The sequence below is a fragment of the Rhinolophus ferrumequinum genome, chromosome 4 (assembly GCF_004115265.2).
Source record: "Rhinolophus ferrumequinum isolate MPI-CBG mRhiFer1 chromosome 4, mRhiFer1_v1.p, whole genome shotgun sequence".
NCBI classification, from domain to species: Eukaryota; Metazoa; Chordata; class Mammalia; order Chiroptera; family Rhinolophidae; genus Rhinolophus; species Rhinolophus ferrumequinum.
Window position 1 is genome coordinate 67,429,032 of NC_046287.1, and position 144,179 is coordinate 67,573,210.

Sequence of the window (144,179 nt, forward strand, 5' to 3'; positions counted from 1 at the left end):
TACCATTCTTTTTTATTTTGCATTCTACTGAATATATCTTTCCCTGACCATTTTTGTTTTGCTAAAAAGAAAACAAAACATATTTTTCTTGGAAAGAAAATGAAGTCTAAGTTAATTCAATAGCTGGTGAAATTTCACCTGAAATTTTAAACAGCTACAAATCGACAAAAAGAAAAGGCAAACACATTAGCTTTAATAGAGCTATGGTAGTATATAAAAGCAATTGAAAGAGCTATTTTGGGAAAGCTAATGCAAATAGAAAAATTGATTAAAGTACGCTCACTGAAAGTCTTGTCATCAACATTTTTATTTAGTTTACTATGTGCTAGAATATAAATACATAACAATATGCCCTTTATTATCATGGTTAAGTCTTTTGTATAACTAAAATCTGTGGCCAACATTTTACAGAACAAAAGAAAACTAAATCTGTAAATCAGAAAAGGAGCAAGAATATAGGAAAATAATACATTTTATATAAATTACAGAGGACAGTTACAATGAAAATTCATTTTTCTGTCTAACTCAATTTTTACAAAATAAAGTTAACATGTATTATTCTGTGAACTGCTAAGAAGGCATAAACACTGTGGCCCTTTCAAAAGACAATGGTCAAAAACCAAATGTTATCTTGATGTCATATATTGTTCTTAGTTCTTAACTGGAGTGGAGCTTCCTTTCATAGTCTTCTTTAGGTGGTGGTAGTTTGGCAAGATTTTCATCAAGAAATCCAGCTGTAGTGTCTGGGGCTAAAAAGATAAAGTAATTAAGAACTGACCTACAGAAAGCAAAGTTAAAGAGTACCAGGCAGAAATGATTATCACTAGGTCATGGAATTACAGGTGATTATCACTGACTTATTTTTGCTTACCTGTTTTGTTTTGTTTTGTTTAATTTACAGTGAACATATATTAAGTTTGGTAATAAAGCCAAAAGATTTTATATATAAAAATATATATGATTCCATTTTCAACTTTGCTCTTATAGAGTTCATCCTGGCCTCTAAAACGTTAAAAAGTTCCAATTGCAGAAGACAACATAAATAAAATACCTAGAGTATATTGCTTTTCACAAGACCTACACAGCACACATCTGTGATACCCAACTGATCTTCACTCTTCATATATACCAGCTTTGTCCAAACTCCCCTCACTGTAAAACTCACTTGGGGGTACTTATGAAAAACATGGATTGTTTAGGCCCTTGCCTGAGACACTGATTCAGTAAGCCTAGGGAATCCTTTTTTAAATAAGAATCTCTACATGATCCTTATAATCACTGAAATTTGGAAAACAGTATTGCATACCGTTACGTATTGAACTTCAGGTATTCTTGCTCACTTAATTCTAATCTCCTTTCCCCAACTCCAGCTTCATTTCTCCCTCTTTAATCATTTTTGCTGTTATACAGGAAGATAGTGAAAAAATATTGGGTTGGCTGTTATTTCCTTTTTAGTCTACAGATTTACATCTTGCTTATGATAATAGTAATAATAAAAGCAAAACATTACAGAAATAGCATAACCCAGAAAAAATGGAGTTTAAATTTCTGATAAAATATAGCTAAGAATTAGAGGCAAACTGAAAAATGTCTTGAAAAATATTTTCTTTTGGAGGAATGGAAGGAGGCTGGGTAACTAAAGAAATATATTGAGTGTGCCAACCACTAAAGCTCCAAATTTCAATCAGAATGTCTTCTGTCCAAAGGAAGCTGCGAATGCCCTTTCTTATGCATCTCCTACTCTAACAAGAAACTCCAATATGTATTCTTCATTACTCTTCGTTATTAACAGGGAATGATTTCTCATAAGCCAGGAAAATATCCAAACACACTTACAGATTCACAATGTATTTATTTTTAACCTAGCTATGTTAGTAAACAGATGAGCCCAAATAGATGAGCCCAAATTGGCTGTCCAGTATAAATTTGATAGGGTCATTCCTTACTCTCTAAGATTAATATTTTAGGAGGAATCAGTATGTCTTTAAGGTTTGGTGATGCATCTTCAGTGAAAATACATAAGACCAGGGATCATATCTCTGGATTTTCTTTTCCCATCATCAATTTGACATTGTCATCTTTGTACATATTTTTTATATTAACTTAAAAACTGAGTAATTCCACTGCAAATAAACTTTAGCTTTAGGAATGTTTCTCTGATGTTTTATTTTAATCACTTGCTTTTTAAATAGTGGACTCACTGCCATATTAAAACAATTATGTAGTATTTTGGAAAAATTAGCAGCCCTAGAAAGAACTCTTTTTAAATGAGAGGTTCTAGTACCTGTGGTCGCTCAGTCTGCACCCGACGAAGGCAATCTACACCATAGATCACTGTATTCTCAGGGATGACTTCAAACGTGTTTAGGTTGCAACAAGCCCCAATGATGCAACCACTGGTCAGTATTACATTTCTGCCTACGTATGCTGCAGTAAAAACATAGGAAGAATTACAATTTAAGACATCAAATGATTAGGACACTATTTTGTTTTTCTAAGATGATTTAGGTATAAAAATGTAAACTGGCCTTAAGAAAAACATGAAAGAAAATACTTCATTTCAGAGTTTGTATAGCGTAGAGGCAGTATTCACAACAGCTCTGCTGCTGATTAGTTGTAGGACCTTGGGCAAGTCACTGTAAATTCTCTGAGCAAGTTTATCTATAAAATGGAGAGACCACCCTACTTCACAGTTCGTTGTAAGGAATAAATGGGATAGTGAATGTATGGTGCTGAGCACAGGTTTGACTCATAGGAAGTATATAATAAACAGAAATGACAATGGTGATGGTAATCATTGGTAATCTAAATTAAGAAGATTAACAAAAAGTCTAAATTTATTATTTAAAGAGAACCATTTTCTTTCAGGCCAATCAGAACCAAGAAAGATAAAGCATTATTCTAAAGATGCCTCATGGTTAAGGTTCTTTCTGAACCTTAGTTCTTACAGCTGCTTCCCAAGGTGGTGGTGACTTTATATGGCCCCCTTGCCTGGCCTCATTTATGATAAGTAGCTTACGTTTGGTTTTGATTGGCTAGGGTAGTAGACATGAAATTAAAGAAGGCAAACTGCTAGAGAAACTGATTTTTTTCCTTAATTCTACAACAACATTAATCAACTATATTATCATTGACTCTAGGATTTAGTAGAAATCTTTTTCCAAACTTTCACTTGAACTTTGTGATTTAATTCAATCCTGATTTAAGCATACACAGCTGAATTTTTAATTTAATGTATTAAACACATTACCAAATTGGGTTCCTTAAAGGCAAAGAATTAGTCTCACAGCTACTTTAGTCCACTTCCAACCACACCTTCCTTCTAAGCATACTACTTTGCCATAGTTTGTACAGGCATACCTCGGAAATATTGCAGGTTTAGTTCCAGACTACCACAATAAAGCAAATATTGCAATAAAGCAAGTCACATGAACTTTTTGGTTTCCTGGTGCATATAAAAGTTATGTTTATACTATAGTTTAGTAAGTGTGCAATAAATAGCATTATGTCTAAAACACAATGTACACACCTTAATTAAAAAATACTTTCTTGTTAAAAAATGCTAACCATCATCTGAGCCTTCAGCAAATTGTAGTCTTTTTGCTGGTGGAGTGTCTTGCCTGATGTTAATGAAAATGCAATATATGTGAAGTGCAATAAAGCAAAGCACAATACAATGAGGGATGCCTGTACTTAGGTCGTATTCCGGCCACCACAAAGAGAAAGAAGGTAACCACTCTTTATAATAAAACTCCAAACATAGTTTACCTTTTGATTCAATAACGTTATTATCTCCCATTTTCATGGCTTGCGAATCTGTAAGCCAGAGTTAAGTAAACACTATAAATACGTTCCTCTTTTTTCTCTACTAATTCACTAGGTTCTTACCCTTCCTGCACTGCAGAGGACAGAGGCATGGGAAGGGCCACACATGCTCAGCCTGGCCAAAACTCTGCTCAGGGGAGTTTGAAAGAAAGTTTTAATCTTTAAATATAAATACCTCTATGTATAAATAAACGACTTCTATGGTTTTTTAAAGAAATGAGCACCTCATTATACCCCAATTCTAGAGTGACATATTTGCACCAATCACTTAAAAATAACACTGTTAATGGTTTCACATATCTTTATGTAAATATGTATAAATCCCTTTATATAACTGAAAATCAAACTAAAATTAAACTGTATAAACTTTTGCAGCTCACTTTGTTACCTATAAATTTGCATTACTATATAACATTAAAATAGTTAAAACATAATTTTAAATGACTGCTTTATAGTCCTAATAATCCATTTGATGTTTATTTAAATATTTTGCTATTGTTAAACATTTAGATTTTTTTCCTCCAAGTATTTTCTACTATAAAATAATGTTTAGCTGACATCATAAAAAGATTTTACTATCTTTTTAGAGTACAAAATCAAGCAAAAGAACTGGTGACACTCCGGGGGAGAAAAACCAAAACAATGAAATATTTTCATCCCCACACCATTTCCTTGCATCAGACAATGTATTGTCAAGCTAAAACTATATAGGAATCAAATGGACAGAGCTGTACTTCTTAAATCAGGACAGAAGCCAGGATTACTATTTCTGTGTCTACTGACACTTAGTCATTGCTACGTGTCAACAAGTTGTAGCAACAGGAACAATACCTTCAAAATGGTGAGCTAAAGGGGTGTGTGCACATCTGAAAATGGCATACTTCCTTCACTCTTAGGTTATTCAGTGAAGAGAAGGGATAATATTTTTGATACACTGTAAGTAAGTCTTTTCAAAGAACTGGATAGCCTAGTTCTAAACATGTAATAAATATATATATAAATGTATTTGATAAATTATGACAATTTCTACGGAGATTTGGGTACTAAAAGACAGCTGGGGATGATTTATATTAAATTATTGTAAAGGATACAACAGCCGACTTCAAACACATTATTTGTGCCAATGATCATAGGTTTGGGTTCTGGATCTTCAGCATCAGGGGTGATATTGTCAGGGTGACTATAAAAAGAAGACAGAAATCATCAAAAAGTCAACAATGCAATAAGCGATTATCCTGTTTTAGTATTTGAGTTCATTCTCTCAATTTTAACTACATCAAGCTTAAAATATGTAGCTTTGTAAGTAATTTCTTAATCCAAGTAAATTACTGGAGACGACTTGATTCTGAGATGAAAAAGAACTACTGAAATGTAAAGAAGTCACGGATATGTATAGATGGACAGCCTTCCTTCTATAACTTTACCTTTTAAACTGAAAGCCCAGAGGGCCTTCTCCATCACCAGGTGAAAAAGATACTGGCAAAGAATGACTCTGACTTTTAGCTTGTTGAATTGGAATCAAAATCACACTTAAGTTGAAAATTTTCCATTCTTAATCATTTGAGATTGTGAAATGTAAACAGATATTTACATTAATTATTTTATGCTATTAGTTAGTTAGTTGAAATATTTGGAACATAAAATTTTTGTGATCTAAGAGGAGGAAATCATTTTAAAATGGTGATTTATCTCTGACAGTTGAGTTACTGCAGAATATAGGTATTTTTAACTGACTTGCACTAAAGGTGCCAAAATACATTTTAAAAAGAAACTTCTTAATATACTGAGAAACTCCAAATCCCTAAGTAAGCATTAAGACAAAAAAAATCTTTATCAGTTAAGTATTTTCTCAAGATTTTTGTTACAAATTCCATACATTGTTGTTATAAATTAGGTATAAGCTTGCATTTCCTGCCAAAATTTTATCTAGAAAGCTTTATAAATGCTTATGAAAATTTCATGAGTATTTCAGTCTAGTTCACTAAGATCATGTACATGTTCTAATATTTTATTACTTTTTTAATCTTTAAAGTTTAAAAATTGCCTCTAGGATCCCAATTTTTTCAAATATAACTCTGGGTGTTACTCTTACAAAGCATATGAAGATAAAGGTCAAAGTAAAGTTCACGTGTCTGAGCATGCATAATAACATTTCAGCCAGAAGCAAGAAATCCAACCAAAAGACTCCTTTCAGGATGGTCAGCACAGCACTTGGACAGTGGAGGTACTCGGAAAATGTTTGCTTAAGGAAGAGAGGAGGCAATGATACAAAAGGGGAAAATGATCAGACTGCAAGTCAGGAAGTCCAGTCAGCCACCAAGGAGCTACCTCAGCGTGGACAAGTCTCCTCACTCGTCTGGTCTTTTGTTTCCTCATTTTTCTAATTGCTTGTGTTGAAAAAGATCCTGAATGTTTCTCTAGAGATAAAACAGTGGGCGGTGCAGATGTCAGTTCTGAAAGGTTCCTACGGTGAGCTGAAATTAATAAACCCACTATGTGTGGCACTTAGTTCAGAGTACCTGTAAGTCTTACTCACGCATTTATGATAAGCGCCTGTTCTTCTATTAGGTTACCTTCACCGATCACTATTGGCCCGGCTTCCGCAATAATTCGTGCTTTAGGGTGGATCACTGTCCTAGGTCCTGTTAAAAGTATGGTGAAAGAAGTTATTGGTGGAGGCTAAGCTTCCTACAGGAGGGTAGGAGGTGACGGAGTGGGAAGGAGGCTGTTGGGAGGAACATTTTCTAAAGTAGGTGCCAGGCACCACCCAGGGCACTTTACAAATGTTATCTCCTCGGCTGTTATCACTAGCAGTTAGTGCCAAAGCTCAAACCAAGGTGAGTGGAGACAGACAGCACAGGCTTTGGAGCCAGACAGCCCGGGCTCACCCTCTATTTTAAAGCCTCTGTTATCTCAGTGGTGAAATGGAGATGGTGATAATACCAGTCTTGCAGGGTTGTTGTAAGGGTTAGATGAGATAATGTTTGTAGACCCAATATTCTGGCACATAGTTGGCAATAAAAATTAATTCCCTTCCTTTCCTTTATGAAGGTAAGGCTCTCTTTGCTTACAACCTTGGTGTTTTCTTATGCTAGTGAACCACCTAACACTTTCTTATGCAAGTAGACTACAGGATTCGTAGTTTTATTAAAAGATTAAGAGGGAGTATGGGCTGGACAGGAGTCAGAAAATATGGAAACTAACTTTAGCTTTATTACTTTGTCACTATCCCTATTAAAGCTCACCCATGGGGAGGAGGCAGAGCTTCTGTTGTCTGGTCTAGGATGTGATTTTTAACAGTTAAAATTAGGAAAAGGTTAAAGGGAGGCAATGGAAGGAGCTAAATGTGAATTACTGGAGTCATGAGACTCTGCTATAGGGAGACCCAGGACCATGCCTCTAATCTCAAATTGAAGGGAGCAGGAAAGGAGTCTCATCACATCCATTTATTTCATGACCAGGTTGATAGAGGCACTGCATCACCTAAACCCAGAGGCTGGAATGCTGACACCTTCTCCCTCATAGCTTTTACTTACCCACAGTCCTAGCATCTTGGTGACAACGAAACCATTGGTGAGAAAACAGAACCTCATTTTAGCCTCTCCCTCCAACACCTGCTCTACCTGCCCCCCAATACCAAGGCTATTTGTACCGGCAAACCAGCAGACAGGAAGGTGACATGGACCATGAAATTCAGTTGTATAAATTGTTAATTTATTCAATAATCATTATCTGCTTGTGACAGGCAAGATGCAGTGCTGTATGTTAGGGAGAAACAAAGAGACATACATGCTATTTTTGCCCTTGGAGCCTGTTATCTTAAAAACTGGGAACTTTACACACCTACTCACAAGTGTATTAAAATAAGGAGATGTTCCTGGTGCCCAGAGAATTGGAAGGAAACTCAGTGCAGCTTATTTTTTTCCCAGCAATGAGGAGCTGAGGATTGATTGTTGGGGGGGTGGAGGGTACAGAGCTAAAACCAGATGCACAAAGGACGCACAGTCTAGTAAGAAATAACATGAAAGTGGCTATGTCACCTCTGGCTCCCAAAATCTTCCGCTGCTAACATAAAATTTCCCTGGCAAATTCTCCTATTCAGGATAGAAGTCAGGATTTCTCAGATCCTTGGGAAGCTTCTCAACTTGACCATGATTGTGAACACATGTGCATTTCTTCTTTGTTAAACACACACAAACACACACACACACACACACACACTTATAAAAGGAATACATGTTCATTACAAAAACTTCAAACAAAGTAAAACATATAAAGAGCCTCTCATACTAATCCCATTCCCTAGAAGTAACTATTCTTAATAGTCTGAAGTATACTATTCCAGACTTAAGCACTACTGTATCTCATTAGAAAGTTAAAAACTAAATTCATCTTGAAGAAGAAAAAAACCATGGATTGCAAGCACATACTTTTTTTAAAATAAAGGAATAGTACTTATTATTCTGTAATTTGCTTTTTTCACCTAATATGTATGTCATGGTCATTTTTCCATATAAGCACATCTAAGTAGATATGCTTGTTATGGCTGAACAGTATTTAACATCATATTAATATACCATAATTTGTTTAATTAATCCTTTAATAATGGGCATTTAGATGTTACCACTTTGGGGGGAGAGGTACTAAACAATGCTGAAACAAACATTGCTGAACAATGCTGAAACACGAGGTACTTCTTACCGGTCTTCCAGCTGTGTCAGCCAATTTAAATCTGTAGTTTGCACAATACTAGATTGATAATTTACTTCAAAATGTTCTATGATAAAGGGACACGATCTTTCTATTTTAGGTTCTTTGTAATTAAAATCCCAGACAGCACCCCACCCCTTGTCTAGAAAGTCTAGACTCCGGCCTCCAGCACTTAAAGGCTATGTGTTTAATCTCTCAAAAAGCCTGTTTTCTCATCTATAGAAAGATGAGATCTATCAACAATCTGCCTCATTGGACTGAAGGGTGGATTATGGGAAATAGTGTTGGATAGGTAGATCATGGGGTCTGGCCCACAGTTCTTAAAAATGGAGGTTCATCACTATCTGACACTAAGAGCTAACAAATAACTTTATCAAACGGTAGTAAGCAAAAGAACTCCTTCTGGTCTAAGATACAGAAGAAAAGGGTCTGTTTTACTCTACTCAGGTTATCAGGATAACTCTTTTCAACCAGGGGGGAAAATCTCTGCCCCTTATTGAAAGATAGTAAAAAAATTGATAAAGGAAACTCCCACACTAGCATTAAAAATCTTAGGACAAAAAGATCATCATGGCTGTGATTAAAAAGCAGATCCTTTGCATTGCCGATAAGTAGCCAGAGGCACTAGCCATTCTGCTGGCCCTCAGCCTGTAGCTTTTAGCAAGCAGATATGCAAGAAGCTACGTGAGATGGACTAATAAGACAAAGGTACCACTAGACCTATGTTTCTTTAAAAGTTGCTCTAAAGTATAGCTTTGAAAACAATTGCTATTTTCACTTTTCCCTTTCAAAATCGATACACATTAGTTATAGGGAAAAAAACAGATAAACTCAAATTTAAAAATATCAATCTCAAGTCTCATAAGATGTCTTCTTACACATTATTTAAAAATAATGCCTGAGCTATTTTGACCAGGTGTTTTCTTATTGTTATTTTTATCATTATTAATAAGTTAGTAAATAACTACCGTGTTTCCCTGAAAATAAGACCAGGTCTTATATGAAGTTTTGCTCCAAAAGATGCATTAGGGATTATGTTCAGGGGATGTCCTCCTGAAAAATCGGCTTGGGCTTATTTTCCAGTTAGGTCTTATTTTTCAGGAAACACGGTAGGAAACTCCTGATTACAAATTTGAGGGCCTTGACTGGGGGGTACAGCATTAACAACTTTCTTGAGACCTGTGCTTAAGACACCACCTCCACCTGGTGGCAACACTGCCAAACTACAAGTCCTGGTGGTTCAGGGCTGAAATAACCAAAAGGTGAAACTAGCAACTTGGAGCTGTGAAGTAACAGCCAATGTCATGGGCGACAATAAAGGGAAGAGTTCCCCTAAACCTCCTGTAGGTCTTTTTTTAGGAAGAGACTAGAGAGGTTAGAATACATGTGCTTCAGTAAATGAGAACTCCTTTAAGAAGGTCGCCAAACCGAAATGTTCGGCCTCACTCGGGTGAGGGATGCGTTCGGCGCAGCTTTCTCTGTGCGCGGCTTTGTGCCGGAGGTCAGCGCCAGAGCACTGTGTGTCAAGACCCGGACAGCGACAGCACGTGGAAATGTAGGCACAGTGTGCTCCACGCTTTACTGCATGCAGGAAGCACTTTTACCTAGAATGGGTCTGAATTCAAACCAAGTTTAAAGGTCTAGAGGTTAAAACGCTTTAAAAATAAAAATCTGTCACCATGGAAAAAAATTCTTTTTTTAAAAAAAAAGGCTGTTGTGAACCTTCTTGGGCTCTTTCTGGCAGGGCAGTTTGTATATTTTCTTACCAAATGTGCTGAAACCCTATTTGGCTTATCTCCTTGTTTGGATAAATGTGTCTAGAGTTGGAGCTGCCTTACTGGCTGATGAATTATTTTTGTAAATGGTTGGCTGGGCTTGATGCAACATAGCCAGAAAGACATTCCTTGCATCAAATTTCCATTCCCCTCATTTGGTAAAGGACATTTTTCCTCTCTGTCTTTGCCACAGAAAGCAATCTTTGTGTACATATGTCAATAAATAGTTCAAAAAGCCACAAGCACTCTTTTGAAAATTAAAACAATTCCTTTGACCTGTAAGCTGAAGTACCTGTAAGAACTGCTTTATAGTCCATGAATTTCTTAAGTCAAAGCCACTGTTCTGCCTCATTGAAAAAGATTTCCACAATAAACGGTGAGCTTTTGATCTATATTAAAAACTCAAATGACAAGAGAGCCAGAGTAAGTGGGACATAGTGCTTCCACCACAAAGCTCTTCCATTGTGCCAAGTTCTGCCTTCACATTGTGATGTCCCCACAGAGCCAGGTCCTGACACCAGCAGACTGCCTTTCACCCCATTATGGGATTACAGGACTGTGCTTAAAGTACCTTTCTGAAATGTTTTCGGCATTCAAAACAACACTTATAGGAAATAATGCATGGCCCATGAATCAAGGCAGCCTAATTAAAAACAGCCTTGATACTATGCAACCTTATTTACCCAAATTATAATTAACAAGAGAGCTGTTATTTTTCCCCAGGTCTGTTTCTTAGAAGCCTCTAATGAAGGAACTCCAGCAGAACCTCAAGTCATATGGTTTCTGGTTAAGGAAAATACTTCAAAGCTTTGGACTAGTTTCTTTGTTAAACCAAATACCTGATTCTCCAGGAAAATAGGAGTTTGGATTTAAAGTTCTACTCCACTGAAACATAGTAAAGGAAAAATTTACTTTCTTCTCCAAATATTTCAGAATGGAATAATTTGGTAAGAATATATATAAACAAGTAGGGGATGAAAAGTTATGTATAACATCCTGAAAAATCTGTTAAACTACACTCAAGTTTATTGCTACTTAACCCAGAAAACAGCTTTTTAAGTGTTTAAATTTCTATATTCATAGCACGACAGAAAAATACTTAAATCAATTATTCTGCTAAATTAATAAAAAACAAAAACAATACAAGCCATAAAATGAAAAAGCTCAGAAACCGAGTTTTAATCAGATAACTTAGCTCTACTCTGTGCTTTGATTTAACTTTATAATTGTATCTCCCAGGAGCTTTTTAATCTGATATATCAGAAAAATGAATTAACAGTAGCCAAAAGGTGAGAGATATTTTATACCAAATACAACAATGATAGAAATGACTATCTAAATACTAATTCTGGAAAATTTCCATATTTATATATATAATTAAAGATAAGAAACATGCACATTAAAAATGAGGTAAGAACTGTGGAAGACAGAACACTGGGGAACTATATCAACTCTGAATCTTTTCCTTAATTTTTAAAGTTGAGATGTTTCTGTAAAGTATTTGAGCAAATTTTCTGGTTTTAAAAAACTGGGTCAAAAATAACATAACAAATATTAACTTAAATCCATTTTTTAAAATTATTACTTCTTATGTGATAATCCATCACTGAAAATCTGTGTTGAATTATTATTTTATAGTTTAATCATCAGAACTGTACCCTATCAACCAGTCAAATACTATATGGAAAGATTTAATCACTGTACTGAGATAAATAATTTCAATTTTTAGGGAAAGTCGGAGGATAAAAGGGATACAGGAAGGGGAGGAGCACAAAGTAGTGAAAGACAGAGGGAGAAGCAGGAGATGGAGAGTGCTGACTCCTGATGCCCTCACGCCCCAATCCTATGGAGTGGGCCAGTGGCCAACCTTTCATAGGATAAAGCCTTTACTGCTTTTCAGAAAAGCTTCTACAAGTAATAGGAGTTATTTCAAATCTGAAATACACACACAAACACATAGAGGTATACCCGTGTGTATATTTGTACCAATAGAGGTATATATAGTTTCTATATACCTATTATATAGTAGATATTGTATACTTATTGTTTAACGTGGAGAAGTAGAAATGAAAGGCAAAGTTTATATAATTAGCTACATCATTTTAGTGTTACTTTCCTTCTATTTATAGAATATCTTGGGAGCTAATATTAGATGTTATTCTTTGATTCATGATGAAACCATGAAAACACCAGAATAAAAATGATGTAGATGAGTATTTTGTTAAACACGTGGCCATGATAATGCCTCCTCATAAAAAAGTTGTAAGTGGTTGAAGAGTTAACAGAGAGCTAACACAGCACTGAAAAGAAACAGGGTCACCTTCTAAACTTTGAAACGATGTCAATTTAAAATAAATAAATCCAAACTGGCAAACTCCTACTGATATTCCAGAATACTGACACAATCTTCACTGCTTTTATAAGACATGAATGCCTAAATTGGTTAAAAGCTTAGACTTACTAAAATTTATAATTTTTTTCCTATTAAACATACTGTTAATATAAGGTAACAAGGCATGTTTTCTCTCTGAAAGTGTATTTAATTCACTGAAAGCTCTACTCTACTAAACATGTAGCTGCTGGTAAGGATAGGCTCACATTATTAAAGCTACAAGGGGACCATATCCAGTGAAAACATATTGAAAAGAACTGGGTAAAATGTGAGTTTGGGGGAACTCAATCGTGTTCATATAAGCAAGTTGCCACATGTTGAATTATGCATTTGTTTTAAATGTTGGACTTGACCTCTAGCAAGGCTACACAGATAAGATTTAGTGGTACAAATAGGTAACTTTCATTGTGTGCTTATTCTATGTTAGGTTTTGAGCAATCACTTTCTTATTTAATCCTCAAATATTCTCTTATTAATCCTTCAAAAACCTAGGAGGTAGGCACTCCTATTTTGCATGTGATATCCATTCTTCCCTTTTCCTTATAACAGAATCCTATTTTAATAGGGGCAGCAATGCACCCCGTTAAGACTATACATTTCCCAGCCTTCCCTGCAGCTCTATGTGTCCACAAGACTAATCCAAGGCAAAAGACACACAAAGAAGGGCTGTGCAGAACTTTCAGGAAGACTATTTAAAGGGAACTGACTCAACTGGGAGGTACACACTTTTTTTTTTTGTCTCCACTCCTCTTTCTTATCCAAGGTCACACTTGGTGCTCTAGCCATCACATCTTTTGCCTGCAAGGCTGGAACTTCTGGACAATCAACTGACCGTCCCTAAATTGCCTACCTCTAGACTTTTTATATAAGAAAATAAACCTTGGCATGTGTAAGCCACCCCTACATGCAGCTGAACCTATTCCTGAAGCACACATTTACAGAGACGGGGAAAAGGAAGGTTAGTGAGGTTAAGAAATATGTCCCATGTAACCCAGCGGGTAAAGAGCAAGGATGCTAACCCAAGTGTGTCAGATTTCATGGTCCACAATCTTAATAATTACCAGTAGAATGTAAGCTCCACAAAGGCGGTAACTTCTGCTCTGTTCATTGCTGTGTCCCTAGTGCTAGCACAGTGCCTGGCACATAGTAGGTACACAATAGATGTTCCTCAAATAAACAAATTATTATATTGCCTCATTATCCTATAGAAGTTTAAATATAGACTCCATCACATTATATTCTTTTAGAAATATTAAACACTTATGGGAGAAAATACATTGTTTTGTCAATAAAATTAGGGTATCAGTGAAACAAATATAATACCCAATTACTATAAAGCACCAAAATTAAATCACATCAATTCTTGAGAAACAACACTAATGAACTATTTTCTTACCTATAGTTACATCACCTCTAATTTCACTTTCCACACACACAACTGCTCCAGGAGCAATCTTCACACTGTAGGAAGAAAAAGGTAACACTTATCATGGATAAGGTTTAAAAATTTAGTTATAGAAGTTAACCTGAACTGCAGTGAGAAAAAGGCTAAGAAAAAGAAAAACTGATGGAAAAATGCAAAGTAAACTGTAAAAGGGTAATAATATAAATTCAAGTGGCACACTATCCATTGGGCTAAAATCATATATGATGCCTCACTACAATTCTTGAGAAAAAAGAGGCTTTGGATCTTTTTCTTTTTTAACACCAGCATTGTTCTAAATACCAAAAAGCTGAAAACAATGTAGATATCCATTAGGAGGGGACTAGTTAATAAATTATGTTAAACAATGGATACACATAAAAGAGAATGAATAATCCTTTATGTAAATTGGAATGATCTCCAGGCTAAATGTAGTCGAAAAAGCAAAGCCAGAAAATGGACAGTTTACAATGTGCCACTATTTTTGTACAAAGGTGGGGAAAGAATGTACATTCAAATTATTTAACAACCAGCAAGATAATATTAACATAGAAATTGGTGTCATATACAAATATTCCTATTTATTTTCCAACTATATATAAAACTGTTATATAGTGCAAATTGTTCAAAACATTAATAATTTCTAAATAGTTTATTGATGCTTTTTAATATTCTGTTGTGATCTTTTGTTGGACACAGATGAATCTAGCTAAATGCTGCCCTAGTTGAGCCATGAGCTGACATGAACCCACCAATGACTTCCTCATTAAATTGGCAGTCATTGTTTCCATTAAATAAAGAATTTTTTTTAGTAACTATATTATTCATGGTGTTAAAGCTCCTCTCAGCTTCTATGAAATAACAATACCATTTAAGTTATTTTGACTATAATTCTTTTTGGATTTTTCAAAATTTTAACTTCTAGTTGTTCATTGTTAGTATATAGAAATAAAATAATTTTGTACATTGATCTTGTATCCAGCAATCTTGCTAAACCCACTTAGTTCAAGTAAAATTTTTCTAGATTTTCTATGTAATCAATTTTGTTGTCTGTGAATATGGACAGTTTTATTTCTTCTTTTCCAATCTGTATGCATATTATTTCTTTTTCTCACCTTATTGCCCTGGCTAAGACTTCCTGTATGATATACAAATAGGAGTGATGAGACCAGACATCCTTGTCTTGTCCTAGCTACATAAGATCAACAAAACCTATCAAATTATCTTCTAAGCCATGAACTTAGCATTTTAAGTAAGTTATTAAAACCTGGTATGTGAAACAGTTGAAGCTTTGTGCATTAAAATGTTACTGCCTTGATTTATGAATTTTCCAAAAAGTTGTTTTCTGTTTTCGGCTTTACCAGCAAGGACCAGAAATCTAGAATGCAACGATTCATTCATATCAATATTATTTTTTTAAGTTCTATAAATATTCATGTATGAAAATGCTTGCTTATTTTTAACTTACAGTAGAGAGTATAAAAAATTTAATGGTACTTTCTGTTTTGCATGTCATTTTTGGATATATTTTTATTAAAAATATTGTTATTGCAAGATTTTTTCAAACATTTTACTGTGAAACAGATTCATGCTTTTCAATTTGTCCTCCTTGATGATTGCAAATTTTCATTATAGGTAACATGAACTTACATAGGACATACTTGCAATTCTAATAAAATATTTAAGTGTATAGCACATAGAATTTTTCTAACTTTTGAGCATCATTTACAACTGGTGCAAGCAGTATAGCTATACTAGTGTGTAACTGCTGAATATCTGTATTTGTTTGAATATTTCCAAATTATCTCTGGAAGATAAGAAACTAATCATATTCACTGCCTTCAGAGTGAGGAGCTGGACAAGGGTGGATGGACGATTTTTTCCTTTAAATACCATTTTTATTCATGTGCATTTTGAATCACACAAATCCATCCCCTATTAAATAAAACAAACAAAAAGATAAATAAATGTTTCTTTAGACCATGTGCCAAAGAGGTCCTAGATACATTCCCATAATCAGGGTGAAGTTTTATCCCCCTTTCTTTATAAAGTCCCCCTCAAATCATGATGCCAACAAGGGTCTTCCCCCTTCAACTGTATTTATTTTATATAAAAAGACTTTCTTATAACTCTTAAGTATCACTCAGTGAATTTTAGACTCCTTAGTTTTCCTTTAAGACCATTTTTTCTGTTCTCTAAATCATTTTCTCCCATTGCGTCAGCAACAATCCTCTTTAATCAAGGATAAAATTATTATTCATTAGTTTCACTTCTCATTAATTTCAAATACCATATTCACAATGGTATTCATTTATAGTATTTCTAGACCATTGTTCACAAATGTTCTGTGTCATATTACACTCAGGATGCTTGATACTATATTAGCAGAAACACGATACAAGTCAGTATAAGGAATGAAACGATGTATTATGAACTAAATGTGAATACTTGGAATATTCAATATGGTTACATTCTGGCCCATTTCTTATCTCATATTAGTTTGTTTGGGGTGATGAGGTATTCTTGTTTTTCTACTTATGATAGCTATCCATGACGCTGCAGCTGTAATTTAACTGAGACACTCGGACACTTCTGGTTGCACTGTCGGGACACCTCTTTGAAAATACTGTACCAATATGCATCAGGAATCACAAAAATGTTCACAGTAGAACAAAATGCAAAAACAAAAAATAGAAAATAGAAGAAAAACGCAAGAAAATTAGAGTCCTAATACATGAGCTTTAGAATTCAAATAAAAGAAATCTCAAAAGGAGAAAAGGAATATTTGTGGCAAAAATTATCAAAGAATAATACAAGAAAATTTCCCAGGTCTAAAAGATATCTATCTCACCTCTGAAAAAATTGAGTGAATACAAAAGACCCATGCCAAGTAATATCATCTTAAAATTTGTAAACACTATGGAAAGATCCTTCCAGTTTCAGACTCCCACAAAAAAAGTCACACAATGAAGGAAAAAAAAAAATCCAAATGCCATCAGATTCCTCAATAGTAATTAATACCGATGCTAGAAGACCAGAAGACAATCCCTAAAGAATTCTGAGTGAAACTATGTTCAAACTAGAGCTATTTATCCAGCCAAACTAGCAATCAAGTATGGAAGGAGAATAAAGACATTTTCAGAATTGCAAAGACTTAAAAGAAAAAAAAAAGTATCTTCTATGCACTCTTTCTTAGAAAGCTGCTGAAGGATGTACCTAGCTAAATAAAAATAAACCAACAGACAAGACAAAGGCTCTAGCTTCTACGGACTGAAGGAAACATCAGGACAAAAGCTGTACAATAGTCTTAGAGAACAAAGATGATAAAGGGGGAAGATCTCCAAGAGGAAAAAAAGAAAAAGAAAAAAGAAAGTTATGTAAGGAGCATTTTGAAAAAAAACATTACTAGCCATTTGACATATCTGTTGGAAGATCTGAAAAACATCAGTTCATACAAAAGTAAGGAAATAAATGAAGTTATTTTATTAAGCTTTGGATGAATTCAGTTTGAGGTGTCCACGGAAAATTCAGGAGAAAGACCCAGCAGGCAATTGAAAACACCAATTTGGAGTTATTAAGAAAGCTATAGACCAGAAAAAAGCTCTGAGAGTCAGCAGGATACAAACTTTTTTATGTGTCTCTCCATCATTCATATTCTAGAATCCCCCCAAATTTTACCAAAGTGCAAAATGACACCAAAAATATTTCTTGTAAATCACATCAACTTCCCTACTGATATGAAAAACTAAAGAAAGAAGATATATACAAAATTTTCTTCTACAAATTTCAGTGAGCAAAATTTTCTACGAAAGTATTTTTAAAGCTTTAAGCAAAAAGAATATACATTAAAACAAACAAAAAACTAATAATCCCTGAGTCTACTTTCAAGTAATGTTTGTGAGATTAGACACAGTTACCTACATCTGTTTCCATCATTTTGACATGCACTGACTCAAGTTAATGAAATTACGTACAAGGCTTAAGTTAATGAACTTCTAAAAATGACCCATCTGGGTTACTATGTGTGCTTGACTCTGCTGAAATCACAGAAAATATACAACCTCTAGTGAATAAAAGGAAACCTCAGTAACACGAAACAGCAGAAAATGATCCAACCCTCTCATTTTATAGATGAGGAAACTGAGACTAGAAATTTCGTAAAGCAGTTTTTCCTGAGGCATCACTATCCTAACACCAATCATCTCTTTTCTGTTCATTGAAAGTTTTCTGGAAACAACCTGTCATTTTGGATATTTTCTCTGTGACAGCTCAATAATGCTGTCCTTGAATGTATCACCATTTGCAAATGCTATTTCTCTGATGCTTTTCATTTAGAGTGGAAGGGGGTTGTGTGTTAAAATATGCAATTTTATTAAGCCCTGGGTCAACTAAATTAGGGTTTATAAAATGCCTCGTTTTAGGCTTTATTTCACATTCCAACTTTTCATTCCCTCAGCCTCCCTTTCACTATGATTTTTTATGAAAAGACCATTATCTGACTTGTCTCGGATGAGAATAGGAGCGATTCATAAGTGGCCCTCTGTCTTCGGTTGTACGCCTAAGAGAGAGACTGAAGGTAGAGTTTGTGTCACAATCGGCATACTTCTCCGTGAGGCAGGAAATAATTCACCACTAGACCAAATAAAATGTGGTCCAAACAGGTAGACTCCACTGCACCTCGGAGTGGTGAGGCGGAGTGGGTAGCAGGCTTCCGAGAGAAGACTTGGCTGAAGACCTAATAACTATGAAAATAACAAGTTAACAATACCTTCATCCCCACTGCCCACTACTGTATACTGTACATAATATTCATAGTCTTTCCTCTGCAGCTTATGGAAAAAGATTACAGTTACCTAAGTAGAAGAAAAATCTAAATTTTAACCTATGGCACCAGAAATAGTTTGTCGGTTTTCTTTTCAAAGAGCTAGCAGGGGGTGATCAACACTGCTGCTTTTGGAAATAGTCTACCATAAGCATTTCTCTCATCCAAGCCGCTCCTGTCCACCAGCAATAGTTCCCGGCAATGAAGACTGGGAAGAAGCCACTATTACTCTCCTCACACGTCTACAAAGGAGCTTGTCCACGCTGGGCACAGTGTCTCAAGTTCTAGTCCGGGCGCGGCCCCTTATTGACAAGCGACAGTGAATCGGTTTATACAAACACCCACCACCCACGACAGGTAGGAAGGGACCGGGGTGCGGCCAACACTAACGTGGGTGCCTGGGAACACACAACAAAAGCAGCTACGAGCCGTCGGTGAACAGCTGCACCCAGTGCAGCAGAACGTAAGGCGCGACGCCATTCTCTGCCCACAACCCCGCCCGGGGACCTCTTCCGCGCAGGCGCGCTGCGGCAGAGGAACGACGAGGTCGGCAGGGGATGAAAGAAAAACCCTCCTGGCTCGGCTTCCGCATCCCTGCCCAGAGCTCCCTACCCCAATTCTGTCGCCTCCCCCATCAGCGGAGGCCAGACCTGGGCTTTAGAATTATCCAGGTCGAGTGTCGGGGATAAGACATCATCTCAGTCCCGACCATTCGTCACCAGGAAAAGTTTCCACCTCTGCAGAGAGTTGAGAATAAGCTTTTCTCAAACAGCAGACCCACCTCTTTTGACTCTTGTCCGCCATGGTTTGGATCGGGTCTCCAATTGGAGCCGAGATCGACACCACCGCTTGGGTAAAGCGATGATCTCTACAAGCGATTGGAGAGCCTGGCAGGATTGGAAGAGGGCGGAGCCAGGGTGAGGGCCTGCCCGCGGGGGCGGGGCCAGCTAAGGCTCGCAGCGCCCCCTCTGCTAGGGTGAGCCGGTTCTTGCGAGGCGCAGGGCGGTGCGTAGCCGCAGCTGATTTTAGCGCAGTCCAGGGAGCGATAGATTGGGATTTAAAACACCCGTTTAGTCTAATCCAACGCACATCGTTATGACTTCGTTATGTCGCACCGTTTATTTTCATTCTTCTTTCCGGTGTCTGTTCCTTAAGCTTCCTTGGGCTCGGCCTTGAGCCCATTTCCTGTTCAGTGAGCTCATCTCTTCGTTGATGAGCTCATCCCCATAATTTAAGTACCTTTACCTGCTGGCTTTCTCAGGTTAATATATCAAGTACTGTCCGCTTTGCCGAGCTTCACATCTGATTATTCGACTGCTTAACTGCCTCAAAATCTTACCACACCTAAAACGTCCAGAATGGGGCTTTGATTTATGCTCTCACCCTCTCTCCAACCAAATGGTCCTTTGATTTCCATCTCAGTAAAGGAATCCACCTCCAGGAACTCGAGTCATCCTACGCACTGCTCACCTCTCCATATATCATTCGCCAGGAAGTTCTGCTGGTCCTATAGCTCATTCTTCCACTTCTCTTTACCACCTCTCTAATCTCAGCCGCCATCTCTCCCCCATTGTCCGCTCCTTCCACCTTTGATTTCTAAAGTCACGCCCCATCCCTGCCCTCCACCCTCATCCAAAACTGTAGTTAAAATAATCCTTTAAAAAACAAATTTTTAAAAAAATGCAATAAAAAATACAGTTTCTAATGATAAAAAATAAACACCAAATCCAGTTTGGTTTTTACTTTCTATTCCTTTTAAAATCCAAACTCCTTTCCATAACCTATCTCTGAGCTAGATGCAGCCCCTGCCTACTTCTCTCTTCTTTAATTTCATATTCCTCTTCCTCGTTCTCTAATCACACTTTCATTCTCTAAGAAGCCAAGCTGACTCCTCCCAAACAGCTTCCACCTGTCCCATGCCCACCCTCCTTTGATCCTTTCATTCTCACATGTCAAATCATACTCAGTGTGTCAATTTTTTCATTACAGTTGGTGTCAGTGAAGTGGGATTTCCTAGAACGGCACTGGCTCATGGAAACATGGTTTGGGAAGAGAAAGGATCAAAGGGTGGGGGATGAGGAACCTTTGATCCCTGGATGGCTACCTAGTCACCCATGGTATGAAACTGAAACTGCAGCTATACTGTGATCAGTAACTAAAGGTAAAAGTAACCGATGGAATTTAGAGATGGGGGTAAACCCGACTCTTGAGGAGTTGGCTCATTGGAAATGTAAGTACATGCAAATAATAAGCATGCTAATAACCAATCCTTTGGTTATTATTTGTAATAGCTAAAATAAAAGAAAGTTCTGGATCTGACCTTGATGCTAAACCAAGCTCAGATTTAGATGGATCTGAGCACTGGCCACGAGCCTATGTGCCAGGACAACAGAAAGTACCTCTAAGGCCTGTGGTTACCAAGAAGATGGCCAATGTGAGGGGTAAGGCTGAAAGGTCCATGCTTCTAATCATGGCTTGGTCCTTCTGGTGACCAGCCCCCATCCAGGAACCCACCCAGAGTGGCCTCATTAAAACAAGATGCTCCTAGTGTTCTTATCATTTAGGAATTTACAAGAGTTTTAGGAACTCTGTGGCAGGAATTGGGGCCCGAGACCAATATATATATTTTCTGTTATCTCACAGGATGAATTTAGAACATTCTGTTGTGTCCAAGCATATAAACACCTATCCATTTTCAAGTGATACCTGTCTAAATTAATTTGAAAGACTTCCATGGCATGTGTATTAGGGTTCTCCAGAGAAGCAGAACCAATTCACTCAAACACACACACACACACACACACACACACACACACACACACACACTGGGTGGGGCTGGCCAGTCTGAAATTTGTAGTAGACCCTCAGGCTAGATATTCAGGGAAGAGTTGATGTTGCAGTCTCAAGTTCAAAATCTTCAGGCTAAAAACTCAGACAGGGTTTCTATGTTACAATCTTGGCAGAATTGCTTCTTCTTTGGGAAACCTGTGTTTGCTCTTATGACCTTCAAGTGATGGATGAGACCCACCCACATATTGGATGGTAATCTGTTTTACACAAAGTCTTCTGATTTAAATGTTAATCATATATATATATATATATATATATATATATATACACACACATATATATACACACACACACACACACACATATACACACACATATATATACACACACATATATGTATATATATATATATATATACCTTCATAGCTACATCTAGACTGGTATTTGACCCAATAACTGAGCATCATAACCTAACTGAGTTGACACAAAAGCATGTTTATAAGAAGGACCATTTTATCAACATTAGGTACAGTGTCTAGAGCCTATAAGCTTTTCAGGAATCTACAAAATATTTGAGACCTGAAAATAAAATGTACTGATTCCAAAAATTAAAAAAAAAGTACACATAGAAATAAAAAATATTTAATGCAAAGACAAAAAAACTTTTTTTCCTAACAAATTAACTGCAACTCAATTCTGTACCTAGCAATTATCTTTAGTGGGGGATATGGTTGCATTTTAATATGTTTACTATGATGTGCGTGATGTAGGAGATTTTCCTGAGTCCCCAAATGATGTGGGGAATTTCTGTGAGTGCCGGGATCCTGTCTCGTAAAACTGAAGAATGGAAGCACGGACCAAGGAGAGGAAAAGAGTTGTAAAAGCAAAGAAATACAGCTCCCTAGCGGGAGGAGGTTCCCGAATGGGGGCTGTCCAGTGACTGAGGCAAAAGTTCTTATTTTTATACCTTCCCTGGCCTGCTTGGGGATGGGGGCTGGTGCCTACTAATGGAATTCATCTATCAGGTTTGTCCTGTTTGCCCATCCCGAAGGGATTCATGAAATAACCCATTCCTATCTATCAGATCTGCTCCGTTTGTCCAGCCAAAAGGAATTTATGAGGTAACTTATTAACTTCAGGGCTACCTCAGAACCTGGAATTTCAGGATATGGCTGCTTTTTTGTTTATTCCACCAGGGACCTCCCTGTCTACCTAACAACATGCTAACTAACCTGTCTCATGAGCTTACTCACTTTTAGGGAGCCCTCTCCTCCCCATTAATTGTTTTACTGTTTGTCTAGGTCTTTGTGCCATCTGTGGCCTGGAAAAAGCAATCCCTCTGTTTGGAAACAGCCAATTTTAGCATTTTCACTTCTGTATTTCTCTTGCTTTTTAAAAATCCCCCATCTCTGCCAATGATTGCTTATTTATCTTTCACTACAGCATACTTGTGCTGTACTGCACCAATAGTTCTTTAAGGAAATTGTTTGTTGCCATTTCTGTCTCCCTAGTATATTGAGAGCTACTTGAGGACAGGAGCCATGTCTTACTCAGTTTTACATTCCTGCTGTTTAGCACAGGTCTCTAACTAAGAGGTGGTCCTCGTCCTTAAAATGCTCTTAAAATGCTTTTGCATCTGGCTATATTCTCCCCTCCTTTATTTAAGGCTGCTTGCTCTTGCATGATGAAAGATGGCTCGTCAGGGACAGTACTTAGTGTGCTGCGTTCAGTAGAGGGACTCTGCTAGCTAAGAGATGGCCCATTGTTCTCTAGGCATGTCTCCTGTATTTCTGTCCTCACTGCAGACAAGCTTCTCTTTAAGTGTTTCCTCTTCACACTTTGCTTCCTTAAAACCTTTTAACTTTAACAAGTATTTACTGAGTACATAGTATGTGCCCAGCACTGTTCTATGTGCTGGGGATACAGCAATAAATAAAGTCCCTCCTTTGTAGAGCTGACAAAGTGGCATAATCGATTTATGAGGGTACTAATAAAGAAAGAAGAAGAAATTGCATAAGGAGAACAGTGGAAGTTGCGGGGAGGGTATCTTCTTACTCTTTGAGAATCTGCCTCCCTTCCTCATGCTCATGTTCTCGTTTCCCCTCCCCAGGCCGGGGAATTGTCTGTCCACAACTGGAAAATGAGATTTTTCATTCACTTAGTGAAGAAAATATGGCAGTTAGATGGCTGGAAAGGCAAATACTGGGGTATGTAAACTAAACAAAACCAGACCTTTTGAAAACAGTGTTTTTAGTACATATCATTATTAAGTAATATAACCCCAAATGCGTTTTGGTTTCTATAGTGCAGTTCTCTTGATCAGAATGCCAACTTTTCTGCTGCTATCGCCAGTTGTTTTGTTTGCCTTTTGCGCACCCGGGCCTTCCTGAACCATATAAAGAGATCAAAGAGAGCCTGGCTGAGGTTTCTGTTGTAGGAAGGCACCAGTTAAGGACTCTGGAAAGGACAGTATCTTTTGTTCCAGTTCATCATGGGTTGGCTTCAGCTATTTTTCCTCCATCCTGTCTCAGTTTATCAAGGAGCTGCGTTTCCTTTTGCACTTCTGTTTAATTATCTCTGCAATATGGATTCATTCCCCACTCATGCCAGGTAGGTTTGATGGCTAATTTTGCTCTTACATCTATGAATACTATGAATAGGTCAAAGAGCACAGATTGGAGTGCAGATTAAATATTAATTACACTGCTTGTTTTTTAAGTTATCACTGCCACCGATGATTGATTCCTTGATCATGAAGGTGTCCAATAGAGTAAAAGTGAAATGGAATTCGACATCATGTCTGCATTGCCTCAGCTAAAGTTTAATAGCTTCACATGAAATGGGAAAAAGATGAAAATAAACTGCGGAGATGGATGTTGAGCTGGTATAGGATTGCGCCAAACGGATGCATCTATACAACTGTATGCCCCAGGTGTTCTTGCACACTCTTAATTTCAAGGAATTCTATAATTTTCAATAAAATTAAATTTTATTAAATATATAACTGTGATTTTTAAAATACTTTTGTATGATTTTTTTTTTTAGAGAAATGAAATAAGTCAAAACAAATTTTGTTAGATTAGCTATACCTCAATCTGGGGTTCAAAAATTGTCACTGGGGTTCAAAAATTGTCACTAGATACTTGATAACTTGATTGAAATGATTTTTTTTTATAGCTAATAATCTCAGTACACTGGAGACAGTTCCTATTTTTTAAAAGTTTTGTGGAATATCCTTTTGTAAAGTGAAAATCCATTGCCAAAGGGCTACCTCCTAATAATTCACTTATTTTGGAAATTAGGATATTTATATATGGGGGATTGTTAAGTAAAATTTAACTGTTTCTAGCAATTAGTTAGGATGGCCGAATTTGATTAAACTATGTAGTGTTACTACATGTTCACAACTGGTTGCCAGCCCCTACCTTCATTTAGGTGATGGGGCAGGCAGTTGTAAAAACATTTTCTATTGAGAAAGGATCACAAACAAGAAGCAAAACACTTACAAAATGAGAGTTAATTTCCATAGGATTAAGATGGCTGGCTCTGGAGTCAGCCTGCTGCATCCTGGCCCCTCACTTCCTGAGTGTCCTTTGTGAATAAACTCTCTTAGGTTTATATGTAAAATGGAAATAATAACCCTTAAATAAAGATATTTCTTATAAAGGGATTATTAGCACAATGCCTAGAATAAAATAAGTGCTCAAAAAATCATTCGTTCTACGTTGTACATGTACAGACATTTTAATGTTTGCAAATCCCCAGGGCAGTTGCCTCTGGGTAGAGTGTTGTTTCAGGCTGCTACTTCTGCTGTGTAAGGAATAAGAGTTCCCCTTACTTTCCCACAGCTGGGAAATGAAGGTTTGGATCACAGTGTTAACTGGGGTGGTTTTGGGAGGCGTCACCCCAAGCACAGGCTCAAAGAGAAGCACAGGAATGGCTCAGGGCCTGTGTAATAGAGCTTCTCACACTGAGGCAACTACCAATCTCCCTCAGGAAAGAATTTTCACCATGGTGTGCAACGTCAGTGTGTCACGGTGTCATGACACATGCCTTGTGACGTACAGAAAACATAGTGCTCTTTGACTCAGTTTCCCTGTCCCTGACTAGTCAGTCCCTGTTTTGCACATTTTCTGACCTCTTCATTTAGATTTATTAATTTGGTACCAATGAAAAACAAACAAAAAGACAGAAAACTTCCCTATACTGTGGAAAGAAGAACCAAGTCTACAGAATGTGAAATCTCCCAGGGCATCTACTGGCTTCCAAGGGAGTCGTGTCCACAAACCACTTCATTGATATGGGTATTTACATCACAAAAAACACTAACTCATGATATCAGTAAAGTTACAGTGGAGAGGATTAAGGGCAGTTATAAAGATTTTCTCATTGAGTTTTCAAACACTTACCAAGGGAGGCATTGAGTTGTTTTTTTTTCTCTCTCACATACTCTCACACACACCCTGTGAAAAGGAAAGAGATTCATCTCAATGAAATGATATCTAGAGAGCTTTCCTAGGTTCTCAACACTAGATTGACATCATTTTTATACCACTAGATTTTGAAGATGTCCCTACTAGGAAACCTTCTGGATCTGCTACCCACAGGATGGTTAGGGACAGGTGTTGTTCCTACTTGAAAGGTAAGTATCAAAGAGAGGCTCCCAGGCTCACTGAGTCAGGAATCAAGGTTTGTCTCTTGAGGTAATCGTTCACAAATTGACTCTGGCTCTTTCTCCCATGGTTTTTTCCTTCAGAAAAACAAATGGAAGATTTTGGAGTGATAACGGTTTGACTTCTTTAGGTGTTATGGGAAGCCTGACTCAATTGGGTTACCCAGAATGACCTCTGAAGTGACTCATGTGTTGCACTGTTCTAAGTCGGTCTCACAGGTGGTCCTTTTTTTTTCAGGTACCTCTTCCTCCTGGCTGGAGGAGGCACCCTGGCCTGGGCTGCTATGGGTTCCTTGGCTCTGCTTGTCTTCATCCCTGCTCTGTGCTCTGTGGTTCTGATCTACTCACTGGGCCCACGGGAAGTGCACAGGTGGACTTTCTTCTTTCAGATGAGCTGGCAGACGCTGTGTCACCTGGGTCTGCACTACACTGAGTATTATCTGCAAGAACCTCCTTCTATGAGGTAAGGCAGTTTGTTTATTTGGTTGTACTGAAGCGACTGAGGGTTTGCTTGTACTGTGGTGGTAGTGGAGAGAACTGGGTGTTTTTGCATTTTGAGCAGTATGACCTTGAGCAAGTCATTTAACCTCTCTTGGTCTCAAATTCTTTTTCTCAAAAAAAGTGTGCGGTAGGGGGACAATAATTCCTATCTTGCAAGATTCTTATGTTAGAGGTAATGAATTAAATGTAATTATGTGACTACTAATAACAACCATGTGTTACCTATGAAGCCCAGTGTCTGGCACTTAGCTGTAAGTATCACTGTGCCTGAGAAAGGGGTTGATCCAGGAGTCCCAGGGCCCACAGATGAGGCCTGCCTGGAAGTGACTAAACACAGTTTGCTTACCTCACATGGTTTAGACACACAGCCAGCAGCCTGCCTTCCCCTTTAGGAGGACAGGAGAGGTATAAATCCACTGTAAACCTTTGTTGCCCTTCCTTAGCACCTGCTGTGTTAGAGTTGTACCTTCATTGGGACTCAGGTGCTCCATCCTTCCAGAAGGGAAGTCACCCAATATCTAGGAAATAAAAAATCAGGCACTAATTACAGCATAGAGAAGTGTTTTCATGAATCAATGAGATCACCAAGATTAGGGGGAAACATGTCTCCATGATTTTGAGGCCTATTGTCCTGGCTCCCCCTGTTATCACAATTGGCATGGATCCAAGGTCACGCAGAGAACGGGGGCTTTAACCTGTCGAGGTGGGCTACCTCTCTGATTTTAGCCAGCCATTGATTCACTCACTTTGCTGTCCCTACTAAACCTAGAGTCCTTTTCTTTCTTGTGACTATTTCACTAAAGCTTCAGGGTTTGCGTCTCTGGAGAAAAGGCAAGATGGCAGGTGGGCAGGGAGTGAAGGGTACTGATTGGGACGTGGTGAATTAGGGTTTCCGTAGGAAGCCAAGACCTGATGGGGCTGGAGGAAGGTTAAGCAGGATCTAGGTGGACAGGAGGAAGGCTGAACCCAAGCTGAGATCGAAGATGTATTAGTTTGCTTGGGCTGTCATAACAAAGTCCCACAGACCAAGTGGCTCAAACGACAGAAATTTATTTCCTCTGGAGGCTGGAAGTCCAAGATCAAGGTGTTGGTAGGTTCAGCTTCTGCTGAGGCCTCTCTCCTTGGCTTGTCGATGGCCGTCTTCTCCCTGTGTCTTCACATGGTCTTTCCTCTGTGTGTGTCTGCGTCCTAATCTCTCCTCCTTATAAGGACACCAGTCATATTGGATTAGGGCCCACCCTAATGACTTCTGTTTAATGTAATCACCTCTGTAAAGACCCTACTCCAAATACAGTCACATTCTGAGGTACTGGAGGTTAGGACTTCAGCATATGAAATTATGGGGGACACATTCAGCCCTTAACAGAAGGTGAAAGAACAGGGGTTGGTGGCATCTGGGGGCTACTTTGCTTACTGTCAGGGTAAGTCAAATGGGGAGGTCAGTTGTCGTTATATCCCCAGACACACAGATAGAAACAGCAGCAACTGGGAAACTGTGCTGTTTTCTCTCCACAGGAGAACATTCCTGATTGTAGAAAACGTCGCTGTAATTTTCATTAATTTTCTCCCCAATAATCTTGTCAGCAGGATCTTCTCTACTCTGTGATGGTGCAGCGGGAACAGTTCAGGCAATTGGTTGAGAACACACCTCAAATGCTAAGGACTCAGGGCACAGCTTCACCTCTAGCCTGACTCACTGTTTCTCAGCACAAATCCTGAAGCCCTCAGAATCTTACAGTCAGGAACTGTTCCTGTTTAAAATCTTCAACTTCCTGTCATCTCTTTGCTACTAAGTGTTTGTTTTTTCTATGGCAAATTTCTCCCAGGGCCCTGATCCTAATCTTTATAAACCACTCATAGAAATATTATAATCAATATTTCCGCACAATATTTCTTGTGATTCTTTTATTTCCTTCTCTAATGATTAATTTCCGCATTTACCTTTTGATCCTGCCCAGAGTAGCCTGTGGTTCTCAATTAATCCAAGATTCTTTTTTTTTTCAAATTTTTATTGGGAATATTGGGGAACAGTGTGTTTTTCCAGGACCCATCAGCTCCAAGTCAAGACGTTTCCAATTTGGTTGTTGGGGGTGCACAGCTCGGCTCCATGTCAAGTCATTGTTTTTTTCAATCTAGTTGTGGAGCGCAGCTCACTGGCCCATGTGGGAATCTAACTGGCGACCTTGGTGTTATGAGCACTGCGCTCTAACCAACTGAGCCAACTGGCCGCCCATTCCAAGAGTCACGGCAGGGGGACACTGCAGGTCGTGGGATTGATCTTAATTGTTCAGAGGCCCCCATTTTCTGTGGGGTTGTGTGGAGGGACTGGAATGGGGTGCAATAAATACGGAGTGTTTTTACATTTTAAAAAACATCTCTTTCAGGTTGTGCATCACTCTTTCTTCCCTCATGCTCTTGACCCAGAGGGTCACATCCCTCTCACTGGATATTTGTGAGGGAAAAGTGGAGGCAGCACCAGGAGGCATCAGGAGCAGGAGCTCTTTGTTTGAGCATCTGTGTAAGGCACTGCCCTACTTCAGCTACTTGCTCTTTTTCCCTGCTCTCCTAGGAGGCCCTCTGTGTTCTTTCCAGAGATTTCAGGCTCGTGTTCAAGGGTCCAGCTCTTTGTGTCCCAGGCACTCTTTCTGTGCTCTGACCTGGAGGGGTCTGCAGATTCTGGGACTAGAGTGCCTAAAGGTGGTTATGAGGGGGGTGGTGAGTGCAGGCGCGGGACTGGCCGACTGCCAGCAACTCCAGTGCATCTGTGTCATGTGGTCCACAGCTGGGCTCTTCAAACTCACCTACTACTCCCACTGGCTCCTGGATGACTCCCTCCTCTGTGCAGCGGGCTTTGGATCTGAGTTTGGTCAGAGCCCTGGGGAGGAGGGATACATCCATGATGCGGACATTTGGACATTGGAAACAACCCACAGGATATCCCTGTTCACGAGAAAGTGGAACCAAAGCACAGCTCGGTGGCTCAGACGCCTCATTTTCCAGCATGGCAGGGCCTGGCCGTTGTTGCAGACCTTTGCCTTCTCTGCCTGGTGGCATGGACTCCATCCCGGACAGGTGTTTGGTTTCCTTTGCTGGGCTGTGATGGTGGAAGCTGACTACCTGATTCACACCTTTGCCAATTTGTTTATCAGATCCTGGCCGATGCAGCTGGTCTATAGAACTGTCACTTGGGCCCACACCCAACTCATCATTGCCTACGTAATGCTGGCCGTGGAGGTCAGGAGCCTCTCCTCTCTCTGGCTGCTGTGTAATTCTTACAACAGTGTCTTTCCTATGGTGTACTGTATTTTGCTTTTTCTGTTAGCAAAGAGAAAGTATAAATTTAACTGACATCTTTCCCCAGCCTTCGTCTTATACATCCATGACACAGAATTTAGAAAGTGACAGATGGTGCGTTGTAGATGCATATGTTTGAACTTTTCCATAATAAAAGGTTTTTTTAAGTATTGCATGAATATACCTGATATCTTGCCATAGTAATTTGCGTGTCTATTTTAGCAAGCTATTATACTGGTACAGAGGATCCCCAAAAGAAAAAAGATGTGGTTTCTTCCCTTGTAGTTTACAGTTTCAGTGTAGAGCAGTTTAAGTAAAGCGATACATAAAAACATAAGGTACTATGAACCAAATGGCAAATGGTATATACATGGACTTCTAAAAATTGAGTGTCCGATTGGTCCACTTGATCCTGGCATGTGAGTTTAGCAAGACAAAAACACCAACGAAACAACACTTAAATCCCATTATATTGGCTTGTTACATGAACTAGAGACTCATCCTTATTAAGCTGAAAAATTTGGTCTAAGAATGAAAAGGCTGATATTATTTCAGAGATATGTTAATAAACTGAAAATGCAGCTAAGACTTGATAACCACTTACGTAATTATTAAATATAAAACTGATTCATGAAATATGTCACATGAAGAGACCTGTAACAAGAAGCAAGCACTGTTTTAGCACAACTTTGAGGGTCTGGTTCCTTTTTCTCAACATATCCTAAATAATTCCCTCTGTTCCTTCCTCTGTGAGGATTTAAAATACACTGAGAGAAAGATGTCGCACCTCCAAGTTACAGTGAAGCAATGCCATTTAACTAGCACTTTCACCACCCTACCCATCTGCAGGCCTCCTGGACTAGTATATAATTACTAGTTTTCTTTAAATCAACTTTAACTCCACTTACTTTAAAAGCCTTCCCTCTTTTTAAGAACTGGCATTGGTGAAAACTGGGTTTAGTGTCCTAATTATATTTTATTCTAGTACTCACTAAAAGAAACACATACTTGTTTAAATGAAAGATGTGTATTTGTGTACTGCTTAAAATCACCTGCTTACCCAGGATTACATCTCCTCTACCATAGGAAGCATTGTACAATTATCTAAACTTCCCAAACCAATCATTTTCATCCTTCTCAAAATATAAAATTGCAAGCTTTTACTATTTAAAGCCTGACAAAAATAATACTAAGTTAGAAGTCATAGGTCACTTAGCAAGTTCTTGGTCAATATCACTCACTAACATGAAGAGAGCAAACATCCTAGTCTTAGCACACAGACTATCTAACACAACAAGCAGCGAGGACTTGGATGAACAGATGGCATGGGCGTTCTGTTCCATGGCTGGCCTGAATCATCACAATACTCTACTCCTCACACCACAGTCAGTAGCTTAAAGGAGACAACACAGACCAATTGGGTTTCCCAGGATTGGGGACAATAGACAAGGGGGAAATGGTAGACATAGTCAAGGGCGTTTTGAATGACTCCAGGAGCATTACGAACATGTTACTAAACTAATGATCCTTATTGAGATTCCAACCGGAAAGGCAAGTGGGGTGGTGGTGGTAGTGTAGTAAGTTGGGAGAAAATTTAAATAATCATTGCAGCACTATTTATTATAGAAAAAGAAAATAGTCAACATTAGCAGAATAGTTAAGCAAATTATGATAGACTACAGAGCTATTAACAATGGGTGCTTTTCAGAGAGGCACTTCTGGGGAGCTGACTACATGTATGTATGTGTCAGTTTGTGAAAATCCTTAGAACTCCACACTTAAGATACACGTAAGTTCTGTAGTATGTTACACTTCAATCATTTTTAAGTGAGTGGTTTTAATGTTTAGGGAAATGCTTATGAGAGAATGTTCAATTTTTAAAATTAGTTGCTTAGTAGTCTTTTGAAATGCAATTCAGTCTCCAAATTTATGGCCCTTGGTCTCTGTTGATGGCCAAGGATAATTCCTGCTCCTCTGATTGGTTAAAACTAGAACATCTATTTCCATCCCTTCTATTTGCAACCTAGAGGAAGGGTTTCATGAAGCTGGACAGGATAAAGAACAGTGAGATTTGAGAGACTTCAATCTCAGGGAAAAAAGTCAAAGCCCGCAGGAACCATCTGTCTGCAGAAATGTGATCCTGGGATCCAAGAAGGGTAAAGAATAGGGAGAATGGATCTTCTTCCAGTCTTCATTTCCTTTGTTAAGACTTAACTCCTGTTCCAGACTCCTGCCCCAGATGCTCCCTCAGTAATTGGCAACTTTAGTTTTCCTTTCCTTCAATTACTGATTCTGTCACTCCCAAGACTCTACCCATTGCCTGTTTCCCTTGGATACATGACTGGTAGCACCTGCTTATTCACCTCTCTTATTAATCTCATGGCTCTGACTTGCTTCCAGAACTGGATTTGATGTTTTTCTTCTCGTTTGATATAGAAGTCGCCCCCAGGCCTCCCCTGCTTTATGTCTTGTTCTGGCCCATTTGTTGGCCCAAACAGAACAGTATTTTGACAAATCATGCTTATCTTCTACAAATGCAAGGAAGGGGCCAACAGCCTGTAGACAGGAGCCCTGGACAAGTGAATCAGGTTCTGTGGGCCAAGTATTAGTGCTGAGCGACTCATTGAAACAGCCCCCAGTGGGCATACGTATCCTGACCCCTGGCCTCCCACCTTTTATCAATCACTCTGAAGGGCTTGGTAGGAGCCATTACTGTAACATTTTTTGGGGGTTTGGTAGAAGGGGACCCTATCCAGTTGTTTGAAAATATCATTGTGTGCAATTCTGGTGATTAAGAAACCCCTGAAAATGGGATAAGCCATGATAACTGCAAAGCTCAGAATCCTGGCAAAGCTTAATCAGAAAATTATTTAACAGAAAGCCACAAAATGTGTCTTCCTAAGAGCACCAAGGAACTACAGATACCATTATTTGTGAAATGGCATTACCTAATAAATGTTCCATGGAAACTTAAGGTCACCTCTTGACCTATTATTTTGGATAAGCTAGGCTCACGTCCCCCTAATGCATAGGTAACCCCTCACCTGTGCTGGTTTTACTCTGTTGGCAGGTGCCGTGACCAATAGGTAGCCAGTGGATCTAAACTGGAACCCAGACTTGGCGATCCACCCTAATTGTTAAACTTCTCCACAGGAGACAATCCAGTCTTGGTTTTTTTTTACCCATGTAGTTTTATAAAGCAGACACAGGGAGAGTTCACTGATACACATCCAATCCTTGTTCATCAATTCCATGAGAACATGGGAAAGGAGGCCCAGATGGAGAATTTTGAGGAGTTTGTCATGGCAAGGATTAGATCTTTCCAACCAGGTAAGTGCCAAGGAAGCCAAGTTTTACCTCTGTCCAAAGGATGCTACTCAGCCTATGTGACCGACCTCCTGGAGGCAAATGAGCTGTCTCTCTGGTCACCTGAGAGGTCCTGGCAGCCAGCCTGCCAATCCTGGGTGAAGGGAAAGGGATCTAACAATGAGGAGCAGGTTGATGGTGAAGCAGGTTCCGTGGGTGTGAAAGAGCTGTTTGTCCTCCGTTCTCATAGGAACACTGTAGAGACCAATAGATTATGGGTATTGCAGTGACCAACTGCTATAAAAGAATAAATGGCAATCGTTAGTAATTATCCTGATTAAAATGCCAACTATTAGACTACAGATTCAAGCCACTTCCAACAGATTTATTTTTACCTGCAATGTGCTCCATTTTCTTTTTTTCTTTTTTTTTCTTTTGTATTAGTTTCAGGTGCAAAACAATGTAATAGACATTTATCATTTATATCCCTCACACAGTGACAACCCCCCTCCCCCATCCACTACCCCTCTGACATCGCATTCAGCCATTACATTTCCACTGCCTCTATTCCTAATGCTGTACTCCGCTTCTTGTAACTATACATATATGTATAAAATTATAGTTGACATTCATTATTGTTCAACTTCAGTTTCAGGTGTACAGTACAGTGATCAGATCAAGAGATTCTTTACATGTTTGTAACATGCGATGTTTCCCAGAAAATAAGACCTAGCTGGACCATCAGCTCTATTGCGTCTTTTGGAGCAAAAATTAATATAAGAACCGGTCTTATTTTAATGTAAGACTGGGCCTTTATAATATAACACTGGGTCTTATATAAGACCGGGTATAATATAACATAATACCGGGTCTTATATTAATTTTTGCTCCAAAAGACGCATTACAGCTGATGGTCTGGCTAGGACTTATTTTCGGGGAAACATGGTAGCAGATGGTGCAGGAAACTTGGTTCCCTATCATCTCGGGGTTCAGCATTGAGAGGTGAAGGGATTATATTTTATGTGACCTTTCTCAACTGCACCTATTTCCAAAGCAATTTTTTAAAAAAAAGGTCTAGTAAAATGGGTATTGCTCCTTTAGCATTTGATTCATAATCACTGCTGATTCTGACGTTAACAAGACAGCCCAGTGGGGAAGTAGCCAGAGAACCTCTCTAGGAGGCAGAGGGTCTGGTTTAGTCCCAGGGCTAGCACTAACCACCTGTGTGACCCCAGCCATTCCCCCTCCAGGCCCAAGTTTCCTAGTGTGCCAAAACTAAAGGTGGATAAAATATCTTTTATTTTTAAACCTGAAGGCATTATGATTGTGTAAGTGCTTTGTCAATTTTTCAACATAGGAAAAGTGAAGCAGCTTTCTCCCAACCTGCTTCTATTCATCAAGCAAAAAATTTTGCAGGAAGAATAAAAGATAATCTGCTGAGTGTCTAAGGTTCTTTATAAACTGGCATATATTTCTTCCAATTATTTCTCACCATATAAAAAGAACAAACTGCTAGTTTTGTGGCTTGCTAAAAAACTGAGAGGAAACATTATTTCCCTAGTACTAATAAAACACTATGAACTTCCTTTGACTCTCCCTTTCTTGCATAATAGTTTTGATTTCTCAGTCTATATTTGGCAGCTGATGTTAAATACTTGTAATATTAATCTGCTTTGGGCCTCATGTCCTGGAACAATTATAATAGAGATGAGATTATTTCAAAGGAAGTATCTTTGACTCAGTTTTTGCAGCAACTATCTTAGCAATACCTTTTAAGCTACAATCGAGATAATTATATGTTTATATATTTTTTACTTGCAGGGAGTTTGTACAATTCATTTAATGCAGTTGTTACCTTGGTTTAGTTGCATGGCCAATCTGAGTATATTAAATCGAGTGCCTTAATGGATCCACTAGTGTGGAAACATGGGTGGCATTTTCTGTTATCGACTTGCTAAAGGGATATTTTCTCAACTTTTCTTCTAAATTGTTTGTTTAGAACTTTTGTTTATTTAGAACTTAGATTGCATTTTCCTGTAGAAAGAACACTGTGTTGACTCCTAATGGGTGATACTATAACAATCTGAGTTCAAGGGAACATTTTCAGGATTGAAGGAAAGACCAAAGATAATTTCCTCCTCATTCCTTAAATATGTAACTAACCCTAAGCACATATTATTTTTATAATTTTTTCTATTTACATAGTTATGTAAATGTGTGGACTTAAGCATTATATTTTTTTCAGGTGTAATAATATTGTGCTTATGTTAAAAAATAAACGGGTCACATTTTAGAGATACCCACAGATGAAATGTCTTGGATTTACATTAAAATAATAGTGGGTAGAGGAAATGGGGGACATATACATAGAACAGACTGGACACATGTTAAGAATTGTTGAAGCTGCATGATGGGGACGTAGGAGCTCAATATATTCTTCTCTACTTTTGTGTAGGCTTAAAAATTTACATGAAAACAATTATGCAAAAGACTACTAGGTAAATATGGCAGAGTGAAGTCATATTAAGGAATTTCCCTTCCCCAACTTGTTATGAAAAGAACAAAAACTGTAAAAATCACTGTGATAAGAAACCTCTAAGATAACCCCAATGATCCATTTCCTCTCCCTGGTATTCATATTTTCCCATAATCAACCAAAATTGGTCTGTGTGACAAATATTTTATGACAGATGTGATGGTATGTCACCTCTAAGATTAGTTTACAAAAGGCAGTGCGGTTTACCTGCTAATCTTACCAACTTAACCTTTGGCCTTTTCTTCTTCATTGCAGTCTACCTGTACTGACCTTCCTTCTATCTGCCTAAATGGTAAGCTTAAGAGCTTTTGAAATTACTGTTTCCTCAATCTAGAATGTTCTTACTCAAATCTACATATGGCTGCTCCTTCACATCACTCATGTCTCTGCTCAAACGAACAGAACCACCTTGTCTAAAATAAACCCCCTTTCCACTACAGCATTCCCACCTCCTTACCCTTTGTTTGCTTCATATTATTTTTCATGAAATGAAATTATACTGTTTACCTATTGTTAAATAAATTAAAGCCTTGGATAAGTTTCCTAAACAGGAACAAGACATGGAAACCATGCAAACATACTTCACACTTCAGGTTTGAGAGAAAATATGCCAGTATGACATTAGAAACCCTGAAATATTTAGGGATAAATACAGTAAAATATATTAGGTTGGTGCAAAAGTAATTGCAGTTTAAAAGGCTAAAAATAATTACAAAAACTGCAATTACTTTTGCACCAACCTACTGTTTCCCCGAAAAATAAGACCTAGCTGGACAATCAGCTCTAATGCATCTTTTGGAGCAAAAATGAATATAAGACCCAGTCTTAATATAAGACCAGGTATAATATAATATAATATAATATAATATAATATAATATAATATAATATAATGCAATGCCGGGTCTTATATTCATTTTTGCTCCAAAAGATGCATTGGAGCTGATTGTCCAGCTAGGTCTTATTTTTGGGAAAACACGGTAATAGTAAAATGAGTATAAGACCTAAATACTAAAAACTACGAAACATTTTCTGAGAAAAATAAAAAAACAAAAAAACTTGAGATATATACATGTTGACTGAAACATTCAAAATTGTGGCGGTTTACATTTTCTAAAGATGGACACCATAATATATTCCTTTCCCTATGTGTTTCTTACAAAATAACATTGATACTTTTCCCATTGAGTGGTCTATGGCCGTTTCCCTTGAACCTGGATGCGGGGAGGATACCTTTTTGACTGGTCTGACCCAGTGACTTGAAAGTGACTTTCAAGGTAGGTCATAAAATTGCCATATGCTTCTCACTGGTTTTCTCGGGACATTTGCTCTTAGGAGTCAGGCAATCATGTTGTGATGAAGCCACATTTCCATGGACAGGTAGAGTCATATGGAAAGAAAGAGAGGCCTTGGCCCTCATCCTGGCTGAGCTCCCAGCTGACAGCCAACACCAATTTGTCAGCATTAAACGAGCCATCTAGGGAGATGATCCACCAGCCACCAGTCAAGCCACCTCAGCTGATACCACATGGAGCAGAAATGAACCTTCTGCCCTGCCCAAACTGCAGATTGATGAGCTAAATGACTGTTGATTTAAAACAATAGGTTTTGGGGTGGTTTGTTATGCAGCAATAGGTAACTGAGAGAACTGTTAAGATTTCAGTTCTCCTCCAAATTGATGTACAGATTCAATGAAATCCCAATGAAAATCATAGGCTTTTTAAAAAATAGAAATTGACAATCTATTTCTAAAGTTTATATAAACATACTAAGACCAGCATAAACAATTTTTGAAAAAAATGAAGAGTATGAAGGCTTACCATAAAGCTACAGTAGGTTCACACTTATATGGTCAATTAATTTTTTACAAAAGTGCCAAAACTTCAAAGGGGAAAAATAGTCTTAACAATAAATAATGCTGGAAATGAATATTCATATGGAGAAAAAAATGAACCTCAGCTCTTACTTCATACCACACACAAAACATTAACTTGAGATGACTCATAGGCCTTAATATAAGAGGTTAGACTATAATTTCTGCTTTTTGAAAGGCATCGAGAAAGCAAAACACAAACCTTACAATGGGAAAAGTAACACATATATCTGACACAGGATTTTACAACTCAGTAATAAGAGCCTGTACAGTAAAATATGCAAAAAATGTAAAGATGCTTCACAAAAGAACAGATACTTCACTTTTGAGCTATTATGAATATTCATGTACAAACTTTTGTATGGATATGTTTTCAATTGTCTATGTATATTGTAGGAGTGGAATTGCTGGGTCATATGGTAACTATATTTAACTTTTTGAGGAACTGCAAATTATTTTCCACAACAGCTGCACCATTTTAAATTCACACTAGTATTGTATGAAGGTTCGAATTATTGCGCTTCATCACCAACTTATTATCTGTCTTTTTCATTCTAGCCATCCCAGTTGGTATGAAGTCGTATCTCACTGTGGTTTGGATTTGCATTTCCCTAATGACTAATGTTGAGCATCTTTTCATGTGCTTATTGGCATGTGTATCTTCTTTGGAGAAATGTGTATTCAGATGCTTTGTCCATTTGTTAATTGGGTTGTCTTTCCACTGTTACAAGTTATATATTTTGGATACGTAATCCTTATTAGAGGTATAACTTGCAAATATCTTCTCCCATTCCGTAGGTTGTGTTTTCACTTTCTTGAGTGTCCTTTGAGCACAAAAGTTTTAAAGTTTTGATGAAGCACAATTTATATATTTTTCCTTTGGTTGCTTGTTGCTTGTCATATCTAAGAAACCACTGCCTAATCCAAGGTCATTGAAGATTTACATTGAAGTAAATTTCAGACTTTCATAGTTTAGCTCTTACATTTTGAGTTACTTTTTGAATATAGTGTGAGGTAGGGATCCATTTTGAGTTAATTTTCGAATACAGTGTGAGGTAGGGATCCAATTTCAATCTTTTGCATACGGATATCCAGTTGTCCCAGCACCATTTGTTGAAAAAACTATTCTTTCCCCATTGAATTATCTTGGTATTAAAGTTGATTTAAAAAAAAAAATCATTGGAATGCTTGGGAGAACAAAAGTTAAGGAGCTAGCCATCTGTACCTGCAATCCAGAGGTCAGGAAGTTTCCACTACTACCCAGGTAAGGAAACTACTGCCAAAGTCACAAATCGCCTACATCTGGTTAAAAGCAGTGGCATGCAGAATCTTGTCAGCCCCTGAGAAAGCTTACATCTACCAAAGCCTGCACTCCACTACTGGCAGACAATGAACATCTTTTGCTTTCATTCAGGTTACCAGTTAGCAAGTGTTAGTTCTTTTTGACTTAAGCTTCAGTTATCTGCAATACTTATTTTACGGGATATGTTCTGTTCCCTGGGAATGCTAGTAAATTAGGAGGCCTGTAATAAAATAGCTCCCTTATCTTCATTGATAGAAAGGACAATACAGGTTTAGGTGGAAGAAATATGAATTTGCATTTCCCACCAATTTTATACATTATAAAGCATCCTGAGATCTAAAACGTACGTATCATTTAACAGTACTGCTGCATGGCTGCTTGTTACACTTGACACACTGATTCAAATTTATCTGAAACTTATGAATCCAGTCACATTTAATAAAATATTCTAGAGTAACTCTAGAAATCTGGATTATGACAATTCCCCCTAAAATCATATTAAAGCAGACACTAAGAACCTGTAATCTATACTTTGTAAAGTATACAATGAGACTATAAGTAGGACAATTTGGAGCAAGATTCATGTTTGATAAAAGAGAACAGTACTTTTCTCTGTTCACATTGTACCACCACACCGATTAATTTTTTACCTTTAACTGTTTCAAACGTTTGTAAACAGCAATAATAAATGGTAGTAAATATATTAAAACACATAGTCATAAAAAAGTTCTGAAAATTTAAGAACTAGTACAACCTTGACTTTAGATCATCAGTAGTCTTTTTATGTCAACAAAACCTTCTATGGCTGTTTCGGTGAACGGTTAAAAATTTTAAAATTCTAATTCCCCAGATTACCAATCCTTTTACTATAGCTCAAAATCACAGGGCTTCATTATAATATTTATTATTATGGCTTCAATTTTATTTTGGAAGTGACTATGACGTTATAACTAATGTCATAGCTGCTTTATATCACACTATTAAAATGGATAACGCACTTCAGAAACTGAAGTGTGCAGTATATTTTCATTTCAAAAACACCCACAAACTAAAAACATATTTAAAATCTTTATTGTTTCATCATCAAAAGTTTTCTTTCCATAGAACAATGGCAATGCAGGATCAGTGCATATTCTATGGAAAATTCATACCTCAAGTAACTAGCCTAGAAATCAGAGACAGTACTATGTCGAGCTAGTGTGCAAGATCAAAGACACAACGCTGCCAATGTAATTAGTATACAGGAAGAATGTGCAGCTGTTAGAAAAAGAGTCTATGGCCAAGTGAATAAAACAGTTGCAGTGCACTGCACTGACATTCTAGAACAGAAAATGGGGAAGGACCAGAGAATGTACTTCCTGCCCAAAAAAAATCGAGTAAATCACAGGCACTGAGTTCCCAACTGTTTCACCAGCTAACTCATGTGTATCCGTACCTTCTTCTTTCAGTGTACAACATTATAACACTGCAAGCCATTTTCAGCCTAACATGTAAATGGAACAACCACCCGGCAGATATTTCATTCTGCCTCCCATCTCACAACTAAAAGCAACAACTTGGGTTCAGCTATAAAACCTGTGGCTTTTAGGCATCTTTAGTAAAAAACTAAACAAACCCAAAATTTGTTCCCATTTTCTTGAGAAATAAACTTTATAAAACAACAAAAGATAGCTGTCGTGATTACTCAGTTTTGTCTCAAGGCAAAACAATTTTTATGTAAGTATACTGAAGAAACATACAAACAAATAACCTTAACAAAATACTGTCAGACCAACTTGAACATTTTCATAACTAGCTCCTGAAAAAAGTACGGATAATTGTGAGCTGCAAATAACCACTACAATTTGATCATGCTTAGTTACTGGGAATTGTTGGGTCAGCTTTGTGTCTGAAGCTGCTGTACAGCTGGATTTGGCTACTTTGCATTAATTCACACAATAAATGCCATTAAAAGTAAACAGCAGATCTATCATGACGAGTTAAAAATCAAACCAACTGAGAGGTATACAGGAAACTTGTCTTAAATATTTTTAAAGTACACATGATATATAACCTTAGAGAATAAGAACTATAATTACCATGGTCTAAATCTTAAATTGTTAATGTATGAATTATCTGCCAGACTAACAAGTCACTTGCTAATTACGTCAAGGCCTTGTGGGGCAGGGAGCACTCTGAATGTATGGCATAGCAATTCCTTTCCAGGTGAGCTCAACACCTCTAATTTAAAGTGTTGTTAAACCACATCTGAAAAGTTACTTAATATATACATCGTATAAAATAAGTTAAAAGGAGGGAGCAGGGAAAGGTTTTCTGGTATATATGATGCAAACACACAATTTTCCCTTATCAGTAGTTCCATGAATGTCCATTTTACCCATAGTAAAACATGAAAGGCTGATAGAAGATCCAAAAGATCGCTTATAAATAGAAACAGGATTCAAAAAATGGAATTTCAACATCATTTCCTCCCACAATGCAACTCACTCTATCATAAACATAAATACAAACCATATGTCAAAATCCGTTTTTACACCCTTATCTTAAAGTTTAACAAAAAATTCTTCTAACAATTGAGAAGAAAAGCACTCCTTTGTAGCAACCCATAAAATAATTTTCATTTCACAAAACACCTGCTTACTGGCAAAACCAGCAATCTTTATGGGCATTAACACTTGGCCCCTCTGAGGTATAAATGCAGCTATATTTGCACTGAGTATATAGTCTATAAGGTATGCCAACAGTCTGAATGTTTGCATAAAATTGGGAATGATGTCATCCTGACTGATTGAAAACTTACTTTTATAACTTTTTGTAATAATGAAGTTAATTTTAAGAGAAAAAATATACTTTAGCCCAGTAACAGCCAGCAGAAATCTAATTCCTAACCAATGTGAATGGTTATTACATTTAAAAAATGTTTAACATTGTATATTGATTTAAAAAAAAACTGAACAGGGAAAACACATAAATATTTAAATTCAGCAGGACACCACAAAAAGCATACTACAGATAAGTGTGAAATCAGTCAAGCTTTTCCAAAAGAGAAAATCCTTTTAATCCTTTAGCAAGTCTCTGTGAAAATAGTATGCTTATAATAAAAGTGAGACGGGAGCACCTAGAATACCCCCAAGAGGCTTGCTATACCCATTAAGTATTGCTGCCCCATCTCCTGTGTGCATGGATGGCCAACAAATGACAAGAAGTCCATTTGACAATAGTTCAGTAATTTCTTTCACCACTGCTGCCAGCTGAAGTCGTCATTGCTTCCAAAGACCAAGAAAAAGCCCAGTATAGTTGCAAAGATGACTGTGTTTCCTGTGAGAACAAGTGCACAAGCTCCCCACTCAATCTATGGAAATAACACACAAACACTCAGTTAACAGACAAGAAAAGCAGAAAGAAAATGAAAAGCAAATCAAGGCTCTAGTCGTATGCCAATTATGATCTAAAACAAATAAGACTTGTAATAATAACTTTCACACTACTGAACACTTACCTGTACTTCTATATTGCTGTTTCTATTTATCTCTATTTCTTTTAAAAAGACAAAGTCACGGAAAGATGGTTAACTGTTCAAAGGCAAGCTTGACTTTGGGCCATGAGGAGGCAGAACAGAATTCTACAATTTTCTGTTGATAAAGAAATTTGCTCCAACTCTTCCTTAGTGAATCTAAAAATTTATCTAGAGAGTACATTAAATTTAAAGTATCAAAGTTGAAAACACACTCATGCACATTCTTTTAAAGGGGCAGGAGGACTAGTTGCCCTCTCCATATGCCTATCTTCTCTGCCTTCTCTAGCTCCCGAGATGGAAGACTGAATCTGACTAGGGAACGTGGGAGGAATAACCCAATATATGTAGCCCAGCCCCTTCTCTTTTGTACTTTCCCACCTGGAAAGAACACAGGACCTCCTTGGGTCTTCCATGTTTTAAGCTGTACAGGGCAGGCCTGTGGTTGTTCAGCACTGGGTTGGTCAGCTGTTGTGCCCAATTCTGAGGGTGAAGTATTGGCAAGCCAACTGTTGCTGCAGCCCCCAGCCATGTTCTCCAATACACTTTTATCAGTTAACAATGAAAGTAAGATTTTTATCTCTATCTCCTAGTCTCCTATGTCTCTTATCTCTCTTTCACGTCATTCCCCCTCTCTTTCTTCTACCTCTCCCCCCACTCCAGTTCAAACCCTTGTTTCTCAGTCTACTTGTATAGGACACAGCTCCATGGCAGCACATAGCAGTCCCGGGCAGCTCACACCGACCTCCGGCTACTCACGGCAGCCCAGCTCCAGGGAGAGCTGTTGTTCACAATCTTAGCTGTAGAGGGCGCAGCTCACTGGCCCATGTGGGAATCCAACCCGGGGGTGTTAGGAACACGGCACTCCAACCACCTGAGCCACTGGGCCGGCTCTTTTTCATGTCATTTAACAAAAACTTTTTCCTGGGCCAGCCCGGTGGCTCAGACGGTTAGAGCTCCATGCTCCTAACTCCGAAGGCTGCCGGTTCGATTCCCACATGGGCCAGTGGGCTCTCAACCACAAGGTTGCCAGTTCGCTTCCTCGACTCCCTCAAGGGATGGTGGGCTCCGCCCCCTGCAACTAAGATTGAACAAGGCACCTTGAGCTGAGCTGCAGCTGAGCTCCCATTTGGCTCAGTTGGTTGGAGTGCATCCTCTCAACCACAAGGTTGCCGGTTCAACTCCCGCGAGGGATGGTGGGCTGTGCCCCATGCAACTCACAACGGCAACTGGACCTGGAGCTGAGCTGCGCCCAACACAACTAAGACTGAGGGACAACAACTTGAAGCTGAATGGCACCCTCCACAACTAAGATTGAAAGGACAACAACTTGACTTGGAAAATCAGGCCTGGAAGTACATACTGTTCCCCAATAAAGTCCTGTTCCCCTTCCCCAATTAAAAAAAACAACAACAAAAAAAATCTTTAAAAAAAACAAAAAAAACCTTTTTCCTGAGAAAAACTTTACATTACATTAATGAAGAATGTATTTACTTACCAGATGTGCTCTGGCAAATACAACAGGGAGTCCAAAAGCTGAGACAACAATGCCTGTTGTAAGAAATATGGCAAGTTCCTTACAAGCATTACTCATAGCGTCTGTATCATCCACTAATCTTCTGGCTATGCAGTATGGAATTGGTGAAAGGATGTAAAAAAAGAGAACAAAGAGGGGCCAGTATTGGCTAGAAAAAGAAAAATAAGTTAATGTAGTTTTTGTCATCTGTTATTTTCCAGCATAGAATATGCTTTTTAAAAATAATAACTAAAGGAATAACTAAAGGTACAAAGCATGATACATTTTAAAAATAAGCTATAACCTGAACACTGAATAGAGAAACATCTAGTCATAGTATCCCTAATGTCAATTATGACACAATGAAATATTTCTTATATTAAAAGAAAATGCTTTATAAATTATAACAATTGGAATCAAGACCCAAAATTAAAAATATTTTTCATTTTAGGTTATAAAGATGGGGAAATATTAACACAGTAATTTTTACAATTCAAGATTCATGCCCTTGATTTCAATGATATCCTGCCTTAGCATAGTGCTGAAATACCTCCAAACATCTCTTAGGAACTCCCAAAATACTGAAATCAAAATACAGAAAATGAACTGAAAAGTAATATTGAAGACTTTCAGCCAGAATAAAAAATTCATCACAAAAATCGATGGCTTTTAGTCTACAGTCTAGCTATTGTATTGTGCCAATGTCATTTCCTGGTTTTGATAATATAACTATAGTTATACACGACAATACCACTGAGGGAAGCTGTGTGAATGGTACAGGGACCACTCTACTATTTTTGCAAATTCTTGAGAGTCCGTAATTATTTCAAAATAAAAAGTAAAAAAGAAATAGTCTTTGAAACTGCCATAAAATAAACTACACATCATAGTGAGATTTGCTTATACTTACAGGCTTATGACAAGCAAAGATTTATCTATGTTTTTACTAAAAATCTTTTCCTAAATATTTTGAGAATAGAAAACAATTACAAATGAACAAATGCTTAAGGAAAAAAAATTCAAACAATACAAAAGCACAAAAAGTGAAAACTCCAATTTGCCCACATCTCCTGTTTTCTTTCCCACTCTCCTACTGAGCTTCTTGTGGATCCTTCTATACTTCCATATAGATAAACTCTAAAATTATGAATGGATCACCGTACCTTTTCACTTATGATGTATCTTGAACTTTACATATTAGCACTTACACCTTTTCCTCATTTTTTCTAAGACTGCTTCATATTTCCATTGATGGATATGCTATAATTTAATGATTTTTCTTTTGACAGACCTTTTGGATGCCCCCAGCTTTTTTTGTTATTATAAACAAGTCTGCCATGAACATCCATACTCTCACCCAACTACGAGCACACATATCTTTGCAAACATCTGCAAGTAGATTTGTATGAGAAATTCTAAAAAGTGGAAGGGCTAGTTCCAAGAATAAATACATTTTGTGAGCTGCAAGCAAACTGGCTTCCAAGACTGTACTTTTTAATACTTCCACTCACAGTACATGACAGTGCCTGTTTTCCCGTATCTTTTATTCTTGCCAATGGATTTCATTTAATTTTAAGTGACACTGAGTATATTTTCATGTGCTCATAGGCAATTTGAAGTTATTTTTCAGGTTTGTTTTTCATTTTTCATTTCATATTTTCATATTTCATTTTTCTACTGAGTTTTCTATAGATTTTTTACTAATTTATCCTAGTAATTTTTAAAAGTTCTTTCTCATTCTAAGAAAAGTAATTGCTTACATGACTTTTTTTCTTAGTTAATTGTCTCTTGACTCTGCTTATGGTTATGTTTTGCTGAAAAGGTATTTTTCATTTTCTTGTATTTAATCTTATTGGTAGGTGCTCAACACTGGACAGTAGTGCTGGGCTACTGTCTTGCTATCTTACTGTTACAGACTTGGCAATAGTTAAGGAACAATAGCCAACGTCTTTTTTTTTTTTGCACCTTGATGTCTTAAAATATTTACAAACAAACTTTAAGTGAACACTTTAAAAAAAAGTTTGTCCTTGGCAAATAAACATTTCTCAGGATTACTTCTACAATAGTAAAAAACTTTTTTTAAAGTGTAAAAGTAGAAAGATTTTGCCATTATACTCTCAAAAAGACAAAAATTTTACATACTTGTATATTGGAAGGGCACATCCAAGCATCAAAAACATCAGCCCAATTGCTCCTCCAAAGGACAAACTAATCAAAGCTGCAAGGTAAATAAAAAGTGAAATATTTAATTAAACTACATTAATATTATTTTTATTAATATTATTAGCAGTCTGAACATTACATTTGATCCCAGAAGCAAAAAGTAAAACAATACACACAAAAGAAATGTATTAAAAGTATTATCCAAAGTGCAAGTTATCTAGTATCAGAATTAAATCTTGCGTAGCATCTTCAAAGCAAAATAAAGCAATATTGATTTTCAAAGCCCTGACCTATTACTAGCACACCACTGTATTCCCTAATTACTGGTTCCATTCCTAATGAATATCCCAGTCTGCAAGATCAATGCTCCTCTAGACATTAGTATCATATTTACTCACAGATCACTATCGTTTTAAAAAACAGTATGTGAAGAAACTCCACACTGTCAGCTTTACTGGACTTTAGAAGCCTCATCCATTGGGAAAATCTCTCTGGTTCGGCTTCTGCTGCTCTGTATATAAGTCTACCCCCAACAGGCACAAAACTTACAAGAAAAAAGTATACAAAGATATCTGTAGTTAAAAATTTAAATCAATTAATTTTATTCCAGATATTTAAATACTTGGCAAAACTATAGCTGGGTTTCCTCCCCTAATCTCTTATACATTAGAAAATATGCAGGAAAATGGGTACAGTCTTTTTGTAGTATTACTATTTTAAGACATTATCACAAGGCAACAGATGCATTGTACAGGTGACATATAGTTTCTAAAGGTGAAATGTAGCTTCTAAAGTTACCGGACACATACTTATACAAAGCATTATATTTTACAAAGTGTTTTCACATGTACCAGTGAGTATAAACAACTTTCTTAACTAGGCCTAGTTAATCAATGACCAATCATGAAGTTAATCAATTAAGCAAAGAAATAAATGATCAATTTATTTTGAGTTATGTATAATCTGTATTTCTGCAACTACAGTGATTAAGAGAATAACTTATGTCTTTTTTTTAATGATGTAGTTAAAATTTAAGAGTTGTACAAGCTGTAAAAGTTACCAAGACAAAATCTAACATGTAGAAACCAAAATTAACAGTAAAGGGTTAAATGCTGCCAAGTACTACTGACAAAACTTCTCTGAATTAAAATAGTCATAATCAAGGATACTCACTGATACAGTAGCATGGCAGATTTAGTTTTCATTTGGATCACTGATATAGGGCATGTCAACCCTGAACACATTTATTTAGTCCTTAATGCCATACATAATATTTCAGTTACAGAAAGAAAAGAGAAAGAAATTTGCACTTTTATTTTACAGCAAACGAGGAACTTTATGTTTACAAGGGAAGGCAATGTAAATGATGAGGAAAATACTGAGTTTACATTTGCTTTGGTCAGTTCGAAATAGGTCCTCATAATCTGCCCTCCTTACTTCTGACACATATCAATCACACCAGGCTACTCATCCATGCCCTCTGCACTCTACTGACACTGGCCCTCTCTCCTTTCCTGGAAATCAATAGGTTCCCTCACCTGGCTATTGCACATGTTGTCTCTTCTATCTCAGACACTTTTTCATTCATTCATTTCATTAAAAAAATACTTACTGAGCGTCAAATATGTAACAGGTCCTGGGGATATGTTAATAAATGAGCTAAGGCCCTTTCACACTCCCAGAGCTTGCATTCTTGTCCTATTCCTTCCTCTTTCTTTCAAGTTAACTTACTTTTCCTTCATATATCAGCTCAATAAGTTCTTCCTCAGTGAAGTTTTTCCAAACTTCCTGACTAGACCAATTTCCCCAATTACATTCATTCATTCAAGAAGTATCTATTGAGCACCTAATGTATATCACAGTTCTTGATACTGGAGATAAAATAACGAAAAAAATCAAAGCTCTTGCTCTCATGAAGTTTACATTGTAGTGGGAAAATGATTTTAAAAAGTAACCAAATAAAAGTCAAGTGCTATGGAAAAAATCAGGTAGAGTAAGGGGACGGAGTGCTATTCTAGACACAGTAGCCTGGGAAGGCATCTCTGATGAGGTGACATCTGAGCAGAGTCTATATGAAATCAGAGAGTGAATCATGTGGATAACTGGGGGGAGCATTTCTGGCAGAGGGTCACGCATGTGCAGAGGCTCTCTTTGCACTGTACACCTCCACTTTGCTCAGTTGTCACAGCTATAATTTTATATTGATTTATTTGTCTTTCCTTCTAAACTGTTCACTCTACAAGGGTAAAAGGTTTCTGTTATTGATGCTCATGCTCCAGCTCTTAACAATAAATACTTGTAGAATGAATGAAAAGAACCAAGGGAGGAAAAAACAGAGAAAGGGAGAGAAGAGGACGAAAGGGGAGGGAAAGACAGTACCTGATGTAGCACAGTAGAAAAAGTGCTTAACTGAAAGTCAGGAGATGCTGGGTCCTGCCTCCTTCCAGCCACATACTAGCTGTCTAAATAATTATGTCTGGATGTCATTTCTTTCTTTTATTAAATAAGTTGGACTAGAGCGAAAATGCAAATAATTCTTTGAACACTAAACATACTTGTTATAAAGAATGAAGAAGTAAAAAACCATCTCTACTTTTTGAAAGTAGTTGCCCAAAGCTAAGTTCAACACTATAAATACTATATGGTAACACCTTATTTATTCAGGGGCCATTCATCCAGATTATAGTTTAGAATCTTGGAGGAAACAAAGGTCACTAAAGAGACAAAACAGATGTCACAAAGCCCATACACTAAAGCTAACATTATTTATAAACAGCCACTTGGGCTCTTATTCAGAGGTTATTTATTCATGTTTTGTAACACAATTGTTGTGAAATTTCAGCAGAATAAAACATTTTTATTTTAAAGAATCATTTAATGCTTATTTATATTTTTTCAATAATAATTCATGTACCCAGAACAAAATTAAGTAAAAAGTAACTTTCACTTCCCAGAAAAGATCACTGTTACCTGTACCTTGTGACAGAAAATTTAGAAAGTTTGATGATCTTGATTGCCATATTGAGACAAATGAGAAAGAGATAGAATTGCATATGAGAAAAGATCTGCCCTCTGACTGGAGGGAGAAGACTGAAAAATATTTTACATCAGGCAGAAAAATTCTCAAAAACCATACCAGTTTTTGGTAATCATGGACAACAGGCAAGCAGACTCCATTTCTGAGGGTAATTCTGTTCTGACAGAGAACAATTATTTATGTCTTATCAAAAAAAGAAAGTCTAAATTTTTTGAGTATACTCTTGAAGTTAATGAAAGACAATTTCTTTTAAAAAAATCAAGTAAAATGAGGTAAGATTCAGGTACCAAAAAAATAATTTTATGTGACATCTTACCTCCCAGTCATATCGGATAAGACAAATGCCAATGGAATTAAATAAATTGTTCAGAAGTGTTTCCAAAACTTGTAAAGTATCTCCAGTCTTGCGAAATCAGCAACTAGGCTGATTTATATATAAATTTCATCATTTGTGTATAAATGGTTGTTCTAGATGACACATCAACAAGACAAGAATTTATACTGCAATTGAATGATGCAACATTTGGAAGCAAAACTTAGATGAGTCTGGTTTCTCTTCCCAAAGCCTCTACACTAGCAATGAAACAGCTCAATTATCTAAACTCTCTAGAGACAGCGTGATGGTTGAGATCACGCTGGTTACAAAGAAATTAAAGTAGGAGAAGGGACAAATTCCCTAACCTGGGAGTTACCAGAGAAACCCAATATAGAACAAAGCAATGAGCAAATGGCTCAAGAAATAAGTAATGGAATTCAATTATAGCAACACTACTTAAAGACAGGCCACCAGGAAGAAAATATCCTGATAATCATAACAATCAGAAAATCTGACTGAAACCAAAAGTGTAAGTACAATTCCATTGAGACACTTTCACCTAATTAATATTTACCTAGGTTTACGGAAAGAAATTACTTTTTTTGAGAGAGAGAGACTCCCGCATTAATGACACTGAAGAAATGGGGAAGAGCAGAGAACCTGGCAACATCCTAAAAACCACAGCATTGATTCAAAGGATTTAAAGGATTTAACAAGGTCTATTATAGTTCAAAAGGAGATTAAAAAGTATCTCAGTTATTCAAATTACGTTTTATATGGGAAATAAAATGTTTTCTGACATTAAAGCTAAAGAAGAAACAGTAAAATGTGACTCTGGGGAAAAAGATCAACACAAGTTGTTGTTAAAGGAAATAAAATACACAGAAAAACACTGTTATCCAACTTCTTCATTTCCTGCTTATCTGCCCCTTTTACAAAGCCGCAGGTCAGGAAATCAATGCAGTTTCTTGTCAAGTTGAAAATGCTGTTGATGGTATTTGCTTTTAATCACACTAACAAAGCTGCCAAACAGTTGGAAAAAATGCAACATTCCCATTTCTAAAGAAACGAACGAGTAATTTTTCCTTAAGTTTTAACACAATTCTATCTTTAAAAAACCTAACTAAATAAAAACTTTGAAATGTGAAAAAGGCTCATCGGGCAACTGAGAGGGCAGAGAACAGGAGCACTCCGGAGTCGCTGACAGGGTCTAGCCTATCGCATAAACACCACAAATTAAAATGCATCAGTTTCTGGAGCATTTACAGATCCTGAGAGTGGATGTGATGGCCCAGGTTTCGGAAAGAACCGCCCCTAAGCCTTTCCTGGGCGTTCCTGAGGGACTCCGTTCGGCTCAACATCTGAAGATCGCATTTATCATGCCTTTAAGTGGGAAATGACACTGATTTTCCGTAATTGGCATCTCTAAGGCCTCGAACCCCTCAAACCCACACTCTGCCGTCCTCTCTCTCTCTCTCAGGCAAACTCCTGCAAAACGTGTCTGATGGCCCGAGTCGCTGCGGGACTTTTAAGAGACCGCAGACCACTTCATTCCTTGTACTCGGGGCGATGGGGAGGAGAGAGGCTGCCGAGATCAGCAGAAAGTGGGGGCTGCTGAAGAAGCCGCCGTCCCGGCCGCCCTTTCAGAGAGGGCGCCGCGCCCACCTCCGCTGCGAGGGCGGAGGGAGGTTCGAGGGTCGGGGGTCGGCCTCGGGCGCAGGGACCCCGCGGCGCGCGCCAGGGCTGAGGCGGCGGCGCGCGTGGGCCGCGTGGGCCGCGTCCCCCTCTCCCCAGACCACCCAGCCCTGTGGCGTCCAGCGTCTCAGGCCCACCTTTGATGCCGGCCATGGCGGTGACGTCGCTCCTGGCTCCAGGACCCAAGGCGGCGGCGGCGGCGGCGGCCGGGAGACCACAGACGCGCGGCAGCGGCGACCAGACAACACCCGGAAGTGCGCGACGCAGCACTTCCGCCGGCGGCTCGCGCTCGAGCGGGGGCGCGAGGGACGCGGGGGGCGCGCGGGCTTGGTGCTGTCTAGCCTATTTCTTCTTTCCCAGGCCGGGTCCTCTGCAGATCGCCGCCCTCGGAGGCTTTCCTGCCAGGTCGGCTTCCGGGGCGTGCGGACGCCAGCCCCCAGATTCCCCTTAGGGTTGGCGGAAGCTCCATCTGGAGCCCTTCTCGGGTATCCCGCAACGTCCCACCTTCTGTGAGGAGGAGGGAGTGCAAGTGGCCGCTGACCTTCGGGAGGTGTGATGTCTTTGGGGGAGAATGTTGCGATTTTCAAAGCGCACCCATTTCTCCTCCCAGCCTTGTAACGAAGGAGAAGTAAGGCTCGTTGGGTGGTCTGCACTTGGCTTCTCCGTTTCCGACATAGAACTAGGGTTCTGGTGAGACTTACCTCCAGAAAAAGGAGTAGCGGGATCCAGTAAAGGGTGAATTTAATACAAAGCCGATCTCTGGGAAGTTTGTAAGAATCTCTGGGTTTTTGGTAGTAACAGGGCTAGAAAAAAAGGAGAGAGCAGAGATACAAATACATTTACTTAAGTCATCGTAGAAACTTACTGAACATTTACTATGTGTTGGGAACAGGTCTTGGCCCTTGGGTGAGCAAAACTAGGTACAGTTTCTGCCCTCCAAGAGCTTGCGTTGAGTGAGAGAGACGCATAAAAAGGTGTGAAATTGCAACAGTTATAATTGCTAGGAAAATGTGTTAATAGTCCCATGAAAGCCTTCGATGCAGTCAGAAAAGATTTACCCGAGGGAGGAACACCGGGAGGGATGAACAGGTGTGTTAACTGGAGAAGAGGGAAAAGCTGTCATGGAGAGGGGAGTGTGTCTGTGGAGGGGGTGGAGGTGGTGAGCTTTGGCTGCAAACACTGGGAGCCAGGAGCTTGGTCTGCTGGAGAGGAGAGAAGAAGGCCAGCAGGATTGCTGGGGTTTGGGGACTGTGATTATACAGTGGGGTCCTATATAAGAAGTTTTTTTCCCCCCTCTCTGAGCAATGAGAATTTTTTGAAGGGTTTTAAAAAGATACAGGTGGAGGTGGGTGACATAAGATTTGAATTTTTAAAATCTTTTCAGTCATCAGACTAAAACTGGCATATAAAATGTTGTTGAGTGAATGGTTTCCACCATGCTTTAAAAATGAGAGCTACTGGGAAGCAAAAGGTATTGTCCACTCTGCCTTTCTCCACTACTTCCAGGGTTGAATTACAATTCTTTTTGTAAGCAGGTCACTTCTTGATGCTTAATGTCCCAAAGAAATCTATAGGTGTCTTGTGGAGAAGTAGGATTTTCTTTTTTTCTATTCAAGTTAGTGCAAAAAGTTCTGCCATCTTCTGTACCATGAAGAGTTTCTATTTAAGGATTGTGGTAGCAAAACCACAAGGCACACTCGAATATACGCGATCCGACAATTAAGTTCGGGAACTTATTGCAAGGATATTGCCAACCTTTTTTGCTCTCAGAGGGATTATTCATTATGAATTTGTACCAACTGGACAAACAGTTAACCTAGTTTACTATTTGGAAGTGTTGAAAAGCCTGCCTGAAAAAGCTAGATGACCTGGACTTTTCTCCAACAATTCATGTCTCTTGCATCACGACAATGCACCAGCTCACCTGGCACTGTCTGAGAGGGAGTTTTTAACCATTAAACAAATAACTGTATTGAAACACCCTCCCTACTCACCTGGTCTGGCCCCCAATGCCTTATTTCTTTACCCGAAGATAAAGGAAATATTGAAAGGAAGACATTGTGATGACATTCAGGACATCAAGAGTAATAAGACGACAGCTCTGATGGCCATTCCATAAAAAAGAGTTCCAAAATTTCTTTGAAGGGTGGACTAGGCGCTGGCATTGGTGCATAGCTTTCCAAGGGGAGTATTTCGAAGGTGACCATAGTGATATTCAGCAATGAGGTATGTAGCACTTTTTCCAGGATGAGTTCACTTAATTGTTAGACCTCGAATGCTGTAGAAATGTTGCTGTTTAGACAGTCTGTGAACACCAGCTCTCTAAACTGAAGTAGGCTTATGCATCCTCCCCAACCATCTTGAAAGGAGTAGGTAGAATTCCTGGGGAAGTAAATGATCCCATCCCAAATAGTCACCACTAACACCTTTTCTTGCTTTGTTTCAACAGTCAGTATTCCATCCTTGAAAGCAGGGATGGTTGGGGGAACATAGCAGACATAGCTGATCAGTGGTGGTGGTATTGGGAAGTGATAGGTTCTTATCTCATAGGCTCATAGCTTGGGTCCTGGGGAAAATCACATTTTAGGAAGCCTTTTGGGGTTTCCACAAACCCCGGTGGCAAGGTAAGTGCTAGTCTGCTAATTTCCGCTTGTGAATACAATGGGTTGGGCATTACAGACAGGCATTCATCCTTGGTGACATTTATCGGTAACTGGGATTGTTCTTCAGGTTAGAGGGATCTATATTCTTTTACTTCCATGATCACAGGATCCTAAGAGATTGTGTCATTTGACTTTCCCGTGAGATTCACAGTATTTCTAGGAAGAAAACACTACCTTAAGGGCTATTTTTGGTCTATAGATGTTGTCAAGAGTCACTTGAGATCTTAAAAATAGTGATTCCAAATGTACTTCAAAGACCACCTGCAACAGAATTCTTTGGGATGCTTCCTAAAATATGCAAACTTCTGGGTCCCTCTCCAGACCTGAATCAGAACTTTTGTGGGCAGAGCCCAGGAATCTGAAATTTTAACAAGCACCCTAAAGATTTCCTATGCAAACTAAAGCTTGAAAATAATTATCTGAAAAAGGCAGAATGTCAGTTTTCTTCATCAGTTTGCCAAATGAATACTAAACATTAATGTTATGTCCTTTAAATGTTCTCTAAGTATTTTTACAGAATAGTTAACCTTTCATAGTTTCAAAACTTTTCATTCAGTTGGCTTCCTGTCCTCCAAAGTTAATTCACAAAGATGGGAATGGAAGTGAGAGAAAGAGAGCTGTTGTTTATTGAGTAGCTGCTATGTGCCGGGTGCTATCAATATTTGTCTGATTTAATCCTCCCCACAATTTTGTTAATTTTGAATTACTAACTTACAGATCAAATCGGAGAAGATTTTAGTTTTTAGTTTTTAAAAAACTTTTTATTATGGAAAAATTTAAATACATATAAAAAAGTAGTCCGAATAGTATAATGAACTTCCATGTACCATCAGCTATCCTCAACAATTAACACGTGGTCAATGTTGTTTTACTATACTCCTCATCCGCTTCCCCCACACGGTCATGTTATTTTCCCATATTATTTTGAAGGAAATTTTTAACCTTATACAATTTTTAACCTTTAATATTTTAGTTTTTCTAAAAGAATTCTTAAAAATAAATAGTCATAGTACATTTATCACACATGAAAAATGATTCTTTAATACCTTTATATATCGAGTCAGTGTTCACATTTCCAATTGTCTTATAAATGTCATTTATTTTATAGTTTGTTTGAATCAGGATCCAAATCAGGTTCAGACATTGCTACTGCCATATCTATACTAAATTCTCTCCCTACACATTGTATCTCCTTCTGTGGCATTAAATACTGTCTTCATTTTGATAACAGCTACCAAGCTTACCTTAGCTTGAAATTTAGACTTGTGTATCCAAGTGTCTATATGATATGTCTACCTGAATGCCTACCTCAAACTTAACATATTGAGAATAGAGTTCTCTATTATCTTTATTCCAGTCCCGTTTGGTCCCACTCCAAGCCACCACTGTTCTGCCTTCTCTCGTTTCACTCTTCCCCTAATTTACTTTGCTTCAGTTTTACTTGCCTTGTTTGCCTCCCCCCTTTTAGACCCTCCACCCCCAATTTTGTTTTATTCATTGCTGTATCATCCCCAGAAACTAGAATAGTGCCTAGCAGGTACTACTAGGTACTGTTAGGTGGTCAATATATAAAAATATTGCTCAAATTAGTGAACGATGTTCCTCAAAACACAAAGCTGGCGCTTTTGCATCCACTGTTCACCAGGCCATGAAGGTTCTTCCCCTGATCTTTGCATGGCTGGTTCTTTCTCATCATTCAGGTATCAAATCTTCGAAATCACTTCCTCAGCAAGATTCTCTTTGAAGTCGCTTCCCAGTCTCTATATTGTACTGGTACCACTGTTCTATTTTCATCAATGCCCTGATCTCTACCTGTTATATTTATTAATTTATTATTTAGCTTTATGTGTCCTATCCCACTTCAGTGTAAACTCTGTAAACTGAGTACAGGGACCTTGGGTGTATCCTTCATGCCTAAAAAAGTACCTGACACACCTAAGGCATTCAACCTATATATGTTGAATGAATGAACCAGAGAAACCAGGCCTGTCAGACAATGCCTCTGCACTCTTAGAACTGTTTTCTCTGGCTGGCTCTTTAGGCAGTAGTTTCTCTTTTGGTATTTTGTAAATCCTTACTGCCACCACGTACAAGGAAATATGTAAAGTTTCTGAGCTTCGGAAACAAGACAATTTATTTCCATGCTACTTTCACTCGAATCTTCTGTATTTAGCGAGCTGTTATAGAACACGAATAGTGCCGGGTGGTATGCTAGGTGCTGAAGACATAAAGTTGAATAAGGCATAAGGTATTGAGGTTTTTGTAAATACATAACTTGACTACACATCTTAGATTTCACTTTGTGTTGGTTTCGTTCCCTTTAACCGCAGCACGCGAGCGGATAGCCTCCTGCAGGGCGGCCCCGGCCCCGCCCACAGCCTCTGCGTCCCGCCATTGGCTCCGCCCTCAATGGCGGCGTCCCACCCACGTCCGCGCAGAGCACCACGGGCGGAACCAGCAGCGTCCACTCACGTTCCCTCACGCGCCGCAGCAGTGACGTGACATTGGCGGCCGAAACTTCGTAGTGGCTGGGCCTCTGCCTACAGACCTTCCGTTTTCCGTGGCCCGAGCTCCCGGCATCGCCAAGCAGCGACGCGCGGACTCCCGCATCACAGTCCTGGCCCGCGAATGCCTGGCAGCCGCGCGCCATCTTCACAGAGCGCCATGGCCGCAGTCGGTGGGCCCGGAGCCGTAGGACGCTGCCATCTCTTCGGCCTCCTTTTGCTTCTGTTGATTGGGGGCCCTGTCCTGGGCTGGAACAACCCTGGTGAGTGCTGTCCTCACTCGCCCCTTCCTGCCGCCTTCAGCCTGCTTTCGAGAGGCTTCGCGGGCGACCATTTCCGTTTGCCGCCCCTTGAGCCTTTCTGCTCTAATTCCTCATTTTCATCCCCCTTTCTATTCATTTGTGAGCCGCCTGGCGCTTTTGGTCTTCCCAGAAGTCCTACGGGAGAGTGGGGATTGTTGGGGAGTGGGCGGGGGAGACAGCTTAGTATTCTAACATCTCCTTTCTTCCTTCTCTGGACTTTCAGAATTTGTCCACTTTCTCTGTTCTCGGGCTACAGCCCTTATGCCGGAGTCGGGCTGGAAAGCTCGACACTCACCTGCGCATCTCGCTTTGTTTTCATGAGTGTCTGATGTCGCTGACTGTTTTCATGACTGCCTGTTGCTTTGGTTGGCAGTTGCCTTGACATCCACAGTCTCTGAGTCACGCTTAGTGGACAATGCAGCAGACCTTGTAGGTAGGTTAGCAGAATCATAACATTTATGAGAGCAGAACTCATGCTTCTTATTCTGACCATTAGAGTGAATTACATTGTGTTATTGCAGCTTTTCTCATTGTTTTAAACTGTACTTTAGAATTTAAGAAATAGTTTCATATGAGTATTTTTTGTGATGGGACATAAGAGATTTTTAGGGGAAATGTTCTTTTATATCACTGTGTTGTTAGAATTATGTAAATAATTTTTTATGGAATCAGTAATATTCCTTGTAATTAACATATGTATGTGTATCTATCACATACATACAGATTTCCATTTAATAACTGATGCGTGCTTTAAATTAGAATTAAAAAACAAACAATTACAATTTCATTTTTGTTCTGAAGAGTAAAGATGTTATGGCTTGACTTCATGACCTCATCTAAAATGAATAACATCCCAAAGGCCCTGCCTTCAAATAGTATCACACTGGGCTCAGTGCTTCAACATACGACTTTTGGGGGACACAAAACATAGTGACCGTTAGGACCTCTAGGGAGGAAAGATGCTGTAGGGTTATGGTAATGCCGTGTTTCCCTGAAAATAAGACCTAACTGGACCATCAGCTCTAATGGGTCTTTTGGAGCAAAAATTAACAAAAATTGACATAACGTTACGTCACATCACGTCACGTCACATCACGGCACATAACACATAACAAAATAAATACCGGGTCTTATATTAATTTTGCTCCAACAGACACATTAGAACTGATGGTCCGGCTAGGTCTTATTTTCAGGGAAACACGGTGGTATCCCATGTGTATATAGCCCCATAAACATTTTCAGTAATTTGTATTGTACTTTATCACCTATTATGTTTCAAGTATTCTGCTAGATAATTTTAGTATTCATATCTAATTTTCACAACCAATTTTACTTTGAATTTATTGTCTTAATTTTACAGGAAAGGAAACTTTTATATAGATAAGTTAAGTGATTTGGCCAAAGTCATAAGGAAGGTAGTGATGGGAATTATTAATAACTGCAGTGTTCTTTATGTTATCCTAACCCTGCTACAATAAATTCAAGTTATTATTCCTGTTAAGTTTAATTATACTTGGTGGCTTTTTAAACTGTTGAACATTTTCATTGTTAAATTTTTTATTTATGAGGAGGTAGTTTGGGTTTATTAGAGCACATTTTATTTTAATATAGTTCTTGGAAATTTTAGATTTTTAGCCCGTGTGGAATTAACTTTTTATGTAGCTTCAGGAGGATTTTCTTTTAGCTATATAGTCAGTTGTGCCAGTGTCATTTATTAAAGAAGCCATCCATTTTCTGTTAAATAGGTTACTTTATTCTTTTATTGAATTCCCACATATATCTGGATTTATTTTTAGACTTTCTTTTGTTTCACAGTTCCCTTGTCTATTTCTGCTTCAATTCCATACTTTTTTGATTATAGTAACTTTATAGTAAGCTTTATTATCTGGTAGGCAATGTATTTTTCAAAAATTCTTTGGCTATTTATAAACATTAATTTTTCTGTTGGATTTCTTTTTTTCCTTTAGAATATAGAAAAATTTAATAGAATAAATGAAGAACCACAAATCAGTGTCCATTGGATCTTTAACATAATTTTCTTCCAGTTCCAAAAAACCCAACTGGGTTCTTGGTTGGAAGTGTATTAAATTTATTTAGGTCTTATATAGTATTTTCTTATATATTAAGATCACATCTTGACCTTAAGCTTATTTGTAAATATTTTTGTAGGTATGTAATTTGTCACTAATTTGAAATAGCCTTTCCATTTTCATTTGTAATTGGATATTACAGGTATAGAAAAAGCTGTTGACTTTTGGTACTTGATAAAATATGCGGCTGTTTTAACTAATTCTCTTACTATAATAGGGTTGTTTTTGGAGAAGTTCTCTTGGATTTTGTAGGTCCAGAAACTTTAAATAAAATGTTTTTTCTTCTACTGTTTGTACCAAGTGTGACGGACACTATTGGATGATTACTCAGAAGCCATTCTCTACTTTCTTCTTGTCTACCTCTATGACAGTACTGGAAAAGTCAGATACTCCTAGTAGAATCCCTTGATGCTGAGTCATTCTAGTTTGTCTGCTAGAAGAAATTCTTGGAAGGGTATTTTAAATTTTTATGAAAAGTTATCAGTCTTTTTAAGTTCTTTGTTTTCTTTCAACTCCTTTTTATTCAAATGTAGAAATATTTTAATGTAAATTATAGGCATCATGACAGGCCACCCCTAAGTCTTCCAGTTTTCATCCTTTTTTTTTTAAATGAACTTTTCTTCACATAGTAAAAACATCACATTTAACAAAACTAATCATAATTTTTTTTTAATTTATTAGGGTGACAATTGTTAGTAGAATTACATAGATTTCAGGTGTACAATTCTGTATTACATCATCTATAAATCCCATTGTGTGTTCACCACCCAGAGTCAGTTCTCCTATCACATCCTGATTTCTTAATATCACTAATTACAGTGGTGATTAGTGGTATTCAGATATAACAGTGGTCCCTAAAACGGCCAAGCTAGTTTGTTCAAACCAGGACCCAATGCTAGTTTGGGTTCAAACCAGGACCCAAAGCTAGTTTGTTCAAACCAGGACCCAATCCAGGAACATGCAGTGCATTTAATTGAATTAGCCCTTCAGTCTTTTTAAAGGTAGAACAAGCCCTTTTTTTCATGCTATTATTTGTCTGAAGAATTTGGGCCAGTTGTTCTTTAGAATACTCTACCTCCTGGATTCTGTTTTCTCATGATGTTGTTTTAGCTTGGTTTTCTTTCTTCCCTGTATTTTTAGTAAACTGGCTTAGGTCCAAAGGCTTGATTAGATTCATGTTAAGTACCTTGGGGGATTACATCATAGGAGATGGTGTAATGTCAGTTTGTTCTGCCATTAATGATGCCAAGATTGACTAGTGGATTAAAGTGGCTTTATCTCGCTCTTGTGAAGTTAAATGTTTTCCCCCCCGCTTGTGACTAGAAAGAACTCTGTGTACCATTACTAATATTCCTGAAAATTCTACCCTCCTGTTGGAGTGACAATCTAGAATTCTATACCCAGCCAGTCTTTTTCCGTTAGATTTTGAAGACATTTCTTCACTTCTATTGAGATATTGGAAGCTTTTGTAATTCTTTATCTTTTGTATGTGACGTTTTTCCCCTTTTTTTCTGACAATTTGTTGGCAGTTATTGTCTACAGTGTTCTAAGATTTCACAATGATGTACCTTCGTGTGGGTCTGTTTTGAGGCCTGGGTATTTATTGGGTCCTTTGAGTAGGACAGCTCACATTCTTCAGTTGTGGGAATTTTTCTTAAATTATATCACTGAGTTTGTCACATCCCCTGTTAGATTTTTGGACTTTCTGAATTGGTCCTGTAATTTTCTTCCCCCCCCCCCCCACTGCTTTCCATTTTCTTGTTCTACTTCCTAGGAAATTTTCTTATCTATAACAATTCTATGGAGTTTTTCATCTCAGCTGCCCTGTCTTTAATTTCCAGGAGTTCTTGTTTTGTTCTCTGAGTGTTCCTTTTAAAAACGACTGTTTTATGTATGCAATGTTTTATATTTCTGAGGATCATAGCTTTAAAAAAATTTGTTTAAAGTTCTCTTCTTCTGTACAGTCTCTCTTTCCTCCAAATTGCTTTTGTGGTTTTGCTTTGTATTGGTTGCTGTATTCCATGTTAGGGGTTTCCTCATATTTTTAGTAATTCTTGGCTCTCTGCCCATGATTACTGGTGGGAACCAAAAAGCTGATTGGAAGCTTATCAATGTGTGGTTGGTGCTTTTGGATTTTGAACTTTACTGTGGGGCGACCTGGTGACTGTAAGATTACTTAGGTGGTTCTTTTTGGGGAAAACTCCTGATGTTGTTATATGTATCTCTTATTGGTTAGATTACAGCAGGAATAGACTTCCAGTCTCTCACTCAGAGGGCAAAGGAATGGTTGCTAGCGTTTTGTGAGCCATGTGGGAAAGTGGTCTATGCTTTTATCATTCAGAGTGCATACAGTTACTTGGGCACTCTGTTATGTTTTTGTACCTTTCTGCTGTGCCAACTATGCCCCAGTGCAGAGCCCTTCAGTTTTTGCCATTCTTAGAGAATACGTCTTCAGACATTTTCCTGGTGGAGAAGGGGCAAGTTGCAGCAGTGTAGAGTTGGGAGAGGGTCTGGAGATTGTAGCTTCTCAAGTAGCTTTCACCTTGTAGTGCTTATTACAGGCACCTCCAAGTCAAGAGCTGCCATTTCTTGTTCCTTTTAGGGATTCTGTTACGTATGTCAAGTTGGTTCTCAGGTTTCCAAACCCAGTTGGTCTGGCTTTTAGCTTAGTCACCTACCACTAGTCCATCTGCTTTCACCTTCCAAAATTCTGTTGCCATCTCCTTTTCTGTTTTCCTTGACATTGTTCATTCATATCAACAAAACAATCCATTTATTGTAGTTTTAGTAGAATTTGGGAAGCAGCAAATTCTGTTAATTGTGGCAGGTTGAATGTAGGGAATTAGATGCTAACAAAACGGTAGAAAGTGATGCCTGCTACATGCAGCAGTGAAAAATGGATTGCTCACATCAAGCCTATTGACATCCACGAAGCTGATTAAGCGGTACTGGAACACTGTCACGAAAACCCAGAGCCCCTATGACTGCTTTTTGGCCAAGGGACACAGTACACAGTCTGAGGTTAAGGTCTGTTCTCTAGACCTGGCTTGAGTCCCTCTTTGGGAACTGAAGTTGCAAGAGATTTTGGGATTCTTTTAGCTTTGCAAGAAGGCATACCAGTTTGAGTGTGAAATGGATGTTGAGTGAACCAGTTCACAGCCATCTTTCATCATAATCCAAGTGTGATAAGTAGGAAAACTATTAATTTTCCAGTAATACTTTAAAATTCACTTATGTATATGAATGCTAGACATAATTTTCTTGTTTGACTTCTTATTCTGAAACCTCTTTGTCAATGTGATTTTGAAATTATAAAATAGTTTAAATATTTTTAATTTGTATAATTGTGAAATATTTTAAATGTTTAAATGCATACACAGTGAGCACCCATACACTCACCACACAGTTTTATTGAATGTTCACATTTTACCATATTTGCAGCAAATCTTCCCCGTACCCAAAAGTAATAAAACAAGGATGGAGAACTAAATAAATAGTCTCTTCTCTCCTCAGAGATACTCATCTGAATTTGGGGTTGAATCATTCTGTGCATGTTTGCATACTCTCATTATATACACATATCGACATTAACAATATGTAGTAATGTTTTGCTGGCTTTCAAGGTTTATGTAAAGCTATCATAAACATTTGGCATCTTGGATTTTACTTAAAATGTTTTTAATATTTCTAGACTGATACATAAATTGTAGATCACTCATTTTAACTGGTTTAGAATATTCTGCTGTATGAATAAACCAAAATTTTATTAATCCATTCACCTATTGACAGACATTTGGGTCATTAAATGTGCTTGATGTATGTTGATGTATATTTTTTGCCATTTTAGTTAACCATTAATGTGGTCGTACAAGAGTATGTTTCAGGTTAATGAACTTTTTGTTCTGATTTTGCAAAACTTATGTAGAACTTGTGATATAGAAGCAGTTTGTGGAGCATCAGGACTGAAATGAAGGAAGGCCTTAAAGGTGTGACAACCTGAATTTTCTGTAGTTAGGATGGCTTTGGGAGATTGTTTCATCTTTTTCTTAGTCATCCTCAAAAAGTGAGAAAGACCCTTACTTTTGAAAGTATTTCGTATGGCAAGAGTTTTATTAGGATGACTTTATATGTTTGACAAGATATTTACTATCTGTTCATCTGTGTCTTTACTATTTCAGACAGAATATTGTTGCGGGATGTAAAAGCTCTTACCCTCCATTATGACCGCTATACTACCTCCCGTAGGCTGGATCCGATCCCACAGTTGAAATGTGTTGGAGGCACAGCTGGATGTGATTCTTATACCCCAAAAGTCATACAGTGTGAGAACAAAGGCTGGGATGGCTATGATGTACAGGTAATATTCATTATGTTGATCGGAGTTTAAATGGGATTTTTATTCAGTAAAGTGTTTATTGTGGCATTATTCAGTATTTTGGGGTAGCACCTATAGAAAATCTCAGGTTAACCTAAAACATATAAATATAAATCATTCATTCATTCTTTGACAGAAACTTCTTCCAAAAGAAATGAACTGATTTTAAGGCCTGGAAACATTCATTGTAATTTTCTGTACCAGAACTTTCTTCTAAGACATTAGTAAATTTTCAATACTTTTCATATACTTGGGATGGGGTGGGGGGTAGGATTTCTTCTGGTTGTTAGTTTTCTGTCATTCCTTAAAGAGTACCAACTTATCCTTAAGAAATATATTAAAGTTATGATAAGGAATTGTAGATTGTAAACAGTGGGAATGTATGTCTTCCTATTGTGCTTCAAACAGCTGATTTTAAAATTATTTTAGAACTGAGGGTTGTTACTTCTGAACAAAAGCATTTCAGTCGTCTTTATTGTTTTGACTCTGGCATTTTGTACTTAGGGTGGACCATCTTCTTGAAGTTCCGAAATTTATTCTTTAGAAATGGAATAGATTTTATTAAGTGAATTCAGTTTAAATCAATACTAATATATTCTACTTTGTATTCTGCCTGCTTTTAAAAAGGTTTTAAGATGACTGGTCATTTGGCAAGAAACTTGTGTTGCTGATTTCCCCTTCCTACCTTTATGCATGATATGTACAGTTCACAGAGAGAGTTCAGATTTACTAGGTGATACTTAATTCACACCATTTTTTTCTATTATTGCTAACTGAATCAAGAATCTTCAGACGTCCCACTCTCATTTTACTTTTAAATTACTTTTACAGTCTTGATGGGAAAAAAGATACTAATGGTGAGGTGACGTCATTCATTAAACATATATGAAACTGTATATAAAAACGAAAGAGATGGAGTCATAACCCAAGAAACTCTCTGCCTGGTAGAGGAGATAAGACAGGCACTCAAATTACATGTTGGTACCAACAAAGTGGAGGGAATTGGGAAAGACTTAAAGAAGAAAGTATGTGCGGTGTTAGGAAGGAAGCATAAGATTTTTAGAGGTGAAGAGAGAGAGAAGAGAATACCATTAGCTTAGCAAAGAAGTTTAGAGGATATCATACGTTGACTTAGTAGCAGGAGAGCCTCTTCCAATTCTAAGAGTTTAAATAATAATTAGAAGCCACTTTTAGTACATATTATTAAGAAATTGACAACATGAAATACTAATAGAGATTTAGTTTGTTTTATTTACCTACATCAGCAAACTTACAAATCTTCCTCTAAATAAAATGATTTAAAAAATAAAATGGTGTAGCAACAACAACAACAAAATATAAAAATTGTATATTATCCAAATTAAAATCTTGGGCTTCAAAGGATATACCATTAAGAAAGTAAAAAGACAACCTATATGATGGGAAAAAGCTTTTGCAAGTCATATATCTGATAGGGGACTTGTATCTAGAATATAGAAAGAATTATTACAGTCGAATAAGAAGACAAATAACCAAATTTTAAAATGGGCAAAACATCTGACTAGACATTTCTCCAAAGAATATATTCAAATGACCAACAAATACATGAAAAAATGATTAGCAGCATTAGCCATCAGGGAAATCCAAGTCAAAACCATAATAAGATACCACTTAACACCCAATAGGACGGTTGTAATAAAAAAGACAGATAAACAAATGTTGGTGAGGATGTGAAGAAACTTATGCGTTGCAGTTAGGAATATAAAATGGTATAGCTGATTTGGAAAACTGGCAGTTCCTCAAAAGGTTAGTTACCATATACCCCAACCATTCCACTCCTAGGAATATACTTGAGAATTGAAAACGTGTCCACACAAAAATTTGTACATAAATTTTTGTAGCAGCATTCTTCATAGTAGCTAAGTAGTAGATAACCCAAATATCCATCATTGATGAATTAATAAACAAAACATGATATATCTATACAATGGGATATTATTTAGCCATAGAAAGGAATGAAGTACTGACATGCTACGATATGTGTGAACCTTGAAAACATTATGCTAAGTGAAAGAAACCAGTCACTTAGAACTGCATATTGTATGATTCCTTTTACATGAAATGTCTATAATAAGGAAAGATTGGTGGTTGCCTAGAACTGGGAGACTTGGGGGGAAATCAGGTGTGACTGCTGATGGATATGAGATACAGGCAATGAAAATACTCTAAGGTTGGTTGTGATGAGGGTGGCACAACTCTGAGTATATTAAAAACCATTGAAATGGGTGACTGTATGGTATGTAGACTATATCTTATTAAAGCTGTTATAAAAATAGTGTATCTGAAGTTTGAGAGAAGAGGTAATTTGTCTTCCTCTTAGAGATAAACTCGCAGAAAGGCGATAGAACCAGTCACAGAGCCAATCAACTCTATTTTAGCTTGTGTCTCTTTAAATTTTGTTAAAGAAGCATATTAGCTATTCAGCTCAAACTACAGTTACAGAATTTAAATTAAACCTGGGCTTTTTTTTGTTTTTAAAAGGTAGAAATGTTTGAGGCTAGCATGGATTCTTTCTGCATTTTTTGAAAACCTTTAAAAAGAAAACTTAAGAGAATTACTAGCAGGATTGTACTCTGAAAAGTTAGTCCATGGTTTTTAAAAATTTGCATAGAAAGCTTTTCTCAGAAGGTTATATACTATCTGTAATGTTATATGAAGCTATCATATCATATATGATGCTGATATTTGAGCCTTAAGATTTAAAAACCTCTATTTTTGAGGAAAGCATCTTGAACAATAGTGGCAAAAAGTTGACATTTAGAAAATTTGCTTAAAATTTATAAATTAGGGAATACTTAATTTGTACAAAATAATTCCTTACATCTATACGTAAAGAATAAGGAATAGTAACAAAATGAGCACTCATGTGCCCACCACCGAGCTTACGTAGACCTTCAACATCATCAATATCTTCAAGGCCCCGAACTTGCCCTTCTCCCAACACAGGAATACTCATTGTCCTGAATCTTGTTTTATCATTTCTTTGCTTCATTTTGCTGTTTTCTGACAGCTAGATAGTACAAATGATATGTATTAAGTGAGAAAAAAAAATATTTTTGTTCTAATAACCTATTTCTACTTTTCTTCACAGTGGGAATGTAAGACCGATTTAGATATTGCATACAAATTTGGAAAAACTGTGGTGAGCTGTGAAGGCTATGAATCCTCTGAAGACCAGTATGTACTAAGAGGTTCCTGTGGCTTGGAGTATAACTTAGATTACACGGAACTTGGCCTGAAGAAAGTGAGAGAGTCTGGAAAAAATTCTTTCTCTGATTATTATAATAAGTTGTACTCCCCAGTTTCCAGTGGCATCAGTGGATTGATTACCATCGTGGTGCTACTTGCTGTTGCCTTTGGAGTGTATAAGTTATTCCTTAGCGATGGTCAAGATTCTCCTCCACCATATTCTGAGTATCCTCCAAATTTCCATCATCATCAGAGATTCACCAACTCAGCAGGACCCCCTCCCTCAGGCTTTAAGCCAGAGTTCACAGGTATGTTTGCCTGGCCAATGGCCATCATCGGGTAGATGTGAGGTATGAATCCTGTGTGGTTTCTGAAATAGAAAATGGTTGCATTGGGAAACCAGAGCAGATTTGTCTTACTCATTTTATTTTTTACTTTCAATTGTTTTTTTTTTACTAATTCTGTTCTTTTTTTCTCTGAGGTATTTGTGATTACTATTTCTAGGATGCATGATTAGGTTGTAAATCATTTTAATCAGAAAAACTTGATCAGATTTGGTAATAAGCATTTACCTTGAACTCTGTCTCACACCATACACAACATTTATTAAGTATGATAGATCTCAACATAAAAGGTAAAACAATTAAGTTTCTAGATAAAAATGTAGGAAAATATTTGTCATGACCTTGGGATAGGCAAAAATTTCGTAGAACACAAAAAGTACCAGCCATGAAAGAACATTCGGTCATCAAAAGAAAACATTAAGAGAGTGAAAAAGCAAGCTACATACTTTGGAGAAAATATTTATAAGACATCTATACGATAAAGAACTTGTATCTAGATATAAAGAACTCCCACAAATCTGAGAAAGACAGACAACCCAATTTTAAAAATGGACAGAGGACTTGAACAGCCATTTTACCGTAAAAGAACATGTCACGATGCCTGATAAAAATATGAAAAGGTGCTCCACCTCATTAGTCTTCAGGAAAATGCAGATTAAAACCTCACTGAATTCATTATTAACTACCATATAACCACTGTAATGGCTAACATTAAAAACACAGTACTAAGTAATGGCAAGGGTATAGTCAACTGGAACTTGCTGGTAGGAGGTAAAATGGTAAAACACTTTGGAAAACTAAATGCCTACTAAACACATGCCTGCCCTATGACCTAGCAGTTTCATTCTTTGATACATATCTAAGAGAAATGCGAGTATGTGTATGAAAAAACATGCACAGGAATGTTCGTAGCAGTTTTATTCACAGTAACCAAAAACTGGAAATAGGGTATCCATAAGCATTAAAATGACACAAATTGTGATTTCCTTTCACAGAATGTAATACCACACATCAGTTTAAAAAACCTAAAATATGGTATATACAATAGTGAGGTTGTCTCTCATAGACATAATGGTGTACCAGACACAAAAGAGTACCTATTGTATGGTTCTATTTATAAAGAGTTCAAGCATGGATAAAACTAAAGTGTGGTGAGAGAGGTTAGAATAAAGCTTATCTCTGATGTGGATGGCTGTCTATTGGGAATTGTCATGAGGGAGCCTTCTGGGGTACTAGAAATGATTTATTGATGTGGGTAGTGCATGCGTGGGTACATACATACAAATTTATTATGCTGTACATGTAAGATTAGCACACTTTCCTTTATGTACATTATACATCAATTTTAAAGATACTTCCTCTGAGCAGAAGATGCTTTTTTGGTCCCTTTAAGATCTGACTTCCCAACTAATTAATATCTAGTAGCTGCCTCTAATGGATTCCTCCATTAGACACTCAAATATAGCTGTCACCTGGAGTTTGTAGAGATGTTCACAACGCAGAAAGGAAGTAACTGACAAGTGGGGGTCATCTTCTAGTAGGTGATCTTAACCAGAGCAAATGTGAGCAATAGGAAGGTCCCGCCAATCCTAAAATACATTCTTCTTTTTTATGTCTGTGGGAAAGGCGCTTCTTAGTTATAAACCAATATTTTACAAATAACACTTTTTGAATGCAACTAATTTGTAAGTTGAGATCTGAGTATTACTAATAAGTACGATAAGACAGATAAAATAATTGAAGCATCATATTATGTTTGGTTTTGTATGCTATATTTTGTTTAAATGATGATACATAATCATTTTTATTTCTAGGACCACATGGTGCAACTTCTGGTTTTGGCAGTGCTTTCACAGGACAACAAGGACATGCAAATTCAGGACCAGGTTTCTGGACTGGCTTGGGAACTGGAGGAATATTAGGATATTTGTTTGGCAGCAATAGGTAGGCTTTGCATTTATCTCACTTGGTTTTTAATTCAACTCGTCTTTAGAGAGTTCTTTGTTTTGCTTATAATTTGATTTGGTTTTGTTACGGAAAATAAATTACAGTGACATTACCCTATTAAATCGGATTCTCTGGGAATGGAGAAGGTACACTGTATATGCTTTGATTGATATTATGTATGTTATTTTCTTTTTATTGTGTTTCTTCCTATGTCATCTTTATAGATAATATGAGATAGGAAAAAGACTGTTTACTTGACATCTGAGAAAATGAGAAGGCAGGAAAGAACACAACCTTTGGAGAATAGTTAGCAGACTGGTTTGGTAGGAGAATGATTGAAGCAAGGCTGGAAAAAGCGTGGAGCCAGATTTTGGAATGTCTTCAGTATTATTGGTAGTTTAAGTTTAGATTTTACTTGAGTGCAAATTCAGAAAGAAAGTACCTTTTATCCCTGTCACTTTCTTCCCCCATGGCAACGACCAGAGATATAAGACAGTATTTATTTCAAGTTAACCCTAATATACCAGAACATTGAAGAAAAAACACTTGGTAAAAAGATTTTTTTCTGATAATTTAGGAATAGGAAGGTCTTTAAAAATTAAAGGCACAAGAACAATGCTTGACACACTTTTATGTCTTTTTAGAGCAGCAACACCCTTTTCAGACTCGTGGTACTACCCATCTCAGCCCTCGTACTCCAGCACGTGGAATAGACGTGCTTACTCACCTTTTAATGGAAGCTCAGATAGCCATTCGGCATGTTCAAGTTCAGAGACAAAATCCAGAACAGCATCAGGTAAGAGCAAAATATAGAAGTTTCTATTACAAAGCAGTAAAGTACAGAAATAGTTTTGGAACTTAAGGAGGATGATTAACTATACATTCATTTAGTGATTGTGGTATTGTGGTTTTATTTGGCATTCCCACTAGAAATATTAATAGCAGAATTCACTGAGATTAAAATATAATTCATATTCATTCTTTCACTTCTAAACATTTTTTAAAAATCAAACAAGGATTTGGTTTAGACTCACTTCTACCACTAACCAAGGTTCTAACTAAAACCTTCTTGGACATTAGTTTTGTATATATGTTTAATTCTGTGATATCTAGAGATCCTTTAAGCTCTAAAATGGATTTTTCTAGTAGAAGTTTGAACTTTCTAAATTCAGTAAAACTCAAAAATATATTGAGTCATACTTGAAGTAATTGTCAAAGTTTAATGTTTCTTGCAGTTGTTAAGAGGACATTTTGCAAAAAGTGAAGATGTAATATTAAAAATATTAACTATTTGGAGTTAAACATCTAGCTAATTAGCAGAGAATAGGAGGTGGTAGGTAGCGAGGCAGTAATGGAATGCTGTGGATTGAGTTTGTCTTCAGCAGGGGGGAGTTATAGAACAATGATTCGTTCTTGAAATTGATAGAATATACTTACATGTGTTTAAAAATGTTTAGAAATGTAAAAGTGAAATTTTTATAGTGCTGGTGTGAATATAAATTGACACGATTACTTTGAAAAACTGGCATTACCTACTAAAATTGAACATAAGCATACCCAGGACCCAGCAGTTTCACTCTCAAATGTATTGTAACAGAAATACATATGCTTGTACACAAAACTATAAATACAAGAATGTTCGTGGCGTCCCTATTCATAATAACCTCCAACTGGAATATCCATCAGCAGTCAAATGGATGAATAAATTGAGTTATATACATACCGTGGAATACTATGCGACAGTGAGAATGAATAAATAGTTATATGCAATCATGTGGATAGGTCTACCGAATGTAAAGAAATCAGACACAAAAGAATATATACAATATGATTACAGCATTCATATTTTATAAATCTACGTGTCTAAAAACAAGCAAAACTAACCTATGGTGTTAGATGTGAAGGTAGTTGTTACTTTTGGGGAGAAAAGATGAAGTAGTGATTGGGAGGATATATAAAAATAGAACTGCATAGGATACAACATGACAAAAGAAAACTCATTTTTAGTGGAAACAAATTGTAAGAAATCATAAGTATCAATCAGAAACATACGGGACTTACATGAAGAAAACATAAAAACGTAACCAAAAAAACCCTAAAGGAAAACCTTAAAAAAATTGAGACTTTTCAGACGGGAACACTGTCCTTTTGTAACCTGTGTGTTAGCATGCCTGTATGTTCGTGACTTTGAAAGTCTGTAGCCTTCCCCCACATTACTTCTATTTACTGCTGGAGTTGGGCGAGGTAGTAGGACATGGCTTAGGCTTCATTGGCCTTCCTACTTTTCGGCTTAGACTTTGTGCGTTGCCTGTACCACATTGACCCGCCATAGAACAACACATCTTTGGTTTTCCGACTAAAAATTGTTCGTTGCAAGCATGTGTGAGTTTCATAGACTTGATGATGATTGGATGATGGGGAGGGCCGATGATTGGTTGTGGGGAGGCGATGCCCTATGTCCACATTGTACCACATTGACCCCACCATAGAACATATCTTTGGTTTTCTGACTAAAAGTTGTTCGTTGCAAGCATGTGTGAGTTTCATAGACTTGATGATGATTGGATGATGGGGAGGGCCGACGATTGGTTGTGGGGAGCCGATGCCCTATGTCCTGCATAGCGCTGTTCCACCGGGGCGCTCAGTCTCTCCTTCCCTCATCTTTCTCTTACTCATTTGCTAAAAAGAACATGTATAACTGTTTAACTTTATGAACAATTCTAGTGCATTTTAAAAAACTAATATAAATTTTACTCTTCTCATTTAGGGTATGGTGGTACCAGAAGACGATAAAGTAAAAAGTTGAAGTCAAACATTGGATGCAAAATTACTGATTTTTCATCACTTTCTCTTAAAAAAAAAAGTGCTACCTGCTAACAGCTGGGGAAAGGAATATTCAAAAGCTCTATAGTGTTTTATCCTATATAGCTTCTTATAGTCTATTATTTGATACTAAGAGTTGATAATACGACAAAATGCTTATGTAGAAAATTGTATATTAGTGTAACATGCAGATATTTAATACAGTGTTTGAAAGTGAAGATTACTGTGGAATGCTGAAAATGTATTGTTTAATTTCTAAAACCTGTGATGCTATGAGAAGCATTAAGAGTGAAGGCTTTCTACCAGTAGACTCTGGGTACAGAAAATTTCAGTCTGGTTTGAGTTAATGAGTCATTACTTCATACAAACAATAATAGTCTATTTGGTATTTAGTATTTGGTGTTTGCTGTTTTTCAAACTTTTAAACCAAGCTTTGGACTACTGATTTACGAACCTGTGGGATTTGATCACTTTTGAGCTCAGGAACTTTGAATTCTTCTGTAGTGGTGGGGAGGAGGGGGTTCTGGTAAGTGTGAATTACTTTTTTTAGGAAACGATAGAAAAAATAAGTACCTAGAATGTGAATGATTGTGTGCTGACAAAAATTTTTGAAATCCCCATACTCATTTCTTAAAAGATAAAGTTCATGTGCTTCAACAAAGGTCTTTTAATATCAAAGGCATGCAGTTCACTGTGGAATCTCAAATTTTGTTGTAGCAGTCTGTTTTGGTCTTACATTAAAATGATGAAAACAAACCAACAAGGGATTGTATTCTTATTCTTTCTAGCTGCTTTGACACAAATTGATGTTACTTTTTTGCCCTATTTCCCAGAGGGAAAATGGTTCATGTAGAAGGTCTGGTTCCCTAAACAATAATTTCCCATGGTAGTCTTGTCTCAGCTACCAGTATTTGGTAAATGTTTTCAAAAAAGTAATTTAGAAATGGTGTGGAAGGAAGCCTCTGCTAAAAAATTGCTTTTTAAAAAGAATAAATCTCTAAGCCTCCCAATCCTCAAAGGTTATACAGTCTGTTTTAGTTAAGCTCTGTAATCTGAGAGTCTCATTTTTACCTTTTAGGAACCATGTGAAAACAAACCCTTATTTAGATTTTAGAATGTAATTTAGGGAGTAGTTTAAAGGGTACTGTGAATGAAACTATCCTTTCTTTATTGGTAAAACTGAGTAGAAATTTTAATTTATGTTACAGAGGAAACAAGTTTTTCCTTAGTAGGTTTGTTGCACAAAATTCTTACCCTATTTCTCCATAGTAGAAAGAGATGGAATAAAGGAAAATCAGCTTATTGCCTTTACACCCATTTGCTTACTGTTTTGGGTTTTAATTTATTTATTTATTTTGCTACAGGAATTGATAATCTTGCATTGAGTATGCAATGGAGAGCAAAGTAAAAAATTTGTTAATTTAAAACTATAGATTGGGCTGATTATATTGATCTGCATTTAAATTTGCTGTTTTTAAAACACTGCTCAGATTTCTATTTTTGAATACATTATTGCAGGTCATTCATATTGTGCGAAAATAGTGAATATAGAGTTGATTAAATTGGTGGCTTTCTGACTGCTCTCAGAAATCCTAGGGGTGTTCTTTGAGGCTCTTTCAGAGGCTACCTGGAGGGAAGGAGGGCAAGGAAACTGAGTATGTAGGGCTGAAGATCTCCTCACCCCCATCCCCGCTAGAGAGTTCCTTGTTTATGTGTTGTATGTGTACACCTGTTATTTATGGAAAAGATTCTGAGGTATCACTTCCAAGATCTAAGACTCAGAGAATAGAGGACAATAGAACTGGGTCCCTTTGGGAAGTTGATGGCCCGCAGCAGGGATTTGTATCTAGGGAATGTGGGGTACTTCAGTTGGGAGCTTGGTGTGCCTGCCTGGTTGGGAGGGCATAAAAGGAGAAAAGAGAGGTGAAAAGGAGCTGAAGACAAGCTTTACAGTTTTAGTCACATGAGGGTTCAGCAGAACTTTTTGGATGTTAGGATGGGATTTCTGATATTTTCAACCAGTTAGGCATGTTTCTATAGTTTCATGCATATTCTGTAAATCTCCTTGGTCTCTTCCATTCTGACCCCCATCCTCTAAGACTAGCTTAAATGTATCTTGCTCTTCCGTAACACATTGTACACACTTTAACTATTGTACTTGCTACACTGCATTGTAATTGTCTTTTAAATTCAGGTCTTTCTTACTACTCTGAGCTCCTTAGGGGAGAGGGTCAGATATTACTTCTTCCTGCCCCTTGCAACTAGGGCATTGTCACGTGACTAACTTATGTCAATCAGGTGCTTCCTCCAGGTCTTGGAGTTAGTGGCACAAAGACCTCAGGGCAATGAAAAGATTATTCCCAGCAATGCTAGAGTAGAGCCTTAGTGGAGGTATTGGTGTGTGTCTGGTGGTAGTTCCCAGGGAGACATTCTCACTGGACAGTTGGCTGTGGTATGTCCTGGCTGGATGGTGTGTGCCTGGATGCGCAGGCCTGAAAACCTGCCTCTTCCTAAGATGGGTTTGCCAGCCTTCCCTTCAGTTCTGTGAGCTGTTGGACACATTAATACCTTTTCTGCCCAATTTAGTAGAGTCGTTTTCTGTTGTTTGTTACTAAGAACCTCGTATGTATGGTGAATCTCCTGAGATTCTTTCATTGTAAGCAACAGATACTGACTAATTATAAAACATTGTGGTTGACTCCGGACATTTGTTCTTTGTTGATTTGGTCTCTAGACCAGTGGTTCTTAAACCTGAAGGAGCATCGGAATCACTGAAGGACTTTTAATGCAGATTGCTTGGCATTACCCCCAGTAGGATTAATGGTCAGTTTTTTATAAAGTGTCAACGTGGCTAGATTATAGTTCCCAGTTATTCAAACACTATTCTGGGTATTCCTGTGAAAGTATTTTGTAGATGTAATTAATGTGTACAATCAGTTGACTTTTAAGCAAAGATTATCCTTGATGACTTGGGTAGGCCTGCTCCAATCAGTTGAAAGTCCTTGGGAGCAGAACTAAGGTTTCCTGGAAGAAGAAATTCTGCCTGTGGATGGCAGCTTTAGCTGCAGAATTAGCACCTGCCCTTCCTAATGGCCTACCCTGTGGATTTTGGGCTTGCTTAGCTAATCCCCGCAATTGAAAGCAGTTCCTTCCAATAAATCCCTCTTTATATATCAGCTACTGATTCTGTTTTCTCTGGTTGAACCCTAACTGATACAGATTTTGGTATCAGAAATGATTCTGGAGAAACAATCGTAAGGATGATATTTTTTGAATTGGTTCTTGGTTTTCTAGAATATGTTCTCTAATCTGATTAAATTGAAAGGCATTCTTGACTCTCCAGTGGTAAGGGGGGTGAAGGTTTTTCATAGACTCAGAAACAGAGGCTTTTACTCACCAAATTTGATCTGGCTACAGCCACTGCTGAGTGCCCAATATTTAACAGCAGAGATCAACAATGAGTTTTCTGGGTATGGTACCATTCCCTGGGGGGCCAGGGAATTGGTCCCTTTGATTACATTGAACTACTTCTGTTACGGTTTGTTGTCATTGGAATATACATTTACTCTAGGTTTGGATTTGCTTTTCCCACTTGAAATGCTTCTTGTAAAATACATGATAAGTGGACGTACAGAATGCCTTATTAAGCATTACAGTATTCTGCATTACATTGTTTCCAAGAAACTCATTTCACAGTGAATGAAATACAGCAATGAACTGTCCCCACATATTTTATACGGGTCTCCATTCTCCCCTGGATCCAGGAGCAGTAAATCTTCATGGTTTTGTTAGCTCTATGATGCCTTCAGGGAGATGTCTTTTCATATTTTGTTCAGTGTTGCTAATTTCCCTATGTGATAGGATTGGTACAAATCATCTAGTCTACAATTACTTGGAAGTGGAATTCCCTTCATTTACATATTTGAAGATAGCTCTTTCTTTTTCCCAAGGTAGACATCCAAAACATCGTCAATTCTTTCTTTCTTTAGTTTTTAGGTCTCCCACTATCTATCTGGTCATCATTCTAGGTTTGATAATATTTATCTTTTTCTCCCTAGCATAATCTCTTAGTTTCCTTGTAACACTAGAGGAAAAAAGACATTTTTTTTCCTTACATTAAAACATTCAAGATTATGAATATTAATTTAATTACTTAAGTTGTATTTGGTTAAATTATGTAATTAAACTGTTTTGCAATTATACATAGTTTAACACTTTTAAGTCATAATCATACATATTCCATAATTAAATATAAAAGTACTATAAGTTCTTTATAAAACATTCAAATAGTTTAGAAGGGATATAAAGAGAAAAGCAAAAGGAATCTATCCGGACTGCTCCTTGTGGTCATTCCTTTCTCCCTTAAGAGTGGTCTGTACGTAGAAGTAATCTCTGTTTTTTAGTTGTTTTAGAAATAATACATCATATCCAGAATTTTTTTCACAAAGAATATGTTTTTTAATAGCTGCATTGCATTCCATCACATGGATATAGCATAATTTAATCTGCCCATGATTTTTGCCATGTTTTCAAAAATCTTCCTATTTTCAGCAATGTGATAATGAACATCCAAAGATATCTTTAATACATGTGTTTATGTCACTCTACAAAGAGACAGGATGGGCCCCCACCCAAGCAATAGAGTTACACTCTAATGTAGTTTAGATCTTTCATATGTATATGTTTAGATTTGTAGGATATATTTCTGGAGTGGTAAGATCCATGCTTAAATGTGCCACCCAGACTGAAATTAGGATGTGGATGTAAGAGGAGCTGTCATTTAACCATGACCTCCCATCTTTCCACATGGGTGGAAAAAGTGAGTCACCGAAGCAGATCTTTGTTCTGAGAGGACTGTCTCTTAAGTAAATAAATGGTAAGTAGCCATTTACTGCTCTTGGGAAAGTGTATAACAGGACTTGGAAAATGGCTTAATGAAGGCCAGTTCTTTTAATACCTTTAATATGTAAAGGTCAAAGGTTGCTTAGGAGGAAGTAAGTAATAATTTTCTTGGAGACCAAGGTGGCTATTGGAAAACAATGTATCAACATCTTTCACTCTCTCTTGGAGTACCTCATGAATAGTACCTCTTGGATGGTTAGAGCACTTACTAAGGGAGGGCAGGATGAGTTTAGACTGGTGATTCTGGCTTATTACTGGGTTCTAGATGGTCTGAGGGGAAACCTGGTTTTGATTTAGCTTGTGGCTGGCTATGTCTGGAACTGGAATTGCCCCAGATCTTAAAACAGGGCACAATGAGTGTGCTTTGGAAAGAGTGTCTATAAACATGTAGGTCTCAAACTAGAGAGCTATAATCTGGGACATCTAGGAGTAGGGCACCACTGTGGCCTGTTCAAGAATAGGGACTGGAAGGAACAGTGAGAAGAATACATCAAAACCAGTTTTCAGAACGTGGCAACAATAATTGGTAGCTAAAAACTTTAGTCTGCTGGTGGATGGATCAGATCTTCAAATTGCTCTCTAGAAGGCATTTAAGGAATATGGTCAGCTATTTTGGATAATGTCCTTGGGGTTCTTGAATAAAGGGATAAGAAGAGAGGTCCCTTGAAAGGTAGTATACTTCCAGCTAATCTAAAATATTGGGCTTCTGGCCTAGTTTAATCAGAAAAAATAAGGGATGCAATCATATTTGTTCCTCCAGCTGGTGAAATAATTCATACTGGTTATACCAGTACAAACTTCAGTGCATATATTCCTTGATGTGGATGCACATTTTATTACTGCATTTTTTTTGGTAGCTACATCTCTCTACTACTTTATATTAAGCCTTGGAAGATGATAAAAAACAAAAACAAAAACCAAAAAAAAAAAAACCGCTCTGTTTACAGCCAGGAGGTTTGCCACCATCTTGTACAATAGACTGAGAAAACCCAAAAATCTAAATTCAGGAATTCCCAGTTATACTCATTACACTTCATCATCTTTTATGGGTGACAAGAAAAGATTTGTGGTGTTGATATCACTACAAGAACTACTAATTCTTATACCTACAATAGTCATGGTACCTTAACCAATGGGTTTCAGGATTCTTGCCTTCTTGAAAATTATGGATAACTTTGAAAAGCAATGCCAGATTTTGTTTTCCTTGGTAGAATGTCTCATATGTCTTAATCAAAAATTGTTGTAAACTCATGGCACAAAGAGAACTCAAATTTTTTTTTAACCTTTCTAAAAGGTTCTTTTTATTTTTTTAATTTATTGGGGTGACAATTGTTAGTAAAATTACATAGATTTCAGGTGTACAATCCTGTATTACATCATCTGTAAATCCCATTGTGTGTTCACCAGCCAGAGTCAGTTCTCCTTCCATCACCATATATTTGATCCCCTTTACCCTCATCTCCCACCCCCCACCACCCTTACCCTCTGGTAACCACTAAACTATTGTCTGTGTCTATGAGTTTTTGTTTCTCATTTGTTTGTCTTGTTCTTTCGTTGTTTTTGGTTTATATACCACATATCAGTGAAATCATGGTTCTCTGCTTTTTCTGTCTGACTTATTTCGCTTGGCATTATACTCTCAAGATACATCCATGTTGTCACAAATGGTCCTATTTCATCTTTTCTTACCGCCGAATAGTATTCCATTGTGTATATTTACCACAACTTCGTTATCCATTCATCTATCGAAGGACATTTTGGTTTCCACATCTTGGCCACCGTAAACAAAGCTGCAATGAACATTGGAGCACACGTGTCTTTATGTATAAATGTTTTTGGATTTTTTGGGTAGATACCCAGGAGAGGGATTGCTGGGTCATATGGTAATTCTATTCGTAATGTTTTGAGGAACCTCCACACTGCCTTCCATAGCGGCTGCACCAGTCTGCATTCCCACCAACAGTGTATGAGGGTTCCTTTTTCTCCACAGCCTCTCCAACACTTGTTACTATTTGTCTTGTTGATGATAGCCATTCTGACTGGGGTGAGGTGATACCTCATTGTGGTTTTTATTTGCATTTCTCTGATGTTGAGCATTTTTTCATATGTCTATTTGCCATTTGTATGTCCTCTTTGGAGAAATGTCTCTTCAGGTCCTCTGTCCATTTTTCAATTGGGTTGTTTGTTTTTTGTTGTTGAGTTGCATGAGTTCCTTGTATATTTTGGATATTAGCCCCTTATCGGAGGCACTGTTTGCAAAAATCTTCTCCCATTCAGTTGGTTGCCTCTTTATTTTGTCGATGGTTTCTTTTGCTGTGCAGAAGCTTTTAAGTTTCATATAGTCCCATTCGTTTATTTTAGCTTTTACTTCCCTTGCTTTTGGAGTCAGATTCATAAAATTCTGTTTGAACCCAAGGTCCATAAGTTTAGTACCTATGTTTTCTTCTATGCAGTTTATTGTGTCAGGTCTTATGCTTAAGTCTTTGATCCATTTTGAATTAATTTTGGTACATGGTGACAGATAGCAGTCCAGTTTCATTCCTTTGCACGCGGCTATCCAATTCTCCCAGCACCATTTATTGAAGAGGCTGTCTTTTCTCCATTGTATGTTTTTTGCTTCTTTGTCAAAAATTACCTGTCCATATTTATGTGGTTTTATTTCTGGGTTCTCAATTCTATTCCATTGGTCTATGTGTCTGTTTTTTTTGCTACTATCATGCTGTTTTGATTATTGTAGCCTTGTAGTACAAGGTAAAGTCAGGGAGAGTGATACCTCCAGTATTGTTCTTTTTTCTTAAGATTGCTTTGTCTATTTGGGGTCTTTTGTGGTTCCAAACAAATCTGATGATTTTTTGTTCTTTTTCTTTTAAAAATGCCATTGGGATTTTGATGGGGATTGCATTAAATCTGTATATTGCTTTGGGTAATATGGCCATTTTAACTATGTTGATTCTTCCAATCCATGAGCACGGAATGTCTTTCCATTTATTTGTGTTTTCTTCAATTTCTTTCAAAAATGTCTTATAGTTTTCAGCATATAGGTCTTTTACATCCTTGGTTAAGTTTATTCCTAGGTATTTTATTCTTTTTGCTGCAATTGCAAAAGGAATTGTTTTTCGTATTTCTTTTTCTGAGATTTCATTGTTAGTATATAGGAATGCAATGGACTTTTGTACGTTGATTTTGTAGCCGGCAACTTTACTGTATTCGTTGATTGTTTCTAATAGCTTTTTGGTGAGTCTTTAGGGTTTTCTAAACCCTAAAGCATCATGTCATCTGCAAAGAGTGACAATTTAACTTCTTCATTCCCAATTTGGATGCCTTTTATTTCTTCCTCTTGCCTGATTGCTCTGGCAAGGACTTCCAACACTATGTTGAAAAGCAGAGGTGATAGGTGACAGCCCTGTCGTGTTCCTGAACATAGAGCAAAGGGCTTCAGTTTTTCACCATTAATTATGAGATTAGCTGAGGGTTTGTCATATATGGTCTTTATTATGTTAAGGTATTTTCCTTCTATACCTATTTTATTAAGTGTTTTAATCATAAATGGATGTTGTGTCTTGTCAATTGCTTTTCTTGCATCAATTGATACAATCATATGATTTTTTTCCTTTATTTTATTTATGTGATGTATCATATTGATGGATTTGTGGATGTTGAACCATCTTTATGCCCCTGGGATGAACCCCACTTGGTCGTGGTGAATAATCTTTTTAATGCATTGTTGTATTCGATTTGCTAGAATTTTGTTTAGGATTTTTGCATCTGTATTCATCACAAAATTTTAACATATATATTTCTCTGCAACAGTTGTTGTCACTTTCAAGCTTTTTCTAAATTCTTTTTTTCCCCATTACTAGAGGGCAGTAATGCTCCACTATACAAAGTAGGCAGTGAAATCTGTCTTTCTCTTTTTTAACTTTTAATACTTAGCAAATTGTTTATGCTGTTGTAGACCTACTAGATTGTTTATTTTCTCCCGTACTTAACCAGAATATAATGTTTACTTACATTAGAGGTGTTACTCACACAAGATATTTCTGACATACTATTAGAACCAGTGCAGTCTGCTGTCACTGTTCTCACGTTTTCAGTCATACAGGACTTAATTTTTTTTCTATACATAAAAATATATCCAGATTGTGATAACTTCTCATCTTTTCCACTATTGCCACTCAGGTTCAAGCCTCCATCTGTCACCTTAGTGAGGTCTACTCTGACTACATTAGTAGAGTAATTTAGGTTATTCTGCATAACAATCCCCAAATTTCACTTGCTTAAAACACATCTCACACCACATGTCTTCACAGACATTGGCAGGAGCTTCTGCTCATCACAGTTGCTCAGGATTCTGGCTGATGGAAATTTCCTTTCGGCGTGTTCTGCAGTTGCAGCAGCACAGGGAAGGCATGTGGGGACTCATGCACGTTTCTTAAAGCTTCTGTCTGGAAACGACACATGTCATTTCTGCTCTTTATTGGCCCAAACAAGTCAGATGGCTGTCCCTAACTTTAATATGGCAGGAAGTGCAATCCTAGCATGAGCCTGGAAATGGAAAAACAAATACATTTGGTAAAACCAAGCTATTTAAAATTTTCAATTCCCCATTTCTGCCGTGGGACTTTGCATCTTCCTTATTCTGTTGCATTTCTTGCCCCATAGCACTTATCTTCTAACTTACATAATTTATTGTTTTTTCTACCTCTCCTCCCTCGAATATAAGCCCTACAAGGGCAGGGATATTTGTCTGTATTGTTCTATACTATATCCGCATTGCTCAGAACTGTCTGTTTTATAGTACATTCAGTAGTACGTATCGGATGAATAAGCAGTTGGTCATACAGCAGTTTTGGTCTCATACAATAGCCCACCATACATGCCTTGACTAGCAAAGGAGGAACAGTGGCATGAATTAGAGAAATGACTTCTGTGGTTATTTAAAACCATAGTGAAAGTCTTTGAAAGTAGGATGTCTAACCGGGAGAGTGAATTCTTTTGAACCTGGGAGCTCCTAAGCATCATGACAATAAACAGATTAATAATATTATTTTTACAGTTGGATTCACAAATATAGTGGTAAACAATCACTTATTTTAAATATATTCTGTTAAGGTCCTTGCAGAGGCAAATGGACTCTCACCCAAAGTTTGGTTTGGATGTTGAGACCAATGACACCTTACATACACGAGAGGGTATAAAAGATGATTTATCACTTACATAACCGAGGTCTCTTGGGAGAGGAGGACCTCTCAAACAGGTTTGAAATGGGTTTTCATTGTGATTAGAGAGTGGAGCTGGGGTGAAAGCTCCCATCAGCTTGTCCAGATGTGGGGCACAAAGGGAAGCGGGGTGAGGCTTGAACGCTGTTCCTTCTCCTTGAGCACCTTTGAACTGAAATGTCAGCTCTCGCTGGGTGTCGAGCCTGCAGTCTTGGAACTGGAACTATACCACCGGCTTTCCTGGGTTTTCAGCTTAATAAATCAGTCTGCAGATCTTGCTTGGGACTTGCCAGCCTCCCTTCCAACACTATCTTCCAGAAATAATAATGTGAAACTTGAAAAAGAAATTGTTTTATCTCCTTGCTTTCCTGTCTTGCTTTTCCCTGTAAGCTTGGGCGTGGGAGGGAGGAATAGTCAAGGAATGGAGAGGTTTGATGGTTACCTTGATTTCAAAGAATTCACAGAAACCTCTTGGGAAAGAATACAGGTGGTGTGTGTGTGTGTGTGTGTGTGTGTGTGTGTGTGTGTTAAATTAAGACAAGGGTCCTTTGGAAGAAGTGTTAGGATCTTAAGTGGCCAGATATTCTTAAATTAATGTGCACCTGTTCAAGAGCATCAGAAACACGCATTAACTGAAATTTTGAGTCTAGATAGGACAAACTATTTAAAAGTAGAATACCTCTTTTGTCTTCACTTAAAAATAATATCCGAGAATCGCAAAGTATGAATTCCAATCTCCAATTGCAAAAGTAGCTTTCATTAGTATTAAAAAGAATCACCATGTAAATTCCCTATCCTGCACTAGTTTGGGCCCATCTGGTAATCCCCCACCCGCACTGACCCAGCCCACTATGATCCTTACATGTGTGTGGCCTCTTGGGAATGGTCCACATCCACAGGACCTGTCTTGTCTCTTCTACCTTTCATTCTGTTTCCCTCACTTCTCTCTTCTTCCTGCCTGGGGCCACTCTTTCTTCTCCTTTTGTACTACTATAGGGTAGGCCCTGGGAGAGTTGAGATGACTGGGATTGGTAGTATGCACAGGAGGTAGTAGTGAGAGGGAGAAGAAAGATGGAATAGTAAACTTCTAGCTGCATCGCTCCCTTCCCTTCTTCCAACCACCACTGTTAATTAACTACTGGCTCAAGCAGTGGGGGTGGCATACTCTTTTGATCTCTTAATCTTTTCTTTGAGTCCTTAATTTGCCCTTCTGCTATACCTCTCTTTGGGGGTCATTACCTCTTTTGGGGGTCATTTGCTCTCAAAGCTACCGTTGTGAGAAGGAATGAGGAAATAGGAAGCAAACAGCAGGCGCTATCCAGAAGGTATCACCAGTACTCACAAATCGCCCCAGGCCAGGTATAGGACTGGTGTAGACAGGTCAGGAGATCAGATGTCCAAAGTCAATGCCTTGTTATTTTTTATTTTTTCATTTTATTTTTTAAATTTCTTTTCCTTTATATTTTTAAATTTTATTTTATCTTTTTAAAAACATTTTTAAAATTAGTCTCAGGTGTACAAAACAATGTAATAGCTAGACATTTATCATTTATATCCCTCACACAGTGAAAACTCCCCTCCTGCCATCCGCTACCCCTCTGACATCGCACACAGCCATTTCAATGCCTTGTTATTTTAAAATCTTAGGTCAAACGTTTTGTTGTCTCCTGTTAGAGGAAGAGAAAGAGGTGGGCTTATATTGGCAGATCAACAAATCACGATGCTGTGCATAACCCATAGTTAATCTTAACTGTTAAAAAAATATCTCTTTTGGAAGTATGTCTCAAATGTGACTTTTCTTTCTCAGATATGTCTCAGAGAAAACAGGGTTGAGAACATCTCAGTTTATACTATATCCACCTACCTAAGGTAAATTCTTAGTCTGATTTCCTCCCCATCCCAGTTGCTAGGATGTTTTCTTGCTAGTGACATCACTTACGTTGGGAACCTTGTGGAGAAGAACAAGTGGGAAACATCTGGACTAGTTCTCTCTTCTGTCAGACATCTGTAGAGAGCAAAACAGGGAATTCAGCCTCAGTGCTCAATTTTAGATTTTCTTGTGAATAATTATTAATTTTAAAATTTATTACAAAATATATCAAGTATGAGAAAAAGATGGAGAATAGTATATCAGATATCCTGGTATCCACTATCCAGGTTTATTAAATCTTAAAATTTTGTTATATCTATTTCAGATCTATATACATTATAATATCTATTATAAATACTGTTATCTATTATATGCATAATATATGAATATAATATATAGGTGTGTATATAATATCTGTCTATGTATAACACCTATATCTATCCTATATCTATATAACATATCTATGTGTAACACATCTAAGACTCTATTATTTATATGTAAGTCTAGATACATATACATTAGCTCAAGCTTCTTACATTTTTATTTTCCAAATCTTCTATATTACAATTTTTTTTTCCCATTTGATTTATCAATTACTGAGGTAATTTTTTTAAAATCTCCCTTTGAAAGTGGATTAAAAATTTATTCCTTGTAATTTTACTCACTTTTACTCTGTATTCTGAGGCTGCTATTAGGCGACTACCAGTTTAGAATTGTTATATGTTATTGGTGGTATATGTTTTGTCCTTATGACATGACTCCCTTTTTCCCTAGTATAATAATTCTTCTTATTATATTAAATAGTAATATAGCTACATCAACATTTTTGTATTAAATAGTAATTATTATATTAAATAGTAATATAGCTACATCAACATTTTTGACAATCTTTACCCGCTATGTATTTTTATATATTTGGTTTCAACCTTTCTGTATTCCAGTGTGTCTCCAGTAAGCAGCTTATATCTGCATTTGTAAAAAGCTGGTGCTCTGTTAATCAAGGACCGTCATCCATTTATATTTTTGTGATTACCGATATGTTTGGATATCTTCTTGTTATCTCGTTTTTTGTGCTTTCTATTTATCATGATTTTTCTGTTTATTTTGTTTTCTCTAATGTGTTATTTTTAAATTCACTTTTTTTTTAAGCTAACTAGAAGTTAGGTATTCAATTTCAATTACATTTTATTTGTATTTTGATTTTAGAAAGTCTGGATTTACTCTCTCGTACTGCAAACTATATTTTATTTTCAGTGGAATAATAGAAAAAATTAAAAGGTTTTAGTCTTGTGTATAACAAGTTGTATATGCTTGAAAGCCATTTTTAATATCAAGCTAAATTATAAATTCAATTGGAAACCAAATGTGGCAAATGACTACTTTAGTACTGTTGATACAATTAGTTGAGTGAACTTCTCACTTTTTAATCAGTTTTTGATGTGTATAGACATAGTCCAAGTCCACATAGTCCACTTAGCTCTCTTTGTGGTAAATAAATAATGTATAATTTATGAAATAAAAAAAGGAAGTCTGAAATTAATCAGTATAGCCAACTTCTTTCAGAACTATGTATGCAGGAAAACCATTTCCTGTAAGTCATTTCCAATAATATGTTATACTTAGTTAATATTCTAGTTCCATAATGTTTTTCCCCTGCAAATTTGCCATTTTTATTATTGTTTTACATGGTGTATTAGGGTTCTCTAAAGAAATTATATATCTATATCTGTATCTATATCATCTATAACTATACCTAAATCTATAATCTATATAATTATATCTATATCTTGCACTACTGCATATATTTTGGGGACACAGATTTATCACCATTTCCATTTTTGAGGACTTTTTTCCTCTTCAGATTTTTTCCTCTTCAGAAAATTTGAGGAATTGGCTCACACAATGATAAGAAATTGGCTCATGTAATTGTGAGGAATTAGCTCACACCATTCTGGACCCTGAGAAGTCCCATGATCTGCTGTCAGCAAGCTGGAGACCCAGGAAAGCCAATGGTGTAGTTTAGTCTGAATGTGAAGGCCTGAGAATTGGGGGAGTAGGTGGTTTAAATCCCATTCTGAGGAGCTGTAGAAGACAAGATGAAATGTCCTAACTAAAACAGGCAGACAGGAAGCAAAAAAGGGGAGAATTCTTCCTTCCTTGGGCTTTTCTATTCAGGACTTAAACAGATTGAATGATGCCCACCTTCATCTGAGAAGGTAACCTATTTTTCTGAGTCTGCTGAGTCAAATGCTAATCTTACCCGGAAACACTCTCACAGACATACACAAAAATTATATTTAATTTGGGTAGCCTGTGGCCAGTCAAGTTGACACTAAACGTTAACCATTATATATGATCAAGGCTTGTTAGTTATATTTTTATTTTTCAAATCTTCTCTTATGTTTTGATTACTTTAAAAATGTCTTTAATCATTTTATATTCTTCATTTTTAAAGTATTCAATTATCTGAAGTTCTGAGGGTTTAATCTCCCTCCACTGAAATTTGTTACATGCTTGTTATCTCGGTTGGCTCTTGTTCGTGATGGATTACTAAGTACTGAGTTTTGTGGTTTTATATTATGAGTTCATATTTAGCAGAACTTTTATTTGTTGGAATAGAGATGAGTATGTGTCCTTCCTGTGTGGTTTTCTTCTGCCAGGTGCTCCAGGGAGGTTACCATCCTAGAAGCTATTTATCTGTTAATTTTTTGGCTTGGAAAGTTGCTGCATTCTCTTGTGACATTGACCCATAATTGAATTCCCAATGAGGAAATTCCTTTTTTTTTCCCCCCTACTCAGAATCTAGGCCAAAAGAGACAAGCTTCCACAACATCTGCTTATGCTGGTGGAGAGATTGCTAGTCTACTCTTTTACTATGTCATATTTGAGGGCAGGGGAGGGATCGTAGGTAGGGCCTAGTTTCAACTCCCTATTTGGTACAGTCTCAAGGATTTTTGCTTTAACACCATGTGTGCATTAAAACCCAATTCTCTAGATCAAGGTCTTTAATAAATGGGAATTCTGATGCTTAAAAATGGTTGAATAGAGGGGACATCACTACAGATCCTCTGGACCTTAGAAAGAATAATAAAGGAATACTGTGAATAATAATGCACACACCTTTGAAAGAACGAACAAACAAACCCAGTTCCCTAGATTAGTCAAACTCGTGTAAATATACCCCACCAATCTAGGTTGGCTACCACACCAGCACACTCATATAATGCTCTGGTTTTCACTAACCTCTTCATTTCTGGCATTTGGGAATTTCTATTTCTTTGTGAGCTTAACTATACATTCAAAAAGATGTTATATCTGGCATTCCTCTGTGTTAATGTGGGAGGTGTTTTCAGAATATTGAGTCCTATTAATAAAACTAGAAATTTTCAGTGTTCTATTTAATCTATCAAGAGTCTTTTTCTATACCACATCATCATGGCCTAATTTACATACATATCACACACAGATGCATGTACATATGCATGTACATATGCATGTACTCTGTCTTCTATTTCCTAGTCTCTTAACCCTATGGAAAGCTTAGTAGATTCTTAATTATAAGCAATACAGTGTAACTGAGCTTATCAAAAGCTGTAAATCCTGAACTTACGAAGTCAGTTCCATATAATAGACTCACAATTAGTACCTATGTGTAATTTTATCCTTTATAGGGTCTAAGTAAAAAAGTAGAAGTTTGAATGGCTATAAAAGTATATGAAATCAGAGGAGCTTTTTTTAACTTTATTTCCCCATTTATTATCAATAGAAACTGCAGGAAGTACAGCATAGTGGTTAATACCTGTGCAGTCAGAGAACCTGTGTTTGAATTGAGCCTCGCCAATCTATGACATTGAGGAACCTACTTGATCTCTGTATGTTTCAGTTTTCACATTTGTGAAATGAGAGTGTTAAATGTTGTGAGGGTTAAATGAATATCTATCTATCTATCTATCTATCTATCTATCTATCTATCTATCTATCTATAGATAATCTTGGCATATAGAGAGATCTCAATAATATGCTAATTATTGCAACTACTATTACTATAATTATTTTTATGCTCAAAAAAACTCAAACCCATTCAAAAAAACCTCTGAGGACCGATGCATTTGGTTGAACTGTATGAAATTGCCATGATTATATGTGAAAAATCATTAAATATTGGCAATTTTAAAAGGTTCAAACTAATACTTGCTTTAGAGTATGAATCCTATTTTGAAGTTAGTAGAGAAAGAAACATCAGAAGGATGAAACTTTGATAATAGAAACACAGATGAGGGCTCAGTCACTGGGAATAGTCAGAAAAGTCCCTAAGTGTTGAATTTGTGCCCAGTTCAATTCCCCATTGGCTGGGCATTTAATTTTATTGTGATTCGGTTACTCGCTTTTTAACTTTGCCTAACTTAGACAAAATTTTACCGGTAAGTTGCAGAAAAGTTATGTATTTCAGTGTATCGAACTGGCCTGTATATTTGAAATTAAAAATCCCATTTTGGAAGTGATCATTAAGAATGGGAGCCAGACAGCTTGTTAGTTGGCTGGAGCACCTCATTAGTAAGCTCCTCAGGAGGGCTGCTGAGTGATTAGGAAAAAGAATTGAGAGTGGATTTACATACTTCTAGATTTGATCTTCTTGTTAACACTGGATAGCTGATTAATAACTGTGGAGAAAATAAAGGTCCTGCTGGTGGCCCACAGGGAGTAATACCTAGTTAGAAGAAACATCCCTTGCCAAAGAGAGCTGTTGCTTTAAGGTAGATGAATAACCTTCTGACAGTGGGAATTGGAATTTAGCCGAATTCCTGTCACTGCCTCCTGTAATTTGACTTGTGATTCTCTGAACGAAAAGTGACTCTGCGGAGATAAACCCTCCCACACCTGAGCCTCTCAAATGCTATTTGACTCCTTTTGAATTCATTCCTTTTTTAGAGATCAGTCATTAGGGAACCTCTCCAACTCAGTTTTTATGATTAAGGTAAATTAGAAAATTAGTAACAATTAAGTCAGCTATGGAAGAGGTTTGAAATATATAGCCTGTCAAGACATGGTTATTACATTCTGTAGCACTTAATATGATCTCCTCAAGGCTTTGGCTCATCTAGCTTCTTGGCTGGCAGGATTTAGTTTCTGTTCCTACCCCAAAACCAAATGGTGGCTGAATGTTGACTTGAATGACAAAGGAGGTATTACCTCATCGCCAAGCCTGTCAGAACTTTTAGATGACCATGAGTCATACCCTTTTTTAAATAAAAAATTATACCAGTAATCTGTAATAAAGATAGACAAAAGAAAAACCAAAATTGGATCACCCATGATCACTCAGAAAATGCCATATTTAATACCTTGGGCATAAACTAATGCCCTGAGTGGAAAGAATATTCAGCCTAGGGCAGACATGTACAAATATGACTTTCATTAAGGGAAAGGCACTTCCTCTGTGTAATAGAAGGAAAAAGAAGAAAGTAGCTGCAAATGGAGGATGGATGGCTAAAATATGAGGGGCTTGGCATGGTGTGCCCTATATTCCTTATGAAGCATGAGCAATGATCATCAGCTGAGGATAAAAGGGAAGAAATTCAGAGTTTTAGTGGACAGGTGAGGTATGAAATAATAGCACATGGGAGAGGGGATTAGGAGAGAAAATTAGGAAGACTTCTGGCATGGTTGAGTGTAAATTTGAGATTGGTCAGTATGAATTTGACCTGTTACCATTCTGCCTAACTGGGTGTTTTTCTTTAGCAATAAACTACTGTTTCTGGTAGAGGCACAGAGGAGGTAGATGGTATTGGATCCGTGCATAGTTTTGGGGTTTTGCTTTGGAAGGAGTTTAAGGCGTTAAAGGTATCTGCAACTATCACCGCTCTAATTCTGAACATTTTCATCACTCCAAAACGAAACGCGATACCCATTATAGTGCTACTCCATTTTCTCTTCCCATCAGCCTCCAACACCACTAACTGGCTTTCTGTCTCTGTGGATTCCCTCTTCTGGACATTTCAGATAAGTGGAATCATACAATATGTGGCCTTTTTTGTCTGGCTTCTTTCATATACCTTGTATCAGTATGACATACCTTTTTACGGCTGAATACTATTCCATTGTATAAATACACCACATTTCATTTTTAAAAAGATTTTTATTAAAATACAAGTATAGCTAACATACAATATTATATAAGTTTCAGGGGTACACAACCATTATTCAACATTCATATACCTAAAGAAGTGATCACCATGATAAGTGCAGCAACCATCTGACACCGTACCATGCTGTTACAATATTATTGACTATATTCCCTATGCTGAACATTAATTACATCCCCATGACTTATTTGTTTTACACCTGGAAATCTGGACTCTTATTCCACTTCACCTTTACCCCCTTTAAAAATTTTTCAATTACAGTTGACATTCAGCATTATTTTATATTAATTTCAGGTGTATGGCATAGTGGTTTGACATTTATATAATTTAAGAAATGATGCCCCGACTAGTCTAGTACCCACGTGGCACTATACATAATTATTACTATATCATTGACTATATTCCCTGTGCTGTATTTTACATCCCCATGACTATTTTGTAACTACCAGTTTGTACTTCTTAATCCCTTCACTTCTTTCACCCTGCCCCCCAACTCCCTCCCATCTATTACTCCAACAGATCTAGTACCCATCTGACACTATACGTAGTTATTACAATACTATTGACTATATTCTTTTTTTTATAACTCTTATTTTTTTTAATTTTTTTATTTTTTTAATTTATTGGGGTGACATTGACTATATTCTTTATGCTATACCCTACTTCCCCATGATTACTATGTAACAACCAATTTGTACTTCTTAATCCCTTCCCTTTTTTCACTCACCTCCAAACCCCCTCCCACCTGGCAAACATCAATATGTTCTCTGTATTTGTGAGTTTGTTTCCATTTTGTTTATTTTGCTCTTTAGATTCCACATATAAGCGAAATCACATTGCATCTGTCTTTGCCTTACACTCCACTCAGCACAATACCCTCCAGGTCCATGCATGCCACCATAGTGGCAAGAACCCATTCCCTTCCATGGCCAAGCAATATTCCATTATATATGTACCACCTCCTCTTTATCTATTCTTCCATCCACAGACACCCAGGCTGCCTCCACATCTTGGTCATTGTAAACAATGCTGCAATGAACATATGGATGCACATGTTCCCACAAAGTAGCATTTCAGTTTCTTAAATAACCTGAAGTGGGATTCCTGGGTCCTTCTTTGTCTTTTGTTATAGCCTTTGTTTTAAAGTCTCTATTGTTTGGTATAAGTATTGCTACCCCAGCTTTTTTTTTTTTTTTTTTCATTTTCATTTTCATGAAATCACTTTTTCCATCACTTTACTTTCCATCTGTGTGTGTCTTTCAATCTGAAGTGAGTCTCTTGTAGGCAGCACATGTAAGGGTTTTGTTTTCTTATCCATTCATCCCTCCTATGTCTTTTGATTGCAGCACTTAATCCATTTACATTGAAAGTAATTGTTGATAGACATGTAGCTATTGCCATTTTGTTATTCATAATTTTGATCTTTTTTTTTTTAATCTTAAAGAAGTCCTCCTAACATTCCTTTTAATACTGGTTTTGTGGTGATAAACTCCTTTAGCTTTTTCTTGTCTGAGAAGCTCTTTATTTATCCTTTGATTCTAAATAATAGCTTTGCTGGGTAGAGTAATCTTGGTCGAAGATCCTTGCTTTTCATCACATTGAATATTTTGTGCTAATCTCTTCTGGCCTACAAAGTTTACATTGAGAAATTAGTTGATAATCTTATGGGAGCTCTTTTATAAGTTACTAAGTTGCCTTTATCTTGTTGTTTTTAGGATTCTTTCTTTGTCTGTAACCTTTGTCATTCTAATTATAATGTGTCTTGGTGCGGGCCGGTCAGAATTCATCTTGTTTGGGACTCTCTGCACTTCCTGGACTTGTATGTCTATTTCCTTTGCCAAGTTAGGAAAATTTTCAGTCATTATTTCTTCAAATAGGTTCTCAAATCCTTGCTTTCTCTCTTTTCCTTCTGGCACCTCTATGATGCAAGTATTATTACTCTTGATGTTGACCCGGAGGTCTCTTAAACTGTCCACATTTTTGGGGGGTACTTTTTTTTTGTGCTGTTTTGATTGGGTGTTTTCCACTACCATGTCTTCCAAATTGCTGATTTGATCCACTGCTTCCTTTAGTCTGCTGGTGATTCCTTCTAGTGCATTCTTCATTTCAGTTATTATATTCTTCACTTCTGACTGGTTCTTTTTCATGGTTTCTAGGTCCTTTTTTATGCTTGCTGTCTCTCTGTTGAAGTTCTCACTAAGTTTTTTGAACATCCTTATAATCATTGATTTGAACTCTGTCTCTAGTAGGTTGGTTGCCTCCATTTCGTTTAGTTCTTTTTGTGGAGTTTTCTCCTTTACTTTCATTTGGAACATATTTCTTTGTTTCCTCATTTTGGCTGCTTCTCTGTGTTTTTTCCTATGTATTAGGGAGATCATTTATGTCTCCCAGTCTTGGGTGGGTGGCCTTATGTAGTAGGTGTGGTCCTGACACCTGCTCCAGGTACTTCAGAAGTGGCCCTTGTGTGGGTTGTGTGTGCCCTCCTGTTATAGTTGAGTCTTGATTGCTATTGGCACATCAGTGGGTGGGATTGACCCTCAGGCTGATTGGCTGTGAGGTTTGGCCATATCCACAGCTTACAGGCCTGTGTACTGGGAGCTTACCCCACTGAGTGGGATTCACTCCAGTGGGCTCTGGTGCCTGTTGAGACTGCCCTTTGGATGTGCCACTTGGGATAATTGGTTGGTGCTCTGCTGTTTGAAGCCAACTTCCAAGTAGGTTGGTTCTGGGGTCTCTTGAGAGGGGCTTCAGTGCAGGTCCAGGGCAGCCACTGCCTGTGACTGGCCAGAGACTACCTGGTAGGAGCTACAAAATAATCCATGTTTTTTCCCTGCCTGTGCTAACCCTGGAGGTGTGTAGGAGGGGCCATGCTGTGAACTGAGAATGGTTGCCACCAGTACTAGGCCTGGGGTAACTCCACAAAAATCCAGGACACCCCAAGGCCTGCTGCCACCTGCCAGCTTCCTTAAGGTTCAGCCTTGATAAAGCCTCATGAGGTACTGTGGGGACAGAGCCCCAGAGAGCAGTTTCCAGGCTCGGCCTCACGTGGAGGGGTGCTGGCTCATGTAGTAGATGGCCGTCAGCTGTGGCTGGTTGGCCGTCAGTTGTAACCATTGAGCCATTGGCCACTAATATAACTGCCGCGGCTGTGCTGGGGAGTCGAGGAGAGTCGAGGGAAGTCAGAGAGTTGGTCGGTTGGCAGAAAAGCGGACAGCAGGTCACATGTCGTGTGAATCCAGCCTCCAGTGAGACTATAGTGGTATGACTCCCCTACCTATGGCTCCGTGGGTGTTTCTTTTTGGCCTAGCCATATCCTGCATTCTTATGTGGGGAGCGGGACCAGAGGCCCCGCAGGCCACCCCACATGACAAATGGCGCAGCGAGCAGGGTGTGGTGTTGGCCGAAACTCTCTGGAATGTCCTGGAGCAGTTTACACGTATAAAAGCTCAGTTTCGTAAGCAGTTTCGTAGTGCTGGCCAAAACCTACCAAAGCATGGTGGAGCGGTTTGTGCGTGTGAGAGCCCAGCTTCGGGAGGCCCATGAGGAGCAACACAGGGAACGGGAGGCGCGGTCTGCCTGGGAGACTCAAGCCTCCAGCTGGCACACCACCTTCTTGGCCATGGAAGGCGTTGCCTTCATTTTGGTAATCTGCTGCGGCCTTAGGCTCCAAGGGTTGTGGACATCTTACAAGGAGGCCTCCACCCACTCAAACATCTGTCACAATGAGCAAGATTCCGACCTGGTAGGAATGGAGTCTGACTCTGAGCAGGAGGACGTGTGGCCCCCACACAGTGTGTGGTGTCCGGTGGCCACTGTTCTCAAGAGTTGGACACCCAAGGAGGGGTGGGAGGACATGGATGGCTCTCCGGCCAGTGTGGAGAGGACCCTGCAGGCTCTGGCTGAGCGGTTGCTGGAGGAGGCGAAGGCTACAGCCGGCCACGTGGGCTGGATGTTCCTCACGGCCTTGAGTCTCAACACAGAAAATGCGCTTAATGAAATGGCCCAGGTGCCGGACCAGGTGTCCCCGTTGGAAGCACTAGAAGCTCAGGTCCGCCTGTTAGAAGAGGGGCCCCACAGTGGAGAGTCTGAGGCGGAGGCGGAGGAAGCGAGTGGAGACAATGTAGCTCCCAACCCCCAAGCCCGGCCAATCTTGAAGCAAAAGGTAAAACATGAGCAAGCTTTGGGCCCGGGGCATTGCTGCCGGCAACCCAGCTGTGACTAAGTTCACAACCTACACCCCATACACTCCCACTGACTTACAGGAGCTGGGGAGGCAGTACCCACAGTGCCCTGGAGAGCCAGTCTCAGCTTGGCTACCACGTTTATGGGATGAGGGAGCAGACAACATTCTCTGCTCCCCAGGAGAGATGGAAAAGCTAGCCTTTGTGACAGTGCATCCGTTCCTGTGACAAAGGTTACAGAACTGCCATAGGTTGGCCCACGACCAGGGCAACCATTCTCTAATGGAGTGGCTCACTGCTGCGGTACGCACAGTATGGGGACAGGCTGGCAAGCTGCCAGACACTGTGAGTCAATGGCAGTCATATACGGAACTTACTCAAATCATCCGTGAAATGGGTATGAGACATGCTGTTTTTAACCTTAATATGCAGGGGCCGGATGACGAGCTTTTTACAGCCAGCATGAGATCTGGTTTTGGATACTGCACCTGCGAGTACTTTTGGATCCTTGGTTGCTATTCTTACACCCTATGTAGGGCGACGGATCCATTAAGTTACAACTGCCATGGCCACCCTAGGGGATGTTGAAAGCCGGAGGCGAAGGAAGTTAAGACAGGAGGTCCGCGCAGTTGAGACCTTGGAGCCCAAACCAAAGGTAAAGGGGCGAGGTCGCGGGCCTCAGAAAGTAACACGCGCACAGATGTGGCATGATCTTGTGGCAGCAGGGGTAGATCGGAAGAAAATAGACCGACAACCCAATGCACTCCTGCTGGAACTTTGGAAACAGTTGCGTCCGGAACAGCAATTGCGGAGAAGCCTAACGGAGAAGTCTGGGAAAGCACGACCCATGTCCCTCTAGGACTTCATGCAGCGGCTTGAGGCCAACTCTTTCCAGCTTGATTAGGGGTGGGGCCAAGGTACCCAGTCAGAGGGGACGAGCAGGGACCAGAGGCCCCATGTGGAACTGTCCATACATTGATACATTGGTCCCCTTCTAATGTGCAGAGGGTTTTGGCCCTAGTTGACACTGGCGCAGACTGCAGTCTCGTTTATGGGAACCCAGAACTGTTCCCCGGAGCAGCAATCTGCATTGATGGCTACGGGGGAAAGACTGTGACTGTGAAAGCTGTTTCCTTACCACTGGGTATAGGAAGGCTTCCCCCTCGTACCTACAAGGTGTATGTCTCCCCCGTTCCAGAGTATATTCTAGGGGTGGACGTGCTACATGGCCTCAGCTTACAGATGTCGGTAGGAGAGTTCCAACTCTGGATCCGGGTGGTGAAAGCGGTGACACGAGGGCATGCTCACCACCCTCCTCAGGTGTTGCCACAGCCCTGGCGCGTGGTTACAGGGTGACAGTACCGCCTGCCAGGAGGGCAGGAGGAGATTGGTTGTACAATATTGGAATTGGAGAAGGCACATATTGTGAGGCCGATGCACAGTCCCTTTAACTCCCCAGTATGGCCGATCAGGAAGCCAGATGGGACCTGGCGAATGACTGTGGACTATAGGGAGTTAAATAAGGTGACACCACCCTTGCATGCTGCAGTGCCTTCAATACACGATTTGATGGATCGTCTGTCCGCCTGGGAACATATCACTATGCAGTGGACTTGGCCAATGCTTTTTTTCCCATTGACATTGCACCCGAGTGTCAAGAGCAGTTTGCTTTTACTTGGGATGGGTGGCAGTGGACTTTTCAAGTCCTTCCGCAAGGATACTTGCACAGCCCCACTATCTGCCACGGGCTCGTGGCCCAGGATTTGGCACAGTGGGATCGCCCATCCTCTATGGCCTTGTTTCATTATGTTGATGATATTTTATTAACATCAGACACTCTTTCTGATTTAGAGCAAGCAGCTCCCTCTCTTCTCCGCCACCTGAAGTCACGCGGCTGGATGGTGAATGAGGAAAAGGTCCAAGGCTCTGGCTTCTCTGTCAAGTTTTTGGGTGTTGTGTGGTTGGGTAAGACAAAGGTCATACCTGAGGCGATTATTGACAAGATACAAGCTTTTCCCCGGCCAACCAAGGTCTCCCAATTGCAGATGTATTTGGGTCTGCTAGGATATTGGTGGGCGTTTGTACCCCATTTAGCACAAATGGCAAGGTGCTTGTACAATATGATAAAAAAGGAGGCCTCATGGGATTTGACAGAGGCTATAGAGCAAGCCTTCGTTGTCACAGGCTTGTCACAGGCACAGGCTCTGCAAGTAGTGGACCCCGGCCGCCCATATGAACTTGATGTTCACGTAACCCAAGAGGGGTATGAATAGGGCCTCTGGCAACAGCAGGAGCGTCTCCGGTTGCCAGTGGGATTTTGGTCCCAATTATGGAAAGGAGCGGAGGTCCGCTACTCTCTAATAGAGAAATAGCTGGCTGCTGTGTATGTAGACCTAGTGGCCACAGAAGCCATCACAGGAACGGCATGGGAGTTGGTTCGAACAACCTATCCCATCCAGGGGTGGGTCTGTACTTGGACCCAGGGACCCAAAACGGGGGTGGCACAGACCACCACCCTCGTCAAGTGGGGTGCCTACTTGGAGCAAGCCCTTTGAGCACAGAACTACAACAGGTCCTGGGGCCTATGGAGCTTGTAGCGCAGGCTGAGCCAAGCGCTCTGCCTAGAGGGGAGGACTTGGAGCCCTTGCCCTACAAAGAAGGACAGCCCCCAGTGCCTGAGGATGCCTGGTTTACCGATGGTTCTAGCCGAGGGGCTGCAGCTGTTTGGATGGCTATTGATGTGCAGCCCAAAACAGACACCATTTGGTTTGATACTGGGATGGGCCAGAGTAGCCAGTGGGCTGAATTACGGGCTGTGTGGATGGTAATCAGCCACGAGCCCGGGCCCCTAGTTATTTGTACTGACAGCTGGGCGGTGTTCTGGGGCCTAATGTTGTGGCTCCCGACATGGAACACCAAAACTGGTTGGTAGGACACCGTCCACTGTGGGTCAAGCCATGTGGCAGGACCTTTGGGACCTAGGGCAGAGAAAAGAGGTGACCCTAATGCATGTCACAGGTCACTTCCCCTTAGTGTCCCCAGGTAATGATGAAGCAGATGCCCTAGCACGGGTCCGATGGTTAAAACAGGCTCCTGCCACTTATGTGGCCCATTGGCTGCATAGTAAATTGCAGCACGCTGGAAACCGAACCATGTGGCAGGTGAGCAGACGCTGGGGTCTGCCTTTGAAATGGCAGGAGATAGCAGATGCCTGCTATGACTGTGCCGTCTGTGCCCAGGACAGCCCCCAAAGGTGGAGGCTCCCCTGGGAGACACAGCAGATTACGCAAGGGAGGGTGCCCCTCACTCGCTGGCAAGTGGATTACATTGGACCCCTGCCTAAGGCCCGCAATGCGATATACGCGTTTACAGCAGTGGACACTGCTACAGGGTTGATGTTTGCTTGGCCGTGTCCGGCTGCAGGTCAGCGGCATACAGTGGTCGCTCTTACACGGCTGTGCGCTCTCTATGGTCGCCCCCAAGTCATTGAAAGTGACAGGGGTACCCATTTTATGGGGCAAGAAGTGCAGCGCTGGGCTGCCAGGATGGACGTGCAATGGTTGTTTCATGCTCCGTATAACCCACAAGCAGCTGGCATGATTGAACGCTATAATGGCCTTTTGAAGCAAGATCTCCGGGTGTCAAAACACCCTCCCACGATGTGTGACTGGGCCTCGTGTCTATGGGACGTCCTGAGAGTCCTGAATGAGAGACCACAGAAGGGAGGGCCCGCACCAGTAGAAGCTGCTACATCGAACGGCCGCTCCCATTCAATTACAAGTTACCACCAGTGAGATTCTGTTAAAGTCAGGCTACGGCAGAAATGGAAACATTTTGCTGCCAGCACCCACATGCTTGAAAGCAGAGGAACGACAGCAATGGACTTGGCCCTGGCAGGTCAAAAGCCCCCACTGTCGATGGTTGGGCCTGATAGCCCCATGGGAGGCCGGTTTGACTCATGATTTGCAGATGACACCAGGGGTGGTGGCTGAGTGGCCACCGCAAGTGACTGTAGTAAACGGAGATCCCGATACCAGGATGATTTTGCGGGGAGCCTATGTGCTCTTACTATGGCCTATTATGGGGTCCCCTGTTCTGTTACATGTTGAAACTATGCAAGGGACCCCGAGCACTGCCATAAAGTTCTGGTACCACAAACTGGGAAAGGTGCCAGTGGCAGCAGCCCTCCTTTCCCAGGACAAAAAGCTAGCGTGTATCCTCCCAGATGGAAGGGATTTGCCATTGTTAGTTCCTAAGACTACTGTTTCTTTTCGTCCGTAGGTGCCGATAGGCTAATATGGCACAGGGACCCTCGCGGAAGCTGCTTGTCACGTAGATTGTGAGGCGAGACCCTATAGGGGTGGAGTGTGGGGACAGAGCCCCAGAGAGCAGTTTCCAGGCTCGGCCTCACGTGGAGGGGTGCTGGCTCGGGTAGTAGATGGCTGTCAGCTGTGGCTAGTTGGCCGTCAGCTGTAACCATTGAGCCATTGGCCACTAATATAACTGCTGCAGCTATGCTGGGGAGTCGAGGAGAGTCGAGGGAAGTCAGAGAATTGGTCTGTTGGCAGAAAAGCAGACAGCAGGTCGCACGTCGTGTGAATCCAGCCTCCAGTGAAACTATAGTAGTATGACTCCCCTACCTATGGCTCCGTGGGTGTTCCTTTTTGGCCTCACCATCTCCTGCGTTCTTATGTGGGGAGCGGGAGCAGAGACCCCACAGGCCGCCCCGCATGACACCTCTGTATGCCTCCCATGACCCCCGAATCACCATCTCTCCACTGAAGCCCAAGGGGAGTGACTGTGAGTGAGGGAGTCTGTGCGCGGGCCATTTAAGAGGACATCTAGGCTTCCTGCAGCCTTCTGTCCCACTGGATAGTCGGAATCCCCACTGTTTTTCACAGATGTTGTGGGGGCCCCTTTTCCCAGCACCAGTACTCTGGGCTGGGGAGGCCGGTGTGGGACTGGGGTCTCTCACTCCTCCAGAGGAAACTCCATGGCCAAGATATCCCTCCCGGTTCCCAACCACCAACACGGAGATTTGGGGCCAGCTTGTTTGGCATCTCCACACCTCCTACCAGTCTCAACATGGCTTCTTCTTTATATTCTGAGTTATAAAGCTTCTGTTCAGCCAGAGCTCAGATGGTTCTCCAGGTCGATTTTTCTATAATTTAGTTGTAATTTTAATATGTTCATGGAAGGAAGCAGGCACAGTGTTTTTCTACTCCGCCATCTTGGATCTCTCTTGTCACATTTTTCATTTATCCATTCACTAGTTAATGACATTTGAGTTGTTTCCTCCTTTTGGCTATTACGAATAATGCTGCTATGAACTCTTGTATACAGTTTTTATTTCAATATACATTTTCCATTCTCTTAGGTATATACTTAAGAATAGAATTACTGGGTCATATGATAATTATATGTTTAACTTTTTGAAGAACAAGCAAACTATTTTCCACAGTGGCTGCATCATTTTACATTTCCACCAGCAATGTATAAGGCTTCCAATTTCTCCACATTTTTGTCCAAACTTGTCATTTTCCTTTTTATTTTTTTATTACAGTCATCCTAGTGGATGTGAAGTAGTATCTCCTTGTGGTTTTTATTTGCATTTCCCTAATGATTAATGATATTTAAATTTTCATAATTGTATATTTTTTTACTCCAGAATTTCTATTTGTTTCCTTTTTATAATTTTTAGCTGTTCATTTTTATCCCCTATCTGGTGAGATATATTTTCCATGGTTTCTTTTAGTTCTCTGTACATTGTTTACTTTGCCTGTTTAAGCATATTTAAAAGAGTTAATATGAAGTATTTGTCTAGTAAGTCCAATGTCTGGGCTGTCTCAGGGACAGTTTGTATTAATGTTTTTAAATTTCACGTTTATTGGTTTTCTTATTTCTTTTCATGCCTTGTAATTTTTTTATTGAAAACTGAACATTTTGAATATTAGAATATGGCAACCCTGCTAATCAGATTCTCCCCATTAGGTAGGGTATTATTGTTATTATTATTATTATTATTATTACTATTATTATTATTATTATTAGAGTTTATTTGAGCCAAACAGACAACATATGCTGGGGAACAAGATCTCAAATGCTCCTTACCTAGGGTATTTTGTTGCTGATTATTATAGCTGTTTGTTTAGTGACTTTTCTGAACTAATTTTATACGGTGTATTCTTTGTCATGCATGACTACTGAAATCTCTACTCTGTTAATTTCGTGGTCAACCAGTGATTCTACAGAGCTGTCTTTAAATGCCTGGAACCAACATGAAAATCTCCCATTCTTTGGAGGTGGGCTCTGCGAGTGTTTGGGCATGCCTTCAATATTAAACCAAGTAGTTTACAACTCTGTTTTAGCCTTCACTTCCTGCCTGTGAGAGCTTAGAGCTTTCTCAAGTCTTTTTTGAGCATGTGTCCAGTCTTGGGCATGTATATGGCTTTCTAGATTCCTAGGAATATGCAGGAGATTTTCAAAGCCCTTACTCTCCAAAGCATTTCTTGTTCTAGCCTTTCCTCCCAAGCTTTTCAGTTTGCCTATTGTTTAGCCCAATATTTATCCCTTGCCCTGGGATATATTTTTGCTTTAAACAGACATACCTCACCCCGCATCCACCCAGCCCTTCTCCCTCTAGATAGCTGCCTCATCCCTGAGAAAGTTCTGTATTATGTGAAAGAAAGGCAAACCCTTTAAGCTAGCTCTTCGGGGGTACCACCAGACCAGTCAAAACAAACAACCATAGTCTTTAAGAATAAGGTCTGCTCTGCTCCCTCCAGTATTAGGTACCTGTACTTGGAAGCTGGACTATTGTCTTCAAGGCGGCTGCCAAGCTGCAATTGGAGGATGGGATGAGAGTAAGTTAAAAATGCCACAAAGCTCTCTTCCTGAGACTCTGCTGTTTTTTCTTGACTAAGTGTCCCTTACTTACGATATGCTGATTAAAATCTAGCATTCTGAAAAAGTTGATTCCGACAGATTTTGCCAGTTTATATATTGCTTTTAGGAGAAATAGACTTTTAGATTTCCCTACTCCACTATTTTCACTGATACCACTCAGTAATTGAACCCTATGGCATATTACCTATTTAATGAAACTAAATTAATACCAGATGTTTACTTGATCTGCAAAGTCAGAGCAATGATTTGGATGATTTGGGGGATTCTGTCGCTGAATTGTGAGAGCTTAGTCATTCCTTTATTATACAGATCCACCATCTAGGAACGAAACTCTAGTCCTTGAAAATGAGATGGAACATTCTAACATCTAACCCTTTTTCTAGATGTTTTACAGACTACAACTCAACCAATGATAAATACACATTATTAGCATGTGATGAATACTTCAGTTATCTTTATATGATGTCCCTCTGTGGGCCAGGGGAAAATATATTTGCAATCTGTGAGACGGGGGTATTTCAGTTGATAGCTAATAGCACCCATTTTATGTTAATGTTTGTTAGGTTCATATTCAGAATACGACATTTTCTGATTTTTAAAACATATTTATGTGCTGGTAGCTGTCCAGGCAGAGCCTGAAGGTATGAAAAATAAGTCTTCTATTGTTATAGGAAAGAAGAGAGTAAGCAAGATACCTTTTTGGTTGAACTTTTTTTCCCCCTGTTGTTAATTCCTTTGATTTGGAGATAGATTTACACTAATCAGTGCATTTCAGAGAATTTCACACGAGGAACTCACAACTTTGGTTAAAAGTGAGACTGGTCTCCCATGAGGTTGCATTTAGAGATGAGTGGTTGGCTCACTGGTGACTATCAGGATTTTTCTCATGTCATGAAGGTCTCAGCCTGAAAATCCAACTCTTGTTCCCTAAAAGTGAAACAGACGTGGACATGTTGGGGAACAGTGAGAGAGCCCATTGCGAGTTCACTACATGAGGGCTGACATACCTCTTAGCAAAGAACTCATCTGTAGGGATGACTAAGTCATGTGTACCTGTTTTCTTCAAAGACAGTGGGCCGAAGTGGCAGAGAAGAAGGGATTCTGAGTTCAATTTGAGGTCTCTTCTTTGACTTGCCTTCCCCTTTTTCCCCCCCGCGCACCGCAGCTTCATAGTCACATAATTGAATTAATTCTGGGGAGAGAGAGTTGCAATAGAAAAACAAACAAAAAGAGTGATTGTTTCCGTCAGTGACCTCAGCAAGTTAAATAGCAACCTTGAGGCTTATGTGTAAAATGAAGATATGAAACTAAAACCCCTTCGAACCCTAACATTTTATGATTCTATAATACTATCCATGAATATTCTCCCCTGTATTGTTTTTCTTTGCTAAATTTCAGAGAGATCACCTCCTCCCTCTATTCCTGTACTCTCCATACGCACCTTGCTGGATGGATAATTATCTTTTCCAGTGAGAGCAGGAGGCAGGAACAGTGGTCATCATACCTCTTCTTACATTGGTCTTTATGCAAATTATTATTTTCCATCCATCATCATTGTGTTAACTTGATGGACAGTGCTAATATGCCAGATCTAGATTTGAAAGTAATTCAATATTTTTCATTATACCTTCCCTCTCCCACCCCTTTTATTCTCTGACTCTCATTTATTTTCGAAAAATTGGAAGATACAGCAGGATTGCATTAGGCTACAAATAACAGAATACCCAACCAAGAGTGGTTTAAAAAACCAGGGTTTTATTTTTCTCAGTAAGGGAAAGTCTGGAGGTAGGTGGCTTCTTGCATTGGTTTAGCAGCCCAGAGAGGGAAAGCCTCTCTATTGGCATCTCTATGATTCTGTTGATTTCCTCAGCCCCAAGAGAGCTGTTGTAGCCCCAGGCATCAAACCTGTGTGCAAATATAACTTAGGATTTGGTCAGGAAAACAAAAGGAACTATATGTATTGAAGCATGAAACATTTTAATATATGGAATTAGATGTTTACATAACCATGGGAAGGATTGGGGAGCAAAGGTGAGAGCCGGCACTACTGACGATCTCAGCATGCAGCACCCAAGTGGGTGGTGCTCAGAGCTTACACGTTACTACAAATCTCAAGAACCTCTGCAAAGCTTCTACCAACTATCCATATCTGGAACAGCAAAGTAAGTTGTTTTAAATGGCTCTGGAAGCTGACTCACACATTTGTCATTAACTTACTGGCTACTGTCTCTGAAAGATGCTGGCCTCTCATTCCTGTCTTCAAAATTTCAGGCGAGTATCTTTCATGGCAAACTTGAACTCAGCACCATATGGGAGAGGGAATTCTGGGAACTATAGTTACTTGTTTTTCCTTTGTGGTGATAGAAAACATCAGCAGGCACATAGTGGAATTGATAAAAACAATCTATCATGGGTTCGCATCAGCCTTCTTAGAGTCCGAAACTTGCATCTATTCACATTTCAGTGGCTACAACCCGATCACAGGATCACCTGTGGCTGCAACAGGCTGAAAAGGAAGAAAAAAATAGCTTTTCTAGTCTATAGAGTAGTAGTAGTTAGGGAGAAGAAGGTTGGAAATTAATAAGAAGAAAAACAAAAACAGTGTGTGCCAGAGAAGGGCTCTAGCACGTATATCTAGGTTGATCATATTGATATTTATAAAGCTCCTGATCAAATAGAGCCTTTCAGCCCACAAAATGGAAGTATAGAACAGAACAAATACTCATAAAAATAAACCCACAGGGGTCTGTTATGTAGGTGGGTTTTGGTGCCTCTCCTGGCAGCTGACTACTACTTTGTATGCGTGTATTTCCTGGAGCAGGGATGGGCTTTTCCAGGTATTCTTGTTCTACCTTCAAGCCTTGGCAGGCTCTGCATACCCGTGCCACTCAGATCATGTGTCCCACTCCCACCTTTCTTACGAGCGCTTAGCATAGTGAGCTATGGGAACACAGAGGAAGGGCACTGAAGTCCAAGTCAGGTCTACAGAGGAGGTAACTCCTGAGGTGAATCCTAAAGTGGAAGCAGGAGTAAACCAAGTAGATAAGGGTCAGATTGTGGGCTGTATGGAAAAGGGTGCTCAGGTGAGGAGGACAATTCTTTTTTTTAAAATTCAGAATATTATCTGAATTGTATGCTGAATTGTATGCCCCCAAATTCATATGTTGAAGCCCTAAATTCCAATGTGACTATATTTGGAGATAGGGCGCTGAAGCTTGCATGAGGTCATAGTGTGGAAACCTCATCTGATAGGGCTGATGTCCTTCTAAGGAGATGTCTGCACACGCACAGGAAGGCCCTTGAGAGGGCACAGTGCGATGGCCACGCTCTGCAAGCCAGGAAGAGGGTCTCATCAGACTCCAACTCTGCTGCACCTTGATTTTGGACCTCTAGCCTCCTGAACTGTGAGAAAATACACTTCTGCCTTTTAAGCTACCTAGCCTGTGGCATTTTTTTATGCCACCCTAAGCAGACTAATACAGAGGATATGGTTAAACTCCAGAGGAGGTTCAAAATCCAGTGAGCATGAATCAACTCCAAAAGTTTATTCTGTCCTTCAAGTTTATTCAGCCGCTCCACTTTAGATGAGGGATCCTGGGAGATGAAGGGTCCATTTGCCTTTACTTTGGTCACATGCGCATTCCCAAGCCAGAGAGGGCACCGCAATACAAAATTCCACCACAACCGCATATAATACAAAGGTGCTGACTGGAGCAGGTGAGATTGGAAGCAAAGGACCAAAGTCACTACCTGGCACCGTGGGTCACTAGCAGTGGAGATGAACTGACTTGGTAGATTTTCTCTCTAAGACCTGTTCCTCGCTGAGGTCCTCAAGTCAAATCAAGGCTCCAGAATCACTTCTAAATTGTAGCTGTTGAAAGAGGCTAAAGGATAAGGTTCTTCACGCGTGGTACATGATTTATCAGCCCTTGTATATACAGAAGTCCGTTCTCATCCACGGTTTTGCTTTCTTCAGTTTCAGTTACCTATAGTCAATTGCAGTCTGAAAATATTAAATGGAAAAGTCCAGAAATAAACAATTCAGAAGTTTTAAGTTGTGTACCGTTCTGAGTAACGGATGAAATCTCTCCAGGTCCGGCTGAGCCCCACCCAGGACGTGACTCATCTCTTTGTCCAGTGTCTCGACACTGTAGATGCTTTCCACCCGTTAGTCGCTTAGCGGCCTGTGTGACTATTGCGTATCTAAATGCTTGTGTTCAAAAAACCTTTATTTTACTTAATATGGCCCCAAAGTGAAAGGTTAGTGATACAGCAATTTGGATATGCCAAAGAGAAGCCGTAAAGTGCTTTCTTTAAGTAAAGGGGTGAATGCAGTAAAATGAGATATTTTGAGAGACAGTGGGAGAGAGACTACAGTCACATAACTTTTATTACAGTATATTGTTACATTTGTTCTATTTTATTATTAATCTCTTACTGTGCCTAATTTATAAATTAAACTTTACTATAGGAATATAAGTGTGGGAAAGGACAGTGTAACAGGGTTCTGTGATATCTATGGTTTCAAGCATCCACTGGGAGTTTTGGAGGGTATCCCCCTCAGAGAACAGGGGGGCTCTACTCTGGACAGCAAGTGTTCAACCAATCCGGTGCATCAGTGGACATTTCCTACATATCAGTGTTAGTGTTATTTTTGAGACACATAAGCTCAAACAGGTGGACTTCCATCACCTCCTGGCAAAGTAAGACTGATAGAGTTAGGATGGGCATCTCAGGGAGATTCTAGTTTATGGTGGAGATGAAGATAGAGGCCAAACTTAGATGTTGTAGATAGTTAAAGAGGTATTTAAAGGGAATTGCAGTTCTTTTCAGTTCAACAGAAGGATGTCATGGTAGAATTCTTTTCGGTGAAATACTCTCTTCTTTAAAAAGGCTGCCCCTCATTTTTTAAAATTTTTTTATTTTAAGGAGGGTGCAGCTCACAGTGACACATATGGGGATCGAACCCGCAACCTTGGTGTTAACAGTACCGCGCTCTAACCAACTGAGCTAACCGGCCACCCTTTGCCCCTTTTTGACCTTTAGTTTTTTTTTTTTTTCCAAGTCAATTTGTTGTCCTTTCAATCTTAGTTGTGGAGGGTGCCGTTCAGCTTTAAGTTGTTGTCCTTTCAGTCTTAGTTGTGGAGGGCGCAGCTCAGCTCCAGGTCCAGGTCCAGTTGCCGTTGCTAGTTGCAGGGGGCGGAGCCCACCATCCCTCACGGGAGTCAAACTGCAACCTTGTGGTTGAGAGCCCGCACTCCAACCAACTGAGCCATCCGGGAGCTCAGCAGCAGCTCAGCTCAAGGTGCTGTGTTCAATCTTAGTTGCAGGGGGCGGAGCCCACCATTCCTTGCGGGACTCGAGGAGTTGAACCAGCAACCTTGTGGTTGAGAGCCCACTGGCCCATGAGGGAATCGAACCGGCAGCCTTCGGAGTTAGGAGCACGGAGCTCCAACCGCCTGAGCCACCGGGCCGGCCCCTTGACCTTTAGTTTCAATTCCATTTCTTTCTGCTTCTTTTTAAGCATTTTATTTTGAAAAAATTAAAATATATTAAAAATATATATATTTAAAAATAATACACTAAATGTTTATCTACTCTGGTCAATATTGCTTCATTTGGTATCATCCTCAAGATTATTTAGATATCACTTTCTTTCATCTGGGAATAGTTCAGTGGATGTCCTTAAAAGACAAGGACTCATTGTAGGAAATAAATCCCCCCAATGGGGTGGTGGTCTTTTCAAGTGCAACCTCCCCCTCCCTCAACTCATTAATGAGAATGAAGAGAGTGCCTGACACAGTGAAAACACAGCTGCAATCCAGCTTTGTACCTTCCTAGCTCTGTGAGCTCTAAAACTTTATTTAACCTCTCTGAGCTTCCATTCCCTCATTTATTAAAAGGGGTGTAAAGAAAGAGGTGATATATCTAAAGCACTAGCAGTCCACAGTGTAGACACATGGTAAATACTCAGTAGGAGGTAACTACAATAATAGTGAATTGTTTTTAGCTGACTTTTCTTTGAGTGAGGAAAACTCTAATAGACATGAAATCTAGAAATCAGGAGAAGGGAAACCCAAAATAGAAAGCTAGGTTAAGAGAGGGGAAAGATGAGGAGAAGGCATCTGAAAAGAAACTTGGATTACTTTAAATTCTGTGTAGGTGTCACGTGAGTTGAGTGAAGATGGTCCAAGGACCCTGCCTTTGCTGTCTTGTCATAGTAACCACATCTGTTTTCTTGCCTGCATCCTCCTAGGGCAGGTACTCATTAATAGCTAGACAGTTGCACTGGCCTGTGATCCTTCTACAGTCTTTTGAAAAATTTTTTCAGAGACTGCTTCCTTCAAAGATCAAGATGGATTTTGACAGAAACCACTTAGACCTGAGGTGTTTATATACTTTACATGGGTAAGTTTGTGACTTCTTTTCTGCATAGATCTTGACCTCAATTTCCAAATCAAGCAGGAAAATGGGGCCTTGAAACCTGGGATCCTAGTGTTATTCCACAAGATAAGCTCTTTCTTTCTGCATGCCTGAGAAGCTGATCAGAACTTCAGTCCATTCTGTCTCACCTCGCTTGTTAAAGATGGCAAAAATAGGAACATAGAATACATGATTTGCCTCAGTCATTCATGAGGAAAGTTGGAATGAAATGTCCCAGCCTCTGGATTCACTGAATTGGCACAAAGATCCGTTTCTGCCTCTGTTCTTCCTTTGGCAGTGGGATATATAGAGCCATGCCAGCTGGGATATTTCCCATCTTCCTTTTCCATCTTCCCTTGGCATTTGGACAAAAATTCCTTGTATATATACAACCATGTAGCTCTGGCAGTGATTTTATTGGCTACATGTTTATCCTGGAATTTAGTTTGCAAACCAGATACCAGTAGTATGCATATGATTATACAGATTGATTGATTGATGAATTGATCTATTCATTTAACAAACATTTATGAAGGGTCTATGTGCCAGGTATTAAGCTAGGTGCTGGTATGAAAACATCACCTTAATTTGAATTGTAATAGAGGTGAATGGCAGTAGATACTTTGTTTGCTTGAATTGTCTAGGGGATTGTGTGGATTCAGTAGTGCAGACCTGTCTAAACTTGGACTATCTGAATGATTGTATCTACACCCATGATAGCCCTAAGCGTTGCTACGTATTGGCTAGTTTACAACATATGGATATCATGATGCTTTCCTGGGATGGACCATGGTAAATAAATAAGATGCTGTTACTGTTGACCAAGGGTACTTGAAAAGTGGTTTTACATGTAGACACTAGGATTCTCAGCTACAACAAATGGCAGGATGTCATCCTAGACTATCTGCATGTCTAAGTTGGGCAAGGGATGAATCACTCTGATTTCATTACTGGAATTTACTTTTTACCTTTCTTAAATTTAGCTCTACAAAAATTTTCTTTTCATCAACATATGAGTTCTGTTTCAATAAAAAGTTGTAATCCTTCAATGACAATAAGTCTCTATATTGTGACTAGGTCTTATAGATAGGCTTTCTTTGCTGATTCATGCAAGAAAGGCTTCAACATTCATGTTCTTTGAAAACTGTGGTAGGGATTTCTACTACTAAGTAATCTCTAGTTTTCTGCCCCCTTCTGGACATATAGGAGGAATACACTTCTTTGACCCTTGAATGTGACTAGTTTTGGCCAATGGGATGTGAGTAAAAGCAGTATGTGTCACTTCTGAACTGAAGCATTTAACTGTTTGTGCAAGATACTCCATTACTAAGATACATGTCTAGAAGCAACTAGTTGGGTTGTGACGTCACACAAATCTTCAACTTTATTCTGTTATGTCCAGTTTTGCATTCCATAATGGTTGCAATAATTTATACTTTGACCGACGTGATAAGAAAAGGCCCATTTTTCCGCATCATTACCAATTTTTAAATAATTCATAAAAATTTGCAATCTAATGGTTATAAAATGGTCTATCTTTAGGTATAAATTTGCATTTCCATGAGTAATAGTGAAATGACAATCCTTTCGTAGGTTTACTGGCCATTTGGGCTTCATTTTCTGTGAACTGTTTATTCCTTTCTATAGGGATCATGCTTCATTTATCACTACTCAAGTATTCTTTCTATCTCTTGGTAACTGTCCACATTCAGAATCCTGCTTTCACAAGAATGATGTCAGAAAACTTACATCATCAGGCTCTCTTGCAGCTAGGGTACAGCACATAACCTAGATTCTTTCAATCAGATGGGGCCCATCCAAGACTTAAGTTAGAAGGGAGCAATGTGAGTGGTGTCCTTAGGGTAACAATAGCTGCAGTAGCAGATAAATCTCATTCTCAGCGCTGAAACAATGTACATTTACTTCTCACTCAAAATCCTATGTGTGAGTTCTTAATGGAGAAGCCTTCTATGTGCTCTCTCAGGGACTCAGGCAGTGGAAGAGGCAAGAGAGGACCATTTGTAGGAGGTTTTTACAGACTCTTCCTGGAAGTGGTGGTACATTTCCATTGGCCAGAATTCAGGCACATGCCATACCTAACAATAACAAATATAATCTAGTCATGGATTTTGGTGAATGTATAGTAATTCTGCTACATGGTAGAATTAGTCTTTTGGCTAGCATGTGACAGATGGCTGATTCTTTGGGGAAAGCAATGGTGGGACTTTTTAATGTTCAGTCTCAAAATGCACAGGGACTGAGTAGTGTGGCAAAGGTAGTTTACAGAAAGCCTCCACAATGTAGTTGGGTATTGTTCCTGCCCACATAGCTTCAGTGCCTGGCCTTCGACCCTCTCCCAGTAATTCTATTGGATGTTTAATGTCCTTCAGCAAGTTCCTTTTCTGCTTAGACTAGCCTGAGTGGATTTCATGGGTTGTAGCTAAAAATCCTAAGTGTTTTAATTACTTTTTGTCTTTTTCTTTTGCTTTTTTTAAAATTACCTTTGAGATTGTACCTCAGAGATGATCTCTACTGAAATAAATAATGGTGTTTACGCCTCTGTATACAATAGCCAGCTTGTATGCCCTACTTGTGTTAAAACAAACTTATGCCCACATGTGTACAAAAGCGTCTATAGAGGATCTATTCTGCAAATTTCAGGCCCAAAGACACCTCTTCCTAAACTAAATCAGGACAAGGTAAATATTCATAATTCTTCTGCAGTTGAGGTAGGACAGTCTCATCTAATCTTTGACTGAAAAGAAGTTTATTTGGAATCTCATTATTGTCACTAATGATAAGGGGTGGTATTGAGACTGCAGTCATAACTCTAGGAGGGATGCTGCTGTTTCTGCTTCTCTCCTTTGTTGGGAGACCTTCAAACCAGGCAGTGAAGTTGTGACAAATAGCTGGGAATCTGGCTGTGTGATATTGGAGAACAACCAGGAAGAGAATCAAGATTGACTGAGACATCAGATTGATCCTTTATAGATCCCTGGGTTAAGAGAGAGGCAAGAGTTAAAAATTTTAGGGTGAAGTACAAATCCCCTGATAATTGAGGCTCTTCAAAACCAGTTTCTCGAGTTTTTGGTTCATATCAGACTTAAATCATATGCACGGGTGACCAATTTAATAATGCCATTGTCGAATTCTTTCAGCTTAGGCAAGTCACTTAAATTTTCTGAGTTTTAATTTTATCATATGTAAAAAAAAAAGGTTCTCTTCCAGTCACCTTCTTCTGGGATTTGATTTCACTAGCAGATTTTCACTGGTTTTTATTATTATTCTTGGTTGCTTTCAATATTCTCCACCAGATGGCTCTAGTCTCTTGATGTAAACCCTGCCCACAGCCCCCTTTTGAGCCAGGCTTGCTTTTGTGGGGTTATTCCCCTCTGCACACTCAACTTCTATTCTTCTCCAAGTCTTTAAAGAAAACACTTCAGAAGTTTGAAAGCATCTCCTTCTTCCTGTCTTCCATAGCACATTACTCTCCTTGCTAAACCATAGATTAAGACTCAAACAACAATCCAATAATTTATTATTATTTTTTGGTGATACCAAGTTATTCTCTACCATAATCCCTATAGTTGGCTGTGGTGTGAACTAGTGCCCCACACAGAAGCCGGCCCATCGTAGCTGTTAGAAACAGAGTGTAGACATATGTACCTCTGTGCAGTAGGTGTTCCCCATACGGTTTAGGAAGTTCTTATGAAAGTCAATGAACTGAGATTCTGGACCCTTCTTTCTTGATAGATTCTTTACTTGACCTGATGAAACCACTCAATTCTGAGGGATTTACTGTGAGGAATTAGGAAGGCAACAAGTATTCTACTCATCCATACCTTTATTTTTGTGTATAGTCTTTTCACTGCTCATTGACGAGTTGGGTAACAAACAAGTGAAAGCAACCTTAAACCAAGTCCAAATCATTCTGAAAATCACTGAATTCAGATCAGTTTTGTGACGTTGTCCAGCTCCATCTCTAATCAACTCCATTTCCTTAAAATAATCCTGACATTTCCTTAAAATAATCCTGTATGCATTCGTGTAATAAGTGACTGAAAAAGTAACTAGAGTTTTCTTTTGCTATGGGCTCAGCTTGAAAAAATGAAAGACACTCCTATTTTCCATCCTTGAGTTATGCAGTTTTTGAAGATCTAGGTCCATTAGGGATAGGGTTTGTTGGCAGAAGAACTTTGGATAGTATAAGAAAAGGAGGAGGTTGGAGATCTGGCATATTAAGTTATTCATTCAACAGATATTTGTCACTGATGTGTGCCAGGCACTTTTCTAGGCATTGGGTATGTATCAGCAAATAGGATTGGCAAGGATTCCTCTCTCATGGAATTCATGTTCTTCTGAAGAAACAGAAAACCAACCCATAGTCACTAAATCCATTGGTTTCAGATAGAGATCAGAGCTGTGAAGAAGCTATGACAGGGCTTGTGGGACGTAGAGGGCTAGGAGGTGCTATTTGAACTGAGGGCTGGATGGTTGAGGAAGCAGTGGCTAAGTCCCCCAGGGCTAGAAAGAGGGTTGTGAGTTTCATAAACAGTGGTTATTAAGGGACTACGCCTCACGGTTGAACTTGGCATGGAGGAGGGAATAAAACTGCCTGCCATTGAATACACACAACATGCATCCTGGACTAGGAGCAAAGCAGAGTATAGTATATTGGGGTGATAATCAGTATTCTCTTTCTCTTTTTTTCGATTCATATCAAGTACACATACCATAAGATAATGTACTCGAGTTTTTTTGTGTTTTTTTTTAAACTTTTAATCATTTAAGTGTGTTTTTCCAGGACCCATCAGCTTCAAGTCAAGTAGTTGTTTCAATCTAATTGTGGAGGGCGCAGCTCACAGTGGCCCATGTGGGTATCGAACCAAATACCTTGTTGTTAAGAGTACCATGCTCTACCCAACTGAGCTATCTGGCCGCCCCTGTTCTCTCTCTCTCTTTTTTAATCATACGAGCTTCATGGATTCTTAGGTTCATGGGAAGGGGAAAGAGCCCTCTGAAATGACAGACCCTAGACTTTTTTTATCACCTTTGGAAAGTAGGGTCTCATTAGATTTAATTTGACTAAAAAATAAGAAATAAACATTTCTTATATCCTTAGTATCATGAAGCTGCATGAACCAGCTACACATATATTCCCTATAGTTGCCCACATTATTTTACCTATTAGAACACAGATGCCTTGAGGTCAGCCTGATACATAGAAAGTTATAGTGATTTGAAATCTAACATTCAGTAGTCATTTCAACAACAACAACAAAAACTTTTTTTTAAAACCCAAACAGATCAATGTGAACATAGGGGGAAAGCTGTGTGAAAATGGGGCATCATTTGGCTTGTTCAGGATGGGACAAGTAAGTGATTTGATCTTGGGAACTGTTTTTCAGGGGGTCCCAGAATCCTTCTTTTGGCTGTTGCCGTTGCTTAGGGTGATGATTTTCCTCCTCCAGATCTCCATGATCTTGGCTTCTCCCTGTGCTTTGTGCCTCTGTGACCTGACGGGAGCTGCAGACAGTGAGATGTAGGCAGAGGCTTCTGTGACCTAGAAAACGCAGGCCCCTAGTTCTTGTGGGGTGAGTGATAGATAGATCCTGGATGATTGTACTGAAGGGGCTGGATCCCGCACCAGGAAGCAAGCTCCTGTGAGGCACTGGCTCAGGAAAGGCCGTAAAGTGCCAAGAAACCTGCAAAGAAAGTGACGTTGCATCTGCTGCGAGCACATGGTACATCTGCCAGAGTCCATGCTTGCCACCTGCTTCTGTGCGCTCCACTGACTGGGGCGGGGGGCGGGGGCCTGAGGAAGCAAATGCAAATTTGAGCTTAGGAGCCGGCCATGATGCCAGGAGCCTGTCCACTGAGCTGTGTGTGTGTGTTTTTTTTTTCCTTTCTCTCTCACAAACATCTTGGCTTCAATGAAAGGTGCTGTATCAAAATAGTTGAGTCTGTGCCTGTCCCTTGACGGTATGCCAGGTTTTTGAGTGGGCAGGTGTTGTTAGCTGTTGGAGCTAGTTGCTAAGGTTTGAACTCAAACCAGGAAAAGGGTGGGAGTGGAGCAGGGCAGGGTGGGAGAGGGAGAGCAGCTGCAGGGGGAGGAGGTGAGTCAGCCGGAAAGAGCTTCCTCATTTCTCCCTGCCCACACCTCTGGCACTGGAACCCGGAGGCCAGCTCAACCCCCCAGTTTTGCCCCTGCCAGCACTTGACTGCCCAGACATCTTTTGGGTTTCATTGGGCTACTAAGAAATCTGCGTGCTCAAACTCAGCCCTGCAGACCTTTGAGGTACAGGTGGAGCAGTCCCCAAAACTCCTCTTTTTTGTGAGCTCTTCCTTCCCCACAACCTTAAACCAAAGCCTAACCTGCTACCTTGCTTGGGCAGGTGCCTTCCTTTTGTCCTTTGGCTCTGGGTTCTGTGTAGGGAGATAGTGACCCCATGAATGCATGTCTCCTACCTGACATTCTCTGTCTCCTTGGGATGACATTCTCACTCCCTGGAAGTCCTTTAGCCCCATTCCCACTAGTGAACAAATTGTATTGGACCCACAGGCTAAAAATATTGTCATCACAAGGCTGTGGAGTGGACTCATGGATTTTTTCAAAGCTCATGGGCTAGGTGACAAGAGGAATTCACTCTCATTTTTGTAACCCTCTTTTCAAAAGAGGGAAAACTGAAGTGACCAAGTTTTGGCTGCAAGGGGCCGGAGGGTCCTTCTTATCTGACTTCCAGGAGAGGTGGCATTAGCTCTGTGACCTTGAATCTCTGGGCATCTATTTCTTTACTTATGAAATGGAGAGGTTTGTATGAAATGGAGAGGTGAAACGATGACCTCAGTCTCTTCCATCTTTGATTTGCACGGCTCTTTCCTGGCAGGTGGGATTGGCAAGAGCTCACATTATCCCTGACTGAGAATAGCTCACCAAGTTTGCTGTGGTGAATGTGGGGACAGCAGGTTTGGCCTGGGGAATAGGAGTTTCTGGATCTAGTGTTGATAACCCTGGAGGCTGAACAGATTGCTCAAGATGACGAGAAACCAGAAGTATCCTCTACCTATGTCAACCGAAAATTTCATATTACTCTCCCTAAAACAGCTCATATTTTATTCCCTTTTCAGATGTCTATCAGTTACAGAAAAATAAATTGGGCAGCGTAGAATATATATTTTTCATTATTATAGTAAATAACACTTATTGAGTCCCTATTTTGAATTGAAAATACAGACAGAAAACAAATTATGGTTTTCTTTTAACTGAATGTTTTTCTCCTTAGTGATGCTGAACTAGATCCAGCTGGTGAAGGGTTGAAGTCATAAGGAAGACATGGTGGGGGTGGGGTAGTACTGAGGCTTTCAGGTTCTACAATCTGAATAAGTTCAAAATATTCAAGTTTTTATACCAACTGAAGTAGCTGCCCCAAATACCCAATGAACCAACAGCAACACAATTTAGTAATTCCTCAGAAGAAGAAGTAAATATATTTTTTGCCTAATGTGCACAAAGGTACACAGTGGGTTTTCTTGTTTGTTTCTTTTTGTTTGTTTTGCAAGTCAAAGAATGTGTTTGAGATTTTCCAGACAGAACAACACTTCTCCTCTAGTGTTTGATTCTCCTTTTTGAAATAGAGTAATTGGCTTTGCTAAGAGTGGCGACTGGTACAGTAATGGAACTGGCTAATATAGAAAACAAATAGTTTTAATTGTAGTTGGTTGTTGCAATGAAAACCCTACGTAATCTATGATACTTATTGTGCTGTATCTCTGTGCTATGTCCTTGGTCTCCTAGCATCTAAATCATCTACAATGTGCATTGAGGAGCCATACGCTTTTGCAGGACAACTTATTTCATAAAAGTGACTTACGACTCTTTTCAGAAAGAATGGGTATGGAGGGGAACTCATTTGTAGTTCAGCAGAAGTTAAGGAAAGTCCAAATTACAACCAGAGCACTTGAACTGCCAATGAAGTCCTGTAAAAATGGCCTCACGATGGTGAGGATCCAAGGAGAAGTAAGGTGTACGACTCTTCAAGTTTTCTCTTCCACCTCCAAGTTTTCTATTGAACCTCCAGTTTGTATTATAGATTAGTTGAAACCATGAGAATTATATGAGACTATTTTATATTATATATAAATATATCTGTATATTGTGTATAATATACAGATTTCTCAATTTATATAAGTAGAAATAATATATTATGTATAGATATATACCTATATCATATTATTAGTTGTATTATCAATATATTAGTATATACCATTAATTAATTACATATTAATTATATATAATTATCAATTGTATAACAAAAGTATATATTATTATATAATTACACAATAATATAATATTATATAGTTATATAATATTATATCTATATATTATAAATATAGATCTATCTATAAATCTAGTTATCTCTCTTTCGCTCTTTCCAAGGAGCTTTAAGTTCTTTACTACTATGGCCAGAGGGCAGAAATATTATTTCTACTTATATAAATAGGAAATTGTAGGTTAGAAAAGCTAGGAGACTTCTTTGAAGGTTACAACAGGTTAATGGTAGAAACAGGAACAAGACCTTGTGTGTGGCCCACAGTTGTTTGAGACTCTAGGTTCACCCCCTCAGTGTGCTGCTATGGCAGCCTGTCAAGCTGGGCTTGCTCTTCAGTTCTCCGATTGACATTTTTGTTGTTGTGCCTCAAAGATGAGGCCTAGCGTGTAAGGTCTGGGTGCAGTTTCTATGAGGTAAGGATGCCTGAGGTGGAGCTTAAAGTGAACTGGGTATCAATAAACCAAGATACCTGGAGAGCTTATATGGTGGTACAAACAAGGCAATAATATTTGCCTTTGACATCTGCTTACATTTCCTTCTCCAGCTCCATTCCTCTCCCTTTCCTCAAGCCTAAGACCAGTCTTCTCAGGTTCCCTACACCCTCCTGCTGTCCTCTTGCTATTTACCCCTCCTCTCTTCTGCTGCTATAGCAGTGGCCATCTAAGAGACATATTTCTTGGATATATGTCAGTTTTTGGTCTACATTAACCATCAACCTTAAAATACACATTGGATCAAACCTCTAACCATGGCACTGATGTGTCTAAAGTCAATACATATGCTGCGGTACATTCATTCCCTGTCCTCCCTTCCCTATTTCATCTGGATAATGGTAAGGTCGAGGACAGGAAGGCACTAACTGCTAATTTTCTCCCAATATTTGTTCTCCCCCTTTTCTATGGTAAGAGAACTCCCCATTTTTAAAAGCTCAGCATATAGCTATCTAGAATAAACACTGCATTTCCCATCTCCCTTCACATTTGAGTATAGTCTTGTGATTAAATTCTAGCTAAAAGGATGGAAATATTGTGCAGCAGATTTTGAGAAACTTTCTTCATTTTGCTGCCTGTAAGGAAGATGCTGCCATCTTGACCATGAGGTCAAGGCTCCACCTGATGCAGCCACAAGATAGAAGGAAACTGGGTTCCTGTCATTGTGGAGCAACCTAGGAAATTTGGGCTGTTAGCCTGGATTTGTTGAAGCCACTGTTAACTTTGTTTTTTGATTTGTTTATTCCTTTGTTGATCACTCCAAGTTAACGTCTAACAAATAGAGTGCAATCGAACAGCAAGTGTGAGATTTCTTCTCACCCAGGCCAGTTACACAGGATCCTGTGAGAATGATCTCTCACCATTTCCCAGACTATGGTTCCTTCTAGGCTGATGCGGGTGTGTACAGCAGGGTAGAGGATGTAGATATGTAATTAGACAATTTATTACCTGGGTGACTAATAGGAGGAGCAACAAGTGAACAGCCCCCAGAAGTCCAGCTTCTTCCTTTAGTATGCAAATCGGAGTCCACATGTTCATTTTTTGCCCAAAGCACAAAACCCCCAAAGTCCTCTTTTTGACGTCTCTCCTCCAAGATGGAGCCAATTAGTCTGCACGTAACCTAGGCTTACATTACTGTTTCTTTCTTTGGAATGTATTTTTTCTTACCGTTAAGCCATTGTCAGAAGAACGGGGGGTGGGCCACCAGGTCAATTAGCAGTGGGCACATACAGCTCAGCCTTGGTTGGATATTTTGACGTTTGAAGTCACAGATGCAAAGCATTCCACAGTTCTGCTTCTTGTCTTTTCTTTTCCCTACCCTCTGACGGGCTATTAGGTTCAGTTTCTTCTAAATTTACTAATTTAACCCAATTTATTTCTGCTGGCTACCTGAATGGCTTTTTCTCTTTCTACAAAAAAGATTCCCAGCTAAAGTGTCCCTCTGATTAACACTCATGTTTGAGCTTGGGGTCACCTGCTTCCTCATTTCCTCCTTACACCATTGCTACAAGTACCTACTTTCCAGGTAAACCATTTTAAAGTGAGCTGTAGGACCCCAGTGAGCTTTCAGTGGTGTACTTAAGGGCAATGAAAACAACTTTGAAAAGATCCAGGCCCTTGAGTAAGACTGGAGCATGCCCAGAAACACCCCCATCTGCGATTCCCTACTTTTAAACGTTTGAATGTCAGAAGAAAAGAGTCAAGGAGAGCAGGCTGTAATTGGAAGGTATGAGAAGCAGCGTAGAACTCTGAACACTGGTTCTGAAGTGGAATGGTGGAATTTTATTTTAGCAAAAGAAAAGAGAGCTCTACTTTCCTCTGAGTATAACTCGTACGGAATTTTAAACTGTGAAGTTAAAGGAACTTCGGCTCACATACTCAATCCACTCTGAAGTGATAGTTGCATATTTATATTTGTCACGACTGTAATGTTTTCATTGGCAAGTGGAATACATATTCTCACACGCTGAACTATTTGTATTTCCCTAGGGGTTTATTTCTTACGATAACATATATGTTCATTTTTGTGAAAGCTTTTCATTTATTTTGATTGTGAATAATCTCCACTGTCCCCTTATCTTTCTACTCTTAAATTGGTTTGCATACAAATTTCAGCCAGGAAAACATCTATGCGAACATTAATATTATTTCCCAAGATTGATTTCTTTGTTCCAGGACCGTCTGGCCTGCTTCAAGGACATACCTTATCTTTCTTTCTCCTGCGTTAGAATGGTTTGACTGTGTCTGAAATAGTCCCTGGGTTGGGAATGTCTCTATCCCCATATCACGTGTTTGGAGATGTTTGGATAGTTGTGTCATTAGTTTTAGATGTATGAGCATGAGCATGACTTGTGATTTCAAATCTGTCCTATGACCATTCCTGTAGCTTACACCAAACCTTCAGGGAGAGACCAAAATCTGTCTGAAATTTTTATCTTTGTTAGAAATCTTGAACTGGATGTTCCTAATGCTCTCTAAAAGGCCATTTTAAAGCTGCCTTTTAGACAATCACCTTGTTTCACCTACGGCTTCCCTGCTTTTGAAAACACCCTGGATCATGCGGGAAATTGCTGAGACTGCAGGAACTTCCCCTGAGCAGTGAGCAGGACTAAACACAAGTCAGCTCGACCCCAGTGTTCTTAATCTCTAAGGTAACGTTGTAAAAAATTCTCAACCACAGAGACTTTATAGCAAAATAAAATCAAATGAACACTTTCATCAACATGAAGCTCTTCAAATTTATGTCTGACCTATGTAACACAAAACTGTTGTTAAGAGGTGTGAATGCACAATTTTGCATTCTAATATTTTTCTTAAGAGTTCTATTCCATTGTGTTTATCAACATTACACTCACCTTGACGTTCATATAATTAAAACATTACATTCATCCTTGATGTTCATATAATTCATGTAACATGGGATTTTATTGATAGGTCTTGTTATTTTTAGTAATTATTTTCTTATTGTGTGTTTACTGTATTTCATTTCCAGTTAATAGGGTTCTTGGGCCTTAAAATCAAAAGCCTTGAAATGACCATTTGGTCTCAGGCTACAAGCTGAGAGTTGGTTAACAGCTTAGTCTTGACCTGGGAAGGGGCTTAAGGACCTGTAAATTTTATTCTAAGCTAGGCATCTAGCTTATAACAAACAAACAAACAACAAAAAACCGAAAGACTATCAATCATTCCCTACTTTAAAACATAACTGTTTTTATTATTTTATATTCCAGTCTAGTATTAGTACCTATCTATACAATATACACATTTTACAACTTGTACTTGATATTGTACATGTAATTTATAATCTGCTCTTTTCATTTCACATCAAACCACATATAGAGGCTTTAAAGTTATTCTTTTAAGTGGTGAGTAATATAATAGTGAAAAGCTATTGCAAATACAATTGTGGTCCACATTCCTGTCTATATAATTTAAATAATTCAGTTGCATTATTTCCTGGAATCAAGATCCAAAGGTAATGTTTCATGATACTTAAACATATTGTCATATTGCTTTCCAATATACAATGATGCCAGCAAAGTATGAGTTTATCAGTTTTCATACCATGTTGACAGTACTGGATGCTACCATCAAAACATTTCTGGGGTTAGCATACTAGATGCAGGTAGGTGATAATTCTGCTTGGTGTTTAAACATGGAAATAGCTGCTATTGGACAGTGAATTAAATGTCCCAAGTTTCCCTTAAGAAAAACCTTTTATGCACTCTGAATAATTTGTCAAAAGGACAGATAGATTTTCTTTGTGTGACTTAGATCGGTAATGGTAATGCAATAAAAAATTAAGATACTGTGAGATGACTATCCACTGTGTAGTAACGGATATCTTCATACGGTTTTTATTCAGCTTGTAGGGTTAAGGCCTTGAATTGAACACTAGAGGGTGCACGTGGCTACCGAATACTTCTGCCCTATCTTACCACACGTTTTTCCTTAGCACTGTTTCAGGGAAACTGGCCGAGGAAACAATGAAGGTGGCCTAATGAGTGCTGCTTCATTTGCTCCCTGGCATGATGGTCTCAGACGATCCAAAATGCAAAAGGTTGATTACCCCTGTGAGACTTGTGTGCCTTTTCCATTTCTTCTGGTAATGTTCTATTTGGGTGCTTTCAAAGATATCAAGAGTTTTCAGTGGCGGACATACTGAGGCTCAGACTAAACCCCCAGGCAGGGTTAGCTCCAACAAAACCTCTGCGGAGGGATCTGCGCAGCCAATGCAAACGGCAAGGATTGCTCATGTGCATGGGACCTTGGCTTTTGCAGTTCTTAAGGATGGGATGTGGACTGGACCAGGAGGGGACCACAGGAAGGCCAATAAGGCAGGGAAGGAATAGACACACGGGCTCCTGGGAGGGATGGAAAGTGAGGGAAGAGGAAGTAGTCACGGGAGCTGGTTTTGTCATCCAAAGGGAAGGGACGAAGAGGTGCCCTTCATTATTTTGCTTCAATCAAAATAATTAGAACAGTTAGTCCTGAATCTAGGTAGCCTCTTTCTCTGAGGAGCTCAGAAGACCTGATGTCATTAGCCCTGAGGGCAACCCTGTGAGGATAACTTTCCCAATGCCACCTGGTCTCCTGAGCAGGAAATCAAGTCCCCAAGAGGTGAGGGCAGGGAGGCTGGGAGAAGAGGACCATCTGTGTTTTATGGAGTGTGTTGACCACGCTCGCTCGTGTGGGGTCTTCTGAGAGCTGTCCTTGGCGGGCTGAGGATAGGCTTAATAACTGCCACCTTCCCAGGATCTGACGCCTTCTCCAGAGCCTTCCTCTTTCAGTGTTCTGTCTCAATTTCTCTAGGGTTTTTCTTCAAACAGATTCAGGTTTTTTCTTACATGAAAAACAAACAAGATCTTTCTTTCCAACATCAAGAATGATGGATCTTTATTTATAACAGTAAGAGATTCAAAATAACCCTGATGATCCTAGCTGTTTACATACATTTTTGTTTAGGCAAAAGTAGGACTACTGCTCAAAAATTAAAAACAACATTTGAAAAGTATTTAATTGCATAGGAAAATTCTCCAGATGTAATTTAAATGAAACAATGAGGACTAAACCTGTATATAAAGTATAACTCCAATTTACAAATACGAATCTCCCTAATGTATGTGTAGAAAAATGTCAGGAGGGAACTGTCCCAAGGTGTTAATAGTGTTTATCTCTGGGGTAGGAGTATGGACATTTCAACTTTCTTCTTTATAGCTCTGTAAAAACAGGTATTTTAAAACACTAAATTGGTATTAATTTTTATAATCAAAAAAGGTATAGTGTTATCTGTCTTGTTTTTTTCACTTCTTCTAACTGACTACCTCCTTAATTAACCCTTGCATTCTACTTTCTGTCCCTGGTCTCTCCTGAAGTTGTTCTTTCCAGGTCAAAAAGATCACCTGTTTATTTAATTTAGTGTTTTTTGTTTTTAAATTTTTTGTTGTATTTCATGGAGATCACTTCTACCTTCGTCCTCATCTAGACATTTCCAACTGGGTGTCTACTGGACTTTATTCTCAAAATATCCAAATGGAACAAATATTAGTTCTTTATCTATCTCAGTCCTTCTCCACTCTGCTCCCCCAACCTAAATCTCTTTCTCATTTTAAAATTTCTGATGATAATATTACCCTGCTCCCTAAGACCTGAACTTGAAATAGCAGGCCCAATCTGACTCCATCCTCTTCCTGGTTCTCTTCCCCCAATCCACTCAAATGCTGAGTTCTCTAAATTCTATTCTAATATATCTTTCTCATCAAGTCCCCCCCGCCCTTTTTTTTCTTGTTTTGGTTCTCATTGTGCCTTGTCTCAGGGAGTGCAGGTACTCCCTGTCTGATACCCAGATCACTTTGGTAGTATCCTAACAGTTTGCTTTGTCTCCAGTTTCTGCTCTGCATCAATTAATCAGTCCACTCAAAAGATCACAGCCCAGCTCTACTCTGCACAGAAGTTTCCATGAGCTCCTCATGGTCTTTCAAACACCAAACAGATTTTCTTAGGCTTTCTTAGGCCTCACTATCCCTTTCAATTTTGTTTCCAGCTTTTCCGATCTAAGCCCTGTGCTTCAGTCAGCCTAACAGGCTCTGGACCTTTACCCAAACCTAGTTCACCAAATGCTCACTTCCTCATGTCATTCAGAGAATCACTGATGCAGAAGGGACCAGGCTTAACATGTCTAATTTTTTTCATTCTATCATTCTGTCTTATCCAATCTCTTTTGAAAAAAACTCCTGCTTGTTTATGACCCTTTAAAATTTGGCCCCAAGCACTGATTTCAGGGTTCTAAGTTCAACAGGTACTTGGCTGGGAAGGGGATTGGAGATGAGGAGCTGATGCTGGAAAGTGAGGCTACTTGCGGCCACTTCTTTACATATGGTACTAAAGAGGTTCCGTCCGAAGAGATGTGACTCTAAGTCCCACTATGGCCCAAGGATATAGAAACACGTCTAATAGACTGAGGTGATTCAGAGAAGGAGTATGGGGACCCTGAGAGGAACTCCCTGTAAGCACCAGGAGAGGTGAGCTACAAGTGACCCTTAGCATTAGGTCCAGAGGCTTGGACGGGTAAATAATACTGGACAGGGAACCCATCCTGACCTAGCCAGGCTAGGGTGGGTGGGTGGGAGGAGACAGCTCTGGTGGAAATTTCCTTTGCAGTTAGTACTGAAGCCATTCGTTATAGAATCTGGCTTCTTGGGCTACATGTAAGTCTCCATTCTCTTGCCAAGAAGAGAGAAGAAATCGGGAGTGAATTGTGGACAATTACAAACCCTCTTAGAGACTGTTGGAAATATCTAGGGTAAGGAATCCTAGGAGTAGGTTGGGCTTCTTGTGAGGCAGACATATGGAGACGAAGACTATCCAGATCTGGTATTTGGGATGCCAGTTACTCAAGTATGGCCTTCCCCTATTAGATTGACAGCTCTGTGAGCTCAAGGCTATGCTTGTCTTTTAATTGTGTTCAACCCAGTCCCTGACTCTTAATAGGCACTTTTCTAAAAATTTGGTGAATAAACAAGTAAGAAGTTTGATCTACGTACAATAGAAATTATGAGATGAGATGGAACAGGCGGCAGAGGGCCCAGATTGCTAGGCACTTAGCCCGTGGTAGAGACTTCGGAGTGTACTCTGAGGGAAATGAGAAGCCACTGGAGTCTGTGAATGGAGACATAACACGATCCGACTTAAGGGTTTAAAGGATCATCTGGCTGCTGTGCAGTGAATACACTACTGGGGCAAGTGTGGAAGAAGGAAAACCAGTTGGACTAGGGTGAGGGTGATGAGGTGGTTGAAGTATTCAGATTGGAAATGTCAGGGAACTTGGAAGGTCAGCCAGCAGGTTGTGCTGGTGGATTGGATGTAGCGTGTGTGTGTGTGTGTGTGTGTGTGTGTGTGTGTGTGTGTCTCTCTCTGTGTGTGTGTGTGTGTGTGTGTGTGTGTGTGTGTGAGAGAGAGAGAGAGAGAGAGAGAGAGAGAGAGAGAGAGAGAGAGGGAGAGAGAAAGAGAATGAATGAATGAATCAAGGGAGAGACTCCATGATTTTTCAACCAAGCAACTGGAATGACTGGGTTGCCATTTATTGAGATGAGGAGGCTTGGGAGTAGTAAATATAAATTTGATTTGGGGTATGTTAAGTTAGAAATGACTTTTCAACATCTGAATGAGTCAAGGATTGGTTGGAAAACCAGAAACCATTATGGCTATGTCAAGGAGGACTATTATCTCAAAGACGGGTTCTTCAAAACTAACTTTACATGTCTCCATAACCCCAGATCCTGAAATCTGTCCTTGGCCCTGCATATCCCATCTGTCCCTTTCATTTTGCATAAATATCCTTACTTACTACTTGCTAAGGCTGGTTTCCCCTTTGCAGAAGCCCAACTTCCTTCAGCTGTGATTTTCATGAACTAGTCTCTGTCACAAGCATTCCAGGCATAGGCTAGGCCAATCTGACAGCGGATAGAAGACTTCTGGGCTTTTTCCTAGCTTTTTCCTAGCTCAAAACTGGAGTCTTTGCCTGCCTGCTAAGTTCCTGTTTTTTTCTTAGGGGGGTTACTGCTGTCACTGCCTCATTTGCAAAGTGGACATGACTAAGATATCGTGGGCCTGGGTATCTTTTGAGAAGTAACCACTGCCCCAGTTTCCCCGTGGTGACTCAGCAAAGTGTCCTCTCATCTCTCCACCCCCTTCCATTTCCCACAAGAATCTGAACACTGGAGGTTTCCAATAGAAAACTACTTTAAACAGAGACTGAGTTTCAATAAGAGAAGATTTATCCCATTCATATTTCTTTCTATAAATTAAGGGACGGATTATTATTAAGAGATATAATATTCTAAGATTCAGGGTATCAAAGGTCATGTAATAACACAAGCATTTAAAAAAAAGAAAGAAAAACAAAAAGTAGGGAACATTATTTCTTACCTTTTCCAAGGAGGATTCTATAGTCAGAAATGTAAGATGCTTATTTTACATGATGCCTAAGACATCAAACCATTTCTCTATCTCAGGTCAAGTTGGAACTCACCATTTTGCCCACACCCCTTTTCAATTTCATTCCTTTTATTTTCCGTGAAGGTGTTAATGAACAGTTAATTGCTTAAGGATGGACTTGCTGACAAAGAAGAAAGAATAAAGGCAGGAAGCCAATGATGACAGGGAGTTTCAAAAACTGTTAATAGTAAATTACGAGTCAAATCTGTAGACTCTCAGATTAAACAGATTAGAGTGGAACTGCTTTGCTTCTGGCTCCTAGCAAGTTCCCCACCCTCCCCATTCCATTCTCCCTATAGAGTTTTTGCAATAGCTGTTAGCCTTTTCCTCACAGACCTCCAGAGAAGAAAGCTCTGTGTTCTTTAGTTGATTATAAAAGGCAAAGAGACTTCTTGGTAATCCTAGAGGAGTATTTCATCATCATGAGGGGTTTCCTTCATGGTTAGAGCCTGTAATTTAGACATTGAGAGCCAGGTAGTGGAAAACCTGGGCTAACACTATTACTGGCTTAATATTTGTGGACCCCAAACCATGCTTTGCTTGTACCAATTGAGAGTGAACGTTTGAGATTCTATTCATCTTGTGACTGAGGAGGCAGAGTAAGGCTGTCTATGCAACAGAAGGAAGCAGAGGGAATGTACGCCCCGTACCCATGACTTTTGCAGAAGGCCTTGACTTTTTCCTCCCCTAATTCCTGAGTTTCCTGTCTTCATGCCCACCTGCCTCAGACTCATCATTCTAATTGTTTTTGTTAAGAGAGCACACACTCCTCCCAGACGGTGGTTTGAGCCTCAGATAGACACAGTGGCCCAGCGGTGACGGCTTTGTCTCTGAGTGGTGAGAAGCATGATGGACCGTGACTCACTCTAAGAGTTTCCATCATCTGCACTGGCCAGTCAGCCCATCTATTATCTGTGGCTTGTCTCATTCTTCCTAAGTTTATTAGCTCATCTCTGTTGAGTTGACTTTCGGTTTTCTTCCTTTGTTCGAACCCCTGAGACTGTCTGCTGCATTACCTTCTTATGTGCTCATTGTCCCATCCATGCCATTTGCTGACACTATTAACATGCCATTTACACTCTCTTGGATCACTAATAAAAATGTTAAATGAGTCAGAACCTCACACTGTGCTTTTGCCATCAGCAGCGTGTTGACATTTGTCATTACCACAAGCATATGGCCTTTTAAGGCAGAAATCAGACCCTGCATTCGTAGCAGTCAAAACTCGGACCCATTCACACTTGACTTTCAGCATCTGCAGTGATAAACATCCCCATTAACCATAAGCAGTAGTTGCATTTACCCTCAGTGGTGGCCTAGGTAGCAATGAAGGTGTGAATCGGGTGGGGAGTAGGGAGCAAAGGGGGTGAGGGGTTCTGAGCTGATGTTGCCAGATCTGAGATTCAGTGGCTTCTCTGGGTCCTTGAAGTCTGCAAGCACATACCAGTGACATGCTGTCACTGGGATCAAGTTGGGGAAGGGAGTGTTGATACAGGGTCAACACTGTTCTGGGTCATTTGGGATGCAAAGCAGATTCTTTTTGGTTTGCATTTTGCTGTCCTGTCTACTGTGCTGAAATTGACACTTCAGCATATACACAATCTAGACAATCAGTTATCTTAGTTCCTTGGCTGAATTACTAAATTCTAATTTATAGACCTTTATTTGCCAATGCTATGGTTTGACTTTCCTTCTTTTTAGGAGTTATTCTGGTTATTTAAAAGTTTATTTTGGAATCTTCTCAAAATTCACTACTTTTCTCATTTATTGGCTTGATTTTATGTCTTGATAGGAAATCCTGTTTTTCTTTTTTTCTTTCTGGAAAATTGATCTTATTCTGTGTGTGTGTGTGTGTGTGTGTGTGTGTGTGTGTGTTTTACTCTGGACTGTAAACATTGGTAGAACACAATCTTACAAGTTTTCATGTATCTTCCAGTTTTGGTAGGGGTTATTTTTTTCTATAGAGGTTTGAGTGATTCTTCAAAAGGCCACACTGCAATTGTTATTTCTCAAGAGAATTGACATTTCTCTTCTACATTTCCTAGTTTGATTTCTACTCTTTTAGTATTCTCTAGGATGGACTGTGATTCTTCTCTGTTTCTGACCAGAGAAGGGAATGAGACGTGGACATACATGACAGAAATGTAAGGGGCAAAGTAATAAGTGACCACACGCTGGTGCCAATGGCTGTGGTAGGGATCCAATCCTTGCCAGAGGACACTGACAAACCACTATTGTCACAGAGGGTGTTGCAGTGAGAAGGAGAAGGCAGAGAAATTCTGTAATCAAGGATCTGTTTATTTGGAGCACCAGAATTTAGAATGTCTGTGCTGGGAATCTGAAAGCAGGAAAAGAAAGTTTTAGAAATAGCAGCTGTACGTATCATTTCTTGGAACATTATTCCTGGAAGAGGCAGTGTAACACAGGCAAGAAGAGGGTGAAAAATGAGCCTTTATGAACTTTCAACCATTTGTTTAACTGACGGATTGTGCCAGGCACTGAATTAAATGCTCTACTTGCATTAATAATCATAATTATAATTATCTCAATAATTATTGGGGAGAATAATTCTCAATAATCCTCCCATCAGCCAAGTCAGCTTGGAGAGGTTAAGTATGTGACCTTCCCAAGGTCACATAGTTTATAAGTAGAAGAGCTAGAGCATCGTCCTATCTGATCCCAAAGTCTGAACCCCTTACTCATTGTTCTAAATAGTAGAGATGCAGACATGAAGCAAATGGGCCCTGCCCTCAAGGATCTCATAATAGAATGTGAAGGAGGTAGGATTCACGTAAGCAAATTTAAAAAATAATGTGATAGTTGCCGGAATAGGAGCATGCACAGGGATCACGGGGATACAAAGAAAGGTGTGCTCGATTCTACATAATAGGGGTATTGAGTCAAGATAGAAGGAAGTGGCAATGAATTGAGTCTTGAAAGACGAGTTGGCCAAAAAACCCCTCAGACCAACTTTCTGCACTTTTCTTTGGCTCCTGAATCATCAGCAATCCTGGATCCAATTTAACTTTCAGGACAGTGCCTTTAATTCAGCAAATATTTATTGAAACCTGCTACATGAAAAGCTCCTTGTTAGAAGTTGAGCAGGAATTCAACCAAAGTGTAAGACCTGGTCGCAGCGCTGCAGTAGATAAGGAGAGAGAATGAAGGGTGCAGACCTGCAGTGCTCAAGCAATTCAGAGCAGGGGGAGATGGGTGTGGGTGGGTGTCTTATGGAAATCTCTATTGAGAAGGCAACTTTGGGGGTCCTGGAGCAAGAAGGGGGTGGAATTGGTGGGAGTAGCATGAGCAAAGGCTTGGAGTTGTGACTGAGATGCTGTATTAAGAGGAGAGGCAAGTTGGTCTGAGGCGGAAAATTCTGATATCATTAACGGGGAGATAGTGATGTGAACAAGAGGGGTGGAGCTCGCTTCTGGAAATTCTTGCCTAACATTAGGCGGAGGACGTTGTCCCTCCTAACACCATGTTGCCCTCTAACCTCCTTGCCACAGCAGAGCTCACTGTCTTGTGGCACTGTCCCACCTGCCCCCACTTAGCCTGAGATTGACTGTCCTCTTCCACCCTTCTCATCGCTCAGTGACAAGCAGCTCCCTGCTACCCAGATGGCGAAGTAGGAATATTTTCCTGTGAGTCCCCAAGTGATGTAAATGATGCTGGATCTGCTAGCAGTTTCTGGGTGTGGGCCGGGATTTTGTCTCGTGAAGCCGAAGAATAGAAACACGGACAAGGGAGAGGAAAATGTTTTAAAAAGAGAATAGTTTATTAGAGGCAGGAGAAGAGGTTGCAGCTCCCGAGCGGGAGGGGGTCCCAGTGACTGAGGCAAAAGCTCTTACTTTTATACCTTCCCCTGCCTGTTTGGGGAAGGGGGCTGGAGCCTTCTAATGGAAATCATCTATTAGGTCTGTCCTGTTTGCTCATCCTGAAGGGATTAACGAACCATCCCATTCTTGTCTATCAGATCTGCTCCTTTGTCCAGCCAGAAGGGATTTGAGATTACCTATTAACCTCAAGGCATATTCCCAATGTCTCTGTCCTGGAGTGAAGGAGACATTCCAGGGCCTGGAGTTTCAGGATATGGCTGCTTTTTGGTTTATTCCACCAGGGACTCCCCTATCTACCTAGTCAACATACCAACTATCCTGTCTCAGTTGTTTTGTCACTGTCTTCTTAGCTAATTCCAGTGTGGCTTCAACTTCTTCTGGAGTTGGCACCTGTAAGAGCATAAATCTCTTCAGCGTAGGGACTGACTTTAAGGGTCTCCTGGCCTTATCACAGCTCCCCCTGGCCTCAGACACTGCCGGGGGCACTTTTGTGCCCTCTCTCTCTCTGAACATGTGCTCAGTGTACTTTGCATTCAGTTCATCTCTAACTATAAACATGTACACTTGTAAATTGCTCATGGTGGTCTCTCTTGGCACCTCTGTTATAATGGAGGGTAGGTAGCTTTTCCTACTTGGAGGAATTGCTCTAAATATTACATTTTTAAAAGTCACTTATCTGTAAGTTTGTGGTAGTTTCTCTTACTTTTCAAACACAATTTAGAGTACTTCTCCATCACAGAGTTCATTATCGTTGTATAATAGAAAGTGTTTTCAATAACCTCCTGTTCATCTCTCCATTCCCCAGTGGTCTCAAGTCTCCCTCCGTAGGTGACTTTTGTAGGAAAGGGGAGGAAGCAGGAGGCAGTACTGGGCAGTGTTGTGGTAAGTACTTTTGCTTTTCTGCTGGTCCAACCTGAGACTTTCAGACCAATTTACTAAACATAAGTTCCATGGCATTATGTGCAGCATCCTGTCCAGGGCATTGTGGGCCATGCCAATGTGTATAAGCTGTTTCCATTCCTTGGTTTCCGAGCCCACACTGGTCGTGTTTGGAGCCTAGCATTCTCAGGTGCCTGGGACCTTCTCTCTAGAGTCTTGGGTGATTCAGATCCCTGGATGTATAGGCCCATGGGGGACATTGTGCCCTCTGCTCCCTTTGCCTTAACCCACCCCCTGACCCCAGTGTCCTTAGGAGGGAGTAGATAAGAGTAGACCTGCCATGTCACATCTGAAATGTGGCTCTCCCCCTGCTGTTGGGCATCAACTAACCACAGGAGAGCAAAGGATAAATGCTAAGGTGGGCAACCAAACATGAACAGCAGTTGAGGTGTTAACTATGAATGTTATTGAAAATGTTTTTTAATGAGTGTATAATCATGTTAAAAATGGCTTCAGCTTTTGGGAAAAAATTATTTATTTCTGTATTTATTGGGTGCCCCCCCTTTTTAATGAGAAAGTAATATATGGATAACAGTTTAATGCTGCTCCCTGCAGTGCTAATTTGTTACAGTGCTATTTGTCTCTGGAACATTTTTCTAAAATAGATGAGTGTAGTTAGGCGGCGGCTGGATGGCTCAGTTGGTGAAAGCGCGAGCTCTGAACAACAGGGTTGCTGGTTCAATTCCCACATGGGCCAGTGAGCTGCGCCCTCCACAACTAGATTGAAGGACAACAAGCTGGCGCTGAGCTACCATAGGGGCAGCCAGATGGCTCAGTTGGTTATAGTGTGAGCTCTTAACAACAAGGTTGCCAGTTCAATTCCCACATGGGATGGTGGGCTGCGCCCCCTGCAACTAAAGATTGAAAATTGCAAACGACTGGACTTGGAGCTGAGCTGCGCCCTCCACAACTAGATTGAAGGACAATGACTTAACTTGGAGCTGATGGGCCCTGGAGAAACACACTGTTCCCCAATATTCCCCAATAAAATAAAATAAAAAAATTAGATGAGTGAATATGTAAAATAATCAATTATAGAAAACAAAATATAATATATATTTTTATGTAAAAATTCCATTCTCTGAGTGTTATTGAACTATGGAGGCAACATTATAAGCTTCAAAAGAAGCCAAAAAACTATAACTTTGAATTAACTTTACATAAAATTAGAGAAAATTATGGGTATCAATTCTAATTTATGGGAAGACTTGATAACATATCTTGTTGAGGAAAGTACTTTGAAATTTTAAGTACAGGTTGCTCTATTGTGTGTCTCAGTGAGGTAAACTAGAGAAGATTAGAGTATCTTACATTTTTTAAGCACAGAGTACAGTGAACAAAGACCCCTGTTAGATATAGTAGGCCCCCCTTCAGGGGCTATGTTCCAAGATGACCCCCAATGGATGCCTGAAACCATGGATAGTACAGAACCTTATATATATACTGTTTTTTCCTATACATACATATATACCTATGATAAAGTTTAATTTATAAATTAGGCACAGTAAGAGATTAAAAACAGTAACTAATAACAGAACAATTGTAACAACATACTGTAATAAAAATTATGTGAATGTCATCTCTCTCTCAAAGTAGCTCGTTGTACTGTACTCACTCTTCACTTTATGGCTTCTCTCTGGCATATCTGAATTGCCAGCATCACTACTCTTGCGCTTTGGGGACATTATTAACTAAAATAAGGGTGACTTGCATTGCAATACTGTGACAGTCAATCTGATAACCAAGACAGCTACTAAGTGACTAAGGGGCTGGGAGCATTTTCTGAGTGGTGATGCTGGACAAAGGGATGAGTCACATCCTGGTCGGGATGAAGCAAGGCAGCGTGAGATTTTATCACGCTACTCAGAACAATGTGCGATTTAAAACGTATGAATTATTTATTTCTGGAATTTTTCATTTACTATTTTCAGATCACAGTTGACCACAGGTAACTGAAATTGTGCAAAGTGAAAGTGTGGATAGGAGGGGACTACTGTATTAGCTTACGGGGTCAAAGTTCCTGTTAAAATTTAAATCTATATTTCCTTTGTTTCTTAACACGATCGCAGTTCCTTCCTTCATGCTTGCTGACATACAAGGAGAAGAAGGAAAATGCTTTCTAAGTCATTCTATTTTTTAACTATATACTTTTTATTTTACATCCTGGAAAAATAATGCTTTAACTGGAAAGGTGATGATAACCAAACATGTTGAAAACTTTGTTTTAGGAAACTGTAGTTGTTTACTTAATCCATAAATTGTTTGTATAGAAAATTGAATTGGCTTACTTAAGCTATACATGAACTCCCAGTCCTATGTTAATTAACTTGCCATTCTCATAAATGAATTCACCAGCTTTACGTTAATTGACTTTCCACTAAATATACTGTGTGTATTCTCTTGTTATTCAGAAAGTAACCAATTCTAATCTAGTTTTCTCCCTGTAGGCCTGTTTGAAATAATGAGTGCTTCTTGCAAATTTTGATCCTAACATAGTACGGAGTATCATTCTTCCACAGCATACTCTCAGCCAATGAGAGCTAGCTCTTTAAACTCTACTTTCTTCTCTGTATACCTTGACTTTCATATTTTAGGCCAATGGTCACTAATGCACCACGCTGCAAATATTTTCAGCCAATGACTGCTCTATTACTCTACCCTGAGCATTTTGCAACGTGTGTTGTTTACTGTGGTCTCTCTTTGTGCCAATTATTTTGTATTCTGGTGAATCGTCTTGACCCATAATAGTTGTCAAAGTTGTGTGAGTGATGGTGCTGGCTCACCATGAATCAAATGAGAGCATCACGGTGGACGTTAAAAGTTTGAGTTCCATGGCGTATAGAGTTTATTCAAGCACATCACTGAAGAAGTGAGGGGTAAAATTCAGTAAGCAGTTAGGAATTGGTTGACATTCTTTGGGTGAGGTTCAGTAAGCAGTTAGGAATTGGTTGACATTCTTTGACATTATAAATGACATCATAGAAATGATTACAACCTGGGAATGATTGGTGAGCATTTAAATGAATGGAGGTCAAGAGAACCTGGCTGGGTCAGAGAAAGGCCTGTTTTGACTTCAGAGGATTTGAAGGGAATAATCTGTGATTGCTGGTAGACAGTCCTGAGGACACATCTTCACGTAGGTGATGATGCCACAACCACCTTCTGAGCTCTGAAGGAGTCAATGTTCCAAATTCTAGGAATGTATTCCCCATCTCACTACCTCCACCAAGTAAAAGGGACATTTGTGTTATTGCACGGGGTGGAAAACCTAACTGTATAGAGACAGGAAAATGAAAAATACAAATTTCTATCCTCTCTTTTCCGGTTCCGTTCTGTAGGCATAACTGCTGTTAGCTATTTCAGAAATTTTTAATACACATGGCTGCATGTAAATGCATATAAGCAGTGGCAAACTTCAGGCCATAGCAGGTGGCAGGAAATATAATTAACATTTTTTTCTAGAAAAAATTAATTCTATTAAGTTGCTATTGGGCGGTATGAACGTTAAGTTCCTAGACATTTCAGAGTTTACTGCCTCCCTTTCCTGGAGTTGAGACTAAGCTTTGAGGGTTTGGTGGACAGAGAGTGGTGGAAAGCCAAGATGTGGGGAAGACTGAAACATACATTGTCCGTGTCACCCGTCACTCTGATATCTTGGAGTTCTTATTCCTGTTCAGTGTCCAGCCACTGATCTGTGCAGATAACTGTGGCAACCTTTCTCATTCTGCTTCAAAGCCTCTGAGTTCTGGCCTCTCAGTTACTTCACGGCCCCTTGGGGCGCTTCAGGAAACGTCTGATCCTTGGCATTCTGTAGTGGGTGTTACACAGGGGAAATGTCTCAGCGCCATGTCCCAAGGCCACCTCACTCTGCTCTCTCTGCTCTTCTGCTTCCATGTCATGGCGGGAACTCGGGCATGCTTGCCAACTCTCTGGGTGCCCCCTTCCCTGAGGCCCAGGTCTTCTTTGCTCTCAGATCTCCTGACTGCTCTGGGATTTTTGTCATAACCTCCCCTGGCTGGCACATGGGGAGAAAGGGCCTTTGCCAGGGCAGAGGGCCTTTTCTTGGGAGCTGAGAGCGTTTAACTCAATGTCCTCAACTAATTCGAGGAATCTTCATTTAGTTTGAGAGTGAGCACAAATGGATACGACTGAGCATACATTCTTCCAAAACTATGGCTTGTGGTATAAAAGGATGTGAATATCAAAAGCCCAGCTTCTTAAAACTCAAAGCCTTGGCTTTTGAATTCCTCAAAGCTATTATTTCTTCCAGGAGTATCAAAAGCCTATTCAAATATGCAAAAGCCAGGACTTGACATCTTTGTTTTCTGTGTAGTGTTTCTCAGAGGCAGTACACGTAGGATATTCTACCTGTTGCCTAAACTGTGGAAAGGTCGCAGAGTAACAGGAAATATCAGGAACAAAGATCACATCACTATGAAAAGAGTACACCATTATAAATGTCTGTCCTTTGCAAAGATACCCATGGGATCAACATTTACTTTTCTGCACCTGGGCTGTTCTTTCCTGTTTGTTCGTTTGTTTAATTGTATATTTTGGAGATATTTCCATATCACTGCATATAGACCAAATTCATTCTTTTGAACATTTGCTTATAATTATTTTGTATGGCTGCATCATAATTTGTTCAAATGGCAGTTTCTTGTTTCTTTTTTGGTTTATTTGTTTGTTATTACAATGAATGCTCCAATGGGGGTCCCAGGCCGCTTCCCCAAGGGGATTTAACCCCATACTGTGTCCTGCCCTTTTCTCTCCCAGCATAGTTTGAGTCACCTGGTTCCTAAGGGCTTTCCTAGCACAGAGGGTAAGAGTGATGTACTTCTGGGAATATGATACCCTCTGGTTCCCCCTGGAAAGGATTAAGCCGCTTGTGTAAATAGTTTTCTACAAATACTAAATTTTTTCTCAGCAGTTCTGGGTGTGGGTGTTTCTATGAGTTAAACAGAAAAACATCTGGCTGCTCACGATGAAGTTGGCTCATGGTTAGCTAGGCCCGTCAAGAAGCTCTCGCATCTGTCTGAATGCTGCCTCAGGACCTGTGCCCTTGGAAAAGGCTTGTGTAAGTGACAGCACCTCAAGGCATCCCATTGGCTACTCAGTTTTACTGAAACATGGTGACCCCTTTCTGACAGTCTTCTCTAAGGCAGCCCCACTTTTAGTCAGAAGTCAAGAGAACAACGGTGTAATTGTAGTACTCAGGATCTTTGGGTCGTTCCAAGGCGTCTTCTGGGGAAAGAAGTAATTGGCCAAATTCAACCTCAGTATAGAGTAGATGCTCTTAATACCATATATAGGTAATTATTGTGAACTTTTTCAAATTTCGACTGATAAAGTTAGATTCATTGGCAGGAAACAGGCTTAACAGGATTAAAAAATTAAAAATTCCTTCAGTAGAAAGGATTTCTGGGCTACGATACTGAAATTTTGGGTTCTAGTGGCTCTGGCTGTGTAACAAGTGACGAGATATTACTTTATGTTGGAAAACTTTTTTATTTTTACATTGAAAAATATTTATTCATGTGTGCATGAACCAAGCATTGATTGGATAGAAGTGTTTATTGGATATGCACTGCATTATGTGAAAGACCCCATGAAGTCTACATTACCAGTCATCTCATCCCCAGTCCTACTAGCATGGCCACGAATTATTAATACTCCCATTCTTTTTAGCCTTTCCTCTTCCGTCCTCATCTTTTTCAAGCTGCTTGTAATTTTAATATGACACTGTTAGGTCAGGAAGGGAGCACACAGCATGTTTCCCAATCTGCACTCCACACCTATCTCTTGCTCATAGCAGGGTCATCTGATAATCACCTACCCGGAAATGGAGGTGGTACATTCTGCCCCCAAAGACAGGAAGGGAGATTTGGATGCCAGAGAGGGAAAGGACTTTCTCTAAAACAATAGAGATTGATGTGTGTAAAATTCTCAGCACCGTGCCTGACCCATGATATGCACTCAACAAACGTTGCTGTTTGATTACTGTTCTTGTCTCTAGGTTGACGTAAGTCTGACCATTGGGGAAAACTTACCTCCTTCCATCTTGTTCGCTATACTCTAATGAGTGAAAGCTCCCAGAGGATCTCTTTCAGAAGAGAAGCTATGGCAGAGCAGCTCAAGATTAACTTTAATGCAGCTGTTTATCAAACAAATTAAATTGAAGGGAGGAAGGATGGTTTTATATAAAAGGATAGATGAGATGAGATGAGGGATATGGGATGTCTCCTCTCCTTCTCCCTGACCTTTCTGGCTGAGAGAAAAACAGTCACTATAATTACCAAAAGTAGATGAGCCTTCATTCACTTAGGGACCCCAATGTGTAATAGATGAAAAGAAATGTACACAAATAGTTCGACCTCAAATTTGGACTCCCATCTAAATTTGCTGTCAAAGAGATTCTGTCTCCAGATTTGCACACAGAAAACCAGCTCCACTCTTGGGATAGTCAATAAATTAACTTTCCCTTTCCACCAATTGCTGGTGGAAGACATTCTTACCTGCTTTTGTTTACCAGTTCTCCCAAATTTCATCCAGAGTCTCCTAGCATGAATTGTTAGTCCCTGTTCCTATGCATTAGATGTTTAGTAGAATTGGAAGCATTTGGGAGCAAAATGCCAACCTCTGTCCTCAGATTTAGGAGACTGATAGCAATTAATGTACCTTCTATTATTTTCAACCTACCCGTGTTAATTTTCTCTGGCTACCATAACACAATATAAAAGACTGGGTGACTTCAACACTAGACATTTATTTTCTCATAGTTCTGGAGACTGAAAGTCTAAGATCCAGGTACCGGCAGGGTTGGTTTCTGGTGAGGGCTCTCTTTCTGGCTTATAGATGGATGTGTTTTTACTTCGTCCTTGCATGGCCTTTCTTCTTGCACATATGGGGAGAGAGAAGTCTCTGGTACCTCTTCCTCTTCCTATAAGGACACCAGTCCTATTAGGTGAGGGACCCACCCTTATGACCTCATTTAACCTTAATTACCTCGAAAGCCTTATCTCCACATACAGTCACACTGTAGTTTAGGGCTTCAACATATGAATTTTGGGGGACACAATTTAATTCATAACACTACCTATACCTCCCAAATTTAGACTGGCTTATGTGTCAATGATTTCTTTTGTCAGCTATATTAGTTTGCCATTACTGCATAATAACCATCCCCAAACTCAGTGGCTTAAAACAATAGTGATTTGTTCGCTCTTAGCTGCCTATGTGTGGGTCAGCTGGGGTTCAGCTGATGTAGGCTTGTCTGCTCTTCACTCTGCTTCAGGCTTAGGCAGCTGAAGCTAGCTCTCATCCTCTTCCTGGGTCCAGCAGGCTAGCCTGCGCATGTTTTTGTCATGGTCCAGGCAGAGTCACCACTGCACAAGGCACAAGGCACAAGGCACAAGCCCCGCCTGTGACTCACCTACTAACATCTTGCTGGCCAAAGCAAACCCCGTGGTCAAGCCCAGAGGTGGGGAAACAGACTCTACTCTTAGAGGACCACAGAGTCACATGGCAAAGGGTGTAGATTCAGGGAGGGATGAAGAACTGAGGTTGATCATGGGGTCTACACTGTGTCCTCTTGGCCACAATTATTCCCATTGTCCACGTGCAAAATATGCTCATTCCTATCCCGACTTTTCACAGATAGCAAACAGGCCACCAAAAGGGGCGTATTTTCCAATGTTTTTTTCAGAAGTGTCCCCAGAAATGATGGGAAGGACACTGTAGAGGGCAAAACCAAGAGATATGGAGAGCAGTGGATGAGGAGTTACTCCAGGGAGCAGAACTAGGATTAATTAAGGGACATTTCCTAAACCCCAGAATAGAGAAGACCTGGCAACATTTGACCAGGGGATTTCAACTTCTTTGGATCAGTGACTGCTATGTACCTACAATTCTTCACTATTTCAAAAGGAAGTGTGAATTGCACATACCCTGTTTCACCATTGTATATTGGGAGCATTGAGGGGAATAACATCATTGTTTAGTCCGTAAGTCACCAAATCAAAAGGAGTCACATCTAAACTTTATATAATCATGAGATCCTAGACTTTAAGCCTGAAACCATGGTGAGAGGAGACTTTGGGGTTCTTAGGATGAGAAAAAAGTGGGGGTAAAAAGTACCATTTAATACTGCAGCAAACTGGGTTTATCCCGAGTGTACTTTTTCTGCTATGTGAGCACACAGGGGGTCTTTTCCCTAGAGTCCCATCCGCCTGGGATCTGTGCTGAAGAAGAATTGTAAGCACTGGTAATATGGTCCCTAGTCTATAGTTACCTAATGTCCAAACAGGTAACTTACAGATTAAAGAAATATATATTACATTCTATTTTTGTAAACCTTTGTCTCAACCAAGGAGGGACACAATCTTACCTTTTCATCAAGTATTAGGACAGGGTCTTATCCGTCTGTTACTGAGCCCGGAGTAAATTCTGTATCTTGATTTTTTTTCTATGCCAGGACTGTGAGAAGATGAATAAACAGAGAAAAATCTAGGGGGAGGTGGGTGGAGGTGGCATGATAACACTCTGCTGCACAAGTTAAGCTGGCCATTGTCCTTATAAAAATAATTAATATTTTTGAGCACATACCATGTATTGAGGTGGTTTAAGCACATCATGTGTGTGGGCTCAGTAACTCTGTGAGGCAGGTACTACTCTTGCCCTAATTTTTTCAGGTAAGGAAACTGAAGCACAGAGATTTTAGAAACTTAGCCAAGGTCACAGCTGACAAGTGACTGGGTTGAGATTCGAACTTGGGAGGAATGACTCCAGAGCCACAGTCATAACCACTATGCTATTTGGTTCTGATGATCCAGGGCAATTGCTTGCATCTGAAATAAATAGATTTACTCTAAGAAACAGGATTATTTTAGAAAATATCTGCTCCACTTGTTAAAAAACATATAAGGGGACATTTCCTCTGAGAATCAAGAGTAGGTTCTTATGGGAAAATGTGTGAATAATCTGAGACCAAAAAACAATTGCAGTAAAATATAACATCCAAAAGATAACAGGTTGGAGGGAGAAAATAGAATACTTGAAACCATGGAAAATGGAATTCATACAGTAGAAGCAAATTTGAGAAATGGCTCAAAAGCCTAACTTTAAAGAATAAAAGATTAAACATGATAAATAATAGTTGGACAGTATGTCTTAAAGACCTAAATTTTTTGAATAGTAATTATTTCTGAAGGAAAAAACAAAAACTATAAAAAAGATAACAGCATAATCAAAGAAATAAGAAAAAAGTCTTTATTTTAATGAAACATTTCAGCGTCAAAATGGAGCACCATTTATGAAAAGGGATTGTATTAATTATCTGTTGCTATCTAGCATATTAACCCACGTTTAGCAGCTTAAAACAACAAACGCTCATTGTCTCACTTATTTTCTGAAAGTCAGTGATTTAGTTGGTTGATTCTTGAATTAGTCAAGCTGTCAATTGGGGCAGCAGTCATCTGCAGATAAACTTTAAATTTGATAATTAAAGTATTCAACAAGATTATTGGCAAAACCTTAAGAGTTAGCGTGAAAACAAATCAAACATATATAGATAATAAACATACAAATAATTCAAAAAGAACTTTGAAAGCAATAATGGACATAGTTAACAATAGAAAAATGATGAGTTTATATAATGGGAAAATAAGTAATAAAAATATGCTCACTAAACATGGAAAGTGTAGAAAAAAGGAATTGTGTACTGATAGTACAATAATCTCTGATTTCCATTGCTCTACCTGCTCTTTAGGTATTAACTTATTATTAGCTGGGAGTTTTGGATTGTAAGTGACATAAAGATAAATTATTTTAAGCAAAGGAATTTATTGGTTCACTTAATAGAGAAGTTCAAAGTATATATCTGGCTCTACATGTGGCTGAGTTCAGGGCTGAGGTCAATGTCATCAAGTCTCTCTCTCTCTCTCTCTCTCTCTCTCTCTCTCTCTCTGTCTCTTTATTTCTAGGCAACCTCTACCTCTGTGGTTCCAAAGACAGCCGCTGCCTAGGCTCTAGGCTAGCTCTAGGTTTACATCTTTAGAGTTATGTCAGAGAAAAGAGCTCACCACTAGCTGGGTTCTGCCATCACCTCTTTCCCTGTAACTCCATCCAAACACATGGGGATGATTCTCATTATCCAGACTTGGGTTATAGGTTCCTGTCAAGAGGAGAGTGTCAACAACTCCTGAACAAGAGAGGGTGCTCCAAAATAAAGCAATGAGGGGAAGGCAAATAAAGGTGGGCAATGATTACTACAAATAACAATACCAATTTTCCTTGGTTTACTACAATCTAGATACTGTGAAATAGGTATGTACACCACTGTGTATGTAGATGTATGTGTCTGTGTCTATAGGTATACATAATTTCATTAAAACCTCACAATACACTTCTGAGGTATTATGATCCCCATTTTACATGGCAGGAAATTAAGGCTCAGCGAGACGAAAATTTTTTCAGGTCTCACAACCAGTGAATTAAAGATACTAAATTCAAGCTCATGTCTGCCGAACTCCGGAGTCTGTCTATAATGTTAAGAAGTAATGGGGGGGGGACTCATACACAGCCCTGCCATCTAAGTAGGAGCAAACATTTTGGTGTATCTCTTTCCAGCTGTCTCTCATTTAATTATTACAGGTTTCTAGTGCTAGTCTTTTTACAATTGTAAGGCTTTAATACTAGATTGAACTGGGCAGTCAAAATGGGACTCTAATGTTTATGGCAATATTTTTGTAAATTGAGAGAATTTCTTTTCTTCTTGTTTTTAAACTGTCTTTCTAAGAAATTCGCTTTTTCTGAGGCAATCTCACTTTCATCTGTTCATCTTTGCTCATGCCAATGTGTTTCTTTGTTGATAGTTTTATTATGAAATATACATAAAAAGAGAATATGTAGCACATCTATTCAGTTTAAAGAATAGTAACAAAATGAACACTGATGTACCCCTCATAAAGGAAAAGAATGTTTTTAGAACCTGTGAAGCCCTTCTAGTTATAACGTCCTCTTCCAAGATAACCACTAACCTGATTTTGGGTTAATATTTCTGTTGCTCTTCTTTCTAGTTTTATTACACGTACTACATTAACTGTGTGACTGTTGGAAAGTCATGTAACCCCTCTGTGCTTAAGTTCCTTCATCCATAAATTGAGAACAATGAGAAAGTACCTATCGCACAGAGTTTTTATAAAGATTAAATGAGTTGATATAAAATGCTCAGATTTGTGCCTGGCACTAATCTTTTAAATTTATTTATTTCTGCTCTAATCATTATTATTTACTTCCTTAGGCTACCATTGGGCTTAGTTCTTCTTTTGCTAGTTCTTTGAGGTGTGATGTTAGGTTATTTATCGGAGATCTTTCTTTTTTCTTGATCTATGTATGCATTTATACATTTATAGCTATAAGCTTTACTTTTAGAACTGCTTTTGCTGCATCCCAGAAGTTTTGATGTGTTGTATTTCCATTTTCATTTGTCTTATTTGGCTCAACTTGAAGTACTGGATGGGTCAGTTGGTAGCACCTGCTGGCAGGTGGGCTTGCTATCTGGATCTTTAGTTGGGCAAGGCCACTGCCTGAGGTCTGAGACTGTGGTGGGGGAGGGGAGAGTGCTGCTTGCCGGGTTCCATGGTTGGGTGGATCTCTTAACTGGGCTCCTTGTTCAGGGGAGGCCCCTGGGGGAACTTCCTGGTTGGGTGGGGCTGCTGGCTGTTTTGTGGTCAGCTGGGGCCACTAGCTGGGCTCTGCCCTCACCTCTGGTCAGGTAGGTTGCAGGCTGTGTTCACTGTCAGGGCAGTACCACTGACTGGACTCTGCAATGGGGGAGGGCTATGGGCTGTGCTCCAAAATTACTCCAGGTCAGGTGGGGCCTCAGGCTGGCTGACTGGCCTCAGGCTAAGCTCTATGATTAGGTGGGGCCAATGGTTATACCCACTGAGCTGGAACTGGGCAGGTCTTCGGCTGTGCTGTGCTGTTGGGTATGGTTGCTGGCTGGGCTCTGAGGCAGCTGAAGATCGCTGTTCAGGCTCTCTGGTTATGCATGGCCAGAGGCTATACTCACTAGCTGTGGGGGGCTGCTGGCTTGGCTCTCTGCCTAGGTGGGTTGTCGATTATACTCCATGACTGCCAGGCATCTGAGGCCATGCTTCCCAGAAGGATGGAATTGGAGGCTAGTCTTAGCAGTTGGGCAGGACTGTGAATCTGCTGCCGTGCCCAGGCAGAGCCATAGAATGAGGTTCATGCTGGTATGGCTTGGGATCCAAATCAGGCAGAACTGACAACCACGCTCCCTGGCCAGATGGGGCCAGTGGCTCAGCTCTGCAGATGGGCAGAACCACATGCTGGTATCTTTGCTTGGGCACTGCTACAAGCAAGAACTTGATCCACCCAGCTCTGAATGTGGTTGCTGTAAATCTGCCCCGTCTCCATCTCTAGCTGATCCCCCGTGGTCAAACTCTTCAGATTCCCTCAGTGGTCCCCACGAGGTGAGACCTGAATAGGCCTCCTGGGAAGCATCCTGCAATGCTGGGAAAGCTGGATGTCCATCTTGGGTTCTCTTTTTTCCTTTCGAGCAACTGTAGGCCATGGGACACTGTGCCAGCCTGGGGGAAGGGCAACGCTTTCCACATGAAGCCACTCTTCTTACCCTTATAACAAGGTCCTTGTTGCTGTCTGTGCTCCAGGGGGTGCTTCAGCCTCACCCCCAGGTTCTGGGATTTTCACAGCGGTGTCTTGTCTATAGATACTTGCTAGTTGGTCTTCTTGTGAGTGAGGAATGACCTATATCACCATCTTGATCCAGGAAAGTGCAATTTCTGCAGGAAAGGAATTGGTTTACCTGGTTTATTTAACCCAGAGTTTCTCAAGCACCTCTTACTAGGAAACTCTCTTCTCACAGAGACCCTTTTAATAGCCGTGCAACCCACTTTGACAGATGTTGTCTGAGATGATTCCCTGATGTAAAACAGAGCTAGAACCCCATAAAGTCTACTCACTTATGTTTTCCCTATAAAAACATTAATGAGTAATTATAAATGATTACTATAAAATTTATGTTTAAAGGAAAATAGCCTTTATAAAAATATTGTGATAAATTTCTTGTTACATTAAAACTATTTATTTCCACTACCTTAATTTTGTATTATGTATTTTAATAGTGTCTTTAAAATTGTATTTTGCTCTAAGGAGGAATGTTTAACTGTCACTCATTTTTTTTTTCAAGATGTAAAAAGGCCCTAAACATTATTCACAGCTCCTGGCTGATTCTTGCAACTACCAGAAGGTGCTGGAATTAAGTATCTTTCCTGCAGATTCTAATGGCAATAGCAAAAGTTTCTAATCTTATGTTCTGATAATCTTAGGCTGCCAAAGATTCTGAATATTCTTTGGATATATGAGAACTACATTAAATTTTTTTCACTCAAACAACGGCTGTCTGTTTCCTTCAACTTGGCAATCTTTTGGAAGCTAGAGTGCACACAGTGTTTAGATTGGCGGTGGGACGTGTTCCTCAGAATGATGTCTTTCAGATAGAAGATTCGGAGTCACCTGACTCCTTATCATACCTGCAGTAATGTTGTTAATTAATTTTATTTAATACTTACATCAGGCCCAATGGGATAGTTCTGTTCCAGCTATTCTCTAGTGCTAATGTCAACTTTAGTATTTGATTTGTAATCTAACCAATGCTTGGTGCACAGACTGCTTTCTCTCTCTCTCTGAGGCTTTAAAGGGATTATAGAAAAAAGTACGGGGGAAAAAAAGGAGCATAGCTTTTTGTTTGTTTGTTTTTAGTAAGTTCCCAGGAATATGACACTGTGGACAATCATCAGAACCACTGTGGACGAGGTATCCCTCCCGATTTTCATCCACCACGTAGAGGTGTGGAACCAGCCTGTTTCATGTCTCTACCCCTCCTACCAATCTCGACGTGGTTTCTTCTTTATATCTTTACTTATAAAACTTCTTTTCAGCCAGATTTCAGATGGTTCTCCAGGTTAATTGTTCTAGAATTTAGTTGTATTTTAATGAGTTTGTGGAAGTAAGCAGGCACAGTGTTTATGTACTCTGTCATCTTGGGTCTCCCCCTCAGAGTTTTATCCATTAATTCTTTCTTCTATGCCTTGTCTTTAAGACCATTCTGAGGAAATTTCTTTCAGACATTTGGTAAAACTCAGATTCAGTGAGTGATGGCAGCATGTGGATCCTGGTACTAGACTTACTTAGTACCATACAGACTTTTACCATAGGATGCTTGTTTTCCTGCCCCATAGTATATAGGGATGCCGTCTACTGACTTGTATAAATTATAGACAGATATATATCAATATTTATTCTCCTTGTCTAGGATTTTATTTTTTTTATATCCTACAGAAATAATACAAGAGAATAAAAATAAACAAACAATGAAATAAGGGTGAAGAAGAAATGAGGTAAATGCCAAATACGTGTCACATAGGTCCTGTGCAATGGGTGGCAAGGGTGTGCATTTAATTGTGTGTGTGATTCCTGGTAATCAAAGCAAAAGTGTAAATAGGATGAGTAATGATAGTTTCAATCTCCATAAAATAAAAATTTACCTCCCTCCCAGGAGATTCAGAACCTGTTTTGTACCAAGATCTGAGAAAAATTTCTCTGGAGGTTCCACGGAAAAGGTACTATATGATCAGCCAATTAACACCTCCCAGGACATGC

General features: G+C 39.2%; 5 protein-coding genes across 5 annotated transcripts; 3 read left to right on the plus strand and 2 right to left on the minus strand.

The window, feature by feature from the left end:
- Positions 1-285: 285 nt before the first annotated feature.
- On the minus strand, positions 286-19,873 carry DCTN6 (dynactin subunit 6). Its single transcript, XM_033104994.1, has 7 exons — positions 19,729-19,873; positions 14,099-14,163; positions 6,362-6,467; positions 4,917-5,005; positions 3,769-3,816; positions 2,285-2,427; positions 286-749 (listed from the first exon to the last, which is right to left on the minus strand). Exons 1-7 carry the CDS (start codon positions 19,749-19,751, stop codon positions 651-653), a joined length of 573 nt encoding a protein of 190 aa, XP_032960885.1. The 5' UTR covers positions 19,752-19,873; the 3' UTR covers positions 286-650.
- A 6,565-nt stretch (positions 19,874-26,438) lies between these two features.
- Positions 26,439-33,570, plus strand: MBOAT4 (membrane bound O-acyltransferase domain containing 4). Its single transcript, XM_033103883.1, has 2 exons — positions 26,439-26,872; positions 29,295-33,570. The coding sequence occupies exons 1-2, from the start codon at positions 26,694-26,696 to the stop codon at positions 30,256-30,258; spliced, it is 1,143 nt and encodes a 380-aa protein (XP_032959774.1). The 5' UTR covers positions 26,439-26,693; the 3' UTR covers positions 30,259-33,570.
- A 6,700-nt stretch (positions 33,571-40,270) lies between these two features.
- Positions 40,271-51,728, minus strand: LEPROTL1 (leptin receptor overlapping transcript like 1). The gene is made up of 4 exons (XM_033104149.1): positions 51,599-51,728; positions 46,393-46,468; positions 44,233-44,419; positions 40,271-42,572 (listed from the first exon to the last, which is right to left on the minus strand). Exons 1-4 carry the CDS (start codon positions 51,612-51,614, stop codon positions 42,456-42,458), a joined length of 396 nt encoding a protein of 131 aa, XP_032960040.1. The 5' UTR covers positions 51,615-51,728; the 3' UTR covers positions 40,271-42,455.
- Positions 51,610-56,659, plus strand: LOC117021271 (translation initiation factor IF-2-like). Its single transcript, XM_033104147.1, has 2 exons — positions 51,610-51,866; positions 56,455-56,659. Exons 1-2 carry the CDS (start codon positions 51,613-51,615, stop codon positions 56,624-56,626), a joined length of 426 nt encoding a protein of 141 aa, XP_032960038.1. The 5' UTR covers positions 51,610-51,612; the 3' UTR covers positions 56,627-56,659.
- On the plus strand, positions 56,605-72,497 carry SARAF (store-operated calcium entry associated regulatory factor). Its single transcript, XM_033104146.1, has 6 exons — positions 56,605-56,891; positions 63,199-63,377; positions 66,526-66,931; positions 68,782-68,911; positions 69,559-69,710; positions 71,682-72,497. Exons 1-6 carry the CDS (start codon positions 56,753-56,755, stop codon positions 71,705-71,707), a joined length of 1,032 nt encoding a protein of 343 aa, XP_032960037.1. The 5' UTR covers positions 56,605-56,752; the 3' UTR covers positions 71,708-72,497.
- Positions 72,498-144,179: the final 71,682 nt, after the last annotated feature.

Excerpts from the sequence above, each read along its gene's own strand:
- MBOAT4 (XM_033103883.1), top strand. The coding sequence starts at position 26,694 with ATGGGTTCCTTGGCTCTGCTTGTCTTCATCCCTGCTCTGTGCTCTGTG. Across the intron at positions 26,873-29,294 it reads CAAGAACCTCCTTCTATGAG|GTTGTGCATCACTCTTTCTT; the intron begins GTAAGGCAGTTT and ends CATCTCTTTCAG.
- LOC117021271 (XM_033104147.1), top strand. The coding sequence starts at position 51,613 with ATGGCGGTGACGTCGCTCCTGGCTCCAGGACCCAAGGCGGCGGCGGCG. Across the intron at positions 51,867-56,454 it reads CTCGGAGGCTTTCCTGCCAG|CACGCGAGCGGATAGCCTCC; the intron begins GTCGGCTTCCGG and ends CTTTAACCGCAG.
- SARAF (XM_033104146.1), top strand. The coding sequence starts at position 56,753 with ATGCCTGGCAGCCGCGCGCCATCTTCACAGAGCGCCATGGCCGCAGTC. Across the intron at positions 66,932-68,781 it reads CTTTAAGCCAGAGTTCACAG|GACCACATGGTGCAACTTCT; the intron begins GTATGTTTGCCT and ends TTTTATTTCTAG. Across the intron at positions 69,711-71,681 it reads AAAATCCAGAACAGCATCAG|GGTATGGTGGTACCAGAAGA; the intron begins GTAAGAGCAAAA and ends CTTCTCATTTAG.
- LEPROTL1 (XM_033104149.1), bottom strand. Across the intron at positions 44,420-46,392 it reads TGTGCCCTTCCAATATACAA|CCAATACTGGCCCCTCTTTG; the intron begins GTATGTAAAATT and ends TTCTTTTTCTAG. Across the intron at positions 42,573-44,232 it reads TATTTGCCAGAGCACATCTG|ATTGAGTGGGGAGCTTGTGC; the intron begins GTAAGTAAATAC and ends TTATTTCCATAG.
- DCTN6 (XM_033104994.1), bottom strand. The coding sequence starts at position 19,751 with ATGGCGGACAAGAGTCAAAAGAG. Across the intron at positions 3,817-4,916 it reads TGTGTTTGAAGTCGGCTGTT|ATTCGCAAGCCATGAAAATG; the intron begins GTATCCTTTACA and ends TCTGGCTTACAG. Across the intron at positions 2,428-3,768 it reads TAACGTTATTGAATCAAAAG|CATACGTAGGCAGAAATGTA; the intron begins GTAAACTATGTT and ends TTTTTACTGCAG.